At 40.0% G+C, this 129,769-nt stretch overlaps 4 protein-coding genes and 1 long non-coding RNA gene across 12 annotated transcripts; 3 read left to right on the forward strand and 2 right to left on the reverse strand.

Annotated features, from left to right (window-relative positions):
• The first annotated feature begins 10,637 nt into the window (after positions 1–10,637).
• Positions 10,638–48,041, forward strand: PRPF4B (pre-mRNA processing factor 4B). 7 transcript variants are annotated; one of them, XR_005838789.1, is made up of 18 exons: positions 10,638–10,854; positions 18,448–19,647; positions 22,384–22,560; positions 26,266–26,421; positions 27,808–27,889; positions 29,264–29,474; positions 32,837–32,910; positions 34,435–34,525; positions 35,177–35,324; positions 36,248–36,385; positions 37,002–37,155; positions 40,031–40,145; positions 40,741–40,892; positions 42,248–42,334; positions 43,394–44,135; positions 44,644–44,689; positions 45,210–45,295; positions 45,553–48,041. XR_005838789.1 is itself a non-coding variant. In XM_008692851.2 (15 exons), exons 1-15 carry the CDS (start codon positions 10,718–10,720, stop codon positions 43,595–43,597), a joined length of 3,126 nt encoding a protein of 1,041 aa, XP_008691073.2. In that variant the 5' UTR covers positions 10,638–10,717; the 3' UTR covers positions 43,598–48,041. The 7 variants fall into 7 exon arrangements, 2 of the variants coding, with proteins under 2 accessions (XP_008691073.2, XP_008691074.2); XR_005838791.1 differs by having other exon boundaries at positions 46,079–48,041; XR_005838787.1 differs by having other exon boundaries at positions 43,394–44,689.
• Positions 48,042–52,012: 3,971 nt separating this feature from the next.
• On the reverse strand, positions 52,013–58,720 carry FAM217A (family with sequence similarity 217 member A). Its single transcript, XM_008693055.2, has 6 exons — positions 58,607–58,720; positions 56,678–56,762; positions 56,500–56,513; positions 55,823–55,897; positions 55,670–55,737; positions 52,013–53,231 (listed from the first exon to the last, which is right to left on the reverse strand). The coding sequence occupies exons 1-6, from the start codon at positions 58,718–58,720 to the stop codon at positions 52,013–52,015; spliced, it is 1,575 nt and encodes a 524-aa protein (XP_008691277.2).
• Positions 58,721–66,116: 7,396 nt separating this feature from the next.
• On the forward strand, positions 66,117–81,284 carry CUNH6orf201 (chromosome unknown C6orf201 homolog; the record flags this gene model as incomplete). The annotated part of the gene is given in 4 exon segments (XM_040644641.1): positions 66,117–66,309; positions 75,251–75,449; positions 80,552–80,581; positions 81,215–81,284. Coding segments are annotated over 4 exon segments (492 nt in total), but the record flags the coding sequence as incomplete, so codon positions are not given.
• ECI2 (enoyl-CoA delta isomerase 2) lies at positions 81,203–102,231 on the reverse strand. Of its 2 annotated transcripts, XM_040645016.1 has the most exons (11): positions 102,077–102,141; positions 100,045–100,125; positions 99,137–99,287; positions 97,238–97,336; positions 96,823–97,011; positions 94,765–94,834; positions 89,502–89,601; positions 88,302–88,422; positions 84,118–84,207; positions 82,346–82,489; positions 81,203–81,456 (listed from the first exon to the last, which is right to left on the reverse strand). In XM_040645016.1, exons 3-11 carry the CDS (start codon positions 99,257–99,259, stop codon positions 81,301–81,303), a joined length of 1,092 nt encoding a protein of 363 aa, XP_040500950.1. In that variant the 5' UTR covers positions 99,260–99,287; positions 100,045–100,125; positions 102,077–102,141; the 3' UTR covers positions 81,203–81,300. The 2 variants fall into 2 exon arrangements, with proteins under 2 accessions (XP_040500950.1, XP_040500949.1); XM_040645015.1 differs by lacking the exon at positions 100,045–100,125 and having other exon boundaries at positions 102,077–102,231.
• A 114-nt stretch (positions 102,232–102,345) lies between these two features.
• Positions 102,346–121,467, forward strand: LOC103664952. Its single transcript, XR_005838792.1, has 3 exons — positions 102,346–102,491; positions 106,112–106,199; positions 121,248–121,467. It is a non-coding gene; the product is annotated as an uncharacterized LOC103664952 (long non-coding RNA).
• Positions 121,468–129,769: the final 8,302 nt, after the last annotated feature.

A 129,769-nucleotide genomic window follows, 5' to 3' on the forward strand; every position in this document is an offset into this window, starting at 1 on the left:
ATGGCAAAAGTAATCCTTTCCTATTTTGTCTATTTGATTAACTTTTCTAACTACCATTGTAGTTCTCAAAGTATGGTCCATGAATCATTAAGGGTTCCCAAAAGTTTTCTGTGGGGTTGACAATGTCAAAACTACTTTCATAATACAGGTTTCCCTCATTATCTGAAAGCAGAACGTTCCTATGAAACCTTCCATTAGGCAAAATGGGGCAAGCAGAAGTGATTACCATTAATTAAAAAAAAATGTTTTAAGCGTTCCCAGACCCAATAAAACCCTCTTAGCCTTTTCTGATGCTTTACAACACATCTTGCTAATGGGTGCACAAAATAAATTGAGATACAGCACAGGTGCTCACAGACACAGTTCAAAGCTATAGCGGCTCTGCAGAGAGATGGTCAGTGTAGTTCCTGGAGAAAGGGCTTGGCGGTGCTACCCTTCCTACTTGGGGTGCACAGCCTCTAAACTGCTCGCTGCAAAACAGATGCTGACCACTATTTTTGCTTTACATAAAAGTGGAAATCCTCTATGGCTTTTTTTCGGTTAGTAAGGAAAGAATAGAACCTAGGTTTTTTCATAAATGCAAGGTGGCTTAATGCAAACTTTCAAAAATCAAGGAATACCTGATACCAAGATGCTGTTTGCTTTTGGCTGTGCTGACATTGTACTGATGGCACAAAATCAAAGGTGGAAAAACTGCTGGCACCTTAGTATAAATCAAGGCAGTGGCACCAAACTATACAAGCAATTCTTGGATTCTTCACCAGTTTTAATTCACTATAAACAGACTGTAACTCTATTGAGATATGTCTTTAACTCTACAAAATCAGGGACATATATACAAACATAGATTAAAAGGAGACAGTGTAATACATACACTAGAAAATCATTTTCTACTCCCACGTACTTTGATTATACCTAATTGTATCAAACTGCCTGAAATTATGCAAACGACAAGTGGCTAATCATACAATTGCACTAAGACAGGCAGGTGCCATGACTGTTCATGTCTAAAATACAATTTGCCAAATATCATCCAAGATAAATAAGAACAGCAACAACAAAAAGAAATGTTCTAAACTTACCAGTAAAATTACTGTGCAGATTTAAATAGGTTATCATAATGAGAAGTCTCCCAAGATTACTTACATGCTCCGCTTCACAGAAAGCTAAACATTCTGGACACTAAAAAATACTATGATGACTGATTTCTTTTCTTGGTAACTGATTCCTATGCAACCCCCCCCCCAATCCTTTTGTGTTAAGAAAACTTTTTCCATATCTAGCACTCTTACTAGCATGTGAAATTTTAAGTGTCTTCCCTTTGAGTTCTATTCAGTCTTTTGTCAATTAAAATAGAAATGTACAAATCCAAAAAGTCTCTTTTGACATTCACAGTGTAAGTACAACTTCAGTCTAAGATATCAGGCTACATAGAATGCTTCTTTCATCATAACATTTTAACAGGTGAACTCTTGTCATTTCTTCCTTCTTTTCTGCCTTTTACTAATTCTCTGTTTTGAAACTACTTTGGACACTTAAGTGTACCAAGGTTTTGAGATAGTATACTATAGACTCATCATAAACCAACAGTTGTAAAGCACTCAGACTAGGTCTTTTATCTTTCCAACCTGATTTTAGCTCAGAGGATATTAGCCACAAGACAGAAAAGCCCTTAAGCAGGAATTGTCCAGCTTCTGCAAACAGTGTGCTTGCTTCACGTGTGTGGGGTACATGAGGACTGTTGTTCTGACCACCTGGGGTTAGAATCTGCACACAGAATTCAGGTTTGGGTGTACTCTACATTGATAACAGAAAAGGTCTCTTTCTCAAGTTTTCTTTGTTTTCTGACTAATCTACACTCTGAAATTGTTGATATTTCATCTGAGTCAAAATTCATTTCTAGTTCAAAACAGTAATGCCACCTATTCTCTAGAAGAAAATTAAAATGTGGTTCTTGAGGTTTTTCTTTGTGCTGCTGGTAAACGGGCAAAGCTTACACCTTATATCTAATGAAAGTATTTCAACCAGTTGCAACTTGAGCTTCAAAATCCTTCCCTAGGGAAGAAAAAGGATTGGGCATTATGTGTCCTCTGATAAGTGTCAGGATCACATGAAATTTACTAGAATTTAAATTTTAATTCATTAATTTAACAACACAGACCTACAAATTAAAAAAACAAAGCAACGAATGTATGGTAAGGCATTTTAAAAGACTGGTGTTAAATTCTTTTGTTCTCACAGATTTGTTGAGATATAATTAACATACAAAAGGGCTAATGTTAAATCTTCACTACAAGGCATAAAATTTAAAAAATAATCTATCATGTGGCTCAGTCCATTAAGCGTCGAACTCTTTGATTTCAGCTCAGGTCATGATCTCAGAGTCATGAGATTGAGCCCCCTGTTGGGCTCTGCACTCAGTGCAGAGTCTGCTTGAGATTCTCTCCTTCTCCCTCTCCCCTCCCCTGCTCTTCTTTTGCTCTCAAATAAATAAACAAATAAAATCTTTTAAAAATAATCTATTATGAATGTGAAGGGAATAATGTTGCTGAAATGACATCTAGTTATCTGTGATTCTACCCACTAACCCAATGATACACTTATAACATATACAGGTCTACCTCACCATTTGCTAGCTGGGTTGTTTTTTTTTTTAATGGATTTATTTTTTAGAGCATTTTAGAATTACAGAAAAATTGAACAGAAAGTACGGTTTCACCATATACAGTAGTCTCTCCTTACCTGCAAAGAATACATTCCAAGACCAACAGTGGATGCCTGTAACCTCAGATAGTACTGAACCCTGAATATACTGTTTTTTTCCTACACATACATACATACCTATGGTAAAATTTAATTAATAAATTAGACACAGTAAGAAATTAACAATAACTATAATAAAAGCTATGTGAATGCGGTCTCTCTCTCAAAATATCTTATTGTATTGTACTCACCCTTCTTCTTGTGATGATGTTTGATGATCAAATATCCATGTGATGAGTGAATGATGTAGGCATTGTGACATAGTGCTAGGTTACTACTGACCTTTTGAAGATACATCAGAAGGAGGATCGTCTGTTTCTGAACCATGACTGACCACAGGTACCTGAAACTGTAGAAAGTGAAACCATGAATGGGGGCAGGGAGGACTACTGTGTTCTCTCTTCACACCCACCCTCAGTTTCCCCTATTATTAACATCTTGCATTGGTGTGGTACAGTCTTTACAATTAATGAACCAATATTGATGAATTATTACTAACTAAAGTCCATAGTTTACATTAGGCTTCACTCTCAGTGGTGTACATTCTTATAGGTATGGACAAACGTATAATGATGTGTATCCATCACTATAGTATCATACTATGCTATGACTTCTTTCACATACTAAGACTTCTTTCACTTAGCACACTTAGCAATGTGCACGTAAGATTCTTTCATGTCTTTTCATGGCTTCATAGTTCATTTCTTTCTATCACTAGTTTCATTTCAGTAGTATTCCATTGTATGGATGTACCACAGTTTCTTTATCCATTTACCTACCTAAGAACATAGCCAAAGAAGAACATAGCCTATTGAGAGCATAGCATACAGTACATACAGATGTCTATTTCAAAAATTGGTGCAATTAAAAAATTTTTAAATACAAAGTACTTTAAATTCTAGGCAGATTTATTAAATTTTAAAAATTTTAGTGAAATGAAATTTATTGAATGAAATGAATTTAATGAAAAAGTAAATCATAATGTATTGTTGAGCCTATAACACATGGAAATATAACATATTTGCTAAAGGAGGTGGGTAGGAGCAAAGCTGTACTGGGCTAAAGAAATTACTCCAAATGGTAACATGAACTCAGAAGGACAAGAAATGAAGAGAACCAGAAATCATAAATAAGAAGGTCAAGGTCAGGGGTGCCTGGTTGGCTCAGTTGGTAGAGCGTGTGACTCTTGATCTTGGAGTTGTTAAGTTTGAGCCCCAAGCTGGGTAGAGGTAACTTAAAAATAAAATCTTAAAAAAAAAAGTCAAGGTCAATATAACAAAAGCTATAAATATGTACTTGCTCTCCTTTCAGCTTCTTTAAAAGATATAAAGTAATCATTATAACAAGTATTGTTGGGTTCGTAACATCTATATATACAATATGTATAACAATTCTGCCACACACAAAAAAAGAGGGCGATATGGAATAAAACCACATTAGAGTGAGGTTTTTAATCTCATTGGAATTAAGTTAGCATAAATCTAAAGCTGAGTCTAGAAAATTAAGATGTTTATGGTAAGCCCTAGAGCAACCACTAAAAAAAATGCTTTAAAAAAGTGAAAAAAAAAACCTATTAATAAACCTAGCCAAGGAGGTGAAAGACTTGTACTCTGAAAACTAAAAAACACTGATGAACGAAATTAAAGATGCCACAAATAAAAATAAGGGTATTCCATGCTTATGGACTGTAAGAACCAATACTGTTAAAATATTCATACTACCCAAAGCAATCTATAGACTCAATACAATCCCTAACAAAATACCAACAGTATTTTTCACAGAACTGGAACAAATCATACTAACACCTGTGTGGAAACACAAATGATCCCGAATAGCCACAGCAACCTTGAGAAAGAAGAACAAAGCTGGAGGTATCATCAGTTCAGAATTTCAAGTTATACTACAGAGCTATGTAATCAAAGCAGTATGGAACTATCACAAAAATAGACATAAAGATCAATAAAACAAAATAGAGAGCCCAGAAATAAACTCATGCTTATATCATAAATTAATCTATGACAAAGGAGACAAGAATATACCGTGGAGAAAAGACAGTCCCTTTAACAAATGGTGCTGGGGAAAACTGCACAGGAAAAAGAATGAAACTGGACTCTCTTACACTACACACAAAAATAAACTCAGAATGGATTAAAGACCTAAATGTGAGACATGAAGCCATAAAACTTCTAGAAGAAAACATAGGCAATAATTTCTTTGACATCGGCCATTACAAAATTTTGCTAAATATGTCTCTTTAGGCAACAGAAATAAAAGTAAAATAAAACTACTGAGACTATACCAAAAGAAACAGCTTTTGCATGGCAAAGGAAACAATCAACAAAATGACAAGGCAACCTAGTGAATGGGAGAAGATATTTGCAAATGATATTTCTGATAAGGACTTAATATCCAAAATATATAAAGAACTCATACAACTCAACACCAAAAAACAAACAATCTGATTAAAAATGGGCAGAGCTCCTGAATATTTTTCCAAAAAAGACACTCAAATGGCCGATACATGAAAAGATACTCAACGTCAGTAATCGCTACATAAATGCAAATCAAAACCACAATGAGATATCACCTTACACCTGTTAGAATGGCTAGTATCAAAAAGACAAGAAATAGTAAGTGTTGGCAAGGATGTGGAGAAAAGAAACCTCTGTACATTGCTGGTGAGGATGTATATTGTTGCATCCACTGTAGAAAACATTATGGAGGTTCCTCTTAAGATTAAAAATTATAAATAGAATGATCCAGTAATTCCACTACCAAGTATGTATCCAAAGAAAATTAAAACACTAATTTAAAAAGATATATGGAGGGGCGCCTGGGTGGCTCAGTCAGTTAAGCGTCCAACTCTTGGTTTCAGCTCAGGTCATGATCTCATGGGTGGTGAGATCAAGCCTAGCATCAGGCTCCACACTCAGCAGGGAGTCTGCTTGAAGACTCTCTCCTTCTGCCCCTCCCCCCACATGCATGCTTTCTCTTTTTCTCTCTCTCTAAAATAAATACATCTTTTAAAAAAAAAAAGATATATGCACCCCTATGCATTATTTGCAATAGCCAAGATATGGAAGCAATGCAAGTGTCCATCCATAGATGAATAAAGACAACGTGGTACATATATACAATGGAATACTATTCAGCCATATAAAAGGATGAGATCTTGCAATTTGCAACAACATGAAGGGACCTAGAGGATATAATACTAAGTGAAATAAGTCAGACAGACAAAGACAAATACCATATGATTTCATTCATATACAAAATTTAAGAAACAAAACAAATAAAGAAAAAAGAGACAAAGAAAAAAATAGACCCTTAAATAGAAAAACTGATGATTGCCAGAAGGGCGGTGGATAGATGGGTGAAACAAATCAAGGGGATTAAGAGTACACTTATGGTGATGAACACTGAGTAATGTAGAGAATTGCTGAATAATTATGTAGTATGTCTGAAACAAATACAATACTGTATGTTAATTATACTTCAATTACAAAAAAAAGGAAGAGAAAAAATCATTAGGAAATATTCACCTGCTGCAAAATAAAGCAGTAAAAGAGGGACAGAGGAACCAAAAACACATTAGACATATGGGGAACAAAGAAACATGGCAGACATAAATCCAACTTCACCAATAACATTGAATGCAAATGAATTAAGCATTCTAATCAAAAGGCAGAGGTCATCAGATAAGACTAAAAATATAAGATCCAACTATGTGCTGTCTATAGGAGACACTACCACAATGATCTATCATGCAAGCAGCAACCACTGGACAGCTGGAATTGCTGTATAAGACAAAGTAAATTAAAAATTTTTTTAAAGTTACCAGAAGAGTGGTGAAGCCCAGGTTAATTCCCCTCGAATGGTCATGTTCTAAATACTATTCTAAATATTGCTTCATCATAGTCATATATAATAGTGCAAAACTGAAATGACATACACATCCACCAACAAAGGAAAAAGGAGACATCACCTAGTTATAAAAATGTTTACTGAAACTAGAATTATGCAAAAATAGGTGGGTGTGTTACATGAAAAAGCCAACTATCGCATTATACTCATGAGTACAAGAAAACTAATTTCATTTGGAAATAGGTCAAAATAAGCCAATACATTAATGTTGGTTCAGTTTGGACAACAGAACTCTGGGTGGTTTGGTTTTGTTTTCTTTGGCTTTTTGTATTTTCCAGATTTTTATGAATGGATCAGAACTGTTTTTAAAACAACAAAAAACTAAATTTCATGGAACAAAAGTAAAAGTTTTAGTTTAGTGATAAAAGAAAATTCAGTCTCCAGTGTATTCCCAGCTACGGATTCGAAGTCTAGATCTAAACTAGATAAAACCTTGAGTATTATGGAAAAGGCGATCTATATTCTTTTAACTGACATCTGAGAACTCTCCATGGACCAGTAGTTTTCTTCAAAGGATTTTATGATACTCTTTGTTTGTAGCCTCCGTTAAGATAAGCCAATTACGAGCATATCGGGATTGATGACTGTGTAGTTTAGGTGGTCCAAACGTAATAATCTCTTTCCATAGGAGGAATATAATTCAAAAGCACTTTCGAACTACCCCTGGAGTGTGTATCTTGCACGAAAATAATAATACTTAAAAGGAAGCAAAGATGGGGAAAAAGAAAGAGAAAGAAAAAAACTGCGTGCTTGTTCCGAAAACCTTGATTCCGGGCCAAAATACCTTTTTGGTATTGTTTGGTAGTGGGGCTCCAAGCGTTGTGGGTTTTACGCTCCCTGCCTGCAAACCAGAGTCAACGTCCGCTTTTTTTGAATTTGGCTTTCGCGGGAGTCAGCAAAGCGTGCCAGGTCCCCGGAGCCCCAGGCCGCGGCTTTCGGATCTATTGACTAGTCCGGCCGGCCCCGCGGCTCCGGAAAACCGCCTCGGATCGAAAGGTGGCAAGAGCCGCGAGGCTGACAAGGGAAAAAGAGCGCAGACTCAGCGCCCGAGGGAGGAAACGCAGAGGCTGGGCGGCTCCTCCAGGCGCGACGAAAAGGCGCTGTTAGAGAAAATCGGCTCTCAGCCTAGAGCCACAGCTACAGGGCGGGAACTGCCGGGGACCGCGGGCCGGTGCCCCCCTCAAGCACTCCCACCCCTTTCACCAGGCGCGCACACACACACGCACGCACGCACGTACGCACGCACGTACGCACGCACGCGCGCGCTTCCTGGGGCGCGCGGAGAGAGCGCCTAAGGTCGGGAAGCGCGTGCTCGGTGAGGCCCCGCCTCTTCGGGGACTTCCGGCCGGTGGATTCAGCCGCTACGCTGTCACTCCCGCGCGGACCGGGTATAGCTGTGTATGCACCTTTTCGGTGTGCCGGTTTGTGAACTGTGGGAGGAAAAGCGGAAGAGTGAAAACTTGGACTTAAGTTTGTCTCTCAATCAATGTTTGCTGACTTTAATTAAAGTAGTAAGTGATGGTTGCCTTAATTTTAACTCCGCCTTCCCTAAACCCCATTCTTCCAAAACTGCAACACAGTTTTGGGTGAATCCTTGACAAATCCCTCCTAGTGCGGTCCAAACTGGTAGTAACCGTGCAAGGGAAAGCGAGTTGGTGAGAAAATCTTAAAGTTTGCCAGCATCATTTTCTGAAGTGTTTTGTTTTCGTTTTTACTATGTTCTTTTTTAAAAATTTGAAGGATTTGCCCAAGTCTAAATATGAGCCAGTCAAACATGAAGAGCTTAGCGTCTGTTCTCCCCACCTATTCTTACCCACACTCGTACAGCATGGTGGGCATTGTCAAATCACTGTTATACATTTGAAACTAATAAAACATTGCATGTCAATTACACTTCAATTAAGAAATTTTTTAGAATCCTACAGCAGAGGTGACAAGGGAGATAATACTGTGGTTGAGGAAGTTGAGATTTGCCTATGAGCTCTCAGCAATAAGCTACTCAGCAATAAGGAAGAGACTATACAGCCTTTGGATCCAAAGAAAATAGAGTATAATCTGGATGCTCTTCCAGTGCTCTTTCCATTACCTTTAACTCAAAACACATTTGAATATCAAAGACTTGTGTGGGTGGGTGGCTCAACAAGTAGATGCTAAACAAATGGCATTTCTGTGGGAAGTAGCAGGGTAAGGACAGAGCACAGACGGGAGTTAGATTTCATTTCATATCCTGGCTTGGCACTTAGGAACTGAGTCATCCTAAGTTACCTTACCTCCTGGTGCCAGTGTGCTAGGCTTCTTTTGCCTTAATGTATATTCTACTTTATATCCAAGATGAGATGTTACAGGTTTGCACTTATTTCCAAGAATAAATCTGTAATAGGTTTGCACATATACACTATGTTTATTTTAATTTTAAAATTTATTTTTAAATTTTTTTTAATTTTAATAACATTTGAGCCAATCTGGATACAATAACACATGGCCTTGCCTTCATGGGGGGTGAGGCAGAGAATATAATAAACCATAAATATAAGACTGAATTCACACTACTTTTGAAAAGATATATAGGGATGAGAATCTAGAGGCAGAAAACAGAACTCTGAAATCCCAACCTACACACTATTAGTACATAAATAGATATATGGTTGAAGATATAAACCATCTTTAACATATTTCTGAAAACTTTTTCCTATGAAAAAAGTCTTCCAAGTTATTATACCTGAATCTCATTGTTAAGGAGAAAGAGAAAAATCCTTCGCAAAGAAAATTAAAAACCATAGAAAGAAATGCTATAGTGGAGTTCGGGGAGGAGAGGGAATCCACAAAAATAAGTAATTATCCAAGGATTAGTGTTCCATATAATAGAGTCCACGAAAGTAAAACGTTTAACATTTTTTTTTAAGATTTTATTTATTTATTTGACAGAGAGAGACAGCCAGCGAGAGAGGGAACACAAGCAGGGGGAGTAGGGGAGGAAGAAGCAGGCTCCTAGCAGAGGAGCCTGATGTGGGGCTGGATCCCATAACGCCAGGATCACGCCCTGAGCGGAAGGCAGACGCCTAACTGCTGTGCCACCCAGGCGCCACAAAACGTTTAACATTTTAAACACGTTTAGGATTAAGCCAACGAAGGACTCATTGTGTAAGAATATTTGTATATTTTCCCCTCTGAAAACCAAGATATGTAACAAGCCCAGATATTCTGAGGTCAAATTTCTATGGTGAAACCAAACTCAGTTGATTACAAGAATGAAAGCGATCGTCACCCTGATTTCAGGTTCCAAAGTATAAAGAAAGATATTTTTGAAAGAATACAAAGAAACCTACGTAGTGTTAAAAGCTCTCCAAGAGCCAGTAAATATTTTCTCATAAAATATTTCATTTAATCGATTACTATAGAATTCATTATAGAAAAACAAAATCACATAAAGTGATTTGGACCAAAAATATTACTGAACCAGCGAACCTAACGACTCCTGAATCAATACCCCTAAATTAAGCAAAAGCTGAAAGGAAATGCAAAAGTTTCAAATAAATGTATTAATAATAACTCCATATTAAAAGACATTTACGTTCTAGATACAGTCCTAACTTCCCAGTATTCTCAAAATGTCTTTCTACAAACTTTCCCTTAATGCTACTTCACATTGGGTTATCTAGCCAGTAATAAGGCATTACACAGCCCAGCAGCAAATCATCTTGTTTGCCCTAGTTGGAGAATTAACTCAACTTGTGGGCCCCTCAGTGAAAACTAGTTCTCGGAACCGCACACAGAATACCGTTATCCGACTCCCTCTGTCCCTTCCCTAGCAAGTTTTCAGAACCAAATATTCGGTGCCAACACTGACTAGCGGGTAAGCCTAAATCACTCACCCCTAAACCCTCAGCAGATGCCGCCTATACCTCCTCACTCCCAACCCCCGTCCCGGAAGTTGCGTCATGGCGCTCGCGCGCCCTGTCCCCGGATGCACTTCTATATCCGGATTCTTAGACCGGACTCAGAGCTCCACGGTTCCCTACGCGGTTAGCACATGCGCGACGGCTCTGCTCCCTCTTCCTCCACTTCCACTAGCTTCTGCCGTCCGGGAAGCCGCCGCCACCGCCGCGGAGGAGTCAGGAAGTTCAAGATGGCCGCCGCGGAGACTCTGTCGCTGCGGGAACAGCCAGAGTAAGTAGTCTCTGAGCGGTGCGGAAGGCCGGCGCCCAGGAGACTGCCGAGTGGGAAACCGCGGAGACCTGCACGGGCGGGCGGGAAAGTTCAGGCCTAACGGCGGGAGCCAAACTTTGCCTTTCCCCGCGCGATACGTTGCTGGGCGGGAGGCGTAGGGGGAGTGCGGCCTTCGAGCTTCGCTCTCCCGGAGGCCGTGGCTGTTGGGTCGAAGGCGGCCGCGGCCTGCCGCGCGTCGTTGCCCTGGGAGGCGTACGCGCGAGCGGCCTCTACAGGTCCCGTGCGCGAGGTGGCTGCCGCGACTGTGCGGTCGCGCCTTCGTATTCCTCCCTCTGGGACCGAGCGGAGCTCCCTAGCTGCAGCTCTCAGTGGCATCGGTGTTGGGCACCCAAGGAGCAGTGGTGGGAGGGGGGCAAGCCATAAGACTTTGTAAGTCGTAAGACTTCTTGCCGTCCTGCTGCCGGTGTCAGTTTTAGGACCTGAAAGCAGGGAGGAGAAGGGATGCTAGAGCCACCCTCACTGACGATCCCAGAGCTATATAACAGTTTGTCGCTAGCGGGGTACTTCATCTCCCCACCCCTGTGCTCTTACTCCAGCATCATTCGATATATTTCCCCCCTCTGCCTTTTGGCAGCTTATTTGCCAACTTGCAAACTTGAGGCAAAGTAAGATCAAGTTCTTGGTTTTGAGACCTGACGTTTTTGGCCTGAGTTTGTAGGGCTTCTTTGGAAGTACAAGGGGAAGTAGTAGTAGCTACTTCCAAACCCAAGCACTTTATGTCTATAATTAAGCTAACGTAAGAATCGATGCGGCCAAGTGAAAACATAACTTGTATATGCTGCAAATTCTAATTGTTGTATAAAAGCAGTATTTTGTTCTTCTGTTCTTGTTGGGAAAACTCAAACAAGAATCCAAAATAGAGTGGATTTTAAAACAATTCATAGAGCGATCGTTTTGTGCATCAGCATTATCTGATTTTTTTAAAAATCCATTTTAGTTAAGAGGTAGATACAGTCTCCCAGCAACTAACGACTGAGAGGAGAGATTTTCACTACTAGGGGCCCCAGCACTTCATTGCTGTGCATTCAGTTCTGGGCTTCTCAATCATTTGCTCTATTCAGAGAATTATATTAAGTTTTTCATTAAGGGCTTTTGAAGGCTGCTCTTTTATCTTCACAATTTGACTTAGAAGAGAGCAGATGGATTCTAAAGTTTTAGCTAGACTTCATCTCTTTTTGTTTCTCATCAAGTTCACAGTGTGGCATGTTCCAGTATTTATGCCAGTACAGTACAAATATTATGCAGCTGTTTTTTTCTAGCAATCTCTTCAACGTTCTGTAGTATCGTGTCCATTTATTTGATTTCAGGGACCGTTCAGATTAATTTTGAGGAGTGCTTGGGTCATATTTTATATATATATTCAAATACTAGACTTAATAATTAGCATTTATTTATGCTTCTGCAATATGAATGCCCCTGAAAGAAATAGCCCTTAATTCCACCTCGCCTCCCCACAGAACTCTTGGTATAAATGGAGTATTTAAGTTCCCTGAAGGGTTTTTAGTGGATTTTGCACTTGTCCATCTCTTTAGCTCAGCCTCTTTGAGGCTTTTGAACATTAAAATTTTTATCTGCATTCACTTATTTGCACTTACCAAGTACCAGGTACTGTTCAAAGCACCGAACAAATATTTTATCCTTATAACGACCCTATGAAGGTAGATCCTGTTATTTCCTATATTTTACAAATGATCAAATTGAAGCACAGAGAAGTTAACTTGCTCAAGGTCACACTAAGTGACAGGCCCAGGATTTAAACCCAGGTAGTCTAATTCCAGAGCCCTGCTCCTAACTATTGTACTGTCTAGTCGCCCACTATACAATGTGGCTCCTTTTAAAAATAGCCTTTAAGGTTTGAAATCCTTTTTATTGACTTCCAGTGTCCCAGAAAGGTCCATTTTTTTGATGTGACGGTTCTAATTCTTTGAAGCTTAATTTTCCACACCCGATCTAGAAAAGGATGGGTGGAGGAGTTCATTTTAAGACTAGTTGGTCTTTTGAATCCATTCTTATTTTTACATCTCCATTAATTCTGTATTAAGGTAGTTGAAGTTGTCAGAGAAACGGCTTAATTACTTTCTTTGTAAAGAAGTAATGGCATTCACTTTGCTCACCATTCTCTGTTTCCAGAGCATACATTGAATTCCTCCCAAATAAGATGTCATTAAGAGTAATCTTTTTTAAAAATTTGAAGAGGAAGTTAAAATAACACTAGTGGTTTGTAATTAGTCTTTATTTTAAAGTTGTTTCATTGTGCCAGATGCCCAGAGACCCTTATTTGAAGGATGTAACTACACATTGCATTTAACAAAATAAATGGTAAAAGCACTCTTAACACTTCCATATAGTCTGCACTTCAAATCAGCTTCGTTTCCAAATATTGTGATTTGAAGGATATTACTCAATTCTCAGTAAGTACTGTTTTATGACAAACTTGTTGTAGACCACGTTGGTTTAAACGTAGACCTGCTAAATGTGTACATTGCAAAAGTGTTAAATTGCAAAACGTAAATGTTAAAATGTAAATTTACATATATGGAACTTAAATACCTGTATTTATTGTAAATGTGAACTATGCAAAAAGACTGTCAGGTTTCTTATCAGGGTACCTTTCCCTAAAGTTTTAGAAGAAAGTTGTTGAAGATGAACCTTAATTAGCTGCTTTAACACAATCTTGTTATGTGTAATATGCCACCCAATCATTGAGTTCACGTTTTCCTGATTTACCTAGTCAGACTTCAATTGGTATTTTCTATGGAATTTGCATTGAGAGAGCAACTTGGGAGGGTGAATGTCTACTAACCGCAGTGTAGGAGAACTCTAGAATTATTAAGGTTAGACTAATAGGCCCTAAGTGCTTATAGCATCTTTATCAGTAATGTCATTTCTTCAGATAACATTCATTAAGTTACATTAGAAACTAGGGTCACTCCTGGAAATAACTCTTAAGTGACTCTGGACATAATGATGTAGCTTCTGATTCTTAGAAGCTTTAGGAGGTAGATTTTCTTTTGAAGGAAATTACTTCCTCTGTGGGTAAATTCTTAAGAATTTTGATTTGCAACTCCTTGAAGACTTGTAAATTGTAGAAAGCACTAGAAAAGGGTTCAAAAAGTAGATTTTTCTTGGGAAGGGAGGTAATTAAATTTAAATCATTTCGGGGTATTGCATTCACTAGATAGGCGTGTGAACTGTGCGAGGCACTGGAGATATAACGGAGCAAAAACAAAATGTTTCCTGTCAAGAGATGAGTGTAGTATAGCCAGTATAAGCCCAGCTATAGTCTAGTGAATATAATTTTTATGTGTTATTCTATACAAATCATTTCATTGACACAACAAATTACTTTTTGAGTACCTGCTTAGTATAGGTTAGAAAGTTTACTAGGCCTTAGAGATAGAACAGTGAACTAAATAAATAAAAATTTTGCTCTCATAGGGCATATGTTACAATACGGAGAGACAAACAAGAATTAAGTCATGGCACCAATTTTTTTCTCTTTAGAGAAAAAAAAAAGAGAAAGGGGTATGTGGGTGGTAAGGTGAGGGTTGTGATTAAAATGAATTGGTGAGGAAAACTTGACTGAGAAAGTAATTTAAGCAAAGACCTGATTAGGGAAAGGAACCAGCAATGTATATGTCTGGGGAAAGTATTCCAGGTGGAGAAACAGCAAGTACAAGTACCAAGGCACTGAGGTACGGGTTTATCTATTGTTTAAGGGGAGCGGTGGCTGAAGTACAGTGAGTGTGGGCGGAAGGTAGTAGGATCAATGTGTTGGGGATGTTGGGCAGATAGTATGGGGCATTGTAAACAATTTTTATTTTTACTCTGAATGTGATAGGAAGCAATAATCAAGTTTCACACGGAGTAGTGATATGATCTGACATATTCAAAGCATCTTCAGTCAAATGGAACAGCCCTTGACTGACTTGGAATGTAATACTAGCCTTCTCACTAGCTTGATGTGTGTTTGACCGAAGGCAGGACCCTTAGCTTCCTTGAAACTTAGTCTCCTTTATCCTGGAGACTTACACAGTATTTCGTCAATACTTTGTGTGGTAGCCTTTTATATATGAACTTATTGCTACAACAAGCCTATCAGAACTGTTATTTCCCCAGTTCGTCGTTGAGGAAACTGAGGCATGGAGGAGCGACTTGCCTAAGGTTACACTAGGTGTGTCATGTTGGAAACACCATTTGAACAAGGTAGTTTGACTTAATCCATGCTCTTTGACCATGTTACTGAAAATAACATTCTTAGTATCAGCCCTGACAGCTCCACAGTGTCATGGTGAGTAAATCTATTTATCCAGTCTCTGAGGAAGAATGATCTCTTACTTTTGAGGGACTTGGTTTGTGCTAGGCACTATTACGAGCCTTACTAACATCTGTTAACAAACATGCAATCCTCACAGCTTGCTTTGAGGTAGGACTATTTTCTCCATTTTGTAGATGAGGTGCCTGCAGACCAGAGATCTTAAAATTTGCCTGAAGCTACACAACTTGTAAGTATTGGAATCAGGATTTGAACCCAGATAGTCTGGCTCTGGAGACTGGTTCACATTAGAGGATCTTTAGATAGTTTGAGTTTTAGCTTATTGACTAGAATTTTGTACTTGGGGCACTGAGATTTTATATACCTGAAAATCATTGTCATCCTTTAAACAGGTTCTCCATACTTGTCTCCGTATCTTGATTTAGCCTAATTCAGTTTTTCTCACACGTTTCCCCGTGAGTCAAGTTTCAGGAAAAAAAGACATATACCACCACTTTCTAGGTTGTGTGATGGGAGATTTCAGGGGAAGGGATGTGGTTACTTATATGAGAATATAGCCTATATAAGGAACAAAATTGAAATGTCTTTGTATTGGGGCACCTGGGTGGCTCAGTTGGTTAAGTGTCTGACTCTTGGTTTCAGCTCAGGTCCTGATCTCAGGGTCCTGGGACGAGCCTGTGTAGGGCTCCGTGCTCATCGGGGAGTCTGTTTAAGGATTCCCTCTCCACCTCCTGCTGTCCCTCCCGCTGCTCATGCGCGCATGCTCACGCTCCCTCCGTGTCTCTCTCAAAAACTTTTAAAAAAAAGAAATGTCTTTGTGTCTTCTACTTAAATCTGTGATTTCCCCTCCCCTCCCCCCATAATGGAACCATGTTGGTTTGTTTTTTGTTTTTTTCACATTAAGATATTACACTTTCTTTTTCTAAGTCTTTGAGAAAATTTGATGACCCAGAGAACCCTGCTGTATTTATTCTGTCATCTCTGTTCCCCGTTAGAGAGAAGTCAGTCCAAACCAAAACCTCTCAACCAGAAGATATAGCTTTCTCTGCAGCTTTCTTCAGTACTTTCTTCTTTCTCACAGTCCACAGTACCAGAATGGAGATTGGCAGTCTGACAAAAATTTAAAGTTCTTGCCATGTAGTACTTGTATGTTCTTCATGTTCTCCACACCACCTCATTGTTACTAACTAACAACTTCAAGCATACCTCTGGTATGTCCCCTCCCTCCTCCAACCCTTCTAAGTTTACTGAAGACTGAGACCTGGCTGGAGGACCAGACTCTTCTCTGACTCCTGCTGTAATGGCAGTGTCCTTACAGACCACTGTCTAGCAACCCAACCCTGCAGTTCCTGGGCCTCTGACCCCAGTGAGCTTCTGTCTCAACCACTCACTCCCAGAACCTCCTGCAATATCTTTTCATCTCCTGAAATTGGTCCATTTGAGATCTTAACCATTAGACCAGTTTCTTCACAAGTTTGATGCTCTGGCAACACTGATTTGCTTATAGTTTGCTATTTATAATTGTACCTTTTGTCACCTTTTTTTTTTTTCCCTATCTAAAGTAGTGTTTTCCCTTCTGGTCAATTTCTTATTCATTCTCTAGGAAATTTTTAGCCTTTATTTTATAATCCAGTACCTTGTCAAACATTCCTTCTCCCCTTTCAACCTCTCTGCTTAACAAATATTTTGGGTTTTTCTGTGATCTCCTTGACCATTTTCGGAATGATTTTAGGTGGTCCTTCAGTGTTCCCATAATGCCCTTATTTGTGTCTTTGTCATTGCATTCTTCCAGTGTTTCATATGACTTTCTTTTCCTTTGGACCAAAATTTCCTTGAGGGTGGCAGATACTGGTCTTGTACATCTTTGTTTTCCTGCTACCTTTCTTAATGCCTGCATTAGGTGTAGTGATTTAAAAAAATATTAAATTGAATTCCGGAGCACCTGGGTGGCTCAGTCAGTTAAGGGTCTCACTCTTGATTTTTGCTGAGGTCATGATCTCAGGGTCATGAGATTGAGCTCCGCGTCTGGCTCCACGCTGGGTATGGAACCTACTTAAGATTCTTTCTCTCCCTCTCCCCTCTCTCCCCTCTCTCCCCTTCCTTCTGTTAAAAAAAAAAAAATTGAATTCCTTAGTTCTTTGGCACAAATAATAAATTTACTAAAAGTACAGGAGCACATAACTTGAAGGACTTGGACAAAATAATCCATATCTTCCTCCAAAAACAATGTGATGGTCTGAATCCAGATGATTTAAACTCTGGTGTTAGTCTCATATTCTGGGATGTGATGTTTTAGTATAGAATGATTTTAAAGGAGAAGGTTAAAGTTACTGTAGTCTGTGTTTAATCTGCGATTAATGAACAGCAAGGATTTAGCAAAATAATTTAGAATCATAAATTCTTTCAGCATAGTCTAAACATTTAAGCACAAAAGCTACCATTTGGTGTAATTAATTTTATTAATATTTTTTTTGAATGGCAGCAACCAATATGAGCATATTCTGGGAAACTAATCTTTCATTTGAAATTTAAAGAGATTAAATAACCCAGTGAACAAATATTGGTTGAAGCATAGGCTTTTGCTGATATTGGACTATTCTTGACCTGCAGGAGACCCTTTGATGCGATTCAGTCTAATACCGCATGGTTATTCAGTGGCCACTACAGGCTGAGCATCCTTACTCCTGGTCAGCTCACTTTGAAGTTTTAACCCTTGAGGGTGTGTTACACTCAACATCAGCCACCAGTGCACATTAATAGAGTGCTTATTTTGGCGATAGCTGAATATTGGTTGTAAAGATTTTAAAAAGAAAAAGTATACTTCTTAATTTAAAGTGGAGAAAGAGATTAGTCTCCCAATATATGGCAGTATGTTTTATGGAAAAAGAAAATGGGGGTGGCTTTGGTGTTAAGGCTATGTGGGAAATTATGGTTTAAAAACAAGTTGCTGAGTGACTTTAAATCAATATTAACATTTTACTGATTAGTTTTGGATTTTTTTAAATTAAGTGTGATTATTTTAACCTCCCTCATAATGTATGTATTCTGTGTATTGGAGTTCAACCATTAGAAACAAAATAAAGTTAAATCACTAAGTTTTTGCCAGATATCTTTGCAATAAAATGTCTGAGGCTATTCTGAAAATATTTCAGTGACTAACTTCATGTATTACATTGAGATGTATTTTATCATTATTTTATTGTGACTAAATGCTTGATAAGTGATATAATTTTGAAATGTGTTTGATACATTAATAGGATGGAAGATGCTGATAATTCCGAAAAGAGTATAAATGAAGAAAATGGAGAAGTATCAGAAGACCAGTCTCAAAATAAACACAGTCGTCACAAAAAAAAGAAGCATAAACACAGAAGTAAACATAAGAAACATAAACATTCCTCAGAAGAAGACAAGGATAAAAAACATAAACATAAGCATAAACATAAGAAACACAAAAGAAAAGAAGTTGTTGATGCTTCTGACAAAGAAGGTATGTCTCCAGCAAAAAGAACTAAACTCGATGATTTAGCTTTGCTGGAAGACTTGGAGAAACAGAGAGCCTTGATTAAAGCTGAACTTGATAATGAGTTAATGGAAGGAAAGGTCCAATCTGGGATGGGGCTCATATTGCAAGGTTATGAGTCTGGCTCTGAAGAAGAGGGGGAGATTCATGAAAAAGCAAGAAATGGAAATAGGTCTAGTACCAGATCCTCAAGTACAAAGGGGAAACTTGAACTAATGGATAATAAAAATAGTACGAAAAAGCGAAGTAAAAGCAGATCCAAAGAACGGACTAGACATAGGAGTGATAAAAAGAAAAGTAAGGGAGGTGTTGAAATAGTTAAAGAGAAGCCAACTAGGAGCAAGTCAAAGGAGAGGAAAAAGTCCAAAAGTCCATCCAAGAGAAGTAAGTCTCAAGATCAAGCAAGGAAATCAAAATCTCCTACCCTTAGAAGGCGATCTCAAGAGAAAATTGGGAAGGCCAGATCTCCTACTGATGACAAGGTTAAAATTGAAGATAAAAGTAGGTCAAAAGATAGAAAAAAATCCCCAATTATAAATGAAAGTAGAAGTCGTGATCGAGGCAAAAAATCCAGATCCCCAATTGACTTAAGAGGTAAATCCAAAGACAGAAGATCACGGTCCAAAGAGAGAAAATCAAAACGGTCTGACATGGATAAAGAAAAGAAGCCAATTAAATCTCCTTCTAAAGATGCTTCTTCTGGGAAGGAAAATCGGTCACCCAGTAGAAGACCTGGTCGAAGTCCTAAAAGAAGAAGTTTGTCTCCAAAACAACGGGATAAGTCAAGGAGAAGTAGATCTCCACTTGTAAATGATAGAAGGTCTAAACAAAGCAAATCACCTTCCCGAACTCTGTCTCCTGGTAGAAGAGCCAAGAGCCGATCCTTGGAAAGAAAACGAAGAGAACCAGAAAGGAGACGACTTTCTTCTCCAAGGTAACTTGTTTTCAAAATGTTAATGCTTTTTACCAATCCACCAGGTTTTTAAAAGGAGAAACTAGAACTTGTGGACAATAAAAAATGAGATAGTGTAATCAGTCTTAATGGTTTTAAGTAGTTTTATGGGTTTAGTTTTTTTTTTAAGTTTTTATTTATTTGTCAGAGATTGAGCACGCAAGCAGGGGGAGCAGCAGGCAGAGGGAGAAGCAAGCAGAGGGAGAAGCACGCTCCCATCTGAACAAGGAGCCCAATGTGGGGCTTGAACCCAGGACCCTGGGATCATGACCTGAGCCAAAGGCAAATGCTTAACCAGTTTTATGGTTTTAAGTAGATCCTGTCCACTAACTATATTAATACTTGTACTTTTTTCAATGAGGAACTTGACTAAAAGATTTACAAATATTGAACTTGGTGACAATCAAGTTGTTTTTTTTTTCAAGTTCTTAGTTTAGTATCAAATTTGCAGAATCACTCCTTTAAATCAAGTAATTTGGCTGATAAATCTATGTATACCCATTTATGGGAAGTGAGGGGAATTTCTAGAGCAAGGATTACTTCATTGAACAGTATAGGCTGAAATTTTTAACTTCAAAAAAGGAGGTATCAATTTAAGGATTGTGATGTGTCCATTCTTTTGAATTGGCATGATTTTGAATTCTAACAATGTACATTGGATCTATGAAATTTTTTTTGCCCGAAAAATAAAGTTAAATTGAAAGTAGACATTTTTTTGTTACTAATTCATATACCTATAATCTCATTATTTTAAAAAATAGTATGTCTTAAGTTTAGGAAGAATAGTATAAGAAATGTTTTTTTTTTTTACCAATAAAAATGAAAATAATTCATATTTGTATAATACTTTTAGCCCATCGGTTTTTTCCTCAAATTCTCGTGATTATCTCACCTCATAAAGTGGAGTGACTCTCCTTCAATTTATAAATGAGAAAATAGATTGAGAGATTATTCAATTTACCTAGTATCCTAGAACTAATAGGTAATTAAGGCATATGAAGGATTTTAGCAGAGTGGGTGGGGATTGTTTAGTCTAAACTACTTCAGAAATTGATTTTTTAGTATCTTTATATTGAGTAATTGGATTTGAAGTTATCAGCCAAGTTTAGCTTAAAAGAAGGTTGGCTTATACTATGTATATAAATTCCTAGCTACGTGTCGTGTGTGAGTATAAATACAAACTGACCTTGAAGTTTAAATCATTTTCTGAAAAACTTCAAGAATGCTATTTTCACCAAGTGCTGTATCTTAGATACTCTTAATTCTTCCAAGTGGCATTGTAATTAAATGGCCCCCCTCTTCCTTTAGCTTTCTAAATTGAGACAGTTGTTAGTGTTGCTGATTATGTCCTCTAAAATGTCCCTAAATGATCTTTGTATCTTTGAATTTGTCTTCCATTTGAAAAGGAAATTCTGAGCAGTTTATTAAGGACTAGAGTTGAATATTTGAAACATAATTTTTTAATTACAGAAAAGATACTAATTAAAGAGATTCAGATAAGGCAGAAGCCTGTAAAGTCTCCCTTTTCATCTCTCCACTATCAGTCATAAGAATGTCCTTCTAGTTCTTTTTTTATGTACATAAAATTATATGAATGTTCTTTCTTACAGAAATGGAGTCCTACATGTTAAAATGTGATTTGCTTTCTTCATAAGACATTTCTGTGACAGTAAAGATCTCTTTTAGCTCTTTATATAGCAGTACCATATTTCGCAGTATAGATAGACAAAGTTGAACTTTGAACAACACAGGGGTTATGGGTACCAAGTCCCCCACACAGTCAAAAATGAGCATACAACTTTTGACTCTCCCAAAACTTAATTACCTATAGCCTGTTGCTAACTGGAATCCTTACCAATAACTTAACACATATTTCATATGCTCTAATATCACATATACTGTATTGTTATAATAAAGTAAGTTAGAGGTAAGAAAATCCTAAGGAAGACTAAATACATTCACAGTACTGTACTGTAAAAACAATTTGCATGTAAGTGGACCTGTGCCGTTCAAACCCATGTTCAAGGGTCACCTCTAATCATTCCCTTACTGAAACATGAAAATTTTGGTTGGTTCCAGTTTTTCAGGATTGTATGCAAAGATGTCCACTGGTTATGTGTGAAGTTTTTTGTAGGATAGAGTCACAGAAGTAAAATTACAAAGTGTAAGGTAATGTATGTTTACATTTGATAAAGTGTTGTCAAAAGTCTTTCCAGGAAAGTTATACCAGTATGACCAGTATGTATTTCCTTGACTAGATGAACTGTCCCTTTCTCTAAACCCTTACTTACATTTCCTTTGTTCTAAGGTCAACAGTTACTGTAAGATGCTGTTATATGTAATATATTAAAAATAAGATTCTGTATTACAAAAGTGCCAAAACTTAGAATGAAAAGTCTTCAAACTGAGGAGATGCAATACTGTTACTTAGAAAAGTTTTATTTGAGTTGTTTATCTGGAATTAGAATTAGTGGCTTAACAGCGTGAATAACCTTTGTAATTTTTCAAATTGTGAGACCAGAGGTGGTCTGTCTGTGAGCGTGCCATAACCCCAAAACGTCATTGTGATTTTCTGAATTCGTGTTTTGTTGCAAAACATGTTAATCTGTGTGTACTGTCTTCAGGTTAGTGTGCCCTTTCTTAAGACGTTTTTTATATGCAAAACAAATTCATTAATTTAATGTATTTTTCTGTTAACCTGTATTTGGTCCCCTTAAGAACACGACCTCGAGATGATATCCTCAGTAGACGTGAAAGATCAAAAGATGCCAGCCCGATCAATAGGTGGTCTCCAACCCGAAGAAGAGCAAGTAGATCTCCCATTAGAAGACGGTCTCGTTCCCCACTCAGACGTAGTAGGTCACCCAGGAGAAGAAGCAGGTCTCCTCGGAGGAGGTAGAGATAATGTTACATATGTTGACCTTTTTAAAAAATTCATTAAACTCTGTATGCTTCTGAAGTTTCGTATTAGCTCATTTGGTGGGTTTTCTTAAAGACCATTTTTCTCTGTGAAGAATCGTAGCTGTGATCCCATATAGTTTCTTTTGTACCAGCATGTGATATAGTTCACACACACTGATTTTTCTTTATCTTTTTTTCAAATTTAAATCAGTGGTTCATTAAAAACTCAGTCTTTGGAAAGGGAGATGCTTTTTTTTCCTACTTCTTAAGAAAGATAAATACTACATGTGCTATGCCTGCTGATTTGTTCTGTTTTAAACAGAATAGATCATAAGGTAATAAAAGTAGCCCAGTTTTCAGTCATTATGTAATTGCAGTTCTCTATTTTTCTATTAACTTGTATTTTGTCCCCTTAGAACATGACCTCAAGATGATATTCTTAGTTGTTGTGAAAGACTCCCTGGGCAAACACTTGTTTAATTCACAGTAGTAGAAACCATTTTATGTGAAGCATATTTAGTGAGTTGGTTAATCAAAATGTTGGTTTGTAAAGCAGGAATCATTTTAAAATATATGCATTAAGTATTTTTTTAAAGGTGTATCTATTTTAGAGAGAGCATGCAAGTAGTGGGGAGGGCGGAGGGAAAGAATCTCAAGCAAATTCCCTGCTGAGCTCAGAGCCAGCCTCAAGCTCCATGAGATCATGACCTGAGCTGAAACCAAGAAACCAACTAACCGACTGAGCCACTCAGGCAGCCCTATGTGTTAAACTTTTTAACTCAAACATAAGTGGACTTCCGTTTGCCAATTTTTTAACATGTTTAATTGAACTAATACATGAATGTAGTTTAAAAAGACAGTGCACCAAAGGCTTATGTTCCAACCAGTGAATGCACCTGTACATTATCTGTGAGTATTTTTATATACTAGATTTCTTGAAGTAGAAGTGCTTTGTCTGAGGTTGTGTATGCTGAAATTGTTTAAGTTATTGCCATATTATCTATTGATTTCTTACTTTGGACAATTATGTTTCTCTCTCTTTCTTTCTTTCTTTCTTTCTTTCTTTTTTTTTTTTTAAGTAGACTCCACGCTCATAGTGGAGCAGTGTGGGGTTTAAACTGAAAACCCTGAGATCAGCACCTGAGCTGATATCAAGAGTTGGACGCTTAACAAACTGAGCTACCCAGGCACCCCAACAATTACTTTTTTTACTTCCACCCATCACACTTTCTCTTCTAATGGTGTTACATTTCTGTATAATGTTACGGTCATTATGCTCTTCTGCATATTGCTCATTGCTGACCAAGTAGTCAGGGGAAGGGAGCAAGGAAAGATCTTCCTCCTAATGCCTCTAGCCTCTGGCTCCAAACTGACTAATAGGCCTGCTTATACAGTTACTGGAGAATTTGTTTTCCCTTTTCTGTGCTCTGGAGATTCTCTCGTTTCGGTCTTACTTTGTGCTTCCCTTTCCTGTATTCAGCATCTTCAGGTTTTACTTCCTGGCTTTGTTAATGCATCTCCAATAGCTTCCTATGAAAAGGACATTTTTGGGGACCTTTGTTTCTTAAAAGCCTTTTTTTTTTAATCCCCATTGCTAATTTGATTTGTCAAGGAGTAGAATTGCAAGTTGAAATAATTTTTTCTTAAGAATTTTGAAATTGTTATTCCATGGATTTCTAGTTTCCAAATTGCTATTGAGAAATCCTGTTCTGATCCCTGGGCATTTCTTAGAGGACTTGCTTTTTCTCTCACCCTCTCTTTTTATAAAAAATGTCCTGCGTTCTGGAATTCCACTATAACGTGCCATGGTACATGCCTCTTTTCTTTTCATTGATTTTGGTGGGCACTAAATAGGCCCTTTAAAGCAGGAATATTATGGCTGCCTATTATGGGAAATTTTCTCTCTTTTGTTTTGGTTTTGGTTTGCTTTCTTGCCCATTGTTCTTCCCCACCATTGGACCCTTCTGTATTGTTCACTAATTGCCCCCACAACACAGGCATCTTTTGTGTTTGTCGTTTTGTTCTACTTTCAGTCTAGGAGATTTTACCGTTCTCCCTTCTTACCTTTCTGTTGATTTTTTTCCCCCTCTGCTCTTGTATATTTATTTTTATTTCTAAAACTTGCTGGCTGTTTAATTTTTTATGCCATTTTATTCATGTTTTATAGAAATAGCATCTCTTAAGTCAGAGATGATAATGAGTTTATTTTATGGAGTTTTTGTTCTTGATAGTTTTCTTACCTATGCTTTGTTTCTTCCCAGATTCCTTTTGTTGTTTCTTTACCTTTTTCATTTGAGAACTTTACTCATAAACAGCTGGATCCTTCTTGTTGCCTATTCTCATTTCAAACTTAGCCACTGTGAAAGCTGAATGGAAGCTTTCTTCCCTTCTGAGAATGTAGAATTTGTGGATTAGTGGGTATCATTTCAGTGTAACTAAATCTCTTTAGCATATCAATGACTGTAGCCCTATTCTTTTGGGCTAGTGATTTTCTAGAATCCTCTTATCTGCTGGAGAATATTGACATGGCTGCCAGGAGAGTTGTGGTTCTTCATAATGTAGACTTCCCCTTAATCCTTTAATGTTCAGTACTATGCCTCCCTGCTACCTTGGGTCAGTTTTTATAACACCCAACACCTCTCCATAAAATAAATTTTAAGTATTATGCCAGAATGTGAAGGGGGATCGTTGGCATTTTCTACTGAGTCAGGAAGGGGACTTTACAGAGTCAGGCTGTTCCTAAGACTTTCAACCAGTTCTTTTTAGCTTTTACCTCACACCACATCCAACAGAACATGGGGTCTCCAAGTCTTGAGGCTTTCTTGGGTTCTGTGGCATGCATTTACTTGTTTCTTACTTACCTTGTCTGTTCCTGTTGGACTAAAATTTAGATTTGATTTGTTACTATTCTGTCCAATTTGCACATCAAGATTTTGTTGACATTTCTGTATAATTCTTTGCATTCTCTTTGCCTGAGGATTTTCTTTTCAATTGTTCATTTCATGTTATTTTAGTAAGGTTTCTTGAGAAATGTGACATAAGCATGGTAGTTAGATGTGACATTAACTGGGAGTTTGCCAATTCTTTGTAGCCTTTTCTGTTTGGAGTTCCACAGCATCTTTCTAACATAAACTTCACCTTTAATGCTTGAGCTATAATAGCAGTTTTTGTTACACGTGAGGCAAGACCTTTATGCACTTATAACAATGTCTGAGGGCCATATTAATTAGACTGGGAATTTTTGTCACATTGTCTTTCCTATACCTTATTAGCAGTGATCTGTTTTTAAACTTGGTTTTATTGAAACATATTTACATAAAGTAAATTCACCCTTTTTGGTGTAAAGTTAAATGAGTTTTGACAAACACATAATCACATAATCACCATAATCAAGAACATTTCCATTCCCCCAAAGTTCTTTTGTGCCCCTTTGCAGTCCAGTAAGAACAATAGCTGTGTTTTAGTTATCGTCAATTAAGCTGGTTGCTCCAATCTTTCTGATGTTACTTTACTTCAAATTTTTAATTAACCCCTTTTTAAATGATTTCATTTTTAGAACAGTTTTAGATTCCCAGCAAAATGAGCTTTTGAAAAGTACAGAGAGTTCCTGTGTACTCCTGCCCCCAAAACACCCACAGCTTCTCTACCTTTAGTTGACCTTTAAAATGTGTGTATCTATAATTTTTCCTCCCCAAATAGGGACAGAGGTCGGAGGAGCCGGTCACGCTTGAGAAGGCGGTCTCGATCACGGGGTGGTCGTAGACGTAGGAGTAGGAGCAAAGTAAAGGAAGATAAATTTAAAGGAAGTCTTTCTGAAGGAATGAAAGTTGAACAAGAATCTTCATCTGATGATAAGTAAGAATGAAATTTCCCATAATTTCCTTTTTCCAATTTAGACAAGTACTGTTTGACCTGGAAATCTTTTAATTTCCACCTGGACATTGTAAGTGAATCTATTAATTAGGTCCTGAATTTAAAAGTTAATTTTTTGTGCATATATTATAGGTTATGTGGCAGAGGTCATCGTTTTCTGAATTTAGAGGTTTCAGTTTTGGCTGGAGTGAATATCCTGAGCCTTCCCTTTTTCATTTTTGTTAGAGACAACAGGTCTGTTAGATAGCTGTACTAATCTTGATTACCAGTTTTGTGTGGTTGAGTGTGGGGGTTTAGTAATTTTTAAACTTTTCAGTTCATATAAAATGGTACATATTTTGCAGTTGAGGCTAACTGGTGTTAGGTATGTCTGTTATAGTGTGAAAAATACGGAAACATTTCAGTGTCCAGTGGACAAAATTTTTTTAATGTGAATCTAGTTGTCTAGATGGAATGTCTCAAAAAATAAGATAATTTAGAGCTGTGGTCCTCAGCCGGGGTAATTTGCCTTTCTGAGGACATTTTGGCAATATCTAAAGATATTTTTGGTTGTCATCTTGTGGCTAGAGACCAGAGATACTGTTCACCATCTGCTAATGCACAGGACAACGCCCTCTTCCATAATGAAGAATTGTCAAAATGTCAGTAGTGCCTAGGTCAAGAAAGCCCAATCAGAGCTAGGTGATATGCAAGTAAGTGAGGGTGTTAAACGTAGATCCTGATACCTTGAGAATGCAGTTTGCTTTCTGGTCTGCACTGAAAATTCAGCAGATCATAAAAGAGGCTGTGTGGGGAGGAATTGTAAAGATTTGGAGTTCTTTGGGAGGAAATTGGGACCAGTCAGGGGCAGTGTCTGGAGGTGGAGCCACATTCCCCGTCAGATTGTATGCGAATATTTACATGTGCATTTTTGATAGGGAAAGGATCCATAGCTTTCCAAGAACCTATAGCTTTCTGTGACCCGGAGAAGGTACTAGTTTTCTTATATGTCTCACTCTTGTTCTGTAGGGATTAAAACTGAGGCTGGCTAGGTGACATGATTTTAGTAATACCAAAGTCATGGTAGAGCCAGGGGTCACTTTTTTGAACTTAAGAATCTTTCTTTTGTTCCCTAGTTTGGTGCCATGAAACAAGTGAGGAGAAAAATGGGACACACAGGGTTAAATTACTTGCCAGGATTCCAAACCAGGCAACTGAGAGTTCAGAAACAGGATAAAGAGAGTAAGATGGCTTAAGACTTTTGCTGGAACTGGCAGATGACCGACGTTTTCTAGCTTTTATTTTTAAACTGTGTAATAGTTATGGCTTGTGACTCTCTAAGTATATGTGAAATTATTAATGTTTATATATGTGTAATTTTTTTTTAAGCCTTGAAGACTTTGATGTAGAGGAAGAAGATGAAGAAGCCCTAATAGAACAGAGAAGAATACAGAGACAGGCAATTGTTCAGGTATGTGATATTAGTAAGGGTTTATGCAATCCTTTTTAAATATTTACTCTTAGTGAAAGGGTTTTTACTTTAATAAAGAATCGATGGGTAGTAGCATTTGAGTAAGTCTTAAAGAAGCATACATGTGAAATTATCTTTATGAGATTTGAAAAGATAATAGTTTCTTAAGTTGAAATGGTTGCCCTTTTTTTGTTTTATATAGGATTCAGATATAAACCTTTTATAAGATAAAATTTGAAGGTGTTTTTTTTTTTTAAGAAAAGCCTCATAAATGAGTATAGAATAAATTAGAGGAATTTCATTCAAAAAAAAATTATGCAATTATACCTGTTTCTATATAGGGGGAAAAACCATTTTAATGTCTAAAAAATAGCAGATTTTCTTGTGTAAATGTGATTGCTTAAATGCAACATCTCAAAAATAATTTAAAGTAGTTTAGAGGTAGGTGACTAAGAAAATGGGGTGGGGAGAGGGTGTTGTACATAGGTCTTTGTATAGTCGTTTAATGATAAGATTACCTGCCTTGGAAGATTGTCCGTTATGCCTTGGCCATCCTGAGATAAAGCCATGGCCATTAGACCTTTGTGGATGGCAGTCCCTGTAAAGTGTAACGTTTTCTCCTAATAATGGGAAGGTGAGTGATGGAGTTGAGAACACATTCTGGAAGAAGCGAAAAATTACTTAGATGCTGTTAAGAAAGACAGCAGGCAAAAGGAAAGAGCAGTTGTGCTAGCTTACCTGCACGCACAGAGCAAATCATAAATCAGGCACTGGTAGGTCAGAGCAAAGGAAAGAAGTTGAATCACCAGAGGATGTAGGGCAAAACTGGAATTCCAGGGAAACTTTTCTGGGGCACTGATGAAATTGTTGTTATTAAACTGATATCCCTAGAGACTTGGTTGAATCTTTTTTTGTTCTTGCCCAGGTCCACAATCCCTTATCTCCAGCCCTTGGGGCCAGATGTGCTTCAGAACTCAGAACTATTTGAATTTAGAAAGGTAATATGGTGCATCTATGTATATTATATAGCCCCCATCAGTGGGGTCTAGAACAGTACCCCACTATCAAACACATTAGTATTTCTGCAGTGAGACATATTATGTTCACACTGGGGGAGATAAAAATAAGACTACAAATAGTATCACATCTGTTCAGGTGAGGTTTTGTCACCTAATGAATGTGCACCAAACATAGAACACCTTTTTTCAGAGTTTTGTGGATTTTAGAAATATATGTAAGGGATTGTGGATCTGATTCAATCAAGACATCAATACCTTTTTAAAATTTTTAACATTGACAGTCTTTTCAGTGCAATACCTGTTAGCAGATATGCATCAGATTTTATGAAAATAATACGTTGTATTGTTGTTACAGAAATATAAATATCTTGCTGAAGATAGCAATATGTCTGTGCCATCTGAACCAAGCAGCCCCCAGAGCAGTACCTGTACACGGTCACCTTCTCCAGATGACATTCTGGAAAGGGTAGCTGCTGATGTGAAAGAGTATGAACGGGAAAATGTTGATACATTTGAGGCTTCAGTAAAAGCCAAGCATAATCTAATGACCGTTGAACAGAATAATGGTAAGTTAAATTTTTGTTTTGACACGCTTTCTCTGAATTCTTAGCTCTGTAAATAATGAAAGAGATTGTTATGGGATGGGTAAAAGTGAAAGGGATAGAAATGTTGCCCCTGCTAAATCTTAGGGTAATACAATATTAAATGTGTCCCAGTGAATGTCCTTTATAAATGTTTTTGATTAGTTCACATAACCTAAACAGTATTATACTGAATCTCATTTATTTATTACCTTCTGTTTGGGGCACCTGGCTGGTTCAGTTGATAAGAGCATGTGACTCTTGATCTTGGGTTTGTTAGTTCAAGCCCAGTGTTGGGCATAGAGCTTATTTAAAAAAAAATAAATAAAATATTGTCATTACCTTCTCTTTTGCCTGCTAGAGTAATTTAAAGCAAATCCCAGCCATGATTCCATTTCATCTGTAAATACTTCATTGTGTATCTCTTCTAGATAAGGACTTTTTAAAAGAAACATAACTTGGGTGCCTGGGTGGCTCAGTTAAGTGGCTAGCCCATGATTTAGGTTCAGGTCATGATCTAAGGGTCGTGGGATTGAGCCCAGTTTGGGCTCCACGCTCAGGAGGGAGTCTGCTTGAAGCTTCTCTCTTTTCCTCTCCCCCTCCCCCTGCTTGTGCTTTCTAAGTAAACAAATAAAATCTTTAAAAAATAAAAATTAAAAAACATATCTAAAGAATTGATCATTTTAAATATCTTTCTAATTATAGTTGATTGTTTTGAATCAAAATCCAAATAAGATGCACGTATGTCTTAATCTCCCAGAATCTTTAATAGTTATTCTCATCCTTCTCTCTCCCCCTTTCCATTTTCTTGTGAAGATACTGAGGCCATGTGTCCTATAAACTTTTCTTTCCATTCTGATTTTGCCACATCATTCTTGTTTCATTTATTTCCTCTATCCTCCATGTTTCTTGAAAACTAATATAAGTGTTAGAGACCTGAGTAGATTTAAGGTAATTTTTTTTGGCAAGAACACTGCCTAAGTGGTGGGTGTTCTTGTATCACATCAGGTGGCATGTGGTGTGTGCTTGTCCTATTTTTATTGATACTGAGATTGTGTGTTGAGATAAGATGATCACATCTGTCCACCATGAAGTTGTCCTTCAGCTGTTCATCTGGCAGTTTCATCAGCCATTGGTGATCATTCGTTAGATCCACTATTTCATGGGGAGTAGGGACAGGCGGTGGGCACAGTCCAAAGTGGTGATTCTTAAATTTCCATAATTCTTTTTGTATTAGGTATAATTCCACAAGAGAAGAGGTTTCCATTCTTTGGTTATCCAAGAAATACAGTTTGTACAGGAAAGTCAGGATAAATGCTTGGCTATTTCCTTTTACTGACTAATACTTAGCATAGAATAGAATTGGTACATTAACAACCTCCGGAGATGACCAGTGAGGTTCGGGTTGTTTTTGTCAGGCTTTTATTATTTGGTATCATTATGTACTTAAATTCTCTCTCCAGCTAGATGGGGAAAGAGGAAGCATTTTTGAGTTGGTTTTCAGTGTCTTTTTGATCCAAACCCTACAGATTTATTGGTATTAATATATTTATTAATATGTTTCTTTCTAGGAGAGGTTGGCAACTGTCTTTTTAAGGTCAGGTAGTCAATATTTTAGGCTTTTGTAATTTATGCATTTTTTTCTCTGCTCCAACTACTGAACTCTGTTGTAACGCAGAGGCAGCTGTGTTCTCAAAAAAACTGTGTGGACACAAATTTAAATTTTGTATAATTTTCATATGTCACAAAATATTCTTATGTGTTTCCCTAAAACCTTTCAAAATGTAAAAACGGGCCATATAAAAACAATCAGGGGACCAAATTTACCCCACTGTTTTGTTTGCAAGCTCCGTTCTACCACATTGTAAGATATCCCAGGCTCACCTTGTGCATATCTTGCCCCAGAGCAGAAGCAGCTGTTGCTTCAGGAACCGTAGTTCCATTTAATAGGAAGTGCCATTTAGATTTCACAAAGCCCTTAGGAGTGCCCGTTATTCATGGGACTTTTCAGTGGACAAAGCTAGCACGTACATACATTTTTGGAGAGGGGAGGTTCATACTGAAAAATCGCCAAATCAAACTTGAGATTACGGGTTTTTATTAACGTCTTTGACTTTCTATTTGTTTCTTTTATAGTGAAAAACGTGATTCCTAATAACGTGATTATTTAGGTTATTTTGAAGCTTTTATTTACTTAGTTATCACCAATATTGAATGTAGTGAATGCAAATTGAAAATTTAATGACTCTTTTTATCCTTGGAATACATTCCAAGGTTTCGTGAAGTCATTTGAAATACTTCTGTGTGGTATACCCCTCATTTGATAGATTAGGCTTATTTTATTTGCTTTTGATTTTTAGGAATTTTCTGTTTGATTATTAAAATGTCTTTCACGTGTGTGTATTTGTATTCTGCCTACACAGGCAAACACAAAAATAGACACACACATTGGTATGAAAAGATCTTCATTCCTTTTTACAGCTCTGTGCTATTGCAGTGTAATGAATGTGGTAAGGTTTATTCACTGTGTCTTCTAATGGTGGGTGTTTGGGTTGTATCCAGTTGTTGATTATTCATTGAAGGATTAATTATAATGACGTTGCGCATTAAGTCATTTTTTTAATGCTTACCACTGCGTCTTTGAAATTATTTCCTAGAGAAGTAGGGTTGCTGGGCCAGAAGAGTATAATTGTGCTGTGTTTCCAAATTTTAGTCTGTAAGGCTTGCACCGTTTTGCCTCTCGCAAGTAATGTCTGAGTACTTGCTTATCAGGGCCTTGTTACCAGGATGTTGTCATACTTTTGTTTTTTTTAGCCCGTCTCAAAAGAGAGAGGGTATTTCATTGTAATTTTAATTTGTATTTCCCTTACTGTAAGTGAGATCGGGTGTATGTTCATATGCTTAAAGCCATCGCATTCTTTTTTTCTTTCTTTCTTTAAGGAACTCCTTTTATTTCTGAGGTTATTGGACTTTTTAGGGGAGAAATACATAGAGATCTAGATCTATAGTGGGGCTAGTAATCTTTTGAGATTTAAGTTGCAATTTGGAAATAGAATTTTTTAAAGAGGAACTTTTTATTTTAATACATAATCGGTATTTAAAGGTAGCGTATTAATTTAACAATGGAGAAAGTACTGACGTTAGGTCTTCCAACTTTCTAAAATGCATCCTTTTTTTAAAAAATGTATAGCTTTATATATCTTAAGTGTTACAAAGTGACTTTAAGTTGGGTATTAATGAAAAACTCATGTGCAAGTTTAATTGCTAGTGATATTACATTGATGACTTATTTGTGTTTTAATTTGTATCCCTTCGTTTTTCAAATATTACTGTTAATTTCCATTAAGGTTCATCTCAGAAAAAGCTCTTGGCACCTGATATGTTTACAGAATCTGATGATATGTTTGCTGCCTATTTTGATGTAAGTAATTTTAAGTCATAAAAACATAACTGTTAAAATATATATAGGGGCGCCTGGGTGGCTCAGTCAGTTAAGCATCTCCCTTTGGCTCAGGTCATGATCCCAGGGTCCTGGGATCAAACCCCACATCGGGCTCCTTCCTCAGTGGGAGGCTGCTTCTCCCCTGCCTGTTGCTCCCCCTGCTTGTCCTTGCTCTCTCCTCCTCTCTCTGTGTCAAATAAATAAAATATTTATTTAAAAAAAAATATATATATATAAAATTATGTCTGTGTTGTATAGAGAGAGAGAAAAGGATAGAGCAAATGAGTAAATGGTAATATTTGGATAGTCTGAGTGAAGGGTATCTGGAAACTCTTTGTACTAGTGTTGCAACATTTCTCTGAGTCTAAAATTAGGTCAAGATTTTAAAAACAAGTATGGCAGAACAAGCTGAGAGCTTCAAAAAAGTTAAACACCAAATGACTTAAACATGTAGTTATTTTTTTGAAACATTTTTTTGGATTTACACACCGGGGCGGTGGTGCTTAGTGAGTTGAAACAAGATGATGTTAATTTCCAGGTCCATATTAGGACAGAGTCCACTTAGGGCTTCGATATTGTGGGTGATTGAGAACTTAGGACTTGGATCATTCACTGAAGAGTTGGGAATGTTAATTACAAGGAAGAGGTTAAGAAATTTTCGTTTTTTAGGTATTAGTGACTTTTCTTGAAAAAGTCTTAAAAACATGTTTAAAAGTATGAGACCATTTTCATTATAAATTCAAGAGAACATGAGAAATAAGGAGGCTTTGGCAAGGGAAAGCGGAGGGGTAAACATAAAAATAGAGTAAAATTAAGCAGTCTGTGTCCAGGACCCTGAAGACATTGGTCATTGGCTTAAGTAATGTATCTGTATTTTGCAACAGGAAGAGGAAAACAAAGCTAGGTTAAGAGAGGATGAAATGATGATTAAGCCAGTGAAAGTATCAGCACCTGTCATTTGCTTGGACAATAGTGAAGGGTCTTCCAGGTATCATGGAAAGCGAGGTGTCGTACTCTTCAGAAGTGCCAAATACTCTTAATTTCCCACACAAACTGTTAGTGCAGCGTATATAAGAAGAGAAATTAAAGGGTGTTCCATGGACAAAGCAGTAAAAGTGAAAATTGGTAGGAGAGAGAATTGAACACTGTTAACTGAGTGCCCATCTGTAATTTTTGTCCTCCTTTGTCTGTTAATAGCTATAGAAAATCAAATCTGGTTTTGAGTTTTGGTTTTCATTTATAATCCCCTAGTCATATTCTTAGGAGTTTTTGAAGATAACTTTGTTAATTTTTTTTCTGAGCATTATTGTGGTATGAGCCTTTGGTAATCATGTTTCCAGCTGTATTGCATTTACAAAGGTGACAATAAGAGTTGACTTAATTTGGCTAAAATGTTTTTATTAAATTATAGCTGGTTTTCCCCATTTTGGCTTTAAAGGAAGTGCTTTAAATGTCTGCCTGATTAGTAAGTCAGTGGCTGTCTTGTTGCCTCCTTCATTTCAGAGTGCTCGTCTTCGGGCTGCTGGCATTGGAAAAGATTTCAAAGAGAATCCCAACCTCAGGGATAACTGGACAGATGCAGAAGGCTATTATCGTAAGTTCACAGTTCTGATTAATTTTAGAGTTCATTACAACATCTTGTGGATGTTGCTTGATGCAGTCACACGTTGGAGATCTCTGAAAGTCACATCACAGTGCCATCACTTAAAATGTGTGGCACATCTAATAGCTGCATGAACCCATGTTGTATTCTAGTAAGCAGCTCAGGAGCTTCGTGAAAGAAGTGAGGTAAAGACTTGATGTGCAACTTAAATCTATTCAAAGTTGTTTTCAGCCATGAGATAATCCTCCAGGAGGAAGGGGGAACGTCACTTGCTCGTCTTGATCTGAAACCAAGAAAAACGACATACAAGGAACTTGGGATGCCAGTCATGCAGTATTTGTCATGCAGGACTACAGTTGGAAACACTTCAGTGAGCACATTTCTTCCCTACTCAATGTTAAAATCCTCAGCAGTTGATAGGAAGTGGGCATGCAGCTTGAACCACATTATGAAAGAATGACTGATGGAAGCTCGTCTTTGATTCTCCGTGGCGTCTAGAGAACCAGGCACACAGTAGAGATTTGACACATTTTTTTACGTGACTGCACCGTGTTTCTTTTGCTTTATTACGTGTATCTCATCATTTTGTTAAGTGAGTATTAATTATAGTCAGAATTCCCATTTCTTAATTTACTTTTTTAGGTGTGAACATAGGTGAAGTCCTAGATAAGCGTTACAATGTGTATGGCTACACTGGCCAGGGTGTCTTCAGTAATGTTGTACGAGCCAGAGATAATGCAAGAGCCAACCAAGAAGTGGCTGTAAAAATCATCAGAAACAATGAACTCATGTAAGTTCAGAAGACTTATGTAATGAAACCTAAAAACACAGGTATTCACAAATGAACATTTTTAAAAAGTAACACAATCTGTAAAAGTATTGCAGTTATAAAATCACAGAAGGCTGGTAGCGAATCTGTTGCCTTTTTTCCTTTTATGTAATAGAGGTAATTGCCATACCCATAGGTTTTAATAAGCACAGTCTATACCACACACTGAGCTGATGTTAAAGTCAACTTGCCATCGGCTTTAAAACACTGGAAGGAACTGTTACAGATGTATATTAACATCTTCAGCTGCCCTAGGCTTAGAAAATATTTCAAAGCCATTTTAAAAATATGACCTATTGACAAATTGTAACTAGAATTTTAGAGGAAAACCAAATGTTAATATTTGGTAAGACATCCATGTAGTGTGGTTCCATTTTTGTTAAAATCCGATTTACATCAAGACGTTTTTGAAATAAAAATGTACAAGATTGGGGGCACCCACGTGGCTCAGTTAAGCGTCCAACTCTTGATTCCGGCTCAGGTCATGATCTCAGGGTTGTGAGATTGAGCCCTATGTCTGGGTCAGCGCTGGGCGTGGAATCTGCTTAGGATTCTCCCGCTCCCTCTGCCCCTCCCCCCTCCCTGGAAAGAAAAAAGAAAATGTGCAAGATTGCATTCCCTTCAAGCAAAGTGTGTTTGTTCCTCCAGTGTTTCTTTCTGTTAATTGTTGTGGAAATAAGCTCCATGGAAACAATATTTGACTAAATATAATGTATTGTGTGAGTTACATACAGATTTGTCATTCCTCAGCAGATATATCATTAGTAATTTAAAAATCCAAACTAGTTATCATATATGATACATCAGACTGGAACTAGTAAATATTGTTTAGTTTTCTTAAATTTCTCTATTCAGTTTTGAACTAATTTTCTTTTTCTTTTCAGGCAGAAAACTGGCTTAAAAGAACTAGAATTCCTGAAAAAACTCAATGATGCTGATCCTGATGACAAATTTCATTGTTTGCGACTTTTCAGACACTTTTACCACAAACAGCATCTCTGTCTCGTATTTGAACCTCTAAGGTATGCTGTCAAACTTGTACATTACTAAAAATTTAGATAAACACCATGACAAATTTCTGTGTGTTAATTTTTTCCGGTTAGCTCTGGTTTTGTTTTTTACTTTGATTCAGAACTAGCTTCGTGACAATCATTAATGTAAAGACAGTGATTAACCACATCCCATGTCAGACACTAACCTCATATAGCCTTCGGCTCAACAGAGATTCTCTGAAAGTTAAATACTTCCAGGAAGAATCACAGTGTAATAAAATGAAATGAGAGTAATGGAGTAGAAATACAGTTTTGATCTTCAAAAGTATGGCTTCAGTTTTGGGCTTTCAAATGTAAACCCATTCTAAAATCAATAGGAATTTTACCATTGTATGTCTTCCCTTCCATTTATTTTGAAAATTGAGTTTTATTGGAAAACTGTCTTATATACTCATGTTCCTGTGCTCTCATTTCCATGTAGAATAATTTATTAAACATCTGGGGGTGCTCACGAACAGATACTTTCCTTTTAGTTAATATTTGGGATTTGATTTTACTTTATGCTTGAACATGTTTTTACCTTTTTTATTTCCATTTTGCATTGTAACCCCTAATTTTGTGGGCTTTTTTTTCTCTCTCCTAAAAGTATGAATTTACGAGAGGTGTTAAAAAAATATGGTAAGGATGTTGGTCTTCATATTAAAGCTGTAAGATCCTACAGTCAGCAGTTATTCTTGGCATTAAAACTCCTTAAAAGATGCAATATCCTTCATGCAGATATCAAGCCAGACAATATCCTGGTAAGTCAAACAATCAGGGTGCCTTGCACATCCATATAAGTTCTTACCAGTAATGTGATAACCACTGTATTATTCTAGAAATGATGTCGTAATAACTCAGCATATTAATTACCCATTACAAAGGACTTAACCAGTGTTTACTTTTTTGGAAGTTGGTCCATGAAATTTTATAGTAAAGTATGAAGAAAGAGAGAATAGGTTATTGTCTTAATTTTTTCCTTTAGATTGATGGATTTAGAGTACACACAAATCCCAAGAGTGCCTTAATGTATTAACACTGGGCTTCCTCTGGTATCTAAACAGAAAAAATGCGCATGTTGCTGTTTCGAAATAGTGTTTACAGCTCTTTGTTCTCTGATTTGTGGTCTGACAGGCTAGGAGACATTTAAAGGAACTATCTCTTAAATAGATGTATGGAGTAGTGTTTTTTAGGTGCTCGGGAGGGACCCAAAGACAGCAGAGCTCAGTTGTGATTAGGTGTTACGTTGAAAGGCTTTCCTTCCACATTCTTCATCTCTTAACTAAAGACTTCTGGGTAGGTAATACGCAGCTTTCATAGGGTTTGTTTGTGTTATTTAAATTTAGAAGCAATACGTTCTCATAGGGGAGCGATAAATGCACACAACGCTTCCTTCCCTGGCCCTGTTTCTTCACCCCTGTTCTGAGGTATTCAGAGTTGGGAGTGTGTTCACAGCTTGGGGAATTCCTAGCTTGTCTACTAATAACATTCTACACTTTTTTTCTTTTTTTAAGATTTTATTTATTGAAGACCGTGAGAGAGAGCATAAGCAAGGGGGGAGGGGCAGAGGGAGAGGGAGAAGCAGACTCTCCATTGAGCAGGGAGCTCAACTCGGGGCTTGATCCCAGGACCCTGAGATCATGACCTGAGCCAAAGGCAGATGCTTAACTGACTTGAGGCACCCAGGTACCCTATATTCTACACTTTTAGAAGATTATGATCTCATTAAAGTTTGTTAAGGACTCCTCATCAGTAGCTTAGCTCTTGGTTCAGATTTTTCTTCTTTTTTAATATCTTAAAGTATTTCCTTCCAGACAACCACGTTAATGATGAGACATTCCATCGTAATAGGTTTTGACTTTACAATGTGTTACATATGTTATATAACCTGGGGTTAGAGGAGCTAAGTAATTACAGTGAAATAAATGAATTATAGACTTCATGTTAGGAATGAATTGTAGACTTGTCAACTTCATAGTTAATTTTTACCTCAGTTTTGTTTCTCTTTTTTAAATTGTGAAATACACCATCTGTATCAAAGAATGTATAAAATATGTAAAATTTAATGGTAACTATGCAGTGAACATCTGTGTAACCACCGTAGAAGTTAAAGAATAAGACATTTACCAGTGTCTTAGGAGCTCTTGTCTTTAAAACTTCATTTTCGTTGAGTTCCTGCTACTGTAGTGTAGGTTTACACATGGACTTCAGACATTGGCTGTTGTCTCCTTCCTGAGAAAGGAGGAAGTAGACATCAGAAACTAGAGCAAGCTGTTTGTGAATGAAAATCCAAAGCTTTTAGCCCAGGATCTCAACCATCAGTGTGGTAGGAGTACCACGTTCCTCATGGAGGACAGACGTTGTGTAGCCAAACTGGAGAAGTGCGCATAAGTGTGGATACCCTGTGACTGTTGAAGGCATTTTAGCCAGCCCGAGTCCTACTGATAGGTTCTCATTTTAAAATTGTTTTGGGATTTCTCTGGGTTTTAAACTGCATCTTAAGTAGCTAAGTGCAGTTCAGACTTTAAAAAGCTTCAGAAATACTTTTGCATTTGAAGATCCTGATTTTCCTGATCCCCCCAGGTGAAGAGAATGGTTATGGATATGGCAGTGTAAAATAATCATTTCCATTAATAGCTTAATTCTGTGGATATCATCTGTAATGGGCCAATTGGTAACACTGACCAAGCTTTATGATATCCCAGTAGAAAGTTCCTAGGACTATTTATTTAAAGTATTATGTTACTTTGGGGTGGGAACTATAGGCCAAGTTCAAGTCCCAACTCGGAATTTGTGTGTGTCTCTTTTGAAGGGGGGAAGGGACTCTGGAATATGAATTATCTTCACTTGTTAATCCTGAACATGCTTCTGACTCATGAGTGGCAGCAGCCATGGGAGCAACTCCAGCCTTTCTCAGCAGATGTCACTGTTACTGTGTATGTTGAAGTATTTACAAAGGAAAAAAGAAACAAATAACTAATATAGAGTTCATATTTATCAGTTGTGCCAAATATATTTAACATTTTGTTGACTAATACCTTCTTTATATTTAAGGGATTTAATATTTTTTAGACTTGAGGTGAATGCTAAATTTGGGATGGTCTAGCAGCTTCGGATGAAGAATGTTTTCATTCTGTTTTTGTCCAGATTCGGTCTGAATCATCCTCTGCTTTCATTGCTATCATAATTTTCTGGCAACTGAAAGTTAATATCAGTCAACTGAAAGTTAATCTAGGTCTGATCCCTTATTAATGAGTTGTCTTCATGTTCCTTTAAATAGTAACTTGACATTATTCAGGTATTCTGGGGATTTTTTAGAAGATGCTTTGCTTCAAAGAGATTTTTCTCTTACTACCCCTCCCTTTTCAAAGTAGCATTGGTTAAAATTAAATGTACTTGGTATTATCCCATATTTCCTCACTGAAAAAAGTTCTTTTACTAATTATAATCAAATATTTGATAGCTCTTAATTTTTTATAATTAGGAAATTGAGTTATAATTAGAAAAGGAATTATAAAATGGGTAACTTTGTTTTCAGTATTGGAAGTAACTTCTCAAAGCCAATTATTTTTATCTGATTACTTGTTTTAATTATTTCTGGCATGAATTAAACTTCCATGATAAAATGTTTTGCAGGTTAATGAATCAAAAACTATTTTAAAGCTCTGCGATTTTGGGTCAGCTTCACATGTTGCGGATAATGACATAACACCTTATCTTGTCAGTAGATTTTATCGTGCTCCTGAAATCAGTAAGTTTCTTCAAATGTTCTTTGACCTGGGCCATCCTATGCAGTGGAAACAGCATATTTAATGTCTAAGTACCGTTTTCCATCGCACTTCAGCAGCTGCACGAGGTCATTGATGAGGAAGGGAACCGTAGCAAGTTCATCCTCCTCAGGTGGAATGGTGGTAGTTGTGACAGGAGTCTTGATCATGTCTGGCAAGAGTAGCAAAACAGTTGTGGAAAATCCTCGGCTTTAGAAGACTGCTCTTGATTACTCAAGGTCTGATTATCACATTTATGGATTGTATGGGGCCTTTGTTTTTGCTCTTCCTGTTGCCTTGGTTGAGGCTGGTTAGCACCTCCACCAAAGGTGAAATGAGAAAAGACGTACACATTTCCTTTTGCCCCCTCCTTCAGTTCCTTCCGCATTCCCTCATTTTTTTAAGGTTTTTAAGTTTAAGAGTCTGTTAAGAATTAATGGGGAAAAAACCTGAAGCTAATGCCAAAGTGAGGAATTAAGATTGCAGTTATGTAGGCCAAGCTAAATTAATCCCCTATTAACGAGAATAAGTAGTTGATTGTTTCTGTCATCCTGTATTAAGCTTCCATTTTGTTTTCAGTTATAGGTAAAAGCTATGATTATGGTATAGATATGTGGTCTGTAGGTTGTACCTTATATGAACTCTACACTGGAAAAATTTTATTTCCTGGCAAAACCAATAACCATATGTTGAAGCTCGCCATGGATCTCAAAGGAAAGATGCCGAATAAGGTAGGACATTAACGTGAGCTGGTTTTTTTTCAAGGTCTTAGCCATAGTTTACAGTAGACCAGTGGATTGCTGACACTTCACTCATCACTAGTGGCTATAAAACCATTTCAGAAAGGCAGGTATATGGCTACTGTGATTCCTTAGCTCTTTTTCATTTCTGCTGTTTAAAAACAGTGGTTCCAACCAGCCAAGAGCTATCAGAAGTGAATAAAAGAACTCCATTTTCCTGTTCCCCTCTGATGTCCCTCTTTGCTTTTCTTTATTCTCTTAAATTAAGCAGGAGGGTAGGGGCCTATAATTTAGAATAGAATTGGAATTTAGGAAAAGGGATTGATCAGCATAAATTTGTTAAGCACCATACTTGTATATATGACTGTTTCATATCTTTGTTCTTCCCTTGTTCCATTTATTATCCTTTAATGATGGGCAGAGAAGCAGCCTTGGGAGCACACCGTTATTGGTAACAGCACCAAACATGCTTGAGAGGTGGAATGAAAAAAGATGCAGGTCAGGTTAGTTCAGATGTGAAGAAGGGCTCAGTTGTCAGAGAATGACGGGTGAATACTGGAAAAGGAACTTGATGGCCATCAGTTTATTAAAGATTGGAAATTGTTTGGGAAAGGAAGGTACCAAGAAAAACTCACTTAAAATTGACCTCTTTCTAACATAAAACTCACCCTTAATGCTTCAGCTACAATAATTAGTTTCAGAAATGAAGCAGAAACTTTAGGCATTTATAAACCTGAGGGCCGTATCTTAAACTTTGATGATTTCCGCTTATTTGCTGAATTTCTGAGAGATTACAGATTTCTCACCTTATAGGTCAGAAGCCATTATGTTTTTTAGGTACTGTCCAAATTCTTTCATGTTGGACTTCTTTAGAATAAGTTACACAGAAATCGGTACTTGTTGGTACTTGTTTTAATGAGATCTGACCTGTATCATTTCAGGGCTATTGGAACGTAATTTGTAAAATGTCGTCGGGTCTCTTAAACTGCCACGAGAAAAGGCCCCAAATGTGTATTATTTTTCCTGTCTAAGAACAAATGATTTTGTCTTTGAGTCTCAATTTTGAATAGTAAAAGCACAACGTGATATTATCATTGGTTAAGTCACTGCCTGGGAAAATATGATTTCAAGTTATTAAGTAGTTTCAGGCACAGCGTTTATATTAGCTTTTTCAAAGATGTTGAGCTCTCCAGAGCAAGGAATCTAAGAGATTCCTTAAACGAGAAGACAAACCCAGAGAGACTGACTAAATAAGTCTTATTTGTGACTTGTTATGTTAAATTGTTGGTAGGCCAGACTGTTTCATAATAGTTCAAAACCCAAGTTTTATTTTGCTTTATTGCCAGATGATTCGGAAAGGCGTATTCAAAGACCAACATTTTGATCAAAACCTCAACTTCATGTATATAGAAGTTGACAAAGTAACAGAGAGGGTAAGTCTCTCTTTAACTGCTACGTTAAATGATTGTCTTATTGTGAATGAGCTGAATACTGGGTGGTACTAGGAGGTGTGAATAGTTAAAACACTAAAAATAATTCCTTTTTCCTGGTGGCCAATTCCTGAATAAAACACAGTGAGGTTATGAGAAAGAGGAAAGGATTTAAAAATGTTTGTCTAGTATAATGAGTCTATTTTTATCATAGGTCATGCTTAGGCCCTCTTCCTCTGTTCTTTAGATCATTTTCTTTCTCTGGCCTCCCATCCAGCTTCTGGACTGCTTACCAGAGTGATCTTTTTGAAAACAAATCTGATCATGTTATTCTCTATTCGTTGGGTTCCTCTCTGAACTCTGCCGTCTTGAGCAGTTTGCACACCCCCTCATGGTACTCTGTAAACCCCCTCCGTCCACACTTGGCAGTCAGCTGAAGGGCGTGCTGTGTCATACCTCTCTGCCTTTGTTCACAGACCATCCTGACCTTATTTGCCTCCTCTACTTCCTCATCCCCTAAAAATAATTTATCCAACTTCAGGCCTCAGGGGAAATACACATTCTATATGAGCCTTTCCAAATCCTCCAGGTTGAAGTAAGGACTTCTCTGTTTTTGCCCCATTATATTGTCTGTTCCTAACTTCGTCAGAGCACTTAACAACAAACACTTCCATGTCTGTCTGTCACGATTTCGGGGTAGGGAGAGGACAGTTCAAACAATAAGTGCTTACTGTGAATTATTATTACTTACTTAACAGTGTGGGGATTTTCGTAGACTTCCTTTCTGTTAGCATTTTGATCTTTTTACAAACTTACAGTATGTTTTTTAAAAACTATCATAGCTAACTTGGGGTTGATTTTTTTTTTTAATTCAAGTTTTTTGGTTGCTTCTTAAAAAGATGTGGAGAATAGAGGAAGCCTTGTAGAAGTTTGAAATGAGTAGATGATGATATATATATGTGATATATATATTAGAAGTTCTGATAAACCAGGCAGTCTGATTTAAGGTACATATGCTTAGTAACTCATGTAGACGTACACGTTTTTAAAAATTATTTTTAGGAGAAAGTTACTGTCATGAGCACCATTAATCCAACCAAGGACCTGTTGGCTGACTTGATTGGGTGCCAGCGACTTCCTGAAGACCAACGTAAAAAAGTACACCAGCTAAAGGACTTGTTGGACCAGATCCTAATGTTGGACCCAGCTAAACGAATTAGCATCAACCAGGCCCTACAGCATGCCTTCATCCAGGAAAAAATTTAAATGAGATGAAGAAGCTCCAAGGGTTTGAGTAATTAAATACAAAGACTGAAGAAATTTCACAGCAGTTTATTAATGTATATAAACTTATAAATATTTCTCCAGCAAATTTGAGGAAGCATGATATATTTGAATTAACACCAAGGGTGATATTTCTTTTAGAAATGTTAGTTAATCTGTTTTGTGTCTTATGTGAAATTTCACTGTAGAACTGTTTTAATTGCCAAGACTGCACAAAATTACAGTGCTAATGTATATGGTTGCAGTTCACATAAAAGACAAAAGCATCTGTTATAAAATGAGTAGTAAGACTGGGTGGTTGATTTATTTTTAGCAAACTTGGCTTCATTTTGGTCTTCAGATAAAATGGCCAGCATAAATGCTGTTTATATTCACGTTTTCCTAGGTGTGTGTGTGCAGGCCACAGCAGCATGCCCTTGGTGTAGTCAGTGCCGAAAGGGGTCTGTTCCTTCTTGAGCCTGCCTGCAGGGATGGTCTCCTCTTTTAAAGCAGGTTGTGTACAACATTCAGTACACTGAAGGTAAGCTAAACCATCAACATCACTGGTGTTTTAAGATGTTATTTTATTGGAACAGTTGACAAATGAGGGATATTAGCTTTGTGGCGGAATTCCCTGCATGTGTGATAACTGATCTTGTTTTATTTTTTGGCATTGCAACTGTGGCATAGTTACAGTTTCTGTTGTGTTCATCACATTTAAAATTGGAAGAGTGTGCGCTTGATGGATAGAGCGCCTTCAGTGTACTGTTTCTTATTAACTTTAATTTTTTAAAATCAACTTGCTATAGACTTTATATACATTTTGTTAAATACAGTTCGTAGTGACGTAGAAAAAAGGCATAGTTTTCCTTTACTAATTACACATGTTGAGGCCTAATTCTGAAAGTCCTCATATTTAAAAGTTAGACAACATAATGAAATTTTTAACTATTTGTATGTCATTTTGAAAGTGTACTGCTTTATGGTAAAAGTGTTTTTCATTTGTTCATTGTTTTCATTATTTGTGATCATGTTGTCTTTCAATACAGGCATAAACCTTCCACTCTTGAACAAAGCAGCTGCTTTTTAAAAGCGGTAATTGCTTCTTTACCTTTTATTTCTTTTGTAAATGAAGCTTTTCTTTAAGAATGTGACTTTAAAGTGTTGTCTATTGCATAAAACAGTTGACACTCACTTACTGTAAAGTGAAGATTGTGCTCCTGCATGTGAAGTGGACCATGCAGATTTCTGTATGTTCTCAGTATGCATCACTAGATAATAAAGTCTTTTGTGAACAAGGCATTTGTAGCCATTTTTAAAAGTTTTTGTCTTCAGTGCTGGTAAGTCAGGTAAACCATAAATAGTTAAAAAGCAACCTTTCATTTCTTCCTTTAAGTCTTTGAAAGATTTATTTGTTAAAGCTGTAAGCTTGGCCACAAGTTGATTATTTTATTAATAGTCAGGATCCTAACTATTTCATCAAAAAAAAAAAAATCCTACAAATAGTGTCAGCTTTCAGTGTAGTGAGATAATTCCTGTAGGTTGCAGGGTGTAATTCAGGATTTAACTAATGTTTCTGCTATTTTCTCACTTTTCCTTTTGATGGTGCGGAAAGAGAAAAGGAAAACGGGGCACAGGCCACTCACCGCCTTCTCCAAGGGGTCTGATTTGCTGAGACACCAGCTTCACCTTCTTAACAAGGTTATTTCTGACAGCATGTGTAGATAAACATTTAGCAACGATTTAAAACAAAATCATGTAAATCAGCTTGGTTTTGCAACACAAAGGAATTTGTATTTTTAACATGGTAGGAGAGAATTTTCAGAAATGTATGTACATCTTTTCTGTTTGGGTGGTAAAATTAATGCTTATCTTCCTGAGCATTGTGGAAAATAACCAGATTTTGGGGGTTTAAATAAGATTTTTAAATTGTAAATGGGATTTTTTTATTCACCCAGGCACCTAATTACAACAAGCATGCACATTTTGGTGCGTTCAAGAATGGAAAATCAGAATAGCAGCATTCTTCTGGTGGGTTTTGCTCCATTTAAAGACATGAAATGAACTACAGCCAGGAAGGTGATAGATGATATAGTAAGCCAACTTTGAGTCTACACCCGTCCCTTCATGATTTAGACTTACTAAAAATAAATAAAAGGTGGTTTCCATCTTCAGGTAGAGTGAAGCCTTTTAAATAAGGCATCACAGGTGCAGCTTGTCTACCTTACCAAAATGGGTAGTGATTTTCCCACCATGACTTACTTTATTTTGGTGATAATATGCTGCATATTCAAGTCTTTTGTAGTTATTTTCACTCAAAATAGTTTACATTTTGATGCTTCTGGTGATTTTCATGGCTTCATTTTGTATAATTATTTAATAAGTAAGTTAACTTCCACTAGAAACAGTTCATCTTATGCCTTCAAAACTATTACCTATTATTTAAAAAACAAAGTTGCTTGTTACTTGTTCTTTGTGTTTTAGGTGCAGTTCAGTGGAAGATGATGACAGCCAGAAGACATGAGCTAAGGTTTCTGTCCTATAAAAGATTTAAAAAAAAAAAAAGAAAGAAAGAAAAAGAAAAAAAAAGGAATTCTCCATTTAATTTTTTGTCTACTTTTAGTTTTCAGCATTATGATTTGGATTTTGTTAATGTTTGGCACTTAGAGTAGTAGTGCTATTGTGCTGTTTGTAAAAGTGCTTGTTTTATCATGCTTCCTGCCTCCCCTCCCCCAGTATAAACAGTGGTCAAATTTAGTGATACTATGAAAGATTCTTGAATGGTGAGATTCCACATAACACATGGCCATCAAAATTGGTTCCTAGGGGTTACTAGGAAAATAGAAACCACCAAAATTACACACATCAAAAAGTAGTCTTTAGGTATCTTATCTCCTTGCAGATGCAAAAGACTAGAAAGGGAAACTTTAAGAACACTTTTATTCAACTCCTTTAATACTCTATTCCCCGACTTTCCCTTTTAGTAACTGTTTTTGCAAGTGCTCCAGTCATGGTCTTAAGATAGGCAGAATATTTAGACCCACAGTCAGTTTTTCTTCTTAAGTGAGAGAAGTAGATTTTGTTCCCAAATTTAGAATTCTAGATTTGTCTACTGGAAAGGAACCCTGTAAACATTCTTTATATACATATACATGATTTTATTTGAATTAGTAATTTTGCTGAGGCAGAAATTTGGAACTTTGTAAGACCTCTGTTAGATGATGGTCATAATTTAGTGAATTTCTTTAGCCTGCATTCATATTTCAAAGTAGCTGTATAGTTTTCAAATAAGTTAATCTCTGATGAAGTATTTGTTTTATTATACTTCAAAATACCACGTGGTTGTCAGATGTCAGCATTCCTAAGTCTTAGGACATAACCCTCAAAAAGGTCATAGTTCTTTCTGTAATCAGGGTAGGTGAGATCTGGAAAACAGATACACTGTAGACCCTGTTCTCTATATGGACCTTATTCTTGAAAGTATCAGACATCAGGTTGTGAAGTATCGAGGTTTTGAAGGAGGGGAGCATCTTGTCATAAATTTTAAAGACCCCCCCCCAAAAAAGACCTTCCCAGTATTCATATTCGTCCCCTAGTCCTTATTAGTTGCATCCTGTTTATTCCCCAGTATATAATTCATTCCACTCCACTACTTTCAAAATAAGTTGATTTTTTTTACTGTAATTTCTTTTCTATTACAATAACCAGCTTTTTTCTCCAAAACAAATACTCAGGACATTTCTACAATACAAAAAATGTATGTTTTATGGTATGTGGTAGAGGCAGAGAAATGTAGTGTTCTCAGGTCTGTTTCATATTTGCATTCCTCCTATGCTTTACCTGTTCTTTGTCATCATTTTGTAACACTAGATGGCTAGGTAAAAATACAATCTCTGGAATGAAACAGAGGAATCCCATATCTTCAAATTTAGGCCAAGTAGTTAAAGAATACCCTTTTAAATGTTGGAGATAGGAAAGAAGTATATACTCAAGTAATTTCCTTTGATTAGTTATGATGACATCATTAGAAATTGGGCTTCATAGAAAGTTTCTTGTAGTATCCTAGTTCAAGCATATATTCAACATGAGTTTTATCATCCTCCTAGATGGAATGTCTTCTTTATGGAAATGTTTACTACAAATTCATTTGTGTTTTTTTACATGTCAATAATGTACACTAAATTGACTTTTAAAATGTTTTCCAGTTACTTGATAGGTATCATCATGGCATCTTTAATTTTTTTTTTTTTTTTCTCCTTCTGTATGTAGGGTAAGGGACTGTTCTTCTGAAGAATCTTTCCATTTAGTGATCAAGATTTGGAAGCTGGTCTCTGAAAATACTCAATATGTATCCCAGTTACTCATGGTATCATTTGAATTGTAACTTGCAATTTAGCAGTAATGTTTCCAGTTATTGGGAAAACTTAATAAAATATGCCTCTTGTTACCGTATTGTTTCCTGATTTTTCCTTTCTGGAGTTTGCTATTTTACATTTAGTTTTAAGTTAAAACACCCATTTCCTACCTAAAGTTTCTTAGATGCTATTTCACTGGTGTTCATAGAAGTGCTTTGAAAGGTATTCCGTGCCCAAATATGATTGGCAGCTGCCAGACTAAAGTTAGATATTTATGTTAAAACTTCTCAGAAGATACCTGATGTGTGTTTGTAAATCTTGGTGAAGGAGAAAGGTGTAGAGAGAAGCGGAACCTGCTGCATGGAAACAACCAGTTTCCATGATCGTCCTTACAGAAACATCAAAGTGCTTCCTAGCAACTAAGTGCAGAGCGCATGCCCAAGGGTGGGGTGTTCCTGTTGTCGTATGTGTATTTCTGATTTGGTTATCCTAATAATAGAAACATCATAAGTAATGAGATAACTCCCATAACTCCCTTTTCTGTAATGATTGAAATCAATTGGTTCATTGTAGATGGGGAAGCCTGACAAATATTGGACTACATCCTTAGTCTGTCCACACCTCATTTTCTTTTAAGGAAGTGTTCTCACTTAAAAAACTGTAAAATACTTGAGGGATGGGGAGATTGAGGGAATCTTTAATGCAAAGCAGGACTGGAGGAGGCAGGGCCAGTGTCCAGCCGTGTGGGATACACCTGACCTAGCAGGTGCTACCTTCACGTAGTGGTCGAGTCCTGGCTTTTGTAAGAAATAACGGCAGTGGCTCTGGACAGCTGCCTTGCAAAGGCCCCAGTTGTAGTTCTCTACTTGGGCTGACAGAGTGTTAAGACCTACATATTCCTCTGTCTAAAGCAACTGACCAGGGTCGTGAGATCCTGTTTATTAGGGAAGGTAGTATGCAGGGTGCATTGGGTTTAGGAGGGGGTTATGGCAAATTTTGAAGAGAACTTTTCTACGTGTGCTTTCTTTTATGAGAAAGAATCTGCCTTGGGTAAGATCCAAAAAGGAGCTAAGAAAAGGTGTCAGTACTGGACAGCCAAAACATGGGGAGTTTATGAGCAAGCCAGAAAGCCAAATTCAACTAAAATTTTCTGAACAGAATTACTTCAATTTATATGTGTCTGTTAGAGCTGCCAAGTGTTTCTTCAAAAATAGTGGTAGAAGTTTGCTTCCAACAGGTTTGAAAGATAGCTAAGTCTTTCGAGTTTGTTGGTAACTACAGTGCCCACCCCCAGTGATAAGTTTTTCTCTTAGCCAAATATTGCCTGTTTTACTCCCATCACTTTACAAGATGAACTTAAGATGGCTACATATACTTCCTATGTATGTGCTGCTTCTGGCCTCATTTTAGGGACTCCATTTAAATAAAAAATTTCGACTATTTTTACTAATGATCATAACGTTAAAATAAGTACCTTTGCGTCATAATTGAAGTCAGCATTGCTGCTAATGCATTTTTTACATAGTTATATTTAAAGCAATTTGGGACTAATTGAGAACTCTGATAGGTGTTTCAGTAACTAGCTCCTTTTTTAGGTCTAATGGCATCCTAAATAAAGTAGCATGGTTATGCTTCCAGTAAGAAATTTGCCCTACCTCTCTCGAAGACATCAAAGCCCAGAATCTGTCTCCTCCCACCCCACAAAGCGGTCCTTCCATACAGGCATCTGTTTCTTGGAACTGCTGACACGCGGATCTTCTATTAACTCTACCTCTAAAATACTCCTTCCTGCATCGTTTCCCATCTCCCATGTCCACTCCCACTCCTGGTCTTCCTGGAAACCAGGGCTTGTGTCTTCATCACTCCATGGCATGTTCCTGGCGCCGGGCACATGCCTTACAAGGAGAGGCAGCTCATTCCATCCAGTGTGCCCTCCTGTGTCATTCCTGTTTCCCCCTGATCTATTTTTGTAATTTGCCAGGCACTTGACTCAATCCTGACATGAGTATATGAGAGAAAAGATCGTCTGCCCACCTGACACATTAGGAAAGTGAAGAACCGAGGTTAAGGCACCCGCCTGAGGTGCAGATCCGTTAAGTGGCAGAGCCCGGCTGTGGGGCCAGTGCTTGTCGCTGCTGTGTCACATAACGTCCCAAGGCTGGGCCACGTCCTTTCCTTCGTCGAATACTTTGAGGGTATCTACGTGCCAGGCAATGATTGTTCAGGACAGAGTGAACAGAACAGGCATGTCCCTTTCCTGAAGCTTTTACAGATAAAAATTACATCATTACAACCCTAAAGGTGAGGGGATAATATCCAAGCAGGTAAGGAAGGTAGAAATGAGAATGGGTACAAGGGCTGCCAAATAAGGCTCAGGACTCAAGTTAGAATTGTTAAGAATGAGAGGAAAGGTGGTTGACGGGAAACAAGAGAGACCATTATAAGCTGGGATGGAGTGAAAGCGTGAGTCCATTTTTACATTCTGTTCTGTGAAAGGAATGTTCTACCACTTTGTATAATGATACCAACTGTATGGGATTTAGGTAAAATTCTGTTCTATGATAAGTTATCCTGAACAGCTAAGTTGTTTATTCTATTGCCGTGTTGATGCAGTTCCAGAAAATTCTTTGAAATTTATCTAAAAACTAAGCCTATTCTCTTTGACCTCTGCTGCTAAGAAAATTCTTTGAGCCTTATTCTTTTACTAAAAATAGAGGAAACTGAAGTCACAGTTGCTCTCTTCAACATGTATTTGAATTGTCTTTTAATTGATTTCCCCCATCCCCATCTCGAATATTTCATCTTGCTTGTGGCAGGGAAGACAATACACAATATTGACCATGCCTTGGCAGGGGGCTGGGCTTTTACTTCTCGTTTTCGTTTGGGCAACGCTTTAAGTTTTCATTGTGTTATTTTTTTTTTTAATGTTTAAGAAAAACTCAGTTGAATTCACCAACCATCCACTGAAACCAAAGTACACTATCCCCTCCGCCGAACATCCAAACTCTGAGCTATGCATCTTACATCAACTCTTTCCTCGACAATGTTTTTCCAAGTGCGATCCAAGAACCACCTGCTTTAAAATCCCCTGGGACGTTTGTTACAATGCAGGTCCCTGAGCCCTACTCTCGTGTTCCGTGTCCAGGGGTCTGTGACAGAACCCCGGACTCAACTTTTTTGTTTCCCTGATTCTTAGGTGCAGTAAGGTGTGTCAGTCAGATAGGCTCCCCTACACGCACACACACTTTTTTTTTTTAAATGAGTTAAGCAGCTTTAGCTGTTCGCGTTTCAACTAACTGGGGTTAAGGCTTGCAGCAACAGAGAACTTTGGGAAAATGTTACATTCACATGAGATTTTAGCTGCTCTATGGACAGCAACCTTTTCTCATTTTTTCCTTTGACATTCTAAAACCGTTAGGTCTGCATGGAAGAGGGTTGTTTCATGCCTACATCTACCATCAGGCCCCAAGAGAACTGATCTCACTTTCATGGAGATGACAAAAAGGACCCAGGAAAGGAAAAATTCTTAAGATTCACTAGACGATCTGGAGGATCTTGCATATTAATTCAACAAAATCACAAGTATTTTAGCTTTGAATGGTCAAGCAAATACTCAAAAGATAGGGGAAGATGACAAAGGAGATTTTAGAGATAGTAAAGGAAAGAAAAAAAGGTACCAGAGTGGGAAGAACTAAAAAAATTAATTTGCTAACAGAGGTAATGTAGTCTTAAGACTGTAACAGAACACAAAATACACCAGCGATCGGTCGATTACAGCATTTACTGATGATGGAATTCTACTGGGAAACACAACAAAAGAATAATCTTTTGAATAGTTTACTAAGTGAAACATTCTTTTGAAACACGACATGCAAAAGATTGTCAAATACGTCAGGATGGAAACCCCTGGATTTAGATATAGACATCTCAGCAGTGCCACTCACAAGTTCCACTCCACATCACATCACATGTGTGTAATACCTGTATCTCAGCATGATGAACCGTTTCTTAGCCAAGCTTCTTGGAAATAGATTTGCTCACATTGAGATGTAGGAGACAGAAGTTATTTTTGGTCAATGGATGAACACTTATCCTTCCCTACAAAGGAAGGTGACAAGCAGTTTAACTTCTGAATATAGAATGGTTTGTTCAATTCTATGTTTTTTTGATAAGGTTTCTTTTTGGTCCTTGGTGCCTTAATGTCTTCTCTCTGATTTTCGGGAAAAGACAGAGGTATAGGTGAAACTGGTATTGGGGACCTTGGTGGCAGACATCTTGTTGAGACCATTTTAACCAACGATTGAGTTGTCTGCGAAGTAGTGGGCTTGGCTGAGAGTTCTTGGCATGGATTTAAAATGGAGCTTTTGAGGTTCCTAGTGTCATCACAAGTTGTAATCAATTGTTTGGTGGTGGATGGACTTCTTAGAGACGGTGGTCTAGAAGTCCATCCGTATGTGCTGCCAGCATTGCTCCAATTCCATTTTGAAGCGTTTTGTTCCAGCTTGCAAGATCCAGAACTGCTTTTTCTTTTTTCGCGACTTTTATCTACACAAGTTGTCTGAAGACTCAAAGAGTCTGAAAGTTTTGGCTGTCTCATTTTGGGGATAGCTTTGGAGGAAAAGGGTCGTTCAGCAGCTGCTGGAGCACAGAAGGTAGTTTGTAGTCTGGGCCTCTCTTTTTGTACAGTCATATGTTGTAATCTTTCCATTTCCAGTAAACGAGTTATCAAATGTTCGACAGAGCTTTCTGGAGGTTCCACGGTTGCTTTCCAGTTTTCAGATTTTGAGAGGGCTAATTTGTGCAGGTCCAGAGTATTGAAAGGAGAAGGGAGAAAATCAGGATATGGAAATACTTCACTTGGTTCCTCTGTGAAAGATTCCTCAACATTTTCTATTGTTTCTGGCTTTAAGTTCAGGTCCATCTTTTTAAAATAGCTAAGCAAACTATCATTTGCTTTTTCATTTTCTGATAAATCACTTTCATCTGTTAAGTTTTCTTCCACACTGCTGTTTCCATATTTCAGATTCCAATTTGGGGCAGATAACGTTTCACCATTATTGTTTTCCACAGCTGAACATAAATTAATATAAGGCTCATTTCTGTCCTTAAAAAAGTCTCCATCAGCATAGGGCCAGCAGAGACCCGATGGCATCTGTAGTCCAGGGTGAGAACCAACTTGCTTATCAACCGAAGCACTTGTCAGTGAGTGGTTCAGAGTGAAGAGCCTCATGGGATTCGTGTTTACATTAAAGCCAGTTTCCACTGCAGACTTCTTGAAATCCCTTTAAAAAAATGATTTGATTAGTGAATGGTTTGTCGACTAGAATTAAAATGCTGTTAAAGTGATAATCAATAAGCAAAATTATCAAAGACTTTCTAATGGCCTACGTGTATCTATCTGTAACAGATATATGTTCATTTCCAAATATGCTCAATTATATAAAACTATATACATTTTTTAAAGTATAGATTAGAATATTAACTGGACACCCCCTTGGGCATGCACAGGTGACTAGATCATTCTACCCACAAACGGCTAGCTGTGTCTATGAATGGCTGCTAGGTTAAAAATGGCTAATTATATCTATTTGCCTATGAATATATTGTACATGAGTGATGATGTCTGAGAAGGGGGCTCTCCAACTCAAACTGAAATTATAGTGAAACATTTATGGACCCAAGATTAGATAAAAGGAAACTGATAGAATATAATTAGGTTACTCAATAAAGCTTTCTACTTCAGCCATTGTGGTTTTAAAAAATTACGTTAACATAAAAGGAAGCAAAACAATGTTTACCAAATATTATCCCATAGTAAAAAGAAAGAAAGTATACAATTAAAAAAATTATCCCATAATAATTTTCATCCGATGGTCTTTCATTTTATGAGTAATACTTCTAGGTAGTGTATTAGAATGAAAACTGCAAAAGAGCCACGCCATAGAATACTGAGTTTATACTTTGTTTTTTTTAAAGCTTATTAGAAATACTGACATTGGAGGAGCTGAAGCATTAATTAACATATACAGTCTCATTATCTTCTTGCTTCCTTTAATGCCAGTTTACAGTAAAGAGAATGAAGTATTCTTGAAGGATTTTGAAAAATACTTTTATTTCTATAGAAAACGTAAAAAATTATTGATTTAGCTAAATATTAAACTCACTTATCTTTGTAAAACCAGGGAAAAGTCACTTTAAATCTACAATTGATAAGAGACACAATCCATGTTGTTTAGTGAAAATAGCATGGAATCTGGGGGTGAGGACCTAGGTTTGAACTCCTTTGCCACCAGTGTGCAGAATGGTAATGACAGTACCGACCTTGGGGTAGTCTGAGAAGCCAGATGATTACATGAACGTACTTTATAAAATGTTCAACACTAAATGAAAGGTATCACTTTTATTCTCTTTGCTTCTTGATGGCATACCGAGGAGAAAAATTTCAGTAATAGAATATTTCACTGATACTGGACCTCTAATACTGCAACAGACTTAGGCTTCCCCAGTATTAATAACAAATACCTATCAAACACATTATTCTGGTTAGTCCTCACAACGACCTCATAAGATAGGCACTTTCATTTTCTACCTTTTATGGGTAAGGGAACTGAGGCACAGCGTGGTTGAGGTCACACATCCAGTAAGTGGTGGGGCTGGGATTTAAACCTGCGGAGTGGCACCCCACGTTGGCAATCCCAGCCACTGCCCTCCACTGACTCAGTTTACGTTTGTTGTGTGTTAGTACGATAAAATTCAATTCATTTCCTTTGACCTCTTACCTTGAAATCCTTGTTCCCAGCGGCGTTTTCGTTGTAGTAAAAGTAGCCCTTCCTATGCCCCTCACACTGACATTCCCTTGGGACATTAGTCACTACGGTCCCTGTAGCACTTCTTGGATTCACGCCTCGAATTTCAGCATTAGGGTCAGTTTTGTCCTGAGCCTCACCGAGGTCAAGTCCTCTGACTGGGAGACGGCTATCAGTGAGCCACCCTACCGTCAAACGTGGGCACAAAACTGAGCAACTAATTCTAGTTCTGATCCAGAACTCGGGATTTCCGTGAAACAACACACTGTGTGTAGAAGTGACACGGTGTCCAATAAATGGAAACTTCACGTAGTAGTGACCTGTGTTTGTGAGAAGCGTTCCAGCCGATTCTAACACACACTAAAGTTTAAGAACCAAAACATAAGCATTTAAACCCAAGTAAGGCCTGAGAAGCAGCACACTGTTGAGCTTAAGACCATGAATCTGGTCCCACCATTCATTCATTGTAGGACTTTGGGCAAGTTACATACTTTGTCACCCTGACTCAACGTCCTCATCTGTAAAACAGGGATGCTGACAACAGTGCCTTATAAGATTGTTGTGATGGTTAAATGAATTAATATACACAAGGGACAGAAATCATTCCTACCCCATGGACTATTATTTTTCTATTACAGTTCCTTTTCCCTTTGACAAGAAGCCCAACTCTTTCCATGGAAACTCTCACTGTAAGGGCACAGGAAACTCTGAATTCTTCATATACTGATGATCTCTGTGGTATATGCCAGCCACTTCCTATTTCAGGGTGAATTTCCATAATTTCCCACAAGTGGCACACAATACTTTTTCTTCCAGTTGTTTTTTCTCCTTGTATTTCAGACGAGTTGTTAACTCATTTGTATTTAAATGTATTTCACTAATTTAGGGGCTTATGAAAATAAATATTCTCTCACCTGTTCTCCATGGTACTTCCTTCGTTAAGAGGATAACTCCATAGCTGAAATATCCCTTGTTTACTATTCTGATAACAGAAAAACCATGGACAACATTTTAGTAACTGCATGCATTAAAAAAAAAATACTTTGAATATGATGAATAAAATTCACCTGTGTTCTTTTGTGAGCGTGCTCCGACAAATTTAGTTCTAGCATCAGTTGCTGTACTGGAATTTCCAAATGGTTCTATAAAGCAGCAGAAGACTTTTAAACACAATACATCTCTATTCCCTGTTACTGTTCTAAGAATGTATAGTTCTTGTTCTAACTGAGAAATATATGGTAAAGGCATATAATACTCCCTTTTATACATACAGATATCATTTGTTTTTACTGCCTTTAGCAGGGACTAGCAAAATCGGTTACAAATACCAACAGCGTCAACAAATGAGCCTCGACTATTACTAAGATCATTTTACTAACAGTTAAGTGTTTTATATTTTGATTAAAAAAAAGTAGGTGAAAGGTTAATTTCCTCACTACTTCAAAACAAAATATTAACCATTTTAACTGCCTCAATATATCTTTTTGGCGATGACTACAAAACACAGTAGTCACTACAATGTTAATTTCCATTTCTGGTATGGTTGTATTGAAAAAATATACAATAAAATATTAACTCAATGACCAGTTTGCAGCCCTGTAGAACAGACAAGGCTTTGACTTGTTTGAAGAACTCTACAGAAATGAAATTGGAATTTTTAAAGAAAGAATTTTTTTTAATGAACGTGCATATAATTTTAAAATAACGTTTTGTGAATTATTTAAAATGAAACATTTATCCTTACCTTGTTAATTTTGCCTGAAAGAACGTATGTGGAAAAAATGACAATTAATAGTTACATAAAACTGGTTGTATTAAAAACAAGCCCCCTTTAATATGAGTGGTTATTCATATTATAAATATGAATGAACATAAATTTGCAATATTTATGAAGATAAACACACACATCTAGGATATCTTACCACCTGCTGCACTATCCTTTCCAGGTGGGAGATTTTTATTTTCGGGAGCAGGTACTTCTGAATCCAAATTCCAGTGAGACAAGTTCTAAAACAATATTTGTTTTAGGATAAACTTAACATTAAGAAAACTTTAAAAGTTCAAGTACATACTTTTTCATGTCTGTGGCTGAAGTACGAGAAAGGCACAGAGTTTCATGACCCACCCTCCTTCCTATAAGGACACAACCAGCATTTTTGAGAAGAATGCCGTGTTCTCTTATCAAACTATTATCAGCTTGGTAACACCGATTAGGAGACAGAAAGGCTTTCACAATAATTTAGAGTTTCGTTCTCATTTTGTTAAAAATAATGACACACAGGTTTTCAAAATTGATTTTAAAAATATAATAAGATATCCAGTTCAGTGTGTCCCTGGTACCCAATGGCACATTCGCCCAATTTTCTGGAGCTGAACACCAGAAGTGATAGCCTATAAAAATTCCCTAATCTTCACATCGTACTCAACACTGACCTACCCCACTACTCATTCTAGACTCCAAACATTGAAACACACTCAGGAAATATTCAAAAGCGAGCCAAAAAATGGATAGGGAAAGGTACTGATATGTACTGAGTGTGTATGTTCCAGACGTTGTGCTGAATGCTGTGGGGAAAAAATGTGGGATGCGTGCAGGAGAAGATTGTAAGAATTTATCCTGGAATAGGGAAAGTGAAGAGGTGAGGAGTTTATTTAAAAAAAAAAAAAAAAGAAGTAATTTTTTTTAAGAGCAAACTCGGTTGTTTTCTGTCTCAAAAGAGAAAATCCTTTGTAAGTTAAATTCTAAGCAGCACACAAATAAAATGTTAAGTATTATCCCCCAAACTAAAGGAGGCGCAGGGAGAATAAGCTTAAATACACTATGAGGATTTAACTGGCCCACAAGAAAAGTATGTCCTGCTGGGAAGGGTAGTTGAACATTGGAAGGTAGGCTGCAGATTATCCGTCTCTGGAGGTTAATTCCCCGCTCCCCGAGATGACACGTAATTAGGTCTAGTCTCTACGCGAGAATCACCTGGGGAGCGTTTTAAAAATGATACTTGAGGGGCGCCTGGGTGGCTCAGTCAGTTAAGCATCTGACCCTTGATTTCGGTTCAGGTCAAGATCTCAGGGCTGTGGGATCGAACCCTGGTTTGGGCTCTGCACACACTGGGGAGTCCGGTCAAGATTCTCTCTCCCTCTGGCCCTCCCCCGACTTGGGCGCGCTCTCTCTCTAAAATAAAATAAATACATCGTTAAAAAATAACACTTGAAAAAAATTACAAGATCTGACTCCGTGGGATGAAGGTAAGTCTCAGTTATTTATATTTCTAAAACATCCCTGACAGATTTACCAGGCTTCTTTCAGCTCTCTGACCCTGGTCCGCTAACATACAAAATAACGTGACAGAAATCCCCTTACAGGGACATGTAAAGGCAAGCTGATGAAAACTGCAGTTGAGATCATATAATAAGATTAATATAACCAAATCTGTCGACTGGTGAGGGAGGCTATCAACTACACACGTAGTCTGCTAGATTGCAAACTCCTTACAGCTTGGGAATTGATTACGCTTTCTGATGTCCCCCCTGCCTTACCAACGTTTTCCACAGACTGTGTGTGAGAGAATAAAAGAGGTGAGCACAGCCGGAGGGAGCAAGGTCGCACCTTTCAGGAGCTCCAGTTGCAGTAAGAACCGCTTTGAGATTTGGAGAGAAGCTGGTTAATGTTTCCTTTGTTCAAAGAAAGAAAAAACTTCCCATCTGATATTCCAAATGTGCCAAGAGGAAAACTCAGTTCAACATGCTCAAAAAGAGAGAGAGCAGCAGGGATCTGGGCAGTCAGATTCAGTGCGAGTGAGGTCTTGGCCAGGGGAGACGCCCGAACACTCAAGGGAATGCATTAGCCTTACCTCATGGGAGATGTTGGACGCTCGTGGGTTGGTACCACTGTTCTCACCATTTCTTCTCCCCAGTTTGCTCCTCTGTTTCCTTAAAATCCTATATAGGTTGTGGGATAGGCACATTTATGGGTAAGGTACAACAACGATTGTTTTAAAAGCTTGAGCTTTGGCTCCTTGTCTAAAAGAGGTCCAACAAGGCTTGGAGCACAGGAGAACGGGACTGTGAGGGCAGAGGAGGGCTAACAATATGAAATCAACCAGAAACAAGGGGCAAGCCAGCCCCAAAAACCCAAACAACAACAACGACAACAACAAAAAAGCACTAAGAAAAGCAAATTGTTAAGATCTGACTGATGGAAGATTAGGAACTTAAGGTCTTTGGTGAGAACAGAGACATTATCAGACAGAAAGATGAAAAACACAAATTAGAAAAAACATGATGAATTATCTGGAATTTATAAAGCAGGGCCATAAACTCTGCTTTTCACTATTCAAAACAGGTGCTCCGTTTGAAAGCAGGGTCAACCTTACAGGCAGAGCAGGCACCCCATAGGTGTTTCAGGGACACTAAAAGGCCCAACGGGCCAAGCGCTACTTTCCACGCCAAATTATCATGGTATCTAAGCCCACTACTGTTTAAGGTAGAAGTATCAGAGAACTATCAGATAACAGGTAAAACAAGCATTGGGTTAAGGGAGGGCTATCCGGAATCACAAATGAAAACCACCTCAGGAATCAGTATATTTGCGAATCGTTTACAATGTATTGCCTCCTAGAGGGCAAAGTGTATCCCGAATAGAAAATACAGTTCAGGGAAGTTTGGAATCAGTAGGTATCGCTCCACCTGTTCTATGCCGGGCCTGGGATGCAACAATGAAGGAGGAAGGAGTTTGCTGGATAGGTGGCGCTGCCTGGGGACACCCCCGTGTGCGCCACGGAGCAGGGCGCCTGGAAAAGGCCGCCGCACCTGGAGGAGGGGCCGAGGACAAGGGAGCCTTCGGGACAAAGCGTTGGGAAAGCAGCCTCGGGGCAGGGGAGCAGGGGGGTGCAGGTGGGCGGCCCAAAGCCCGCGGACGAGCAACCCCTCCTTCCCCTCCCTCCGGGGCCCGGGCAGCTCGGGAGCGCAGGGCAGGGGGGGCTCGCGGGGGCGCCCCGGGCCCCGGCCTCTTACCCCACGGCGCCGCAGGCCCACGTGTCGTCCTCGGCGTCGTCTCCGAGGGCGCTGCCGCCCCGAGGCCCCTGCCCCTCCGCGTGCGGGGCGAACGGCTTGACGGGCGCCCCCTCGGACTCGGCCTTCCTGCAGCGGGAGGACAGGGAGGGCAGCGGGCGGCGGGCGGCCGGGAGCACGGCCTCTGCGGCGCTGGGCCGCCTGCGGGCCGCGGGGACCCAGGCCGGGCCCAGGGAGGCCAGCCTCGGCTGGGGCTGCGGCTCCGCGGGCCTCCCCCGCGGCCGGGTCGCCCGGCAACTACCATAGAGCGCGGGCGCCCCCGACGGCCTCGCGTTCCACCGGGGCCACCGGTATTCGGGGGTCGCCAGGCCGCCAGGCTCGCAGAGTGGGCCGGGCCGCCGGAGCCCGGGCCCCTGAGCCCCTCCGCGCCTCCTCAGCGGCGGCCCGGCCCACTCGGCCATCGCGGGTGCAGGGGCCGCCCGGGGGCTCCGCACGGGCAGGGGTCACGGCCGCTGGGCCTTCCCAGGCCTTCTCCCGCCCTGGCGCTGGCCCTGACCCTGACCCCGAGCCGAGAGCTCTGCGTGGCGCCCAGCGGGTCCCTGGCACCTGTTCGAATAAAGCCAGGCGCTTGGGCGTGTAGCGCGCTAGACAGAGCTAGCCGTATGCACTTGCACGGATATATGTACAGTTCTAGCTGTGCTTATAGTACCAATACTTAAATGATTAAAATGGAAGAAGGAAGTATCCCAGTGGAAAGCAAGCCCAGCTCCGGCCGTTCCAGATCAGTTATTGGTGTGACAATAAGAAGAACAAAAGCTGATTTTTTTTTCTATCTGGGATACATGTAGATGATAGGAGGCCAATTTTGCCCTCCAAATGCCTATCTCTTACTTCAGTTCCCTGAAATAAGTGTGTGGGGTGGGAGGGGAAGGAATATATATACACATATATAATATGGATATATTATTATATACACATTATTATGTACATACATATATAACATAAGTAAATAGGTTTTATGACTGATATATGTGTATAAGTAAGTAAACGAATACTAAAAATGTCAGAGATATTCTTTATAATAAAGGGTGGCTCAGTCGGCTAAGCATTTGCCTTCGGCTCAGGTCATGATCCCAGGGTCCTGCATGAGGCTCCTTGCTCATTGGGGAGCCTGCTTCTCCCTCTGCCTGCAACTCCCCCTGCTTGTGCTGTCTCTTTGACAAATAAAATCGTTTAAAAAAACTGTGCTAGGCACATAGTAGGAGCACAGTAAATATAGGAGAATGATTATAAGATTAGCATAGGCCTCCTTGGAGGTCTCCCTCCTAGGCGCTCTCCTCATTCAGATTGTTTTCCATTCTCCTGATAAAAAACACAGGTCTGCTCTAATGCCCTCCTATTCCCAAAGAAGGAGCCAGGCTTTAAGTGTCTGCGTATCATTTTCAGTGCCTGTATGTCCAACGCCTCAGATATTTTGCAATTTTTCTAAACACTCTGTCTCCTCCAGGACATACATCATTTTTCTTTTCCTATAATAGCTCCTCCTTTTTTTCCTCCCTCCTCCTTTTACCCACCTAGTTAAGTCCTATCCATACAAATCTAGCTCACAAATCATCTTCTCTGACCCCTCAAAGAAGAATAAATTGCTACCTCTTCCAAGATCCCTCAGTCAGGTTATTATTATGTACTTGATTACAATTCCCTTCTCACGGCTACCTTATAATGATTCATTTACACTATCTCACTATCTTTTCCAATACCTTCAAGGCAAGACCTGGCCTTATTCTATCTGGTCTGGCACCTGGCATATAGTAGGCACTCAATAAATGTTTGAATTAATTACTCCAATAAATAACACATGCTAGAAATAACATTTGCTATGATATGGTTACCATGTGGCAGGCACAACGCTGAACATTTTATAGAGATTAACCAATATTATACTTTGAACCACACAATGAAGTTGGTCCTACTAGTTATTCCTATTTTATAAATGAGCACCCTGAGCCTTCAATATATTATTTTCCCAACTTACAGTTACTTGAAAAATAGGGAATTGGGTAAATATGGGGGGTTCACGTACTCCCAGCTAACACTTTCTACAAGTGTATGTAGCTGGGAAATTTTTTCCCTGTCCTCTGGATAGGAGACAGAAGTGACATGTGTATATGTGTATGCGAGCATGTCTTATTTAGCGCCCGCACCTCCCACCTTCCTCGCTTTATGCTGGTTTCTGCGTTTTCCTTTTGTTTCAGAACAGGGACTGATCCCTGATCCCTTAAAGCCCCTCTGAGATTTGTCATCCATAAACACATCCTCTAAGATTTTCTCTCTCTCTTTTTTTTCCTTGACAGAACATATTCCTAAAAAACCTTCTTTATCAATTTGACTCTTCTCCTTTTCTCTGGAGACTTTCTGAATGCTTTCACATCAGCATAAAAATCACGCCCCCCCCCATCACTTGTCGAATTTAAAGTTGTTAGTATTGCAGGTTTAAAACTATAGTGACAGCCTAGTCCCTGTAGAGAGTTCGACAAGAGAGCACGCAGACTAGGCGGTGGGGAGACAAGGCTGAGAGAGAGGAAAAGTAAGCGTGAGATGGTGTGGTCGTGGGAAATACAAGGGCAACAAGGAAGAGAATCATACCTGCTCCAAGCCTCTGAGTCTGGGTTGGTCGTCATCCAGCCTTGAGGGGAGCCATTGGACAGGGAGCTGTTCTCCATAGTAGCTCGGGGGCAACTCTAATATCAGTCCTTAGCCCAACAGACCCCACCTTCGTGTCAGGCCACCCCAAGACCCCTCTGGGAATTCAGCTTTTAGAGGTAGCATCAGGCTTGTCTTACTTTAAATCTGTACCCCTTTAGCTAACCCAGTGAGGTAAGGTGAGGTAGATGTCCTGTCTCGTGGCATTTAACAAGCTCTTACATCCTTTACCACGAGGTGGTCTGAATTGGTGGAAAGAAGGAAAGCCTTGGGCCAGTCCCTTGGTAGGTAAGCGTGCCTGCTGCTCACCTCAGTTTCCCCTACTCTGAGAGAGGTGACAATGTGGGCCCACAGGAGACTCTTTTGGAAAGCACCTGATAGACATTCCTTTTTGTACCCCAAGGTGATGCAAAGAAATGTCATGACGACCGCACTTAGCTTCTAATTAACCTTCGGGGAAATCCTTCTATTTTGGTCCATCTCTTTCAAAACCTTTCGTATTTTTATATTATCCGCGCGTTTGCCTCCGCTTCCCTTTTTTGTCCCTTCTGTGTTATCAACGTCACGGCTGGCTATTTACTGCAATGGAATCTTGTTCAGTGTAATTATGTAAAGATTTTCAGAAGGTCAAGGCCATATTTTCTAATTAATAACATGCATTTTTGTTCTCAAGTAAATAAGATGTTATTCAGTGGGAAACATTTCAGTCCGGTTCTGGGCGGTTTGTACTTCCTGTGTGGTTAGATAACTAGTCCTGGGCCTCCTCTGCCTCCAGCTTTTCTTTTCTCTCTCACTCGTGACCGATTACATTTATTGTAATTGTAATTAGGACTCCATTTCTGTGAGCATTTACCGGAAATGTCCTAACTTTCTTGGGTGTGTACAATTTTTTTTTAGGAAATATGTTTAAAAATATTTTTTTTAGTTAGAAGTTGTGTTTCTCTTTGAAAAATTAACCTTGAACACTGTGCTCCCTTGTTTGGGAGACTCCCATTTTGTTGCAAAAATGTAACAAATCTTGTTTAAAATCTATTCATTCCTAGAAGGAACGTGATAGCCCTGGCTAGGAATATCTTTCCAAAAGAGAAACAGACGCATCAGCAAATTCTATACCTGGAGAAGTTGCAGCCAATCGTTTCGGATAAATTCTCAACCGTATACGTCCACCTCTATCTAGATTTTTCTGCAGGGCTTGATGCCTGCAGTTGGAATAGCTTTATGGCTTCCTGTCCTTCATACGCCTACGCTCCACAGTCGTGTTTTCTTAGCCTTCCATCACCAAAGTATTTGGAAGTTTTAAGTTGCAGGATCAGGACTTACTTTCTGGTGCCAGGAAAGGTGTGGCCTGGGTCCTCCTTCTGGCGGCCGGAACCCTCCCACCTCATCTGCTTTGAACGGAACACTCTCTTCAGAACGCTTTCTTTAAGGAACTTGGAGATGATCTTTTCCCTTTGAACATTACTGAATACTTTGCCTTCTGAAACCCAGCTGGTCTTGTCACAGCCACCGTGGCAGAGGGGAAGGGGAAGGTGTTCGGGAGACACGACAGCCCTCTTTGGAACAAAAAAAGGAATTGCCGTTTACCTAAAAGTCGTGAATAAGAGATCAGCCTGACTAGAAAAACAACCCCGCGTCCTGCAGGTGCTATGCCGTGGGATCAATTTAGCTAATAACACAGAGCTCCTGCCGGAGCCGCGTGGCTGGCCCCTCCTAGCAACTCCCTGTCGCAATAAGAAAGGGAGCGCGGGCTTAGGAGGATTCTCTCTCGTCTTTTCTTTGAGAAAATAACAATATATTACCACTGTGCTTGTGGAACTGTAAATGTATTGATCATGCAAGAACAGAATTGGAAATAAGCTGAATTCCAAACAAGATAGAAACTAGAAGGCTCTGTTTTGTGAGAGCACATCATTAGTAGGCTGAGACCTGACCAAGGTCTCACAGCTAGTTAGCAGCAGGGGGTCGCCAGCGTCCGAGGGCCAACGCTGGTCCTGAACGGTGTTTTTCCCACTGCAGCACGATTAGAGAGAACATGAAGGAGATGGATTCCTTGGAGACGTCTTATCCATTGCAAAAGACATTTATCCATGAGATAGTTGATTTACAAATAAAATATAATTGTGGCCTACTTCTGATTTCAGCCAAGGTCAATAAACCAGGTAACTAGAAACATTCCATCAGTTGCTACTTAGATGATTAAGAACATACGGTGGGGATGAAAGGCACAGTATAGGGAATATAGTCAATGGTATTGTAATAGCATTATATATATATATATCTTATATATATATCAGTTTATATATATATGTATTGATACGTCTCTCTCTCTATATATATATCAATTTACATGCAGTGTAAAAAATCAATTTAAATGTATCACTTCCTTGGCCTGTTGAATGGCTTAAAACATGGTTTGTTCTTTTCGATTTATATAAATATTTAGAGTAACACACTCAAGTTTGCTTGGAAGAAAGAAGTCACCGTCTATCAACATATTCTACCCCCCTCACTTCCACCAGTTCCCTTCTCTTTCTAAAAACATCCATGACATGATGAGACTCACATTCTATTCAAGCAGTTCTGATTCTATAACATTTTAAATACGTTTAAAGTATACCTTTTTGTGTATTTTTAAAAGTCTTACCTTTTAAGCTTGCAAATGGAAAATGAACTTGAAAGTTACGGAGTGAAAGTTGGTATCTTCTGCTCTGGGTGCTAATGTAGCCTACAGTATAATCCTGAAGTTTTTATACTCTTGGCCAGGGGTTTTTTAAGTTTGGTAAAAAGCTGGCAAACACTCCCAGCTGTGCCCTGGCATGCCTGGCGCCCATTCCCAGCCAGCTCTTGGGACAGAGCGATGACGGTGACCCTGGCTCCTTGGGTGGAGCATGCTGAAGAAGTAGCTAGAACAACCCTGATTATTTGCATGTTTGCCCCAAATCTGGGAGTAGCTCTCGGCACCTTCTATCTTGCTCAGGGCTGTGCCGTCGAGTGTGGCGGCTTAAGATGATTGAGTACTTCTGCTCGGGGTCCACCGTGAAGAATGGCTTCGGCCAGTGGAGCTGGAAGTGAGCATTTTGTTTTCCTTGTCGGATTGGATAAGAGAATAAGGACCAGGTCGGCTTCTTACCTGTGTTAATCTGGACATTTCCTCAGTTTGGAACGATGGAGCTCTTTCCTCGGTTCTGCTCGAGAACTGTGTTGATGTAACCGCTCTCCCTCAGGGCCCTGGTGGCCTTGATGACATGCGCCCAGGGAGCATGGCCTGTGCGGAGTGCCAGGCGAGGAACAGCGCCGGAGGCGTGCGCACTGGCTTCCCCTCTTCCCTTCGGGAAAGCACCCTGTTTTCGTCAGGTACGGCTCATGTTCAGACAGGAAACCGGAGTTTCTGCCTGAAATCCCTGTAAGACTTGGCAAGGTGTTTTGGACTGGCTGATTTCCTCTGGTTTGAAGGTAGGCTGAGCACTCAGGGTTCCAGGCGAAGGTCCGGGCCATTGTGACTCTCAGAACGCTAAGCGATCAGAGAGCAGAAAAGGGGTTCCATGGCATCTCCTCAGAGATGGAGAAAAGCATGGAGGAAGAGCAACCGGGAGGGGCTTCAGCCTCCCAATTCTTTGTTCGTTCTTCTCTCTAACTCAGCGGGTCGTCATGGGGACAGCCAAGAACAAACACTGCATGCTGAAACTTCCTCTCCTAGACAAACCCAAGACACCGAAAAACTACGCACAGCCTGAGGTCCTGCGTCACACCTTTGAGACTCTGTCCAGCCTTCACAGACTGCTGCCAAACCATCTGATGGAGACACTTCATTCCTACAAGAGGGAAGAGGACAAACAAAATTGTATGTGGGCAGAGGGTGGTGTGAACTCTTTTAACAAGCACACACTTTATATTGGTGCAAACTGCTTCTTTTAGCCACAAGTAAGAACTGGACTTTTTTTTTCGAGAGAGAGAGAGAGCAGGGGAAGAGGCAGAGGAAGAGAGAGAATCCCAAGCACACACACCCCCCCCCCACTGAGCATGGAGCCCTACAGGGGGATTGATCTCATGACCTTGAGATCATGATCTGAACCGAAATCAAGAGTTGGTTGTTCAACCGATTGAGCCACCCAGGTGCCCCAAGAACTGACTCTCTACATGGAGGGTGTGGCCCTTCCTTGAGACCCATGGCCCCGCGCCTACTGATGATGCTGTAGGGGCCCCGGGCTCTCAGAGCATGCCCAGTGATGGACTCCACCATCACTCTTTCACATTCCTTTTCTTTCACTGGTCTTTTATGAATGGAGATAAGGAGATAGGTCTGTCACTCTTCTTTTAGCAAAAGCTGACCTGTGGAATGATGGAAAGTGGACTAAGTGGGAAATGACCACTAAATTTACAGGAGTAGATGTGATTTTGAGATGAGTGAGAGAATTTCCAAGTTGAAGGTCAGGTTTCAAGTTTATTCCTTTGCTCTATTTGCTGCTGCTGCTTCTTCCATTTGTACCACCCTAGAGAGAAGCCGGATATTCCCCCCGAGTATTACAAATGACCTTCCCTGTCTGGAGTTTGGAGTGGCCCACCACTTCTGAAATTCTGTCAGGACAGTTGATAACTGGACTGATTTGCAAAATTGGGTGGAGCCTGCCTCCTGATTTATTCATGCTTCAATGAAGGACAAAGGTAGCTGGTAACCCCTTGTGCCCATGAACTTAGAAAGCAAAGTAGCAGTTGCCACAGTGATTAATACACAAGTCATGGGTAGGAAGGTTTGATGAGAAATTTGTCCATTTGTATTCTGGTTGGTCCCTAGTCCTTGAATGCACAGTATTATGAATTGACCCCAATATCCAGATTACACTAACAATTACATAAAAATAGTCAGGGAAACTATGAAGAATCTTCTACAAGTGATACATGTCATAGACAGGCAATTCACAAGATGAAAAGCAAACTATCAATAAGCACGAAAGATGTTCAAACACTCTGGTAATCAAGGAAGTAGAAGATAAATCAAGGTAATATTTTTTTAGGCCAACATACTGGTCAAATCTTGAAAGATCAATAAAGATGAACATGTGGGGAAATTAATACCCTCACAATCATTATTAGCGTGCTTATTGATTCAGGCTTTTTCAAAGATAATTTGAAAGTCTTTGTCAAAATTTAAAATGTATGTTACTGGCCTATTAAATGAGTTGATCCTGGCAAAGAGTAAGTAGAAACTAATTTTCTTTTTTCTCACAACTTCCCCCTTTGGCCCATTCTGTTGCTCTTTGCTCATCATCTTTGGGTGAAATTACAAGCAAATCTTGTAGCTTTCCTGGTCATATTCATTCAGATAACAAAAAATCCACTCTAATGTCCAAATTCCAAACCCTCATCCAGAGTAAAAACCTCTTTGCTCCCCACCGCTCAGGCCTGATGTAGACTCAGAGACTGGGAGTCGGCCTGTGATTTGGTGGTTTTTTTTTTTTTTAATCGTTCGATCCCTGCTCACTGGCTGCTGTTGGGTCGACAAGGGTGAGGGTAGGAAGAACTGAAAAGATGTCCTTGACTGTGAAATATCAGATTGTGACCTGTCATTCGGGCCTTCTAGGGGTGGCAGCTTTCCAAAGTTGGCCTCTTCTTTCCCGGGGATTTGGTGGGTTCCCTTGCTGGAGATCTCTCATTCACTCAGCCTCTTGCTGACATCTCCCCTCCCCCAACCCGACCCCTACGCCAGCTTCTGTAGGCTATGTTCCCAACGTATTGTAGTGGAAATTGCATCACTGGTTGATGGAAGCCCTCTTGGGAGCTTATTCAAGATGACTCAAAACTAACCCCTTTCCAGGGGGTTTGCAGATAGCATGTAGAAAACTTGACCCCCTGTCCTTCATACCTTCACCCAGCTGGTGAAAATACAACTGGCTTCCAACACGGACCTTTTGTCTCTGTGGCCACAGGCAGCTGTGGTCCTAGCCAATTATATTTTCTGAGGTATTAGGGCTGAACTGTGTCCCCCAAAATGATATGTTGAAGTCTTAACCCCTAGTATTCCAGGATGTGCATTTATTTGGAAATAGGATCTTGAGAGAGGTGCAGGTGTAATTAAGCTGAGGTCAGACGGGAGTGGGGTGGGTTCCTAATGCAATATGACTCTCCTTGTAAGAGGACAGAGACACGGAGGGAGGGGATGGCCATATGACAACAGAGGCAAAGATTGCACTGATGCATCTGTAAGTCGGGATAACACCAGGGATTGCCTGCAAGTAGTGAAACCTCAGAAGAGGCAAGAAAGAATTTTGTTTATTTTATATAGAGAGATTGAGAGTAAGCAAGCCCGTGCAGGGGCAGAGGGGGGAAGGACAGGGACAAGCAGACTCCATTCTGAACAGGGAGCCTGACAAGAGGCTTGATCCCACAACCCTGAGATCATGACCTGAGCTGAAATCAAGAGTGGGGCACTCAACCTACTGAGCCACCCAGGCACCCCTCCCTCTCTGTTTTTATCTTATTTTATTTTTCCTTCCCTTCCTCTATGTTCATCTGTTTTGTTTCTTAAATTCCACATATGAGTGAAATCATATGGTATTTGTCTTCTCTGACTTATTTCTCTTAGCATTATACTCTCTAGTTCTGCCCACATTGTTGCAAATGGCCAGATTTCATTCTTTTTCATATATATATATATATATATAAAAGCTATATGCCATATCTTCTTTATCCATTGTTGATAATGCTGCTGTAAACATTGAGATGCATGTGCCCCTTCGAATCAGCACTTTTGTATCTTTTGGGTAAATACCTAGTAGTGCAATTGCTGGATTATAGTGTAGTTCTATTTTTAACTTTTTGAGGAATCTCCATACTGTTTTCCACAGTGGCTGCACCAGCTTGCATTCCCACCAACAGTGCAAGATGGTTTCCCTTTCTCCACATTCTCGCCAACAGCTGTTGTTTCTTGTGTGTTGATTTTTACCCATTCTGACTGGTGTGAGGTGGTATCCTATTGTGGTTTTTTGTATGATTTTTGTATTTTTGTGTGATTTTGTATTTCCCTGACGCCCAGTGATGTTGAGCCTTTTTTCATGTGTCTGTTGGCCATTTGAACGTCTTCTTTGGAGAAATGTCTGTTCATGTCTTCTGCCCATTTCTTGACTGGATTTTTTGTTTCTTGGGTGTTGATTTTGATAAATTCTTTGTAGATTCTGGTTACTAGCCCTTTATCTGACATGTCATTTGCAAATATCGTCTCCCATTCCGTAGGTTGCCTTTTAGTTTTATTGACTGTTTCCTTCGCTGTGCAAGAGCCTTTTATCTTGCTGAAGTCCCAATAGTTCGTTTTTGCTTTTGTTTCTCTTGCCTCTGGAGACATGTCTAAGCAAGAAGTTGCTGCGGCCAAGGTCAAAGAGGTTGCTGCCTGTTTTTCATCTCTTGTTTTTTGATGGGTTCCCATCTTACATTTAGGTCTTTCATCCATTTTGAGTTTATTTTGGTGTATGGTGTAAGAAAGTGGGCCAGTTTCATTCTGCATGTTGCCATCCAGTTTTCCCAACACCATTTGTTGAAAAGACTGTCTTTTTTCATTGGATATTCTTTCCTGCTTTGTTGAAGAGTAGTTGACCACAGAGTTGTGGGGCCCAGGGAGTTCTCTTGAAGTACCTTCGATTGCCAGGGGAGGAGAAATGCTGCAGTGCACAGCGCTACAACTCGGCCTAAGGAAATCCCTACAAGCCTTAAAGAATGCTTGGTTTTTCCTTGTTTTTTTCTGAAGATTTTATTTATTTATTTGTCAGAGAGAAAGAGAGAATGCATAAGCAGGAGGAGTGGCGCACAGAGGGAGAAGCTGGCTCCTGGTTGAACTGGGAGCCCAGCGTGGGACTTGATCCCAGGACCCTAGGATCACGACCTGAACCAAAGGCAGATGCTTCACCGACTGAGCCACCAGACGTCCCATGTTCAGCTTTCTCTTGTATAGATAGGTATGTTGTACATAGGTGGGTAACTGCCACCTACCAGATTTTTCTCAGACCGTGTGGCCTTAGGACAAAACTGAGAAGCACAGAAAAACTCACATTTTAACATCCCATTACATATGCATGCCTTTCGGCTTAGGAATTCCACGTCTAGTTAGTGTCCTAGGGAAATTCTTGCACCTGTGCCCACAGATGCAGGAAAGAGTGTGTGCGCTGAAGCGTTGTTTATCATGGTGACAAACTGTAAACAGCCTCATGTCATTCAACAGCAGAATAATTAAATAAACAGATACATCCATATTGTGAAATATTATTAAAAAGGAAGTGATGTTAAAATATTTACAAAACGCCCTGTAGAATATTAATAAATAAGCTGCAAAGTAAGAAACACTGATTCCATTTATACCAAAAGAAGACCGTCTACCTGTACGTACAGACATGTACATACATGCAGAGGAAAGAGTTCTGGAAGGAGACACCTCACGTTCAGGCCAGCGGCTGGCTACCGCTGGAGAAAGAGGAGTGAAGACCTTCCCTTGAACTATGTATACTACTTTAAGTTGTCTGATTTTCCTTATTCCAATGGAAATCCTTTCATGTATTTTTGTAATTAAAATACAATTTTACCACTGAAAATGCATTCAGTGCTTATGTGAGTTTGGAGAAGTAGGTTTTGATTTTCTAGTGATATTCCAATTCTATGTGGATTTCAGTTTTGTTCCCTTAGCCTCCCAGTGTAGACACTGATAGGTATTGATACACCTTTAGCCAGTGGTGGTGTTCCTGCCAGATAAAACCTGTGCCCTTGGTCACTGAGGTCCCTTTGCCTGAGAGGGGGTGGGCTGCAGGGCTCTTGGCTGTGGTTGGACATCAGCTGGAAGTACATGACAGAACTGAGGGGAACCGCGTTCCGAGGAAGAAATGTTTCCTCAGAGTCCTGTGTCTGAGCCTTGAAGGACCTGCGCCTGAGGCAGAATCCAGTCATTGAGGGGACATTAGCCTCCGAGACCCTGAATTCTTCACTCAAAGGCTGTTTCATTTCCGGAATGCCATTTCCGGGGCTTGCCTTGAAGGTGCATCTGCAAGACATGACCCTACTTCTCACTCTTTCATCCGTCAGATCACGAATTCAGTCACGGATACCAACGGCTCACTGCTGCGTGTCTGAAGCCTTCTGTCTCGTCGAAATTTCACCTGACCTTAAAAATGGGTTTTATTTCTCCTAGCACCACCCCCATCTGCACCTGCAGGGAAGCTTTGCCTGCGTTAGACTATATTTGTTATCCAGAGCCATCAGAAGAAGAAAGAAGAAAGACGAACTGAATATTTATAGTTAGAAACACAGGGGTTTTTTCCCCCCTGAATTTTAAATAGGAAGTGAAATCATACGAGCAACATAAAATGAGGGATGAGACTCCGTTATACTATGTACCTTTGGATCATCCGTGCCGATAACTGTCCCCCAAACACCACAAGCCTCTGCGAGCGACCCTCTTCCTCTTCCCACCCCACATCCCAGCACAGCTGTATAGGCGCTCTCCTGAGATCGCATTAGTATTGGTTTTATGATGTTTAATACATTGTCCAAACCAGTACTTTCAATGACTGGCATCAACCCAAAAACTAGGAAGTGGGAGGAAGTTTAAAGCTTTTGTATGGGGGCGCCTGGGTGGCTCAGCCGTTAAGCATCTGCCTTCGGCTCAGGGCGTGATCCCAGGGTCCTGGGATCGAGCCCCACATCGGGCTCCTCCACTGGGAAGCCTGCTTCTCCCTCACCCACTCCCCCTGCTTGTGTTCCCTCTCTCGCTGGCTGTCTCTCTCTCTGTGTCAAATAAATAAAATCTTCAAAAAAATAAATAAATAAAGCTTTTGTATATTGTTTTTAATGCTTAAGAAGATGCCTCTCTCAGTTAATTCACTGCTTCCCCCCTGCACTAGATACTTCGGGAGCTTGCTTCATTGGATGCATGGAGAGACAAAGCAGGTAGGAGGAGTGGTTTCCACAGAGTGAGTGGGCTCAGGGAGGAGACCAGTGACGCAAGTCTCGAAGCAGTGTGTGTGTGTGTGTGTGTGTGTGTGTGCGCTGTTCACGTGCAGGCCGGCCACTGATGGCCACCAAATCCGTGACTTCTGTGTGCAGGTTAGAGAAGACAATTATGAGGTGTGAAAGCCACACATCATTTTAGAGCCTGAAGTTCTGAGTTACCTATTTTTATTGCCCCTGGTAAACACACACACACACACACACACGCACGCGCACACACACACGCGCGCGCGCACACACACGCACATACACACGCACACGCGCGCGCGCGCACACACACACACACACACACGCTGGCTAGTGTACTTGGCTCAGGTACTTGTGTACCTGACCTGTGATTTGTCTTGTGATTGCTAAGTCATGTGCCCATTTTTCCGTCCATCTATCCACCCAGGTAACATGTGTTGCGTTCCATACATTAAAATAAGAAATACAAAAACCACCCAAGCAGCTCACTGTCCAATATACCTAAAATTTCATCTATAAATTGATAATCCATATTATTACACTTCCAATAATTTCTTTTTAAAAAAGATTTTATTTACACCCCACGTGAAGCTCACACCTACGACCCTGAGATCAAGAGTCACATGCTCTGACTGAGCCACCCAGGCACCTCTCCTTCCAATAATTTCTTGAGGCATCCTTGCACTTTTTGTACTTTCTTTCAAAACCAGGAAACTAGCTTATAATTTCAAAGAAGGCCAGCAGTAAGACCTAGTTAAATATTCAAAGTGAGTTCCGAGTTTTTATCTCATTTTGGTGTGCAGTACTAAATACTGGAGGATATGAGAAGTTGTAGTATTTGCTAAATGCTATTCTCTCTGATTTATTCCTGTTTACTTACATAAAGGATTTGAGGCAATTTACAATACAAAAGTAGGTGTGTACAAGAAAATAAAAAACAATTCATTTGAGGCAAAAAAAAATGTTTTTAGCTGGATGTCATCAAATAGCTGAATTGGGTTAATTAATTCAGTTTAGTATTAAGTTTAGCTTTGAAATTCTGACAACCAAAGCAAACCATATGCTATTTCTATTATTGCAGTGCCTGGGAGAGCTTCTGGGTGCCCCGCTGTGGCGTCCTGAGCGAAGATACCGCTTCTAAGAGCCGTATGTGGAAGCTGTCTGGGCCAGGCCTGACACTACTGGGCAGGAGTCCCAGATTCCAGCCCTGTTTCTGACTCACTTGGAAGGATTTTCAGGCCTCTAAGGATCGATCTATTAATCATTACATCAGTTAGTCAGATTGCCGAGCGATGGCCCCTTGGGCCAATTCTTGGCTCTTGGGGTCTGTGCCAATGACTGTGTGGTTCAGTCTGAGAAACAAGGGAGGCTGGGCGAGTTCTGATCTAAATTCTATGCAGGGTCACCCTGCATCTCTGGGGCTCAGCTCCTCTTCCTGCACCGGGTTGATGAAGGTGTCTCAGTTTCTCATACACCTAGATGGTTGCAGAGCCCGGCACAGAGCAGACCGCACGCTGGCTTTTGATTCTCAAATTGTTACACTATAGTGTAAGACAGTCATGTCATGTCATGTCATGTCACTAAATCCACGATGCAATTCTACTGACTCCCTTTCCTTCCCTCCATCCGTCCCTCTCTTCCTTCCTTTTACTAGCGGGACTGCTTTTTTTTTTTTTAATGTTTTTTTATTATATTATGTTAGTCACCATACAGTACATCCCCGGTTTCCGATGTAAAGTTCGGTGATTCATTAGTTGCGTATAACACCCAGTGCACCATGCAATACGTGCCCTCCTTACTACCCATCACCAGTCTATCCCATTCCCCCACCCCCTTCCCCTCTGAAGCCCTCAGTTTGTTTCTCATAGTCCATAGTCTCTCATGTTTCATTCCCCCTTCTGATTACCCCCCTTTCTTTATCCCTTTCTTCTCCTACCGATCTTCCTAGTTCTTATGTTCCATAGATGAGAGAAATCATATGATAATTGTCTTTCTCTGCTTGACTTATTTCACTTAGCATCATCTCCTCCAGTGCCGTCCATGTTGCAGCAAATGTTGAGAACTCGTTCTTTCTGATAGCTGAGTAATATTCCATTGTATATATGGACCACAACTTCTTAATCCAGTCATCTGTTGAAGGGCATCTCGGCTCCTTCCACAATTTGGCTATTGTGGACAATGCTGCTATGAACATTGGGGTGCATATGGCCCTTCTCTTCACTCCGTCTGTATCTTTGGGGTAAATACCCAGTAGTGCAATGGCTGGGTCATAGGGTAGCTCAATTTTTAACTTTTTAAGGGACCTCCACACTGTTTTCCAGAGTGGCTGTACCAACTTGCATTAGCGGGACTGTTTTGATGAAGGGTGCAGTGTCTTGAACTACATTCTGCCACAAGCTCTTTGTTGCATGGAGATGAGCCATTTGGTTAGGGGCCAGACGGGGTCCACGTGAAGCAGTGCATGTGATGTAAATGCAGAGTGTGGCTAACATCTCCGGAGATAAAAATAATTGTGCAGTCAATGCCATTAATTTGAGATCAGGCACAAATTACACAGGCTTAAATAGGCTTCAGTATTTGTGGTGGTGCCAGCATTGGTTTGTGTGTTCATTCATTCATTCATTCATTCATTTGCTGTGGGTCTGTTAGATGTCCAGGACCAGGCTAGGGTGTAAGTGTGTTGCTCAGGAATATTTTTGCCGTGGAGGAAGGGCAGAGCTCGATAGCAATTGTGAAGTGGCAAAAACATTCTTTCTACGGGAGTGCTGTGTTAGTCTTGCTATGCGAAGATGGAAAGGCATGCTGAATCGCATTCATGTTTCTTCTATTACCAGGTCAGAATTCTGAATTCTCTGGCTTAGAAAGGATCCTAGCAAGACATCAGTTTCCAGAAGAGATTAATGCAACCCCAAAGCCAAGTAGCATGCCCCTGCGGAAAAGAAAATCCATCAATAATGGAAATCGTGGGTGGAAGACATGCCACTTAGGGAATAAAAACGTGGAGGAACCTCCAATGTCGACCATAGTGGTCAGGTAGGTGTCTAATTTGTGTCTGCCGCCGATGTATTTAGAGATATGCCTTAGCTAAAAAATGACTTGATGTGGCCTTTGGTATACATGGTAAGCCTGAAAACAAGTACGGCTATGTACTAAAGCGCATAAGCTCCATTTTCACACACCCCAGTGTCTGGAGGAGTCCTCACTGAGAGAGAGCTCAGGGAGACAGAAGCAGGTGTGTGGGTCCCCGAGGAGCCATTGCATTGCAGGTTGGTGACCAGAGATCTAGCAGGGCTGGAATGGGATTCTTGAAGAGGGACCAACCACTGAGCTGTGGCGCCAGTTCACCCCCAGCATGACCAGCGGCCTCGGATCCCATAGCAGAAATAGTAGAAACTTGGCTTTATCTGTAGTCTGCCAGATTTTGCATGGACAGAAGTAGGAGCCATTTCAGGGTCTTAAAAAGAGGGGTGGCGTGCTCTGATCCGAAACCTCCCTGGCCTGGAGGGGTGTAAGCAAGTGTAGAAGCAATAGAGGGGTGGTGGGCCTCAGACTGGGTGGTGACAGTGGGGATGTGGAATTGCTTGGATTCTGACACTCAAACTTATAAGCTTTGGGGGCGCCTGGGTGGCTCAGTTTGGTAAGCGTCTGACTCTTGATGTTGGCTGGGGTCATGATCTCGGGGTCATGGGATCGAGCCCCGTGTTGGGCTCCGCGCTGGCTGTGGAGCCTGCTTGGGATTTTCGCTCTCCCTCTCCCTCTGCCCCTTCTCCCTCTCTCACACACACTGTCCCAAAACAAACAAACAAAAAAACCCCAAACAAGTTATAAGCTTTGGTTCCTTGGCAAATTATCTTTGTTGGTCTACTTCCTTCCCGAATTATTCCAGACAGATGATGTTTCCATATTCGCTTCTTTAGTATTGCTACATGTGTTTCCGTACAATACCTAATAAAGGATTTCTACTTAGTAGGTATTCCAAAAATGTAGCCAGCCTGACAGGAGACATATACAATTTGCTATAAAAACACAGTTCTCTCTGCTGTGAAGGTAACAGACACAGGGAGAGACTTCCAGCTCATGAATTTGCCTGTACTGGACGCCCCACTGGGATCATTGTTCTATGGAAATAATTTCCTTGTCTACTTTTGTCCCCCCAGTATCCTCAGTGGCATAACTTGACAATTTGACTTAAAAGTCCGTATTCAAAGAGGGCGAAGATATGTTATAGAAGAATTAGAAGGGTGGTATTTTCTTCTTGGACAATACAAGGCACTAAATTTGCATCCCGATTAAGGATAGAAGTTATTTTAAGTGATGATTCCTCATTACTTGAGTTAAGATTATTTGACCATACTTTGGAGGCCTATAAAAAAAAGAAAAAAAATACACAATCATGGAAAGTTTATACACCTCAATTTCAGGCCACAATGTCTTGACATGAACTAATATATTTTAATTTACATCCTAGTTTGCTTGGTTTCTGAAAAGATAGCTCAATTGTTAGAACATAAGGAACGACATATTTATCCACATTTCCTTCTAAGAACATTCATTCGTTTTCCTTAAAAGCTAGGACTGGTAAACGCGGGCATCTTTTACTTGCTCTTAATGTCAGGGGAAAATAATTCAGTATTTTGTTGGCTATTGGTTTTTGCAGGTTCCTTTGATCAGTTTGAAGAACTTCATGACTGTGGCTGGTTTGCTTAGCTTTTATCATAATGGATGCTGAATTTTGTCACGTGCTTTCTCTGTATCCATCAAGTTGACCGTATTTATCTTTTCTATTAATATGGTATTAATATTGTATTGTTTTTAAAAATATTTTTATCGTGGGAGGATATACATAACACAAAATTCCCTATTTTTCCCACTTTCTAAAAGTGCACGTTCAGCGGCATTTAGGACATGCTTGTTGTATAAACCGTCAACACCATCCGTCTCCAGAACGTTTTCATCTTCCCAGACTAAAGCTCTGTCTCCATTGAACACTAACTCCCCTTTCCCTCATCCCTCCAGCACCTGCCAAACACTATTTCACTTTCTGTCTCTATGGATTTGCCGAATCTAGTCACCTCAAATAAGTAAGACCGCACGGTATTTGTCCTTCTGTGTCTGCTTAGTTCACTGAGCATGTTTTCAAGGCTCATCCATATTGCAGCCTGTGTCAGAACTTCCTTCTAAAGGCTGAGTAACATTCCATTGTCTGTAGAGAGCACATTTTGTTTTATCCAAACAAAAACCCCCCACCATTTACTGAAAAGATCATCCTTTCCCTATTAAATGGTCTTTGCACCCTTGTCAAATCATATGATCATCAAAAACAACATTTGACCATATACGCAAAGGTTTATTCTGAGATCTCTATTCTATTCCATTCTTTATAGGTTTGCCTTATGCCATACCACACATTGTGTGTGTGTGTGTGTGTTATATATTATTAATACATATTGGAGGTCTAATATTTGACATGTAAATGTTTATGGTTGTTGTATCTTCTTGCTGTATTGACCCTTTTACCATTATGTCTTTATCTCTTGTAAGAGTTTTTTTGTCTTCTTTGATATTAGTATAGCCAACCCTGTTCTCCTTTGCTTACTATTTGCAAGGAATATTTTTTTTCATCCTTTCATTTCTAACCCATGCATGTCCTTAAATCTAAAGTAAGACTCTTATAGGCAGTATATAATTGAATACTGACTGGTTTTATTATCCATTCTATCAGCCTACGGTTTTTAGAGAGTTTAATCCATTTACATTTGAAGTAATTTCTAATAGGGAAGTACTTACTTCTGCCATGTTTTCTGTATGTTCTACGTATTTTTTTTTTGTCCCTCATTTCCTCCATTACTCCTTCCCTTTGTGCTTAGTTGATTTCTTGTACCAACACATTTTGATTCTCTTTCTTTTTGTGTATCTTCTATGGGTATTTGTGTGTGTGTGGTTACCATGGGGATTACATATAACATCCTAAAGTTATAACAATCTCTATTATAGATTATTAACTATATATTATATGTAGTTCTAACAATCTATAACAATATATCTTTGTTACCAACTTAACTTCAATTGCTACTCTGTCCCTCCACTTACGTTATTGATTCACAAATTACTTTAAACCCATTAACATAGATATATAATTACATCTTACACATCTGTCTTCTAAATCCTATAGAAAATTAAAAGTGGACTTGAGGGATGCCTGGGTGGCTCAGTTAGTTAAGCATCTGCCTTCAGCTCAGGTCATAATCCCAGGTCCTGAGATCGAGTCCGTCATCGGGCTCCTTGCTCAGCAGGGAGCCTGCTTCTCTCTCTGCCTGACACTCCCCCTGCTTGTGCTCTCTCTCTCCCTCACTCTGACAAATAAATAAAATTTAAAAAAATGTTCTTTAGAAAAAAAAACGGAGTTGCAAACCAAAATTATAAAAATACTATTTTTATATTTGTGCATGTATTTACCTTTATCTTTACTGGAGAACTTTATATTTTCATGTGGCTTTGAGTTACTATCTAGCATCCTTTCATTTCAACTTGGACACCGTTCAGTATGTTTTGTGGGGGTAGATTTCGTGGTAATGAACATCCCCAGTTTTTGTATAGTAATGTCTTAAATTTCTCCCTCATCTTTGAAGGGCAATTTTGCCAGATGTAATCAGTTGACATTTTTTTTTTCTTTCAGCATTTTAAATATGGCATCCTAACTGCCTTCTGGACTGTAAGGTTTCTGGTGAGAAATCTGCTAAAAATCTTATTGGAGATCACTTTCTGTGATGAGTGGCTTTTCTCTTGCTGCTTTCAAGGTTCACTCTTTGTCTCTGACAGGTCTGATTATAATGCGTCTCACTGTAGGTCTCTGTGTTTATCCTACTTAAAGTTCATTGAACTTCTTGGATTTGTATATCCACATCTTTCCTCAAATTTAGTCATTCTTTTTTTCTGGTAATCACCCTGTCCCTTTCATTCCTCCTCTCACCTCACTCTGTCTCTGCCTAGGACTCCCACTGTGTGTCCATTGGTTGGCTTGATGGAGTCTGTCCCCTAAGTCTTTGAGGCTTTATTCACTTTTCTTCATTCTTTCTTCTCTTTGCTCCTAGAACTCGATCACTTCAAATGACTTCTAAGTTTGCGGATTTTTCTTCTCCTTGTTCAAGCCTGCCTTTGAACCCCCTCTAGTGAATTTTTCCATGCAGTTATTATAATTTTCAGCCCCAGGATTTGTTTGGTTTAAAAAAATGACAATGTGCCCTTTGTCAACACTCTTATTTTCTTCACATGCTGTTTTCCTGGTGTCCTTTGGTTCTTTGCCCATCTTTGCCTTTAGCTCTTTGGAGGTATTCAACATTTGTTTTAAAGTCCTTATCTAGTAAATCTGGTGACTTTTTTTTTTTTTTTTGGAATTGTTTCTGGAATTTTTCCTCCTTTGAGTGGGCTATGTTTTTCTGTTTCTTTGCACATCTTCTGACCCTTTGTTGAAAATTGGGCATTTTTGCAAACAAGCCCCTTACACTGATCTGTGAGACCTCTCATGAGCAGGCCTGTGAGTCTTCACATCAGCCCAGGCCTTCTCAGATCTTTTCTGGGCATGCTTCCTGTCTAGGCCTGTATGTTTATCTGTTTCTTTTTTTTTCTTTTCAATTTTCCCTCGGCTGCTTTTAAATGACTTCATTTCCTGAAGAGACTCCAGCTTCTTCTCAGGGCCTTAAGTGCTCTAGGATTCCTGTTTTGGGATCTCCTTCCTAGTATCCGAGGGTCTGTAGTCAGCTTGTACCTTTCATGTGTTTCATTGTGTGCCACTCCCTCTCATGGTTTCTTATCTCACAATCAAACTATGCCAGCGTTTCGCTTCTGAACCGTGAGTCACGCAAGATAGCAACCAGTCCCTCAGGCAGCCCACATACAGGCCAGAAGGTTGCAAACAAGCTCCACTCTGCTCCTTCCATCCCGAGGGAGGGAGCTGGGAATTCGGTGAATTTCTTCCAACCACACCATGCAGTGTAGTGGGGGGTGGGAGTGGTGGGGGCAAGTAAGAACTCCACAGAATTTCCTATAGTTTTCAATGTGATTTTTCTTTATTGGACATTTGCTTGTTTGCTGTAGATGTTTCTTTAGTTTATTTGATGGTTCTGTGGAGAAATGAGGGATTTAGAAGAGCAAAATAGTCCACGCCAGTTTGGTAGCCACTGGAATCACGCCCCCATCCTTGTCAACAGATATGGCACTAATCAAAACAGAAAGTTGCAAGGACAGTTCCGGCAGCTTGCAGGTGAAACAAGAATGAAGACTATGTAATAAATAAGTACATAATAACTGATTCAGACACTTTTATTTCCAGTGAAATAACCCAATTTTCCCTTCATGACATTTTATTAAATTATGGGGAAAAAATGGAACTAAGATTGTTGTTTCTTTTGTGTGTGTGTGTATTTTCTAATACTACTGCTCCATCTGCTCCCTTGCTAGGTGGTTGAAAAAGAACATGCAACCCACCGAAGACCTTCAGTCAGTGATCCAGAGGCTGTCTGTGTTTGGGCCAATTAAGTCAGTCACCCTCTGTGGACGGCAGAGCGCTATCGTGGTGTTCAAAGACATGACGTCAGCTTGTAATGCTGTAAATGCTTTTCAAAGCAGGACCCCAGGCACAATGTTTCAGTGCTCCTGGCAACAGAGATTCATGTCGAAAGACGTAAGACTCCCTATGAACCAAATCCTATGTAAATTCTTAAAGCTTGTGGTACGTAATTTGTCATCAGGGCTCGAGTGAAATATGATAATCATAAATGATATGTTAGCACTGAGAAAAGGCACAGTTTATTTAGTTCCAGTACTGAAAATCAGAAATGACAGCACATCCCTTCCTTTGAAAAGCGTTACTCTGCTGTAACAGGCATCACAGTTTGGCTTTTCGGGATAGGAAGTTCATGATCGCATTCATGCATTCGTCTGACTGCCATCTTTCCTGGAGGATTCTGCTTTCTTCAGCGTTAATAGCATGCAGCTTTTCTTTCTCGTGATTTCTGATCATCTGTTTTGAAATACGCAAGGCCTGAAAACACAAGACCAACAATAAGGTTAAGAGGCATTCTAACAGGGGACGCCTGGGTGGTTCAGTCGTTAAGCATCTGCCTTCGGCCCAGGGTGTGATCCCAGCGTTCTGGGATCGAGCCCCACATCAGGCTTCTCCGCTGGGAGCCTGCTTCTTCCTCTCCCACTCCCCCTGCTTGTGTTCCCTCTCTCGCTGGCTGTCTCTCTCTCTCTCTGTCAAATAAATAAATTAAAAAATCTTAAAAAGAAAAAAAAGAGGCATTCTAACGGGAGTGGGATTATTCTATAGAGCTGATTTTTGTGTCTCCATGGTTCACGGAATCTTGTCACGCCTTCAGATGGACGTGTGACATAGGACAGTGCTTCTCAAACTTTAATGTGCATACAAATCATCTTGGTAGACGTGGGAGAGGACCTGGGATCACAAATTTCTAAAAAGCCCCAGAGACTAAAGCTTCTGGTTCTAAGACCACATTTTGAGCAGAAAGATTATAAAAGCAGTCAGTTATGAATTATCATATATAAAAACCACAGTGCTACATTGTAAGAATGTCCTAAAAGTTAAACGATCTGGCTTCTCACCTGGATTCAGGAATAACAGTGCTTGGCAAATACGGCCCATCCTCTTCCTTAAAGTTATCCCCAGAAAGAACTGTCCCTCTGCCTTTATCCGTATCATAGCAATGAAATGCCTATCTGAGAAGTTTTTAAAAAATCAGTACTGCTGACATTATTATGGTTATTTTTAATCTCAAATTTAGATCTGCTTAAAGCCAACCAAGGTGTATCTTGTTTTTTAAAATGCTTATTCTCTTAAGGCAGATAAATTATTTCCGTGGTTTCTACTAGGAAAAAAACAAACAAAAAAACCCCCAAAAGACAATACTAACATTTCGGGGGAGCTTTGAATATGCCTTCAGCCTGGTCCAAACTTCTTTCTGAAAGGTGCTATCAGGAAAAACTTCCGTAACAAGTCCTCGAGCACAGGCTTCTGCGGCAGTTAACTTCTTCCCAAAAATGAGCATCTCTGCGGCCTGAAACAAAAAGCAAGATTAAGACATTAACTTACTGAAACACAGGTCCGTTCACCTCAGAACTAACTGCTTTCAGGAGATAGAGGGCAGTTTCCTCACGGTCTTTTGAGATTGCCAGTACTTCTTGTTAAGGGAAAAACTGAAGACCTCAATCGGCAATGCTTTTGCAAACCGTGCTGAGAGCATCTCAGGCTCTCTAGAAGGTTTGCAAGTATGTTAGCTTCTGTAAGGGTCTGTGCTGGGAAGGCAAGAGCAGGGAGCCCGGGGCAGAAAGGACCTGACGCAGATGCTGATCCGGTAACCCACACAGCTAGAATCTTCTGTTTTATACAGCATAAACAGTTATTAACGGAAAAAGAACAAAAAAAAAAAAAAAAAAAAAAAAGGAAAATCCAGGTCACNNGAATGCCAACCAAACTTTGGACACCCTAACTTTCAAACTTCCCTTCCTTGGAAACTCTATGCAGTGGTCCATCGAGCTCTGACGGTTTTCTTTCCCTGCACAGGCACAACTAATTAGTTCTACCCGACCAAAGGAAAGCAAGGAAGGACTAATACTCAGTTTCTAACAAAACTGAGGTCCCTAAGCGCATATCTTCTATATTTCCAATGGTGCTTCTGGAAAAATAATACTTCATAGTCAAATGCCCTAAGCCTTACAGTTGGTTCTGCCCAACTTTTCAAAATTAAAATCTGTAATAATGACTCAGGGCATGTGACAGAATACTGAGCTTTAAAAACTACGTATTTGCAATGAAAACCTAGCAGTCCATGAAAACAGGCTCCATTCCAACCCCACCCCCTTCAGACCTCCAGAAATTGGCTAAGCCGCCCCCTATCCCGGCTCTCCGCTGTTCAGTCTCATCACGGTCACACTGGAGTCACGCACACTGAGCCTGGGCACCCAGGCTTCCACAGACACGGGGACAGACCTGGGCAGCCACGGAACCCCTCTGGGAGCCTGAACACGTGTCTACACCTACTGAGGAAGAGGCCGCTGTGACTGGGCGCGGCTCTGGAAGGCGTAACCCCCATGAGGACTCGCCTCTGCGGGCCCCTCGCGTGACTCTCAAAGTCGAGATGTCATCTGACAGCTTCCAGGGGATGCCGTCATATACGCAGAAATCAAGCGAGGCCCTGAGTTGGCACAGCCCTGGTCCTCCAAGGACTCACGTGACACAGCAGCGGAGGACACCCAGCTGCAAGAGCAGAGCCTAGTCGGGCGAGTCGTGGAGAGTTTCTAATTTTCCCTCATACCAGACATTTCCCATAGCCTAGCTCTTCTATCTTTGAAACTTTCAGAGTTGAGGAGGAAATAACTCACTTTTCTTCTGTCTATATTATCAAGGAAAAGAAGAGAGTATAGAGTTACTTTTCGAACAGAGGTTACTTTTTTTTTTTAAGATTTATTTCTTTATTTGAGAGAAAGAGTGCAAGTGGGGGGAGGGGCAGAGGGAGAGAGAGAGAATCCTCAGGCAGACTCCCCACTGAGCACGGAGCCTGACACAGGACTCGATCCCAGAACCCTGAGATCATGACCTACGCCGAAATCAAGAGTCTGATGCTTAACCGACTGCACCCCCAGAGGCTACTTACTACACCATATTTGCAAGGTTTCCAAGAGTTACCTTGGCTGGGCCCATTAAACTCGGAAAAGTGTAAGAGGAACACGCTTCTGGAGTTTGGCCAAGGTGACTAAAAGGAGTGTGAAATGTTGCCTATTTGGAGAAAAAAGAAAAGAAAAATGATTACTTTTTGTATGTGATTTTTAAAAATCACTATTTGTATATATCTTCACAATACTTAATTGACAAAGCTTTTTAAAAATTAGGATTGCTGTGGTACTGTACACACACCAAGTTCACTCTTAGATGCGCGGCTTGGTTAGTTTTAACGAAGGTAACAGTTACGTAGGCACCGCCATGTGAAGATGGAGAATATCTCCATCACCCCAAAGGGCTCCTTGTGCCCTCTGCAGTCAGTCCATTCCTGTCACCCCCAAACCACCACCGATCTGTTTTCTGTCCCTTGTTTCGCCTTCTCTACAGTGTAATATAAATGGAATCACACATTCTGTAGCCTTTGGTCCTTAGCGTAAGACTTTGAGAGTCACCATGCTGTTGTATTGGTAGCTTGTTCCTTGTTGTTCCTGAGTAGACTCCCACTGTACAGACGTCACAGTTCCTGTGCGCATTCACCAGCGGAAGCCACCGGTGTCATGTCCAGCATTTTGGCTACGATGAGGAAGACCGTTCATGACAATTTGCACACCGGTCTCTGCATGAACGTGTTTTCAGTTCTCTGGGGTAAACAGGGGTGGAATTGCTAGGTTGTGGGGTAAACTGCAGTTTAAGACCAAAAGAATTTCCAAAGTGGTGTATCATGTACCACTCCCCCCAGCAGGGACGAGGCCAGTTGCTCCACGCACTTGCTAAACCTTCCTACCGTCTGTCGTTCTAACTTGAACCATCCTGGTAGGTGTGTAATAGTGTCTTGTGGTTTTAACTTACATTCCTGTAACAACTAATGATGTTGAGCATCTTTATTTATGCTCATTAGCTCTTTTCATATCTTCTTTGGTGAAGTAACCGTTACAATACTTTGCCCCTATTTTTAAGTTAGATTGGTTGTCTTTTTATTATCGACTTGCCGTTCTTTACATATTCTGATTGCAAGTAATTTTCTTAATAGGGTCTTTCTCCTGTGTTTTAAGGAGCCATTTATACTTGATTTTCTGTGGGCTATGCATTCCTCTCCATTGCCCATGCTTACATCAAGTCATTGATCTATCGCTTTATCAATGTATTTTAAAAACTTATTAGAGAGATTAGCTTTTATTATATCAATTGGAAAATTGCTTCCTCAGTCTGTCATCCGTCTTGATTTTACCCCAGAGAGGTTTTTAAATTGCCTTTAAATACTAGAATCCACTTCAATATTGGTTATTTAGACTCTAGAGCCATCTTTAGTTTTAGTTTTGTTTTTAAGTAGATTCCATGCCCAGCATGGATCCCAGTGTGGGGCTTGAACTCATAACCCTGAGATCAAGACTTGAACTGAGATCAAGAGTTGGATGCTTAACTGACTGAGCCACCCGGGTGCCCCTTGTTTTCTTATTTTTTAAAGATTTATTCACCTATTTTAGGTGGGGGGAGGGGGGAGGGACAGAGGCAGAGGGAGAGAGAATCTTAAGCAGACTCCCTGCTGAGCACGGAGCCCGGGATGGGGCTCGATCTCACGATCCCAAGATCATAGCCTAAGCTGAAACCAAAAGTCGGAAGCTCAGCTTACTGTGCCACCTAGGTGCCCCCCCTTTTTTTGATTTAAGAAATATTTCTGTGCATTTCTTGATGAATGAGAAGTCCTTATGAAAGGAAATTAATTTATAATTGACAATATGTACACAGAACATTTAGACTTCACTTCCCATAATCAGATTGGTGCTATTTCTTAATGAATAGTGTGAGAAGACATAAATACATAATATACACAGCATATATGTGAAAAGAAAAATATAAAATAAAAAGTTACTAATGTCACCTATCATCCCCTCCCCCCAAAAGCAAGCTTATTCCAGAAGATGTACTGAGAAGTCACAGCCTAAGGAGTATAAGCAGGAAAGTGAAAGAAAACGCCGACGGTAGCTAAGGGGCCACAAACAGGTACATGCTGAACTGACAGTAAGTGGCATTTAACTTATTTTCAGAAATAGAGGAGTAAATGTGACTAAGGGTCAGGCTCTGGCGTCTGACTGCTTGGTGATTCTAGAAGCTTCTTCACCTCTTTGTGCCACAGTGGACTCCTCTGTAAAATGGAGACCAAAGTACGAATCTCACAGGGCTGGCGTGTGCACTGAGTATGTCTCCTGTGCAGCGACAGAGTGCCTAGGACGTGGTGAGTACTCAAATATTATGTTTATGATTTCTACCCTTTTATTAACTCATAGGGGAAATGTATAATTTGCTGACAAAGAAGCTAATGGGCATTGTTAACTCTTGCCCATAATAAAAAATAATTTGGTTGAATGAGTGTTAAACCCACATTTAATATGGTATTTGTTTATGAAGCCAATAATGATAAATCTCATAAAATGCATTCCTCTTCACAGGTTCTTTCTTGTGTCTTTCTCTGATTTTAGACTGAACCTTGGTTTAATTCAGTTGGGTGAACTCTTAGCAGTGGTCATTATTTGTCAAATATTTTACTCTGGGCCAAATGTTTTAGCATTTAAATCATCTACGTTATGTTTCCTCCTTCCCTCCCTCCCTTCCTCTCTCTCTCTTTCAAGATTTTATTTATTTATTTGACAGAGAGAGAGGCAGCGAGAGAGGGAACACAAGCAGGGGGAGTGGGAGAGGGAGAAGAAGGCTTCCTGCTGAGCAGGGAGCCCGATGTGGGGCTCGATCCCAGAACGCTGAAATCACACCCTGAGCCAAAGACAGACGCTTAACCACTGAGCCACCCAGGTGCCCCAGTATGTTTTCTTTCTATTTCAATTCCAATTTGTATCATAGGACTGAAGTCCTAGAAACCTTGAAAAGATGCTGGATGTGACAGTCCTTTTGAATTCTGAGGGAGAATCAGGAGAATATTCAAATAGGATGATGTATTTGCCTCTAAGTACTGAAGAATGAGATCCCTAAGTTCAGCTCAGGAACTCCTGACCCCACCCCTGGTCAAGACTGGTTGATCAGTCAGTCCTCCCACACACATGATGTGACCACAGGCTACTGATTTCTGCCTTTGAGCAGAAGTTCCTACCGACGAAGGTTAGGGAGCCTAGCACGTAGAATCTCACTATTTTCATGAGACAATTATTAAAAACGATTAGCTCTGACAACATACCCGATCGAATCAAACCGAAGCCAGTAGGAAAAAATGAACTCAAGAGATAAGGATCTTTAAAATATGGTCATGTCTATTAGTAGGGAAAATACCTCCAAACAAAACTAGGAATCTCTTCAGTGGTAAAAACTGAATGTTTCCCGCAAGGCTGGAGAGCAGGAAATTGTACCACTGCATAAGCAAAAATTACTCTAAGAATCTAATAACCCCCCATGTGGTTACTAGTTCCACAGTAAAAGTTCTAAGATCTTCGCATCTTTGTTCATAAGGAGAGAGCCTAGGGTTCCAGCAGTCAGGGACTGGTTATCTCTGAGTGGTGAGCTAAGAAGTGATTTTTAATTTAACCCTTTATGCAGATTTTTCAAAATTTTATTTTCTACTATGACCTACGTTAATACTGTAGTAAGAGCAGAAATTAACATCAGTGCAGTTCAGTGATGAACACAAGGCTAAACTGTCTTGGCAAGTAGCTTAAACTTCAGTTTACTTATTTGCAAAGAAGGGAGTGAGGGTAGAGCGTGCTTCAAAGTTCCTTCTTATTCAAAAATTCTAATATTCTGAAATTCTAAAGTCCAGAATTTGTTTACTTGGAAAAAAAGTGTCAAATTATCCACTTGCAGGACATGCCAAAATGCAGCTCCCCCCCGCCCAGCAAGCTTTCACGATCTCCTATTTTAGATTAATTGGAAAATCAAAAGTTGAGTAACTGTTATGTAATTTTTTTAGACAATAGCACCAAAATAGTTGGGACAATGTTCACAACAATACTGGTGTTTAGGAAAACCAAAATTAATAATGAAGGGCAAATAAGTCAAATTAAATTAGAGTAATTCTTTGGGAAAAAGTGAAATTTAAGCCATTCTACCATAAATCATGCAATCCATTTACTACCAGCCAACAATAAAAGAGAATTCAGAGGACCTCATTTTTACTTCATGACTTTCTATGTTTCTGGGGGCTGACTTACCCTGTCAGACGCATACACAAGATCGAATAGCCTAAGAATGGTGACAGAGATTCCCACAGCTGGACCATTGACCACTGCGACCAGAGGCTTAGGAAAATCTATGAAACAGCCCACAAAATCCCTACAGAAATGGAAATACAAAAGCATAGTTAAATGAGCTGGAGGAGATTATGCTAAGTGAAGTAAGTCAAGCAGAGAAAGACAATGATCGTATGGTTTCACTCCTATGTGGAACATAAGAAGAGCGGGAGGACCACAGGGACGGAGGGAACACTGAACGGGAAGAAATCAGAGAGGGAGACAGACCATGAAAGACTCTGGACCCCGGGAAACAAACTGAGGGTTACAGAAGGGAGGGGGGTGGGGGAACGGGGTGACCGGGTGATGGGTATTAAGGAGGGCACGCGTGGTGATGAGCACTGGGTGTTATATGCCACTAATGAATCGCTGAACCCTGCATCAAAAACTAATGATGTCCTATATGCTGGCTAAGTGAACATAATAATAATAATAATAATAATAATAAAAAATGTCCCAACGCAGCATGAATGAAGTACAATACGGAAGACAACTTGAGTCTGAAAAGAACTCTGGCCGGCCTGAACACCCATCTGGATGGCATCTGATGGAAACTGCTCGACTGCGTCCTCTACGCTTGACCTTGGTTCCGCTGTGTATTCTAGGCCAGGGCAGGGCTGTACGCCAGCTGCAGACTTAGAGCTTAGGGTGCTTGGCCGAGCAGCATAGGCTGCAATATTATAGCTCCGCAGGAATGAGGAACCCGGCAGGGATACGTGAGTTGGGAAGAGAGAGGCCTTCATGTCCTCTGTGCTGAGACTACTTCACGTGCCCCATGACCAGCAGTCATGGAAATCAGGCATTCCTCTGGCCGAATGAGAATTGGCTAAATCTCTCTGCTTCAATGTGAGAGAACTTTTTTTTTTTTTTTTAACAACTGCAGTTGACTTCTCTGCTTTCTAATCAAATCTCATGCAGAGCAGCAGAATGAGCAGGTAACAGAAGTTAAAGTGACAGGATAAATGCCCACATCTCGATCGAGGCGGTCTGGAGAAATACACTTGTCCAAAGCCACATGAACGACACTGACACAAAGAAGCATCTATCTTACTTCTGCTGCACTAAGTAACACTCTGATGACTATGAATGAGTCCACGGGGATCAGACACATGTCAGTCTTACCTCAGTAAAATGGCACCCCTTCTAGCTCTCTCCTCTAGTTCATCAGGGGAAATAACGAAATTAGTCAGATCATTTCCACTGGAGAAATAACTACCATTTCCTGTAAATAAAATCAACAGAGTCACCATTCATTCATTCTGTAATTACTGAGTATCTGCTATGTGCCAGGCTCCACGGCAAGCACTGGAAATACACTGGTGAGCCAGCCATGGCTCTTGCCCTAATTTACAGACAGGTGAGTAAGCTGACATCGATTCAAAAACATACTAACAAATGCAGGCAATGCAACTCTGATACAAAGGAGAAGTACTTGATGATAATATGAGAGTGTGTCACAGGGGATTTATTCTAACCTGGAGGTTTAAGGAGGGATGTTTCTAAGGAAGGAACAACTGAATTGAGATCCCTGGAAAAAGAAGGGTAGGAAGAATTCATGCAGAGGGAAGCATGTGCAAAGGTCCTGTGAAGGGGGTAACTCTGGCCACTGTGCCAGAGCAGAAAATCCCAGAGGGCAAGCTGGTGTAGGATGAGGACAGGCAGGATGGGCCATGCAGGTCTTTGCTGATCTGTTAAGATGTTTTGACTTTTATTCTAAGAGCCACTGAAGGTGTTTTGTGTTAAAGCATAATTTACATATAAGAACACCGATTTTATTTTTTTTAATTTTTTTTAAAGAATTTATTTATTTATTTGACGGAGAGAGAGAGACAGCCAGTGACAGAGGGAACACAGGCAGGTGGAGTGGGAGAAGAAGAAGCAGGCTCCCAGTGGAGCAGGGAGCCTGATGCGGGGCTCAATCCCAGGACCCTGGGATCAGGCCCTAGGCCGAAGGCAGACGCTTAATGACTGAGCCACCCAGGCGCCCCAAGAACACCAATTTTAAACATGCAGTTCAATGATTTTGATGACCACAAATACCTGCGTGATCACCTCCTGAAACAAGATGCGGGACATTTCTACCATCCCACAAAGGTCCCCTAAGCTCCTTTCCAGCCATCCCACCCACCCTGCCCCAACACAACCACTTTCTGACTTCAATCACCATAGAATACTTTGGCCTATTTTAGAAATTTTATCAACAAAATCCCATAATATGTACTCTTGGGTCTGTGTTCTCCTCACTGAACTATGTCTTAAAGATTCGCCTATATTCTCATATCGGTTCTTCAATCCTTTATACTGCTGAGTAGTTTTCCACGTAGGACTAGTCAACAATCTGTTTACTCATCTGTTGGTGGGCATGAGTTGTTTTTGGCTCCTGTGAATTGGATCACAAATCATTCTGTGGATACAGGCTTAATTTATCTGAAGTCACTGCTGAGGAGTGGGCTGACGTGCCGCTGAGCTGGTATGTGTTTCGGTCCATAAGAAGCTGACAGTTTCCTGAAGTGATCTCGTAGCAGAAATGCGGAGACGTTCTAGTTCTTCCGCATCATCACCAATATTTCACATCGTCTTTTAGACTTTAGTCATTCTAGTGGGTGAAATACCGCACTGCGATTTTAATTTGCATTTCTTTGAAGGCTAATGAGATTAAGCACATTTTCATGTATTTATTGGCAATCTGTGTATCTTTTATGAAGTGTCCAAGTCGTTTATCTAGTTTTAAAGTCTGGTGGTGGTTGTTGTTGTTAATTTCTAAGGAGTTCTTTATATATCCTGGATATTAATCCTTAATCAGATTTATGTTTGGCAAATATTCCCCCTCCCCCAGCCTGTAGTACTTGTATGTTCATTTTCTTACTATTGTCTTTGATAAGCCGGTATTTTAAATTCTGATGAAGTCTAAGTTGTAAATAGTTTCTTTTATGGTTAATGCTTTTTGTGCCCTGTCCAAGAAATCTCTGTCTACTTCGAGGTCACAAAGATACTGTTTTCTTCTAGAAGCTTTATGTTTCTGGGTTTTATGCTTACATGACTTTTAAATTAGTTTTTGTATAGGGTGTAAGATGGGGTTGAAGTTCATTTTCCCCCATATGGATAGTTAGTTGTTCTGGCACCATTTGTCAAAGGAGTTTTCTTTTTCCACTAACTTGTCTTGGTGCTGAAGAAGTTTTAAATGGGGGAGGAATAAGATTTGTATTTGGAAGAAGATTCCACTGGATGTAGTGAGACTGGACAAGGCATGGGAGAGAGGAGGACAAAAGGAAATCAGAAAGATGAGACAGGCCTTATTTCAGCTCAGACAAGAGTCCACGGTGGCTTGGACTAGTGCGGAGGAGACAGACAAAAGGGCCGACTCCAGAGCTACTGAGGAAGTGAAATAGGATCAGACAGGACATGGGAGGGGAGAGAGCGACAAGGTCAATGACGTATGTTAGGGTTCTGGTCGACGTGACAGGGTAGACGTGGAGCCACCCAGTGTGATTTGGAACACGGGAAAAGCTCCGGAGAGAAAGACGCAGGAGGTGACACCTCTGAAGAAGTGCCAGGTGGGTACACCGGTCGGGAGCCCTGGGGAGTGTCCTGACCAAAGACACCAAGGCGGGGAGGCACCAGCATCTGGACTTCCGTTGGAGAGTGGGCATGGATGCGGGGTCCAGGGAGAGCAAGAAGCGAGAAGAGAACACTGCCCAGAACTAAGCCTTCAGGAACTCTCCCTCCCTTTTGCTGGCCACACAGAGGATGAACCTACAAAGATCTGGGCCAGCAGATCGGAGGGGAAGGCTGTGCCACTGAAGCCGAGGGCAGACAGACGTTTAAGAAGGAGGGAAAGTCAGATGAAGCCTGAAAAAGGTCCCAAGGATTTAATGATACAAAGGTCAGGGTGGGGATCTAAGCGAAAGGTAGAGACCACACTGGAATGGGCTCAAGGGCAAGTTTCAAAGGAAAAATTCGGAAGACATGTTTGTTTTGTATTGGGCTTTGGACAGTTATATCTGGGGAACTGAGAAACAGCTATACTTGTTATCGGCAGTATTTTTACATAATAAATGTTCTTTGATTTTTTCTTACATTACTATCAGGAGTCAATGGTGTCATAAATAGTATTTTTAATACTTCCATGGGTAATAAAACTTCTTTTCCAAGCACATTGTTATGCTGGTCCTCAATGTATGTATAAAAAATAAACAGCGGAGCTTTTCTATGGACTCAAAATGGAAGTGATAGACAAGAGAAAGAAAAGAAAAGTGCCTGGGAGTGTTCAGGAAAAAAGCTAGAGAGAAAACCACAACCACTGAAGAATGATGCCATTAGAGGCTGTAAAAAGGACAGACATTGCTAAAAATGCAACCGGAGTATAAGATTGAGACTAGTGAGCAAAGCAACAGAAGACAAGAGTTAAGAATTCAGAGAAAATAAAAGACAACAGTCCCAGCAGACCAGACATTCTCTTCTATAACTAGGTTTCTTTCAGAAAGAACAGACCAATTGGAACAAAAACATTCGGAGACATTATCAAAGAAAACTTAAAACAAGGCCTTACTAATCAGTTTTAACATGGTACATATGTTCTATGGAAAAGTAATAAAGAATGGGAAAGTATCTCCTGGTCATCTAGGGGGAAAAGAAAGATCTTATAAAAACAAAATTAATGTCAGCCTTGAACTTCTTCATAACAGACTATAGACTCGGAAGAGAGGTTCTGTGGGGTGTTGAGAAACGCATGCTCCCTTCCTCGCCTCTCGTAGGGACAACCACAGACCCTGTCCGAGGGGAATAGTGCAAGCTAGAGATATTGATGGGTACCACACAAAGCTATCAAAGCAATTACTAAAAGCAGGAAAAATAACTTTCAAACCATGAGCAGTAAAACACATCCCAAGGAAAAAACAGACCATGAAGTAAAAAACAACAGTGAAAGGAAGCATTACAAGTAGTACGCATGGAAGGTGCCAGAACGAAAATGTAACAATCTGTCCTATACATAAATCTCAACAGGTAAAGGGGCCTTTATGAAAAAAAAAATTCAGACTGGATCAAAGAGGGAAAAATCTAACAATGTGTGTTATAAGACACAGACTGCAAAAAGGAATTCAGAAAGACAGAAAGCTGAAAGGACGTTCATATTTGACAAGGTGGACTTGAAGTGAGACCAAAGATGACCATTTTATAATAACGGATAACTCTCCTCAAGTGTTCTAGTGTCAATAAGATAAAAAAACACGCTTTAGAGCAAATTTGTTTTTGACATGAAGGAGAAGCTGAAAGAAACATAATAGCAATAAATGCCTTTAATTTACTTTTTTTTTTTAAAGATTTTATTTATTTATTTGACAGAGACAGCCAGCAAGAGAGGGAACACAGCAGGGGGAGTGGGAGAGGAAGAAGCAGGCTCCCAGTGGAGGAGCCCGATGTGGGACTCGATCCCAGAACGCCGGGATCACGCCCTGAGCCGAAGGCAGACGCTTTAACGACTGTGCTACCCAGGCGCCCCTAATTTACTTTTTTCAGTCTGAGATTAATTAGAAGACAAAAACAGAATTGGGGGAATCTAACCTAAATTAGAAAGGTCAGTCTAACTGATAGATTTTTAATTCTATACCTTAAAAGAATGAACTTATTTTTGAATTCCTGGATGATACAAAAATTGGCCATTTTCCAGTTATTTATTTTCAAGGTAGAGAGTTCAATATAGAGCAATATACACAAAATTTAATAGATTTTTAAAAAGTAAATCTAGTGGGGCGCCTGGGTGGCTCAGTCAGTTAAGCCTCCAACTCCTGATTACGGCTCAGGTCATGATCTCAGGGCCGTGAGATTGAGCCCTGTGTCAGGCTCTGCGCTGCGTACAGAGCCTGCTTATGATTCGTTCTTTCCCTCCTCCTCTACCTACCACCCCATGCCCAAAATAAATAAATAAATAGTAAATCTAGTAAAACTGATCATCTCTGATTATAATTTACTGAAGCCAGGAATCAATAACAGAAATGGAAAACTAAAAACTAACCAACCAAATAAACAACAACAAAAAAAACCTTTCAGGACATTTAAGGAACTATCATTATTATGTAACGCTTGGATCAAAGAGGAAATAGAAACCAAAAGTGAAGAATATATAGAAAATAACTATAGGAAAAGCAGTATTTATCAAAACTTAACTTTTCAGCTTTCCCATCTATAGAATAAGGGTAATTATAGGGCCTAACTCACTGGGTTTGTTGCAAGGAAGGTTATAAAAAGTTAAAAATAATAAAAATAAAACCTTAAAAAGAATAGAGTACTAGAAAAGGCCTCAGAGCTATTTACTCAATTTCCTATTTGGTAGGAAATCCCCCCAAATAGAAATTTAATTATTAAGAAATCCAAGAAAATGTCTTACCTGTTAAAACAGTTATGGTAGAGTCATCCTTGCTTGCGGCTTCAAGTGCAAGCATGATTTCCTGATACATCTATGTGAAAGGGGGAGACAAGAAAAAGAAAGAACTCTGAAAATGACAACTATCACGTGGGATTCACTAAAAGTCAGTCTGTAAGCCTGTCCTCTGCAAAGCGCCAACTGTTGCGTTGGTTGTATTTACATAACCAAAAAGGCGGCCCAAAACAGTCAAAAGGATTGTCATTCCTTTTACAGTTACTTGGCGTGTATTATGTACCATGTGCTCTCGTGGACACTGGGGGATATAGCCGCCTTTCCCCAAAAGTGAACAGTAAGACCTAGTCCTTGAGCTTTTGGAATTGACAGAGAGGGGGAGCTCTAAAATGGTGGACAGTACAACACGGCAGACAGCTTGGAGGAAGCACTGGTGTCGAGCATGGGTAGCACGGGAGGCAGCCAGAGGCAGATTTCCATGAAGCAGTTTTTCAGCTGGGACCTCAAAAAAGAGCATGTGTGTCCCAGGCAGTCTGGAAAGTCTTCAAGGCTGGGATTTCAAGACACTGTAATGGTAGCCAAAGACAATGGGTCCAATATTTTAAATCAGCAATGTCTCTGAAAATCCTGGAGGTGTCATTAATAGCTTTCAATGCACTGGTGCCATTTTTACCTCAGATAAGACGTTAGTGTGAGAGAATGATGAAGAGGGTTGATATTTATGGACACACAGACACTGAAAAAAAAATACGGACTTGACATAATAGTTGAGTAAAGGTGAAATCGTATTCACTGAGGGAGGGAACGAGGAAATAACTCCATTATTATTATGGTTATGATGATGCACCATGACAGGGCAATTGGCCAGAGCTGGGATTAGGAGATGGATATATTAGGGTTTCAATTTAGGTTTTCCAGCTTATTAGTTATGTGAATTTGAGCAAGTTACTACTTAACCTAATTATTTTATTGTTAAATAGTATTAAAAGTAGGCTCCTTGTGGGATTTAAAGAAACCTCTGTGTGGAAAGTGCTGACACACACTAGGCACTCTGTAAAGATAGCTGCTGTTACTAACCTCATCATCATCACCATCACCACCACCACCATCACCACCACCATCATCACCATCATCATCACCATCACCACCATCATCACCACCATCACCACCACCATCATCACCATCATCATCATCATCACCATCATCACCGTCATCATCACCATCATCACCACCACCACCACCACCATCATCACCATCATCATCACCACCATCATCATCACCATGATTACACAGAAATGAGGCAAAGGCAATTAAATTTTGAGGATCAAATGTTTTACTAAGTCAATGGCACATATCCAACTTCATGGAATTCTTATTTAACACTGTTTTAAGTGAGCAGGCTCTTTCTGCTACAATGTAGATGATAAACCCAATGAAAAGGGTTATAGCCCCTCCAATTTTACTTGCAGTTCAACACCAAGCAGCCAATTAATTCCCTATAATTTTTTCAAGAGGAAGTGGGGGAAGAGGTTATTTTTATTATCATTCTAGTTTGATGAAAGACTCAAAAATCAAAGGAGCTCTTGTGAGGCAGCTCATTTGAGGCAGAGCTGGGCTATGTTATATTTAAGATGAAGGTCTTCTTTCCTTTCTCCCTCTACGTATATAAAATAAAGGTCCACGCAGCTTGAACAGTACTCACTCTCAAGTCTAGGTGACATGAGCAAAGTCTGGGGACAGTCTACATCAACCTTAGAGAACCTCTAGACATATTCTCTTGTATCAATGTATATTTCATTTTTATTAATTTAATTATTTGTGCTTCCATCATTAGGAAAGTTGCAGTGCTTTTTTGGACACATGGAACCTACCCGACGCCAACAAATTCTAAATAACAAATGTTCAACTCAGCTGTGTGAAGAAGTAGCCACCATTACTAATCTTCCTGCACAAATCAAACAAGAGATCACGAAAATAGCAATGATGCTGAAACATTCTAGTTGTTGAGTGAATCAGACAGAGGGAGGAAAGAAAAGCAGGACAAACGCCAAGGGCAGGTCATGTTACCTGTGTGGTCAACGCATTCATTTTGGTGGGCCGGTTCAACATGATCTTTGTGATGCCGTCTTCAGAGGTCATCACCAGGGTTTCGTAACCAGCTTGTTTCCTGTCTGCTTCAGGCTTCACTTGGCTAGAGGAGTCAGACGAAGAACTCAGACCAGACACCAAATCCACATAGTTCTGCCTAGCAGTTTCCTGAAGAGAAGGTAACAAATAACTTCAGCCCATGGTCAATAAATAAGCACTTCGAGAAACTTATGATGCTAAGAAACACCACCTTGCAATGAAGAAAGAAGTCTGATTCAACAGAATCCAACCAGATCTTGCAGGTTCCACCTCCAATGGTTTAATAATGAGAAGCACCCAACTTCCTTCAGGAATACAGCAAGTAAAATAAAAGCAAAGTAGCAAGTAAATTTACCTTGGGCAGATTGCCAAGAGCATTCCACGCATCCCATTTGGCCTTATTGATCAAGTCAAACACACCTGGCTTAGGTGTATTACAAGGTCCTTCAGTGGCCTGTGAGAAGGAGAGGGGCAATTATCGGTCAAGTGTCCATGCAAACTAGAGTGTCAAATATTTAAGATCCACAAAATACACAGCTAGGGTGAATGCGCCTTCCCCTCCCGAACACTTTTAGAAGATACGTAAATTCATCTTAATTTTCCCCTTGTGCTCTCTTCGATGCTGCTGCTGAAAATACACAACAGAAAAAAGATGGGAGAACATGTGCCATCAGCTCTCAGTCCCTAAAATAAGTTATAAATGCCTGCGTATGAAAACAACGGAACACAAGGGTGTCGGCAAAGTGCTTTTTAAAAACTTCCTAGAGCTCATTAGTTTTATACTGATGATCCCATTTTTCACAGACAATCAAAATATTCAAGCAAACCATCTTCAAAAGTAACCAGCCAACAAACATTTGGAAACCTACCGTATATTCTGAAAGCCCACTCCAAGGTACAAAAAAAAAAAAAATACCACTAATTCAGTGGTGGATTTCTGCCAATTGAACAGAGTCCCTGGGGTAGCAGGAATGGGAGGGTGTCAGAGCCACTGGTCCTCTGGAAACTTAAATGAAGCCCATGCAAATAGGAACCATGAAAACAACTAAATTTTACTTGTTTGAGAGTAGGTGGAGTGAGTGTTTTGAGATGAATATCCCACGCCGCTTACATAGCCACATGTAAAAGCTTGAAATTAATAATTAGCTAAAAGAGGAAAGAAGAAAGAGGTTTTGAAAAACAAAGGCAGTGGAGGAGGCTTAGACTTTCCAAAGACAAAGAGACAAGGGTCACCCTGCAAGAGGGAGACACCTGAGAAGTGAGAGGCAACACGATCCGCAAGTCCCCCTCCCCACACCAGGCCTGGAGTCAGGAAACTCCCAGAACAGATGTCGGATAACACCCAGGGAGAACTGCCCACTGGGGAAGCTCACTCAAACCTTGGTGTTCAGAGTTTTCGTTTGGGGCTCCATGGCGCCGGCATGAATGAATACGTAGCCAGGAGCCCCCACTCAAAATCACACTGTTAGACTCTCAGGCCGACAAAGACACTCCTTAGCAGGCATGATCTTGAGAGGGCTTAGGGATTACCTCCCAGAAGTCAAGGGCAAAGCCTTGGCCTCTCTCTGAGCAAAGTCAAATTCTTCACTATACACACCCGTAAGACACTAAGGAAGGCTCAGACCGATCGCGGGAAGAGGAAAACAGATCACACACAGGGGCCCCGACCAGCTGACTTCCCAACGTGGTCCTTAGACATCACAATTTACAAATTTCAGTTTTAAATTTTTGTTATGCAAATTTTCAAACATATAGAAAAGTAGAATGTTATAACGAATGCCCAATACTCGACCTAACTCAATAACTATCATTTTTTTGCCATACTTGCTTTGTCCATCCTTTCCTTTCTCATTTTAGCGAATCCCAAACGCCATTCCATTTTACCCTTACAGATCGAGTGTGCATCCCTAAAGAACACCAACATTTTCTTATATAACCGTGTTCTTACATAACAACTCCTGGGTGTCAGCTAATACTCAGTCCACATTTAAATTTCCCCAGTGGCTTCGAAAAAACTTTCAGTTGCTTTTTTCTGGTCAGAAGCCAGAGAAGGTCTACACCTGTGATGGTTATCTCTTTTAAGTCTCTCTGACTCCAGAGTGACCCTGACACGTTACTTTTTGCCTTAACAGTACAGCAAAGACTAATATACAAAAACTCTCATGTAGACACTCTTCAGAGGAGCGGCAATACAAGCCCTAAAAACAGGAGCTATCTGCACAGAACATCTCTATGTCAGAGCTCAGGCACCTACCTGCTTATAGTGCGCATAGAGTTTGAGTTTCACTTCATTTCCTGGGTCCTTCTTCAGCAGTTTCATCTGATTCACTGCACTCTCAAAATCCTTCTGACTAGCTCCCATCGCTGTCTTGCTCATGTGCAGCTGTGCTGGGACCTGCAGGGAACTGCAAACAGGCAGACTGATTTCGAATTGCTGCCAATCCTTAGCCACCAAAATGCTCTGTTTCTCCTGAAATATGTTCCCTATGCCTGCCCCTATACAAGCTGGCTGCAAACGGTTAGTGGTGTAGGGGCCAAGGGCAGGCCGCCCCAAGATGGGCCTTTGGCGTGAGCAATATTTTGAGTTAAAAGCAAGCAAAGCCCAGCAGATGCAGGAAAAGCTCTCTGACTGCCCACCAACTGCCTAAGTTTACATTGGAAAGAACAGTCTGTACCAGGAAGAGAGCCATTAACAGAGATTCCTCTTAATCTAAGAAACTTATTTGTGTGATGGGACAATCTTTGTGTTCCCAAGATCTCCTCTCACCTTCCTGCTAATGGTCTTCCTCCACTTTGTATCCTCAGACTCCCAACCCTTCTCCCTAGCTAAGAATGTAAGCTTCAAAATAGAAGTCATGTAAGCCTCATGCTGCCTGTCTTTGGAATTTCATGTCCATGTGGATTCCCTATATATATGAAACCAAATTTGATTTTCTCCCGTTAATCTGTCTCATATCAATTTGATTCTTAATCCACCTAGAAGGACCTTGAAGGGCAGAATAAATTTCTTCTTTCCCAACAGTGGTTTCCAAAATGATCCCTAAAAAGAGAAATCATTACAGAAGCTAACTGTAGTAATCTTAAAATAAAGGAAAAGCTACAATCCAGCACAGCATTTGCAGCAATTCAAATTAAATACTGACAGAAGCACCTGGAACCCACCTGAATGGCTGTGTAAATTTTGCCACAGGCAAGAAAGTGAATGACAGTCACTGCAAGATGGAAGTGAGCAGAAGACTGAGCCTGAAAAGGTCAAGTGCACAGAATTTAGTCCTTTGTGCCCTCAATAATTAACTAAGTATAAACTAGTATCAGGTCAATTCTTCTGTTCAGCAAAATGTCTGTCCCAACACACAGGTGGGAGTCCTACAGGAAAGAAGCTGGGGTTCAGAGCCAGGGGCCAAGAAAGAATTATTGACACATCTTTGGTGCAAAAACGTTTTATTAAAGCACGGGGACAGGACCCAGGGGCAGAAAGAGCTGCACTGGGGTCATGAGGAGTGGCCCATTATATACTTTCAAGTTGGGAGGGGGTTAGGGATAGCCTAAATCTCTAAGGAATTTTGGAAGCAAGATTTCCAGGACCTTGAGGGGGCTAGCTGTTGTTGGGAAAATGTCATTTATTACTGTCTCATAAAACCTGAGTCATGAGACCCTTCAGATGGCTATCTGTGGGCCATGAGCTTGGGGCATGATTGTCAACACGTATCTTGGGGGGTAGAGATAAAGGACATAGCCAAAGGAATTTTTATATGTTAAAGTAGATTTACAGGAGTCTGGGGGTTGGGCTAAGATTGCCTTTTGCCCTTAGCAAAGTATTAACAGCAAGGCACTTGGGTTCCTAGAGGAATATCGCTCTGCCTATTTCAAGGACTTGTCAATGCGTTGTAAGTAGTAAGAAAATTTAATTCTTTTGCCTTTGTTTCCCACATCAGAAGGAGAGGAGAATGGGTTAAGATACAGACGAGCTGTGAGCTGTCGTTGGCATTCCAGACAAAGAGCCACTTCTTAGTAGGTGGGGGACCTACCTAGAGGACATCTAACTACTGTCGCTGCTAGTCTGTGAAGCTGTGCTGAACAGACATAACTAAATACTCACCCCAGGAAGTTCAGCCAGCCAACTAGGAGCAGAGCAGAAATAGCAAGCACAATAAGTAGTTTCAACCTGCTAGTTTCTAGTAGGCAGAGGAAGAGAAAATATCGGTGCACAGTACTGAGGCCATAAGCAAAAAACTGATGTTCACAATGATGACCCTGGCATACAGAGTTAAAGTTAATGGGATCATAGATGATTAAAATAATACAGTTTTAATAACACCCACACCTAAGGTATCGCTGCTTCTGCAATAATATGCCTTTCAAAGAATATAAAGAACGGTAGGTTCACATTCTGAAATACTAGTAATTCAACAAAGTCTTCAAAAATTTTAATAGTAAATAACTGAGTTAGTTTCTTTCCAAAAAGGGAAAAACTCTTCATCCCACATGATGCACGTTAAGTTCCAAACAGAAAACGAAAGGAAAACAAAATGTCTATTAGAAAGCCTACATGTGCAAGTTCTCACAAAATAATGGCACAAACTTTAAGTGGTTTTAAAAAATTACAAAACACTACTGTTTAATACATAAAATCGGGAAAATCATAACTCCACCACCTCAAGGCAACCAACCACCATGTTCCAGGGTTTTCTGGTTCCATAGGCGTAGCTTGCTTTTTTTGATTTTTACATAGTTTGTGCATCCCGTCACTTAACATTACAGAAGGGTTCTCCAGGAAGCAGTTCAATCCCACACTGATGATAACGGCTTGCGTTTCTACAGCATTCAGCCAAGCGTGCTCAGATGGTCGACTTCATTTTAGCCAACTATGTTTGCAACCTAGAAGCGGCCAGGGTGGCGGCGCGCGGGCCGAGGGCTGTGCGGCACTCACACCTGCCGGGCGTGTGGCCCGAGGTGAGGGGGGACGCGAACGCGCGGGATGAAGGGTCGCAGCTCAGGCCTCCCCGCGCGTCCATCCGGACCATTTCGGGCCCAGCCGAAGAAGCGGACGCGCGTTCAAGGACACTGGCCATCACGCTCTCCCTGGAAAACCTAAAACCCGGACAAGACTCGACAGGGCCGCTCCCACGGGCGGCGACGGCCTGTGGACGCCGGGATCCCACGGGCGACCTTGGACCCCTGGTTCAGCACTCACCTCCTGACCGCTCTCAGACACCAGCCCCGGACCAGTCGGCCGGTTACCCCCGCCATAGCCACCGCTAACCCCGAAGCTGGGGCGCGGGCGGAATTCGGGGGCGGGATCTAGAACCTGAATGGCCCAGAGACTACGGAGCCGGGAGCGGAGCCGGAGGGATAGGTTAGAGTAGGCGGCGGGGCGGGGCAGGGGCGGGGCAGGGGCGGTACCAGCGCCCAGGGGGACGCTTCGACCCGGAGCGGGGAGGAGGAGGATGGGGAGAGAGAGAGAAGGCGGGGGGTGGGGAGAAGGGGATGGCGTCGCAGGGTTAAGGCGTGCTGTGTGGACGCGCATCCACTCCGGACGGGAACCGGAAAGAGAGAGCTTGGAGGCGCAGGCGGTCCGAGCTCCTCGGGGTGTGTTCCGAGGAGCGAAGGTGTGTAATGGGAACCCTGGAACTCTGCCAGCGCTGGGGCGGTCGCTTCCTCCTTCCCGCCCCCCCACCTCTCCTCAGCCCCCCAGCCACCTAGAAAGGGCTGTGTGTGCGTTGAGGGGGGAAAACAATGAGGGCGTGTTTAAATACACACACACACACACACACACACACACACGCACACCCCTTATTTACTGCCAAAGATAAAAGGTTTGCAGACCTGGTAGAACACCTGGGGATCGGAAATTGTCCGCTGAATATTTTTAAACCCGTCTTTTCATGTCACTAACTTTCTGTGGATATTTCTGAGTTCTGCCAAAGCCTTTAACAAAGTATTTTCTTTGGGAAAGAATTCTTAAGAGTTGGGAGGGCCTTTGGCCGTCACCTCCTCCAGTTCAAGAATAAAAAAATAACTGCTTTAAACTGGGCTAAAAAGAAAATCACAGGTGTGCAACAGTCACTTATGGTAAGGCCCCAGAGTCAGCAAGCTAAGACTTAATACCTAACCAAATTTGTTTCATAATCCCCTCCCCCACGTAACCTTTAACCAGATAACAGGAAATTTACTGATAAACCCCTTCTGTCCTCTTAGGAGGGTGACCTTGCCAAAAACAATGCATTCTTTGCTAATAATTTCCTTTTTTCTTCTCCCTTTCTGCTTTTGAAAACATTTCCCTTTCTGCATCCCATCAGAGCTCTTTTCTATATGTCAGATGGCTTGGTACTGGATTCACGAGTAAGCCTGGGGCCAAATTTTGAAACTCACACGGGATTACTTATATGTAGTGGGCCAGGCTAATTGTAGTTCTTTCTTTTCTTTTCTTTTCGTTTCGTTGTTTCTTTTCTTTTCTTTTTTAAGATTTTATTTATTCGACAGAGATAGAGACAGCCAGCGAGAGAGGGAACACAAGCAGGGGGAGTGGGAGAGGAAGAAGCAGGCTCCCAGCAGAGGAGCCTGATGTGGGGCTCGATCCCATAACGCTGGGATCACGCCCTGAGCCGAAGGCAGACGCTCAACCGCTGTCCCACCCAGGCGCCCCATAATTCTTTCTGTATTCCTGTAGGAAAAGTGGTGTTGCTCCATTTTGCCATTGTGGAAACAGAGGTCAAGAAAGATTAGTTAGGTGGCTTACCCAAAGGCTTGAGACTTGGAAGTGGTCAGAATCCTGTGTCAACTCAGAGCTCAGTGTTGAAGGCCCCAGTAGTTTTATTATTTCATGCTGATGGCCCATTAGTATTTGTGCCTCATCGGGCAGATGTGGGTAATAGTGCAGGTGGGGGTGAGGCGGAAGGCCAGCATAGAATAGTTTGGAATTATTCTAAAACTTCAGGTAGTACAAGGTGGTGGCTGGTAGGCTGAGCTGTCTAAGACCTGGATCTTTTCCTGGGCTGACTTAGGTGACCCTCAAAGGCGACAGAAATACACTAGTCAGAAACTGCAGAAATACTGGGAAATTCTCTGGACTCCAGAAGATGAAACAACTCTCAAAGAAATATTAGTATTTTTAAGAAGTCCCTTAATAGTGAGCATATTTGGATTGTGAAACCTTTCATAATACAAGTGAACTCCTCTCATGCGTAGGCCTACTATATTTCACACAAAAAGCTGGGATTGGGAAATTAGCTATCTTTGCCAAAGTATAATTTAAAAAATATAGAAGGAGCATTTGTCAGAGGTTTACTTAACTCGTTAATTAGGGAACCAACAGGATGGTAAAAAAAAAAACAATTTGAAAAGCTGGTTTATGTAGTTAGTATAAAAAAAGAATGCTGGAATAGATTGCAAGGTTAAATACAAAATTTGTTAATGTCTTACAGAGCAATAAAACCATAAACTCTGGGGTGATTTTTTTTCCCCTGTTGGACAAATCATTGGCATCTCTGCTAGTTGTATTTACTAAAGACCATTAAATGCCAGTGAATGAGTGAGGGGAGATGATTGAGAAGGCAGACATTCCTGACAGTTCATCTTGGATCCACCTTTGGTCTATTAAATTGTTACTAGAAGTTCAGGCCATGCCATTTAAACATGATTACAATGGCCCTATGGGTAGAGAGAACAGTTCTCAGCTAAAGGGAACGGCTGGTTAGATGCCCCATCTGAGCACGAAGATCACTGTATACACACTAAATTGTTTGGATTTTGTGTTGAGAGTAGGGGAAAGCTATTGAGGGTGTAACTGGTATGTGTGGTTTTCCAGTTCTTAGTACAATCATATACTCCCACTCTCTGCTCAGGGTGTGATGCTTCTAGATAAGAGTAAGAAATGCAGAAGCCGAGTCCAGTCCTCATCCAAAGTTCTAATCTCCACTCTGTTATATGATCAGGTTTTCCTAGTGCTTAGGAAGAAGGCCTTGGAAGGGGAATGTCCTATCTGATCAGGTCCTAGTTTAGAACATTGATTGTAGGGCAGGGGTTTGCCTAGAAGGGAGTTTGATGCTGTTCTGTGTACAGAGAACCCCCGACTGCCCTGGAGGTCACAGGTGCCCAGGAGGAGCACCTGTGTCCTGCTATAATGACTCTTGGAGCCAGGATGTCCACTGCACAGGGCTGTGCTCAGTGGTGGGCCATTTTTATCTTAAACATGTTTATTTTTTAAGATCACAGAGTACAATCTACCGTTTGTGAGTCTTCTGTCAGTCATAATGATTATTTTTATTTCTGATTTTGAAGCCATCAGTTTCTGTATGACATACAAGAAGGCCGTCACATTCAGTCATGAGGAACTGTGTTTGGTACCATTGTCCCATTAACTGCGTGCTAGGAGCCTGGAAACATCCGGAAATCCCTCTGTCCCACTGATACCTCACTTCTATCGTTGCCAAACCCCAGTGACTCTGACTCATCAGTATTTCTTCACTTCTTTCCCTTTCTCCTCTCTCGGTGTCTTAATTCAGGCCCTCATCGTGTTTGGATTATCATTACTAAGGTTACCATAACAGCCACTTACCAGGTTTGCTGACCTCAGCCCCACATCTGCAGCCCGTTCTCAATCTGCTTCCTAACTGGTCTCCCTAAATTGTAAACCTGACACTACACTCGTCATTCTCCCCAATCTCCCCTCATGATTGAATATCATGTGGTGGTTCCCCTTTGTCTTCTGAAAAAATTCAAACTTTGCCTGACCTATAGGCCCTCAACGTGTGGCCCTTGCCTACCAGTCTAGTTTATCTCTCACCAACCCCACACTTGAACCTTCCATTTCAGATGAATTTGGGATGCTCTGTTTCTCTGAATCGTCATATAATCATCTTATCCATGAAGTTACCTCTGACCCTCCATTGGGTGTATTCTCTCCTTTTGAGCTCCTGTAACCCCCTTATTTCTCTTTCTCATAGCGCCTGTGTGTGTGGTTAGTAATTTGTCTCATTACTCACCCAAGGGCACACACTGAGAAGAATTCCACATACAGGAAACCCCAGGTCCTCTCTCCTGACACGCTGCTTGACACAACATAGTCCGTAAATGTGTGTCGAACGATGGATGGACTATTGAAAGTGTCTATCGAGGCCATGTTTTTCCACCTTTGATAATACGTTGTGAGTAAATTTCTATGTTTTTATTAAGTTGTCAGAAGGAATTAACATCAATGTTTTTGTGCTTTGAACTATTTCTTTTTCAGGGAGTGGTAGCTCCAGGAGAAGGAATTTGACTATGGCCAGGTTCCTGGATTAAAACAAACTAGAAAATGTGGGATCAAGGAAACTAAGGTATTATTTAAATCTATAAATTTCGGGGGGGGGGTTGGAAATATATTTTCTTCAATTAGTCATTAAAGACCATTAGTTATGTTCTGTGCTCCATATCATAACTATTTCTTGCTTGACTTCTATGACATTGCTTGCGATCAGTTAAACCTCTGCTGTTATGTTTTCTTTACCAAATTAATCCTCTTTTGTTTCTACGTAGGCTTTGTATCATCTTCCTATACAGTCTTATATGTTATTAAAATATATGATAAATATATGATATTAAAAATAATATTCTGGAATCTTCTGTGCTTTTGCACATTATTTGTCTTTTCAGAGAAGAAAGACATTTTAGAGGTAAACATTTTTTTTAAACAATAGAACATACTACTTTATTTTTTTTTTAAGATTTTATTTATTTATTTGACAGAGACAGCCAGCGAGAGAGGGAACGCAAGCAGGGGGAGTGGGAGAGGAAGAAGCAGGCTTCCCAATGGAGCAGGGAGCTCGACGTAGGGCTCGATCCCAGGACTCTGGGATCACGCCCTGAGCCGAAGGCAGATGCTTAATGACTGAGCCACCCAGGCGCCCCTCAGAGGTAAACATTTGACTCACTGTATCACCTCTGCCTGAGTGCCCTATGCTTGAATGATTTGTTCATTCACCCACATCTATTTTATCCACCTTTATGTGTGTGTGTGTTGCACAAACATTAAACCGGTTGTGCTGGAGGATTACCTTTCAGCCCCTTTTCTCATGCAAAGAAATCTCCCTCAGGTATTCTGCTCTGAGAATGATTGGAACCAATAGATATTACCATGTGGGAAATGGCTGTTGTTTCCAGAGTAATTCCCAGTTTTTCTTGTTCACACTGAAGTTTAACTGATAGCCTATCCAAATGCATAGAAAAGACCAAGAACGATGGCTATAATAAAAAATGAGCCAAGGGGAGTCACAAAAAGAATCATCAGCGATGCATTCAGCACGACGTTAAATAGTTAAATAATTTACTCCGATTCCAGGGCTCAGAAAGAGGTCAGAGGGGGCGCCTGGATGGCGTAGTTGTTAAGCGTCTGCCTTCGGCTCAGGGCGTGATCCCGGCGTTCTGGGATCGAGCCCCACATCAGGCTCCTCTGCTGGGAGCCTGCTTCTTGCTCTCCCACTCCCCCTGCTTGTGTTCCCTCTCTCGCTGGCTGTCTCTGTCAAATAAATAAATAAAAATTAAAAAAAAAGAAAAAAGAAAAAAGAAAGAGGTCAGAGAATGGCATCCCTGGTTGGGGAACCAGATGACATCCTTGTAGACTGGCAAAGGTTGATCTGGCCTCTCCTTTCTGTATAAGGAAGAATTAAATTAAAAGTTCTATCCATAAACCACCCAACTGGTGGTGACTTTAAAAAGACACAATCCTCATTATTCTCACACTTTGTACTTGAGAATTCACTTACTTACTAAAATTTACTTGTAACCTCAAAATCAATACTCCTGGGTCTTTCACAGTTATTCACAGATATGTGCAGAACATCAGAACATATTTATTCATTTCTCTTGGGTAAATACCTACTAGTAGAACTTCTGGGTCTCCGCCTTCTTGTTCCAGCTCTCATACTGTAAACGAATGTCCTTTTCATGGTCTATTTAGTATCTTGTTTTCCACATTTGTGTGTGTGTGCGCGTGTGTCCGTGTATTGTCGGTGGTGGTGTTGATCTGCTGTTTAAAATGGCCTCCGAGTGTAGTGCTGAAGTGCTGTCTAGCATATCTAACTGCGAGAAGGCTGTGATGTGTCTTACGGGGAAAATATGTGTGCCTGATAAGCTTCATTTAGACACGAGTACTAGTGCTGTTGGCATGAGTTCCATCTTACAGAAAGTTTCAGTGCATACTAAATAAGTTGTCTTTAAACAGAAACATGCATATAACAAGGTTATGTACTGATTAGTTGATGAAAATGTCGTGACCGGAGGCTCACAGGCACCTAACTGTATTTTCCCTTGGAGCAGTGTGGTTCAGTATTTGCTAATTCAGTGTTTGCTGTGACTTTAGAAAATCTCACGTCCACAAATAATGAAACTTGACTGTATATGCAGCTGTGTTAGCTTGGGCTTCCAGAAGCAGACCTCCAGAAAGGAGTTTATTTGGAAGTGATCCCAGGAAACATTGGTGTGGGATTAGGAAAGTGAGACAGAAAAGCAAAAGCAGCCAATAAAGGGTGACTTAATCAAGCAAATGAGTTCTGTGGGCAACTGAAACTCAACCCGGGCACTCTGGGAGCCGATGAAGAACACATGCCATGGAGTTTAATTCCATTATGGTCCAAGAGCAAACTTTGTATGAATTCAATTCTTTTAAATTCATTTTAAATAAGTTTGTCTTAAAGCCCAGCGTATGCTCTATTTTGGTGAATGTTCCATGTGTCTTAGAAAAGAGTGTGTATTCTGTTGTTGTCTGGTAGATATTCTTTAAATGACACTGATTTTCTGTCTACTTGTTCTATAGATGACTAAGGGAGGTATGTTGATGTAACAAAGTATATTTGTGAGCTTGTCTGTTTCTCTACTTAGTCCTATCAGTTTTTGCTTCATGCTTTGTTGTTAGTTGCATACAAATTGATGATGGTATGTTGATGTAACAAAGTATATTTGTGAGCTTGTCTGTTTCTCTACTTAGTCCTATCAGTTTTTGCTTCATGCTTTGTTGTTAGTTGCATACAAATTGATGATGGTATGTCTCCTTGATGAATTGCCCATCATTATGTATTGTCCCTTTTTATCCCTGATAACTCGGTAATTTTCCTTGATCTGAAATCTAATTTATTTGGTATTAGTATAAACAATACAGCTTTCTTTTGATCGGGGTTTGTGTGGTTTATTTTCATCCTTTTAACCTATGTATATCATCATAGTTTAAGTAGGTTTCTTATAGGTAGAATATAGTTGGGTTGTGGTTTTTTTTAGAATACAGTTGTTTTTTATTTAAATCCAATCTGACGATCTTTTTTTTAATGGTGTTTTTAAATATTTACAATTAATGTGATAACTGATATGGTTGAATTAGGCCTACCACTTTGATATTTTTCTGTTTGTCTCCTGTGTTTTTTGTTCTTCTGTTACCTCTTCCTGTCTTCCTCTGAGTATTCCATTTTAATTTATCTATTAGTTTTTTTGACTGTATCTGTTTGTGTTTTTTTCCAGTGGTTGCTGTAGGGATTATAATATACATGACTAAGTTTTCCATCTCCTTAGAGATCATATTTCATAGCTTCAGGTAAAATGTAGGACTTGTAACCATGTAGATCACTTTTATCTTCCCCCCTTTATCTCATGGTCGTCATATGTATCGCATTTACACCTCCCAGACAATGCTGAATTTTTGCTTTCAACCTTTATACGTATTTCAGAGAACTTAAAAAAGAAAAATATCATTTAACCAGACATTTATCACTGCCATTGTTTTTCTTTTATTCCTAAAGTTCCAAGTTTCCCTCTGGGAACATTTTCCTTCAGCCTTAATTCCTTCAGCAATTTCTCTTACAGCAGATATATTGGCAATGAATTCTCTATTTTTCTTCATCAAGAATAACCTTATGTTACTTTTATTTCTGGAGGGTATTTTCACTGATTATAGAATTTTGAGTTGACATTTCTTTCGGCACTTTCAAGATGTTACTCCACTGCCTTTATCATTTCTGATGAGGCATCCTTAGTAATTACAGTGACTGTGTTTGAATTGTTGTTCCTCTTTATGTAATGCATCATTTTGTTATGACTGCTTTCAAGACTTTTCTTTATCTTTGTTTTCAGCAGTTTGGTTTTGATGTGTGTAAGTATGGTGTTCTTTGAGTTTATTTAGTTTGTGGCTAACTGAACTTTTTGAATTTATAAATTTATATCTTTACCAAAGTTGAGGAGTTTTTAGTAATTATTTCTTCAAATATTTTGTCTGTCACAATATCTCTCTCCTCTTCTTTAGGGACTCCGGTGATATTGATATTATCCCATAGGTCCCTGTGACTGTTTATTTTTTAATCCTTTTTCTGTCTCTTCTTCAGATTGGATCATCTCTATTTTCTTTAAAGATTTGTTTATTTATTTTAGAGAAAGATGGCACACAGGAGTGGAGGGAGGGGCTGAGAGAGAGAGTCTTCAAGCAGATTCACCACTGAGCATGGAGCCCTACTTGGGGCTTGATCCCATGACCCATGAGATCATGACCTTAGCCAAAACCAAGAGTCAGATGCTTAACCAACTAAGTCACCCAGGCACCCCTGGATCATTTCTATTGATCTGTTTTCAACTTTACTGATTCTTCTCTCTGTCATCTCTGTTGTTATTGAGACTACCTAGTAAATGTTTTTCTTTCAGACATTCTATTTTTTCTGTTTTTTTCAAGATTTATTTATTTATTCATGAGAGAGTGTGCGAGTGGGGGGAGGGGCGAGGGAGAGGGAAGGCAGACTCCCCGCTGAGTGCAGAGCTCCATGCAGGGCTCTATCCCAGGACTCTGAGATCATGAACTGAGCCAAAACCAGGAGTTGGACTCTCATCCTGACTGAGCCACCCAGGTGCCCCAGACATTCTATTTTTTTCATTCTCAATTTCTATTTGGCCCATTTGACTAGTTTCTCTTTTTCTGCTGACAACACCTATCTTTATTTTCATTTCAGACGTATTCACTTTTACCTCATGGAGGAAGGTAATAGTGAGTGCTTTAAATTATTGATTCCTATTGGTTTTATTATGCACTGCCTATGGGTTTGGTCTCTTGCATTTGACCTCTTGGATTTTCTCTGTCTCTGACGCCTTGGCACTCCTGCTTGTCTGATGGGCAACTCTACCCTCATGGCTCAGTCCTGCCTTGGGCAGTCCTGCATTTGAAAGTGCCATGTCAAAGGTATGTCTTGGGCCCTCAGCTAGGCTACTAATAGTGATGATTAGATTAGGACCATTAATTCTTCCCTCAGCAATGTCTTCAATCATGCTGGACAATTTGAATTAAATTGAAGCGAGTGGATTCATTGATAGAAAATTCACAGTTCCAGGCCAGCCAGTGTAATACTTCATTACAATGTGATTATTATCTTGAAGAACGCTCTTCATTCCAAGTATCTGTGGAATTTCATGGACCAGAAATGTAGTGCACATTCCACACTTCCCAACATTTTCAGCCCAATTATAATTGCAGGCAACCCTCATAAATCTAATTCTGTATTTTACAGACACTTCACAGGTACCCAGGTCAGATGAAATTCATGTCTTAGAGTACTGCTGTCAATCACAGGAAGTTCAGACAAAGCATTCATTAACATAAACTGCCATTCATCTGTCATGCTCACCTGCTTCATTAAGATATTGGCAACATTTAGCAAGGCTGGAAAGTTGATTGATTGATTGGTTCATTCATTCACTCATTCTTCAGTCCTTCCTTTAGCAGACATTTTTTTTGTGTCAGGCAGTAGCAGAGAACTCTGTTGCAGTGGGGCTGAGGCTTTCATGTCGAGCCCTGGGTACCTGTGGAGTGACAGGTTTGTGGAGGAGAAGCTAGGCAATGGCGATCTCCACTCTTTCTGTTGATACAGAGAAGGGAGAGTGAGGCTGCAGCAGAATAAATCCAGGAAGTCACACACCAGGGAGGAAGGATCTCAGGGCCCTCTCTGCCATAACAACAACAGCATCGATAAGAGTTCAGTAACTCTTAAGTTCAACAATATTAATAAGACACAATGTACCACATGTATTATCTGAAATTACCTTAGGGATAGGTACAATTATTCTTGTTATTTTACAGATAAAGAATTAGAAGCAAAGAGAGTCTAAATAGCTTGCCCCAAATCTGAGAGTCAGTAAGTGACTTTCTGATCCGGAAGCTCAAATTCTGAACCATGGTGATCTCTCTGCTGATCACTCCCACAGTGATCAGAGAACCAAGGAAATGATTATTGTGAAAGCACACAGAGTTTCTGCTGAGCAATACATTTTTTAAAAAGCCAGAAAATACAAATATTGTGTTAAAAGATCAAATACCTGGGGCGCCTGGGTGGCACAGCGGTTAAGCGCCTGCCTTCGGCTCAGGGCGTCATCCCGGCGTTATGGGATTGAGCCCCACATCAGGCTCCTCCGCTATGAGCCTGCTTCTTCCTCTCCCACTCCCCTGCTCTGTTCCCTCTCTCGCTGGCTGTCTCTCTCTCTGTCAAATAAATAAATAAAATCTTAAAAAAAAAAAAAAGATCAAATACCTTACTGTTTAATCCAATGAATTTAATCGATGCTAAATTGAATTTAGATAAATGAATTGATATGAATGGAAAGGGATTACAGATTAGAGGGGTGTGAGGAAAACTCTGAGGAAAATATATCTAAGGGTCTAAGACCATCCAACACTAATATTTTCAGATTTTTATTTTCTTAAAGGAAACATGAAATTCATGGATTGCAATTATTATTGTTTTTAAAAATTGTGATAAAATACACATAACATAAAATTTATCTTCTTAACCATTTTAGGTGAGCAGTTCAATGCTGTTAAGTACATTTACGTTATTGTGCATCCAATCTCCAAAACCCTTTTCATCTGGCAAAACTCAAACTCTGTACCCATTAAATAATAACTTCTCATTCCTTCCTCCCCGCAGCCCCTGGCAACCACTCTTCTACTTTCTGTCTCTAAATTTGACTACTCTAGGGACCTCATATGAGTGGAATCATACAGTGCTTGTCTTTTTGCAAAAGGGTTAGTTCACTCAGCATAATGTCTTTGAGGTTTATCCATGTTGTTGCCTGTGTCAGAGTTTTCTTCCTTTTTAAGGCTGAGCAATATTCCATTGAATGTGTATACCACACTTTGATTATCCATTCCTCTATCGATGAACACTTGGGTTGCTTCCACCTGTTGGCTATTGTGAATAATGTTGTTAGGAACACAGGTGTACTCTGTGTTCAGTTCTTTTAAGTATATACCCAGTTGTCGATTATTTTTAACCAAGGATCTCCAAATATTTTGTGACTGTCTTTCCTAAACGATAAGTTCTATGTTGTAGTAAGTGAGGAGAATAGGTAATTTCTGCAAATTTTCTGGGAAAAGAATACTCTTGGTTTATAAATTGTATGAGTTAGCTTTCCATTTTCTACAGAAAAATAAGACTAGAAAGCAATTATACTAGAAAACAGCTCAATTGTTGAACCAATTGAGTTAAGAGAGGTTTGGTTGAATCACCTGAGTTATGATAATGATCACCACTGGTCCATAACTTATGTCCCAGAGCAAGTCAAAAGACTATGAGTAACTCCCTGCTTTGGAGGATGTCCCAACAGGATAAAGACATTCAGCTGGAAAACATGGTGCTCCCTTGGTCATCAATCTTCAGTTAAATGAGGAGTGAGGACCATCCAGACGACCGAAGGAGCAAGATAGGCAATATCTGAATTTTTCCCAGCACTGCATCTGTTTGGGAATGAAGGGACCATAAAAACCCTTTGGGCCAGTCTCTGACCACGCATATCCTGAAATTTCCATCTCTTTTCAATGAAAAAAATAAAAGTTTGGTCTAAGAGGAGAGACCACCTCCTTGTTTTACAGGTCTTAGGAGAGTTGAAGAATCTTGTTTTTCTTCTCTTAAGAAGAAGAACAAGGTCAATATTAATCCACATAGCACATTTTTATTTGAAATAGAAGGGATAAGTCAGTTGGGCATATGCAGCCCCATGAACACATAGTTTAGGCAGCACCTGGCTTGGGAAATTGGGCTGGCTGGGTTTCAGCCCCTATTTGTCTCTTTGCCCTGACACTACAGATAATGAACATTCTTGTACAACTGTGCTTCTTTGAATCTTGTTCTGGTGGCCTCACTTTCCAGTTACACCATGAGGCTGAGTAAATATTTGTTTACACAACGTGCTTGTTATGTGTTTCAGCAAGCAGTAAGGAACAATTTGAACAGACAGACTGAAGAGTTGGAGGTGGGAGCAGCCACTGTGGGTGGGGGTGGTCAGGGAAGGCCTTCGGAATGTGGCAAGAATGTGGATACATGACAACTGGGGAAAGATACTCAATCTTCAGAAGATTTTTATCTACTTTCATTTAGGAGTCAAAGCCCACCCTGCATGGCAAATAGCAGGCTTTTAGATCAGTAGTAGGCACTGTTGTAGCATATACACTACGCTATGCACTCTGGATCTTTAAGAACTCCGTAGAAGGTAGAGAGTGCGAAAGTTAAGCATCTTTCAGGGAATTCTACTATGTAATATATTCAAGGGAATAAGCACTCCGTAAAAGCGTGTATTTTTAAAGAGAAATAGTAGCTAAGATATGAGATGATCCATGGGCTGTTTTCTGTTGCTGATGCTGGGTATTTAACGACAATAAATTCCTTCTTAACTCAAATAAAGTAGTGACAGATAAACCAAAGTTCACAAATCTTAATTGTAGCTTTTTAAATCCTTAATTGTGGATTTCAAGGCAATGATTTCTTAAAGTTTGTACTCACTTTTATTAATTTTCAGGAGTGAGGATCAACTTGTCTCTTGCTTCCAAATTTTTTGAATTCTATTAAATTATTTTTTTTAAAGATTTTATTTATTCATTTGACAGAGAGAGAGAGCATGAGCAGGGAGAGTGGCAGCAGAGGGAGAGGGAGAAGCAGGCTCCCCACCGAACAGGGAGCCCGACGCGGGGCTTGATCCCAGAACCCTGGGATCATGACCTGAGCCGACGGCAGATTCTTAACTGACTGAGCCACCCAGGTACCCTGAGTTCATATTAATTTCTAATTGTTGATTTTAAGACCGTTTAAAAACATATATTCTGGATATATTCCAGATATTCTGGATAACTTTGTTCCTTTTTATTGAAAATTTCCACAGAAATATGTTAAGTTTTTTTGATGAACCACAGATATTGAAAATTGGAATTTATTCCATTATATCTTCAAGAGATGCTTATTGAAGAATTATCGTATACCAGGCCTGTCCTAGGCACCAGGGAGATGGTGGTAAACCAGACAGATAGGGTCTTGCTTTCATAGAGTTCATATTCTAGTGGAGGGAAGCAAAAGACAACAGGCAGAAAAATAAAAAAAATTTTCAGGTATTGTGTAGGAAATAAAACAGGGTACTGATTTTATTTTTTTTTAAATAATCTCTACACCTAACATGGAGGTCAAACTCACAACCCTGGGATTAGGAGTCACATGTTCTATTGACTGAGCTAACAAGGCACCCCAAACAGGATACTGATTTTAAAAGGTGCTAGGAAGGAGTTTGACAAAAAGACTTCTCGGAGGAGGTCAGGTTTGAGTTGAAACCCTGGCAAGAAGCTACACGTGTGAATATCTGAGGGAAGAATGTTCTGAGCAGAGGAAACAAGTTTCAAGGCCCTGAGGCAGGAAGAAACTTGGGAAATTCAAGGAACAGAGGAAAGACTCATGTGGTGTGAATCTGGCAAGGGACTGGAGAACAGACAAAGTCAAAGAGGAAAGTAGGAGATGACAAAGCATTTAGGACCTTGTAGGTTATGTTCAGATTTCAGATTTTATCCTAAAATTCAAGAGAAGTCATTGGAAATTTTAAGTAGGAGGATGTTTTATAAAGACCAGTCCAGCTGTAGTGTTGGAAAATGGATCAAGGAGGGAAAGAGTAGTTAGGGGGTCAATGTGGTAGTTCAGATAAGAAATAAACCTGAACCAAATGGAGCAGAAAAGATGAAGAGAAGTAGTTCGATTTGATATGTATTTTGGAGGGAGAACATAAAGGGCCTTAGGATGAATGGATGGATATGGGAGATGAAGGAAAGATAAGAATTATGGATAAATTCTAGGCATTTGGCTTGATTTGGTGGTACAATTCAGATAACAGTTAAAGCCTAGGACAGGAACAGTTGAGTGTGGTGGGAATGAAGAGTGTTTCGTCTTGGGTAATATGCCTCTTAAGATAATGTAATAATTACATAAAAATATAATGTGATACAACTGCTATAAAACTGAGTATTAGACTTCTGAATGGAGGTGTTAAGTCGCAGTTAAGACAATTAGATTCAACCACAGTTCTTGAGCACCCAATTGTGGTTGGGACTCAGAGAGACCAAAGAGAACAACACAGTGCCTCCAGCCTCAAGCTTCCCGCCTGCTGTGAGATTCAGATAACTAGGTAAGTCCACTTGGAAAGTTAATTTGGTAGTCACAGATTTAACTACTAGCAAGCAGCCCTGAAAGCCCTGTGTCTTGTAGGAATGGGCCAGAGAGGTAACGTCTCCTTTCCAGGGCTGCCGTGAAGACATAGAGCCATGGCTGACTTTGGTCGCAGGGGCTGCAGGACTGGGCTGTGGCAGGGAGTCCCCCACATGGGCTTTGCCAGGGAACCAGCTGCTTCACACCTTATCTGCATCTTGGCAGCGTTTCTGGTTTTAAGGTTTTCACTAAGCTCAGGTGGATTTCTGTCGAAGGTCCAGGCAGTTATTTGTGCTATCATCGTGGTGCAATCAAGGAGAAGTGGGAAAGAGAATCCCTCAAAACTGAGGAGGGGTTCTGAGAAGCTGAGAGCAGATCAGAGTTGAGCAGACTTTCAGAGGTGGAGATGGGTAATGTGCGGGCGTGGTGGAGGTCAATGCGTAACCAGACTTCCAGCTGAAGGAGAGTAGGGTGTATTCCAGGATGGTATGATCTTTGTCTAATTAGAAGAAAGCATTCTTACTGCAAATATAATCAGAGGGCAAAACTCTTAGCCTTAAAAGACCCATCTTTGAATCAACTCTTTGCAAAATATTAAAGTGACGTTTAAAATTATCGTCATATCAGGGAAGTTGTATGGAGAGAATGGGTGAGATCCGACCTAATCGAATGGAGGTCTTCAGGAAGGACGTGGGCAGCCGTCACTTACATTGCAGAGTTCAATGCCTTCAGTTTTTGGAAAACCCAGAACAAACCAACATTTGTTTTCAAATCCCCTGGTCAACTTGCTCAAGGACAGATTACTTAAACTGACTACTATTTTCTAACTAATTATTTTCATTGGAAAGTGTAAAGTATGATTCACCTTGTCCACTGCAGTTATCTTTGGTCCTGTTCTCCCCCCCTTTCCTGTAAATCTTGTTTTTACCTTTGTTGACCAGACTACGGACTGTGTTTCCCTCATATCAATAAATTGCATGCAGATAACTATGTCTCTCAGTTTTCCCTTTGGCACCTGTCAGGCCCCTCTGGCTGCAGTAGACTGGAATCCAATGCATGTTGATGTCAACATGCAAACATTCTGGTCTGGCGAGGGGGTAGTGTGGTGGCAAGAATAGCCTGAATCCTTCCTTCAGATATTCTAGAAAGCACCCCAAGCAAGATTTTTAGGTATTTTCTCTCTCTCTAAAAAAAAAGGTAGCTTTTGATCTATTTTTTTTAATTATAAAACTTCCTGTTTCTTCATTTATTTAATGAATGAGAAAAACCTGATTTACGTGTTACAAAAATCACTCTGGTGTAGAGGATTGGTTGGAGAGAGAGAAAGTATAGAGGTGGAGAGCCAGTGGGGCCACCCTTTTGGTGTTCGTGGAGATGGTTGCACCTGGCTGGTAGAATAGCGGAGGGGAGCGAAGTGGGCAGATTTGGGGTGTATTTTGGGACTGAAATGTTGTTGATGGGCTATTGGGGGAAGTCAAGAAAGGGGAAGAGTTAGGGTTGGCTTTACGTTTTTCTGGGCTGAGGAAGACTGAGGGCTGGGTTGGGAGCATTCTGAGAGAATGGAAAACATGTTTGGTAGATTTTAAATCAAAGGTTTAATTTTGAATGTAGTAAGTGTAAAATGATTGTAAGAAATACAAATTACTATATTAAATAGGGAGTTGGAAAAATAGGTTTGGAGTTCAAAAGTCAGATCTGAGTTAGAGTTGTTTTCTGATTGTTGCTGGTATTTAGGAAAGGCATCAATATTTATGCATAATGACTCCTGTTTATATATACACACATACATATATATGCATATATATATTTACGATTTTATTTAGAGAGAACACACGAGTGGGGGGAGGGGCAAAGGGAGAGGGAGAGAGAGGATCTCAAGCATCCTCCACACTGAGTATGAAGCCAGATTTGGGGCTTATTTTAAGACTCGGAAATCATGACCTGAGCTGAAATCCAGAGTCAGACACTTAACCAGTTGAGCCACCCAGGTGCCCCCTGTTTTAATATTTTTTATGAATTTCCAAGAAAATTTGAAATATCAAAAATTATGTTATAAAACTATTTCGGTGAGAAAAACACCAGAGCAGAAAGTTTCCGACATGCAATAGTATTTTTTTTTTTTTCTGGCAGCCATCTCTATGAAATTTATACTTGCAAATTGTATTCCCTAATGATAAATCACATGCCATTAACAACTCATATAGAAAAGTCTAATTCATCCAGATATCTTTCTAATATTTAAAAAATATTTAATAGGTCTGACTCTTCTGTTGCTGGAAATTCTATCCTAAAGCCACTACTAGGCTGGTAGAGCAAGGTCAATGTCTGCGTCGTGGGGAGGTGGAGGTTTTTACAGTTATATTGTTTTTATGTTGGGAAATGTCCTTGTTTATAAGAAATATTTGCCACTGTATTCAGAGGTGAGGATTATCGTAACTACAAATATTCTCAAATGGCTTAGGAAAAAAGTTTTTTGTACTGTGCTTGCAGCCTTTTTGTAAGTTTGATATTATTTCAAAATTTAAAAAAGAAATGAATATTTTTCAGCTGATTCACGGAAACTTTCTAGGTGCACGAATTAAAACATTTCCTGATGCAAGTGACAGAAATAGCATTTGAATTAGCATAAAAAAAAGGAAAACGTACTGTAAGGATTTAAGAATGCTCCATGGAGTCTAAGAACAAGAGAACATCTCAGGTACGCGCAGGAACCATGGACTGAAGGTGATCAGAATACTCTTTGTCTTCACTTCTCTCTGTCTGTCTTCTTTGTTCTTCTCTCTGCAGACCATTCTTTCCTCAGTCAAGTATGGCTACTGCCGACTTCAGGGTTTCACATACCACAGTTTAGGTATTCGGAGAAAGACTAAGGCAGGGTCAAGTCCAAACATCTGTGGAAGGGGCTTTGCTTAGCCCAGCTCAGGCTAAGGGTTTTCCTACGTCAGTCAGCTGTTGCCAGACGGTGGAGTCCATTGTACTAACCTGGACACTCTTTAAGTGACCACCGGGACATGATGGTAGGGCACGGGGACAGTTTCCAGAAAAGGGGAGAAGTTTCCAAAAATGAAGAGAACTCTACAGACTCTGAAATAAACTTGCAGATGACTAGGAATATAATTATATTGTCCACAGATCATGACATGTGTTCTGTTCCCTCCTATTAATATAATTATTTCTCTTTCATCTTCCTTTTTGTATTTGCTACCCTTTCCAAATATTATAAAATAGTAATGGTTGTAGAGCCATCCTTGAGGGGTTTATGTATGAAATTGGCTTTTGGTTTAGGAGAGGGAATCTTTTTCCACATTAATGAATTATCATTCTGGGTCTAGTTTCTGAAGAGTGTTCAACAGAAATGGCTGATGGATTTTATTGAAGATATTCTTGGTATTAATGAAAGAATTATTTTTTCCCCTGATGCCTTTTGTAAAACTAATATATGTCTTAATATTCAACCATTCTTGAATTCATAGGTCAAACTGGGATTGGCAAACTGCAGCTGCTGGGCCACTCCAGGGGACCTGCATTTGTGCTGTCCTGGAGCTAAGCACGGTTTTTTACATTTGTAAAGGTTTCGAAAGAAGGAAGGAAGGAAGGAAGGAAGGAAGGAAGGAAGGAAGGAAGGAAGGAAGGAAGAAAAAAGAAAAAAGTAAAGAAGGGAAGGAAAGAAGAAAAGTGAAAGAAAAATATGTGACAGAAAACTTCCATTCTTATTCACATTTTTTCCCTCATTTTAGCGTTTTGTTTATTTTCCTCTTACAACACAAATAACTAGGACATATTTGGATTTTTTTTTTTTTTTTGTCTGTTCTACAAATGTTCTGCTTTCTCATTCATTAACTGCAACTTTGGCCTTTTTTTTTTTTTTCCTTTTGTTTTTCTCGAGGATCCTCTTGGTGTTGTTTCCTTTTGTTTTTCTTGCCTTTTTGAGTTGTTATTTATTTTCTTCCTTTTAAACTAATGAAAGTAGTTAAATCTAAGACTTCTTCTTTGAGTAGAGTTTTGAACATATTCCATATGTTTTGAATGTAGTTTGTAAATAGTAATTTTAATTTCCCCTTTGTCCCAGGAAGAGAGTTCTTTTAGTCTGTGTGTGTGTGTGTGTGTGTGTGTGTGTGTGTGTGTGTAAGCATGGCCAGTCTCATTTCTTTTGCTCTCTTTTCCCTCGGTCCCTCCCCGCCTTCCTCCTTGTCCTCTTTTGTATGCACACTATATTTTGGGGTTTTTTTTTTTTTTCATCTTTTGTGATGATTTCAGTAAATGATGTTTATTTTTGTTTGTTACATATATAATTAAACATGCACTTCTTGATTTATAAAATCAAGAATGAAACCACACTTTAAACTCATCCCCATGCATGGAAACACATTTATCGTGCTTTTATTTCTCTAATCCTTTCTTTTTCAATTTCTAGTCTTTTAAAATGTAATCAGGGACTGCAAACACAGGTTTCTCTTTCTGTCTGGATGTATAGTTTTTTAAAAAGAATTTTTTGGGGGTGAAATACACCATAATTATAGAAAAGTATGTAAAATCTATGTTCAACTTATCAAATATTTATTACCAATTTTCATTATTAAAATACTTTTTTAAGAATGGTTTTGTCCTTTGTGGTCAATTTAGTATCATCTCTACGATGACTATTTTAACTTACTGTTACATTTTAAATTAGTTTTAATACTCAGTGTAATTATTTTTATATTTTGCCAGTAATTCTCAATCTATGTAGAGTAATGGAATGAGAACCTAATAAAATCGTCAAGGCTATGATACATCTTTGAAAGATAATGCATGATTCACATGTACAGTTTGCCTACCCTTTTCATGGGATTTAAGGGTACCATTCAGCACAGTGAGGAAGTAGGGGCTTTGGTCTCTTATTTAATGAGTTCCTATTTTTCCTTTATCTCATAGTCTGTTGGAGTACAACTGAAGCCATGTAAAGCTACCTTCGTGGTGTCATTCGGGGTCTTGGATCCTCTTTGTGGTCAATTAGCACAGAAAAAAGAAGTTTGATGATTTAGCTGGAACTTTTGTTCACCGTTTTTTTTTTTTTTTTGGATTAGGGAGAAAATTTCGAATGCTTCATTTCTTATTCATCTGTGTGTGTTTAAATAAATATCTATATAACCTCCTTTGTGAAATTGTTCTTATTAGATAAATTCTAGTTAACAGTGTCCTTTCAGTAAATAACTTTGCAGCATAAGCGAGGACAGATCACTGATACTCCTGCTGGTTTTAATTGACAAGAAAGAAGCCTATACATTTAGAGAGAGATGCTCAGTGAGCCCGAAAGGTAGTAAAAAAGAAACGTACACAATGCAGGTGACAGAAAGTGGCAATTATGGTTTTTTCCTCTTAAAAGGGTGTGTGTGCAAACTATAACAAGTAGGGAGGTTAATTTAGGGAGAAAAAAAATTTAGTGTTCTGAAGAATGAGTGAAGCTGAATAAGGTAAATTTTTAACTGAAATATGACTGACTTTTAATGTGATGGTAGAACAGAACATGGGGAAAATGCAAAGGTTGAAAACGGAAAGAGGATTTATAAATGTAGCAGCAAGAATGGGGATAAGTAGATGTAAATTACAAGGAGAACGAAGACTGGTATTTCGTGTGAAATTGATCATATTCATGCGCCAGTTGTACAGGCTGATGTGTCAAAGTTGTCCAGCCTTTCGCCTTACCTTCACCCTCTCGTTTCCTCTCCCCTCCACCTTCCCTTTCCTGTTAGTGGATCCTTAAATTTGTTTACCAGAGTATTCCCCAACAGGTAGTAATGGCCTATTTTTAATAAGGCTTTTATTTTATTTTATTATTTATTTATTTTTTAAAAAGATTTTATTTATTTGACATGGAAAGAGAGAGAGAGAGAGCGCAAACAGGGGGAGCAGCAGGCAGAGGAAGAGGGGGAAGCCGACTCCCCACTGAGCAGGGAGCCCGATGTGGGACTCCATCCCAGGACCCTGAGATCATGACCTGAGCCAAAGGCAGATGCTTAACCAACTGAGCCACCCAGATGGCCCACTTAACAAGCTTTTTAAATAGAAAACATGTAATAGGATATATCTAATAAATCTAATAAAAGAACCGATAATGTTGTGAGGTTACGATATTTTATATTGCTGTAGTTATGTATGGCTTAATAACATAGGCTATTAGTCAATATATGGCGATTTAAAAAGTTAGCCAATTCGCACAGACCCTCAAAATCATTGACTAGCTAAATTATTGAGGCTTCATGCTGGAATTTTAATTTTAATATATATAAAAACTGTATTCAAGTTGAACCCTCATAAAAGATATAAATGAGAGCCAACCATATGTGATTGGCCTCTCGTTGGAAGTTGCTTGCCAGTGTCAACCTTGTAGCAGGAATTCTACCATCGGAATCGACTCCACAAGATATTTATGAGAAATGTACATCATAGTGATCGTTTTTTTGGAGTGGTAGATGCGGTTCACTTTAACATTATAAAGCAGGCAAATAAATAAAAATCCTCAGAAGTTTTTAAATTTTAAGTTTTTTTTTTAAAGATTTTATTTTATTTATTTGACAGAGAGACAGCCAGCGAGAGAGGGAACACAAGCAGGGGGAGTGGGAGAGGAAGAAGCAGGCTCATCGCGGAGGAGCCTGATGTGGGGCTCGATCCCATAACGCCGGGATCACACCCTGAGCCGAAGGCAGACGCTTAACGACTGAGCCACCCAGGCGCCCCTAAATTTTAAGTTTTTATTCAAGTTTTACATGCATATGATTTAAAGAGCCCACTGATATTATAAGATTTGTCAAGGCAAAGAGCAATCTTCAACATATCTCCCCTGCCATGTCAGGTACTTTCAACTCTTTTAGCTGATTTTGGTATATTGCCTTCCATACTTCTAAATAATATACTTATATACTTTTTAATATGAAATTTTTGAATTTTAGATATTTGCCTATTGACTTCCCACTCTTGAAGATGAGGATTTATCTTACTTCCTTCCCCCTGCCTTCCCTTCCATCCAATTTACCCGATCCCTTCATCCTAATATAGTCATGTTGTAATTCTAAGTGGATTAATATTCAGAGCTTAATTATTCTGATTCTTTTTGCTATTAAGATCCAAACTATGTAGTAGTTGTGATTATTTTTCTCTCCTGTACAGCTTTTTGTTTTTCCTAGAGATTATGAGGTTCTTGTTGTTTGCTTGGTGAGTTTTCCATGTACTTATTACTAACTCAACCCTAAATTCTTCACCATTTGTCTAAATCTCTCAACACATTCATCTGCATGAAGTAGTTTATCATCTTATCTTCCAAAAGAAGTCTCTCCTGAAACCTTTTATCTGTTTTAGTCTTGACCTGTTGCTTTCTGTTGGTGCCAGATGTCATCCAAATTCTCCCTTCACCATTGTGGCAGATATTCCCTTTGCCTCTCTCTAGTGTTGGAAATCTTGTTTCCTATGTTATGTGTCATTCTCTTTCTTGGTTTACTTACTTGTTTTTGTAAAGCATATCTTCCAGTGGCTTTCTGAACATTGCGTGTAGAAAGTAAATTTTTGAGATGGTGCGCATCTCGGTTATCTTCTGGCTACCGGTGTTACTATTAAGAAAGCAGGGATATTCTGATATCTGACCTTTTCATATGGGGCCTGTTTATTTTGTCTTGCTTTCTTCTCTGAAAGCCTGTAAGATCTCCTCTCTGTGTCCAGTGTTCTGAAACTTCACAATGAATCATCACCCTTATGCTGGGTAAATCTTCACCATTACATTGGGCCTCAATAAAGAGTTATCGTGATGGACCAACTGAACATTCTCCCCACCTCAGATCTTCTTTAGAAAACAGAGGGGAGGGGGATGGGGGAATGGGATAAGCTGGTGATGGGTAGTAAGGAGGACACATATTGCATGGTGCACTGGGTATTATACGCAAGTAATGAATCATGGAACTTTACATAAAAAGCCAGGGATGTACTGTATGGTGACAAACATAATATCATAAAAAATATTATTATAAAAAAAAGAAAATGGTTCTGGGCCCATCCAGCATGAGGCCCTGAAGATCAATTCCATGCATCATGCAACATGCATAATAGAACACGTATGATGCGTCCTATCCCAAAAGTATTTGTGAATGTCTTCTACCACCTATATATAACATATAAAAGAAAGTTTCCCTAAAGTCAGGCACTCGAAGGAAAATGAGAACAGCAGCTTGTGTGTATGTTGGCACCATTTAATATTTGCAAAATTGAGTCCCAAGAAGTAATTACGGTACTATGGTTCTCAAATTTTGCTATGCATTGGAATCACCTTGCGATCTTTAAAATGTACTGACGCCTAACTCCCACACTCTAACATTCTTATTTAATTGCGATGGTGTGAAATCTGGGCATTGGGATCATTTAAAACTCCCCAGGTGATTCTAATGTACAGCACAGTTTGGAAGCCTGTAAAGAGAATGGCTGATTGGGAATCCTGGATTGTGGTCTACATAGTTGTATGGGCATTTTTAACATTATTTTAGGGGAAATCCATCTCTAAAACTGTTAATTAAAGTGGGATCTGAACATTTTTCATTGGGATCTGAAACTTTTCACCTGTGCAAATTTTTGATTTCACTACACGAGTTCTCATTTATTTCAGGAATTGAAATAAACTCCACCAACCACCACCACCACCAACAACAAAACAGAAGAGAGCCTATATTGAGTAATAGCATTTTGAATCATTTCAGCACTTAAATAATCTGTGTTCATCGCTGTACAGGCCACTGAACACATAGCTATCTCAAGCTTAATTTTTGTCCCTGATGATATTATTTCTTTCAATCCTAAGTTCTTTTTTTTTTTTTAAGATATTATTTATTTAACAGCAAGAGAGAGAACACAAGCAGAGGGAGTGGGAGAGGAAGAAGCAGGCTCCTACCAGAGGAGCCTGATGTGGGGCTGGATCCCAGACCGCTGGGATCACACCCTGAGCTGAAGGCAGAAGCTTAACAACTGAGCCACCCAGGTGCCCCCTTTCAATCCTAAGTTCTTACTGTTCCTGTAGCATCCTATAGCATACTTATGTTGCTGTAACAATTGCTACATCCTTTTAAAATTTCTCAACTACCTGATTTCACACATCAGCGGCTGTGGCCTGTTCACTTTGAAATGCCCAGTACAAGCCTCAGTCCATGGGGAATGCTCAGTACATTGTTGTTAAATAAATAACAAGAGTAAAGATAGATCCCCTGAACAATAGAATTTTCAGTTTTGCTATCACACAAGACACCAGCTTTTTAGTCCTGGAGTCTTTAGTTCTGGGACATGAATTTCTGCTTATGGCTCTGGCCCTGTGAATAATAAAATGATAGAACACCTTTGGTCTTATTCCTGCCCAGGCTGCTAGTGGTCAGGACACTAGTCAGTTTTTTCCTAGGCTGATAATTGGTAGTGACGGCTCTGATTGAAAAGAAATAAGGGGAGAAGCACAGACTGCCTTTTGGAAATGTAATGTCTCCAGCAGGAAGACACCTTTGACAGAAAACTGCCCTGCTTCCCCCAAGAAGCACACACCTGCTTGGGGGTGAACACACATGGAGTGGGAGGGTTGAGTGGGCCTCTGTAGTTTTAGCCAGATTAGTTGCTCCTCAGTGATTAATAAAATATTGTATATTGATGACGGCTGCTTTCCCTGCTACTCTGGGGAAATACACTGATTTAAAGAAGGTACAAGTTATCTATTACTGCTGTGCTTTTAAAATGGGAATAGAAGTATGTTATTTAATTTCCAAATATTTGAGGGGTTTTTTGGTTTTGTTTTTGTTTTTTGCAGAGAGCTTTCTGCTGTTGATGTTTCATTGTGGTCAGAGAATGTACTTTGTATGACCTAAATCCTTTAGAATGTGTCGAGACCTGTTTTATGGCCCAGAATGTGGTCTGTCTGGTAAATGTTATATGTACACTTAAAAAAAATGTGTATTTTCCAATTGTGGCATGAAGTGTTCTATAAGTGAATTCAGTTAGGTTGATTTGGCTGATAGTATTGTTCAGGTCTTCCCTGGCCTTACTGATTTTCTGTTTATTTGTTCTAGCACTTTTTGAGAGAAGGATATTGACATGTCTCACTATTGCTGGGAATTTTTCTACCTATCTTTGTAGTTCTATCAGCTGTGGCTTGAATGCATAAATTTCAGGATTCTTATATTCTCTTAGTCATTATCTTGTCTCCTTTATTATTACACACTTTATCTCCTGTAATATTCATTGCTCTGAAATCTACCTCGTCTGATTTTAAGATAGGCACGGCAGCTTTCTTTTGATTAGTGTTAGCATGATATATCTTTTTTCTGTCCTTTTACTCCTAACTTATTTGTGTCTCTTAGTGAGTTTCTTGAAAGCAGCATAGTTGGACACATTATTCATCTTTAATCCAATCTCTGCCATTTAATGTGATTATTGATATGTGTGGGCACAAAACCATCACCTCGCAATTTTTTTCCTTTTTTTCCCCCATCTGTCACTGTCTATTTACCGTCTTCCTCTTTTTTTTTTTTTCTTTTTGGAGTTATGACTATATTTTATCTCACCTTTTATTACATTTTCCCTTTTATTGGCTTTTATTAGCTCCAGCTTTTTTGTTGTGTTATTTTAGTGCCTGCTTTAGAGTTGATAGTATACATCTTTAACTTTTATCATTCTCTACATTCAAGTGATATTGTACCACTTCACATATTACATCAGAACCCCACGACTGTAGGGGCGTCTGGGTAGCTCAGTCAGTTAAGCATCCAACTCTTGTTTTTGGCTCCGGTCATGATCTCAGTGTCCTGGGATCGAGCCCCACATTGGGCTCCCCACTCAGCGGGGAGTCTGCTTGTCTCCCTCACTCTCTGCCCCTCCCCGCCCCACATACACTCTCTCTAAAATAAATAAATAAATAAATTTAGAAAAAGAGGGGGCACCTGGGTGGCTCAGATGGTTAAGCGTCTGCCTTCAGCTCAGATCATGATCCCAGGGTCCTGGGATTGAGTCCCACATGGGGCTCCCTGAGCAGGGAGCCTGCTTCTCCCTTTCCCTCTGCCTACTGCTCCCCCTGCTTATTCTCTCTCTCTCTCTCTCTGTGTCAAGTAAATAAAATCTTTTAAAAAAAATTAAAAAAAAGAACCTTGCTATTGTATCCTTCCGTTTCTCTTCCCCCTTCTGACTTCTGTGCTATGATTGTCCTTTTACTTCTCCATGTGTTACAAACTCAACAATACATCGTTATTGTTAATATCTCCTAAAGAGATATAAAGAATCGGAAAAGAGTCATGACATTCACGTACATAGTTACCATTCTGGTGCTTTTAGTTCCTCTGTTTCGCCCCAGGTGTCCACGTGGCATCACGCGCTGCTGGCGGAGAGACCTCCTTTAACCCCTCTTGTGCTGCAGGTCTGCTGGCGGTGCTGTCTCTGCTTTTGTATATTTGAAAAGTCTTCATTTCACTTGAATTTTTAAATTTTAGAATAATTTTAGATTTACAGAAAAGTTATAAAAACAGTAGAGAGAGTTCCTTTATGCCCCTTACGGTTTCCTGGCGTTCATAGCTTACCTCGTCGTGGAACACTTGGAAAACGTAGGAATGAACGTTGACGCATTACTAATAACTGCGCTCGAGATTTTATCCAGATTTCACTTGTTTTCCACTAACAGTTTTTTCCTATTCCAGGATCCCATCCTGGGTACTACATGGCACTTAGTCCTCACATATCCTTAGTCTCCCCTGGTCTGTGACAGTTTGAGATTGTCTGATTTTTTTTTTTCTTCCATGACGAGACCAAGAATACCACAGAGAAAGTGCCCTTCTTAACGTCATGTCAGGGGTACATTCTACCATCATGAATTCTCACTGGTGATGTTCACACTCATCACTCTGTTAAATTAGTCTTTGTTGCCAGGTTTCTGGACTGTAAAGTTACTGTTTTTTGTTTTTCATACTCTGTCCTTTGAAGCAAGTTACTAAGTCCAGCCCACACTCAAGAGAACAGGAGGTTATCAGGGCGCCTGGGTGGCTCAGTCGGTTAAGTGTCTGCCTTTGGCTCAGGTCATGATCTTGGGGTCCTTGGATCAAGCCCCACTTCGGGTTCCTGCTCAGTAGGGAGTCTGCTTCTCCCTCTCCCTCTGCACACCCCCCCCACCCCAGCTCATGTGCTCTCTCATGCTCTCTTGCTCTCTCTCAAATAAATAAATAAAATCTGAAAAAAAAAAAGCAGGAGGTTATGGTCCACATCCTAGAAAAGGAGTATCTACTTAAATTACTTGAAATTCTTCTATAAGGAAGATTTATCTATTCTCCCCAATTTAAAACTTTATGCTATTATTTATTCATATCAATGTGTAGGCTGAAAGCAGCCTCCCAAAGTTGTCCATGTCCTAACCCCTAAGCCTGTAACTATGTTACCTTGTATGGCAAAAGGGATTTTGCAGATGTGACTTGGGCACCTTGAAATGAAAGATTATCCTTGATTATTTGGGTGTTCCCTATGTCATTAAGTGTTCGTTTAAGAGAGAGGCAGAGAGGCAGAGAAAGAGACGATGGAAACAGACTGGAGTAGTAAAGACAGCTTCTGGAAGCTGACAATGCTGAGGACTTCCCCCTGTCTTCCAGAGGGAACACAGCCTTGATTTTAGCCCAGCGAGACTGGTTTTAGACTTCCAACATCCGGAACTATAAGACAATGAATTTCTGTCATTTTTTTAAAAGATTTTATTTATTTATTTGACAGAGATAGAGACAGCCAGCGAGAGAGGGAACACAAGCAGGGGGAGTGGGAGAGGAAGAAGCAGGCTCCCAGCGGAGGAGCCTGATGTGGGGCTCAATCCTACAATGCTGGGATCACGCCCTGAGCCGAAGGCAGACGCTTAACCACTGTGCCACCCAGGCGCCCCGAATTTCTGTCATTTTAACTGCTAAATGTATGGGCGCCTGGGTAGCGCAGTTGTTAAAGCGTCTGCCTTCGGCTCAGGGCGTGGTCCCGGCATGCCGGGATCGAGTCCCACATCGGGCTCCTCCGCTATGAGCCTGCTTCTTCCTCTCCCACTCCCCCTGCTGTGTTCCCTCTCTCGCTGGCTGTCTCTCTGTCACATAAATAAATAAAATCTTAAAAAAAAAAAAAAAGTATGGTAATTGTTAAAATAGCAATGGGAAACAGATACAATTAGTATGGACTCGTGTACGTTTATTTGGGTCACTATTTTTGAAAAATATTTTTGTTGGGTAGCGAATTATAGAGGGCTGCCTGGGTGGCTCATTCAGCTGAGCCTCTGACTCTTGATTTCAGCTCAGGTCATGATCTCAGGGTCGTGAGATCGAGTTCTGAGTCGGGCTCTGTACTGGGCATGGAGCCTGCTTGGGATTCTCCCTCCCATTCTCTCCCTCTACCCCCCCCCCTTGCTTGTGTGCACTCTCTCTCGCTCTCTAAAAAGA

The sequence above is a fragment of the Ursus maritimus genome, unplaced genomic scaffold, assembly GCF_017311325.1.
Source record: "Ursus maritimus isolate PB19 unplaced genomic scaffold, ASM1731132v1 scaffold_30, whole genome shotgun sequence".
NCBI classification, from domain to species: Eukaryota; Metazoa; Chordata; class Mammalia; order Carnivora; family Ursidae; genus Ursus; species Ursus maritimus.

Excerpts from the sequence above, each read along its gene's own strand:
- PRPF4B (XM_008692851.2), top strand. The coding sequence starts at position 10,718 with ATGCGCGACGGCTCTGCTCCCTCTTCCTCCACTTCCACTAGCTTCTGC. Across the intron at positions 22,561-26,265 it reads AGCAGGTCTCCTCGGAGGAG|GGACAGAGGTCGGAGGAGCC; the intron begins GTAGAGATAATG and ends CTCCCCAAATAG. Across the intron at positions 32,911-34,434 it reads TGTTTGCTGCCTATTTTGAT|AGTGCTCGTCTTCGGGCTGC; the intron begins GTAAGTAATTTT and ends CCTTCATTTCAG.
- FAM217A (XM_008693055.2), bottom strand. The coding sequence starts at position 58,720 with ATGTGCCTATCCCACAACCTATATAGGATTTTAAGGAAACAGAGGAGC. Across the intron at positions 55,738-55,822 it reads ACGCTCACAAAAGAACACAG|AATAGTAAACAAGGGATATT; the intron begins GTGAATTTTATT and ends TTCTGTTATCAG. Across the intron at positions 53,232-55,669 it reads GGAAGTACCATGGAGAACAG|GGATTTCAAGAAGTCTGCAG; the intron begins GTGAGAGAATAT and ends ATTTTTTTAAAG.
- ECI2 (XM_040645015.1), bottom strand. The coding sequence starts at position 102,132 with ATGGCGGGGGTAACCGGCCGACTGGTCCGGGGCTGGTGTCTGAGAGCG. Across the intron at positions 99,288-102,076 it reads TGTCTGAGAGCGGTCAGGAG|TTCCCTGCAGGTCCCAGCAC; the intron begins GTGAGTGCTGAA and ends GCCTGTTTGCAG. Across the intron at positions 88,423-89,501 it reads AGGGGTGCCATTTTACTGAG|GGATTTTGTGGGCTGTTTCA; the intron begins GTAAGACTGACA and ends CCATTTCTGTAG.